General features: G+C 40.2%; 1 protein-coding gene across 2 annotated transcripts; it reads left to right on the forward strand.

The window, feature by feature from the left end:
• Positions 1–18,092: 18,092 nt before the first annotated feature.
• On the forward strand, positions 18,093–80,274 carry LOC126483938 (tRNA selenocysteine 1-associated protein 1). 2 transcript variants are annotated; one of them, XM_050107222.1, is made up of 6 exons: positions 18,093–18,346; positions 36,489–36,686; positions 37,882–38,038; positions 41,814–41,982; positions 66,368–66,636; positions 80,031–80,274. In XM_050107222.1, exons 1-6 carry the CDS (start codon positions 18,299–18,301, stop codon positions 80,150–80,152), a joined length of 963 nt encoding a protein of 320 aa, XP_049963179.1. In that variant the 5' UTR covers positions 18,093–18,298; the 3' UTR covers positions 80,153–80,274. The 2 variants fall into 2 exon arrangements, with proteins under 2 accessions (XP_049963179.1, XP_049963180.1); XM_050107223.1 differs by having other exon boundaries at positions 18,102–18,346; positions 41,814–41,967.
• Positions 80,275–144,179: the final 63,905 nt, after the last annotated feature.

Raw genomic sequence — 144,179 nt, forward strand, 5'->3', positions numbered from 1 at the left:
TACTGAATGAGTCAAATACCATATCTCTCAATATGTTGGTCATTTATATCAATAAACTTTCCAAACACACAGTTAAACCAGAAACTTTATTATATAGGACCTATTCATCATACAAATAAATAAATATGAACATAGACTTTTGCTTCTTCACTGCAAACAGGATTACAAACATTACTTATACAGCAGTCCAGCTTCGACAACAACCATTCTCCATTATGTGGCTATAAAGCTTACATACTTACACTTTCTTGCTATCTGTCTGGGTGCTCATCCTAGTTTTATGGTTTCCATAATTATATCATTATGCTCGGCACATAGCCTTAACAATTATTCACGATTTAAGCGGACACTGTACTACAACTTCAAAGATAATTGTTGGACAAAGACACCTTGCATCCTGCAATATATTTGTTGTACAAATTTGGCAAGAAAATTTGAAAAACATCAAGGAATAACAAACAAAACCCGTCAGTTCATGAAGCTGCGACTAAACACCAGCACTGTGTACTAATTTACTCCACAAGCAATCGACTTTATTACAGCACCATTTACAACATGTTAATCAAATAAAAATTTAAAGAGACTTTACACACACATAAATACATCAAAAAATTCTTCACTGTTTATGGGAGTTCATGTCTTCAGGTCTCAACATAACAATATTTAACTACCTAAAACTAAAATAAAATAACATAAACTATTGAGAAAAAATAAACTTACTAAAATATTATTCCGCTAGTAATTCAATTACGCAGCCTATCAATCCAATATATCGACAGTTGGATTTCTGCTTAAAGATCGGTCTGGCCTTATTAAAGGCGTTTTTCGTTCCAGCAAAATCTTCTCTCCAACTTTCTACCCTAAATGCAAAAATATTTTGTTGAGGCCAACATACGTAACTAGAAACGATCATCATAATAAAATAAGGGAATTAAGAGCTCACACAGAAAGATACAGGTGTTGGATTTTTCCGCACTGTTCGAGATTGAAATAATATTGAATTATTATGAAGGTGAATCGATGAACCCTCTGCCAGATACTTAAGTGTGATATTCAGAGTATCCATGTAGATGACGATGTAGATGTTACTAACAAAAAGATAACATGAAATACACTTTCTGTCATGCTATCACTTACAAGCAACCATACTCTCTCATTTGCAGTTACAATGCTTTAACTGTTTTTCCATAGGTGTTAATTACTGCATGTCCATTGTCCCACCAACACTCACGAAAGCAACTGATATGTCGAAACACCCAAGCTGCACTTTGTCACACCAACTTAATCCTAAGTTACGAACATTAAATGGCATTTAACTTTCTTCCACAATACTGCTTCCCTCACCACTGCCTAAGAGGATTCCCTCATTCTGCTCTAGTCCATTCGAGTGCATAGACATTGATTCACTTCTATGAATGCAGAGTCTCGCAGCGGTAACATTGAATAAAATGTTCTCGGGTTTCCAACCGTGTCAATTGCTTAAAACTACACGAGCTTTCGGCCAAGCACTCCATGGTCATTGTCAAGTGTTATGACTGCCAGTGGGCTGTTGGTGCGCCCTTATATACGCTAGCTGCCGGCTGTGACGTCACTGGTGCCCATGATATTGCCATATATGGGCGGGGCGTGTTTCGAGTCAGTGTTTGATGTGCCCTCTTCAACCGCGCGATCGCTGGATCCCACGCAGCGCTAAGCTGCAAGCCACCGTCTCTATTCAGGGTGTTTGCGGTAATTTTTATTTCAATAGCTTCCTTTATTAAAGTGTCCCAGAAGCCACTAGTGCGAGCCACGACAGAGGTATCGTCAAATTTTATGTGGTGACCATTTTCTAACGGATGTTCAGCTAATGCAGATTTCTCTGGATAGCATAGGCCAGGGCTTCCCAACGTGTGGTCCGCAGACCCCTTAGGGTTCCGCCGGCTCTTTCTAGGGGGTCCGTGGCCACCTTTCACCAAATCGTGTAAAATAATGAATAAAATTATTGAATAAAAATGTGAAAATCGAATTCATCACCATTTTTTTTTTCATGTGAAAAACATGTGTACTTTTACTTCAGGTTGTATTCCCAAGCAGCCTTTGTGGTTCCTAAGCGAGAACGCATACACAGTTTAGTGCTGGGGAATACGGCTTCTCTGATTGACTGTTTCGCAACAATACGCAGGTCGTTTGTGCGCTGGCTCACGGCGCTAGATGCGCTGAAACCTCTTACGCACGTGCGCAGCGAGCTTTGTCGACTAATCACAGCGCTCGCTGTATGCGGCCCCAGGAATCACTAAAAGTTAAACTTGCTTTGTCAGTACACTACCTATTTCATAAGTCGGTTTTTGACCAGTTTATTACTTCTAAGATGGATAGGTGGCTCAAGTCAGGATCATTGAAGAAGTTTCTCCATCACCTTCACAACAAGGGAAGTTTCCAGTTGAAATGAATGAGGAGGGAGGACGACCAAAGGAAGAACAATCACAAGAAGCTCCTCAGCTGGATTTATTATGTGAAAACGCTGCAAGTACTCCATTGGTTACAATATCCTGTGGAAGTTGAATAACCAAGAAGCGTAAGTACAACGAAAGCTATTTAGAAATGGGCTTTATGGAGACAAAGAAGGGTAAAGCTCAGTGTGTAATTTGTGCGTGAGTCCTTCCAAACAGTTAAATGGTTCCAGTTAAATTTGCCGTCATTTTGAAGATATTCATTTGGATTTCCAGGCTAAAGACATCGATTTTTTCAAAAGGAAGAGTGCTGAACTGGCTGCTTCTCAGCACTGCATGAAAACTCGTGCAAAAACAATTAATTAAAATTCATTAAAAGCTTCTTTCTTGGTTAGTTATCGAGTGGCAAAAACAAGCAAAGCTCATACCATTGCAGAAAATTTCATAAAGCCCTGTGTTAATGATATTGTTTCTTGCATGCTAGACGAAAAGCCATTAAAGTTTGTATCTTCAGTGCCATTATCAAACAATACTGTCAGGAGACGCATTGTTGACATATCAAATGAAGTGAAAGACACTCTTGTTTCTAGCATCCAACACAATTCATTTTCTCTGCAGATAGATGAATCCACTGATGTTGCAGTATTAGCGATTTTATTGGCTTTTGTCCATTATGAATATTCTGGATATTTTGAGGAGGACTTCGCATTGTGCAGACCACTACCTGCCAACACAACAGGTGCTGAAATAATCCGTCTATTGGATGATTTTTAAGGACTAGGAAGTTTCATGATCTAATTGCATAGATGTGCGCACAGATGGTGCAAAAACTGTGACGGGTCCTACAGTCGGAGCAATAACTAAAATAAAAGAAAACGCCAAGAATTGCAGTAGTAGTCATTGTGCTCTCCACAGATAAGCTTTAGCTACAAAAGAAATGCCTGTTTCGTTCCAGAAAGTTTTAGGCGAATCCATTCAAATCATTAACTACATAAAATCAAGGCCGTTGAAGTCAAGACTTTTCACAATACTGTGCGAAGATATGGGAAGCCTTCATCGTTCCCTTCTTCTCCACACAGAAATGAGGTGTCTCTCATATGGGAATGCACTCTCTCGGTTGTACGAATTAAGATTGGAAGTCTTAGCTTTCCTTTTGGAGCATGACACCAAATTAGCAGACCTTATTAATGACGAAAATTGGCAGTGTATACTTGTCTATTTGTCAGATACTTTCTCCAAAATGAACGAAATGAATATTTCACTCCAAGGGCAAAGTGAAACAAAGGTCACTACTATCGACAAAGATCGAGTATTCAAGTGGAAAATCAATTTTTGGGCAGAGAGTGTCGAGGAGAGGGAGGTCGAGTGTTTTCCTCTTCTCAAGGAGTTTTTGAAAAACAAAACACTGAAACTTGATGTCATTGTTTAAGCATTATTTCCCAACAGCTGAAGATGAGAAGCTGCAGAAATACGAACGGGTGCTCAACCCATTCACTGTATCCAAAAAGCCGAACATTCATCAAATTAATATGAGTTGTTGATAGAAATTGCCATAGACCCTATCTTGAAATCAAGTTTTGACATTGACGGCTACTCACACTTTTGGATCCGCTTGGATAACAAGAAATACTACCGCCTTGCTGAAAAAGCAAAACATGTACTTCTTCAAAATGGTTCAAATGGCTCTAAGTACTAGGGGACTTAACATCTGAGGTCATCAGTTCCCTAGACTTAGAACTACTTAAACCTAACTAACCTAAGGACATCACACACATCCATGCCCGAGGCAGGATTCGAACCTGCGACCATAGCAGCAGTGCTGTTCCGGACTGAAGCGCCTAGAACCGCTCGAGCACAGTGGTCAGCCGTGTACTTCTTCCGTTTGCCACATGTGTGAATCTAAAACTAAATACCGAAGCTGTCTAGATGCGGAACCAGACATCCGTCCCCAGTTGTCAAGTACTGTACCCAACTTTTCAAAATTGTGTCAGCAGAAGCACCCACAACCGTCACATTAGGACTCCATTATTATTCCTACAGACTCATCTGTAGTAAAGAAGAAAGCATTTTTCTTCATAGATGCTCAGTGAACGTACCTGAACTATAGCTCTGTAGGAATTTTGTTTCTGTCTTCTATCATTTACAAAATAATTATTAATTGAATTATGTTGGCATTGATATTTTTGTTACGAAAATTAAAATGATCTCTAAAGCTAATTTCTTTCCTCTCAGTTAAAAATATGGCCTGCCTATACTTCAGTTACAATTACTTGATATTACTCTGACGCTATATTGTGGCAACTGGCTGCGAGCGTAAACAAATGAGGACTTTTCACGTGCCACCTTGTAAAAGGTAAACCTCCTCTGCCAGAATTGTTTCCTTTGAGAAAAAAAGTCTTACATTCTGTGAAATGCTTTGCCTTCTTATATAGAAATAAGAGAGCCTGTTTGTTTGTTTTCCTAATTTGTTTACAGTTGAGGCTGACTGCCATGATATAGTGTCCAAGTAGTAGTTGAAGTTGTCAGCTGTGGCTAAACTGTTGACACGCTGAATGCCAGTTGCCAGCTATCAACTGAAAGTACACTGTTGCAACGTCACCTGCTAGCTGCCAGCTATGGACTGACAGCTGCCGTTCAGTAGATACGCAAAGATCTAAAAATAACTAGACTTTCCGAGCTGTTTACATGGGCACGAAAATCGATTGTGGAACTGGAAAATTACTTTATAAAAGTTGATTTTCAAAATCGATTTTGAAGTGTTTACCTGACCAACCAAAAGCGGAACTGGGACATCGGCTTACGAAATACTGTTTTGGAGACGCATGTAAACTGGGTGAATGTATTCCCACACATTGCACAACAGATGTGACAATAGTCATATAAAGGCAATTCCTTGGCCTCTTTTCTTTCGTGATGTGTCTGCATCCCGAATCATGGGTCTGCCTCTTTCCTTCACAGCTGCGCGGAATGGCCGCGCATTCACAAGGCGCCGTGTCGTCTTGGATTGTGTGGCCGCTCCCGCCGGAGATTCGAGTCCTCCCTCAGGTGTGTGTGTGTGTGTGTGTGTGTGTGTGTGTGTGTGTGTGTGTGTGTGTTGTCCTTAGTGGAAGTTAAACTTAGGTTAATAGTGTGTAAGACTACGGACTGATGACCTCAGCAGTTAAGTCCCATAGACTTTACATACATTTGCACATTTTTCTTCGGATTACACGAAAAACCACACACACACACACACACACACACACACACACACACACACACACACGAGTGTTACGAAATATGCATGCCCCTTACACAACATTAGTCAAACAGTGGAAGTGAACAGATCACAAGCAGCAGCTTGTCAACAGCGAATAGTTTTGATGTGATGTTGATTGCTCTTGGAGGAAGGCAGCTCCAAAATGTGAAATGCCAATTACCAAGTAATTTCAATCAGACTATAGTGTGTTGAACAAAGGGAGTAAATCCACTAGTAAGTGTCTTGATACAGTGGAAATTCAATTTGGATCGTTAATTTCAAGTTGTTTTCACTCATCTCTAAACCAAAGACTATTGATACTTCGGGGGGGGGGGGGGGGGGGGGAGGGGGGTCATTGGGAACATGGCACTTGGATTAAGAAGCTTTCAATTCCCATGGGTTTAGCTCTGAAATTAAAAGCTACTGTGCTCTTGACTGACTAGGGATCCTCCATGGATTTTTGACTCAAGAAGTGGTCCGCCAGCTGAAAAGTTTGGGAAGCCCTGGCGTAGGCGATAATACCTCTCATGTTCTTTCCTGTGTTGTTCCACAGTGCACACTGTTTGTCCGATGTACTTCTGGCCACACAGAATTTTGAGGATATTACAATAGATACTGCGCCATTGAAGCCGAAGTGCTTCTTTCGATACGTTGACGACACGTTCGTCATTTGGCCACACGGACGCGAGGATATATAAGAGTTTTTGGAACATCAACAGTAATATCCAGTTCACCATGGAGGTGCAAAAAGATAATGCATTGCACTTCCTCGACGTCCTTGTCCACCGTAAACGAAATGAGTGCCTTGGCCACAGCGTCTACAGAAAACCCACCCACACAGACCTGTACCTCCACGCCACCAGCCGTCATTATCCACCACAGAAGCGCACAGTATTACAAACATTGGTGCATCGTGCAAAAGTAATATCAGACGACGACAACCTGCCCCATGAACTGAGCCACCTACGCAAGATTTTCAGGAATAACGGCTACAGCACCCATCAAGTGATAGAAGTGATTTCTGGGAAGTATCAGAATAAGACCACCGACGAAGAGCAGGAAAAGAAACTTGCTTTGCTACCATTCTGTGGCTCTGTGTCGGGCAAGATAAGCCGCCTGTTGAAAAGGCACTGAGACCAGTTAAAGACGCAATAGGTCTCAGAACACCTGGAGTCTACGAAATACCTTGTGAGCGTGGCCAGAAGTACATCGGTCAAACAGTGTGCACTGTGGAACAATGCAGGAAAGAACACGAAAGGTATTATCGCCTACGCTATCCAGAGAAATCTGCATTAGCTGAGCATGCGTTAGAAAATGGTCACGACATACAATTTGACGATACCTCTGTCGTGGTTCGCACTAACGGCTTCTGGGACAGTTTAATAAAGGAAGCTATTGAAATAAAAATTACCACAAACACCCTGAATAGAGACGGTGTCTTGCAGGTCAGCGCTGCGTGTGATCCAGCGATCGCACGGTTGAAGAGAGCACATCGAACGCCGACTCAAAACATGCCCATATATGGCAATGTCATGGGCACCAGTGACGTCACAGCTGGCAGCTAGCGCATATTAGGGCGCACCAACAGCCCACTGGCAATCATAACACTTGACAATGGCCAAGGAGTGCTTGGCTGAAAGCTCGGGTAGTTTTAAGCAATTGACGCGGTTGGAAAACCGATAACATTTTATTCATTGATTCACTTGTTTATATACATGAAAAGTTAGTGTCATGCAACGATAATGGACTTTGTCTCACCTAAGCAAATAAATACTTTGGAATGTGGGAAATGTTCTTAAACTGTGTGGTAGGTATCTCATTCTAACATTCAGCAATTCCTTATTGTCCTTTATTTGTAATAATGTAATCCACCATCGTTTGAGGTGACAAAATCGATTCTAGACTTATTGCAACTGAAATTGTACATTTGTTGGGGTTTTTGCAGTATTACCATACGGCAGAACAGGCAATAGTGAGGAGCTATTTTTTATTTCAGTATAATAGCAATAATTTTCTGCTTTAGTCTCTAATTGTAAATATTACGGTGAAATGGAAAGTTATTTATAGCTTCAAAGATTTATAGCTACTCTTGAGCCCTAATAAAGTCCTCTGTAAAGTCAACAGTGTTTGAAGTGGTCCAATCTCTGATCAATGTCTATTCTGCACAGTAATACAAAGTTTGGTTGTGAAATTCAGTAGCATTATATTTACAGCACCTATAACTTAGAAAAACCTTGCTATAACCAAAAATAAAAACAAAACAGCATTGCTGGGAAAAAAACTTAGTTTCCGATGCCCATTAAGTGTACTGTACATGGTATTACACTGATAAAATTAGAAATAGTATTCTTTGGAATGCGATATGTGTATTGGAGTGCTTCCATTAGCCACATACTGTGAGTTTACTTCTAATTTAATGTGAGCTGTCATAGCATCTCACCTCACATATTTACTTCAGAAATTTGTACACAGACAGAAATGTAGCTCAAAAATATTTTAGAAATTGATTTTGCTAATGTAAAAATGATTTTCGAACGTGAAGTCGTCCTTATTTGTGTATTGAAGGCCCCCAAACAGTTCCTGTGAGATATCAATTTCAGTAGCTAACACTTGTCGATCTGTTTTCTCTTTGTTAACAGCACTGTAAACTAATTTCATACAAGATGCACAACTCTAGTACAAATAATTTCACTTGTCGCCATCTTCAGAGCAGCGGAAATTCATATTTATGGAAATACGTTTGTACAACTTGTGGCCTGTCGAGGTGCGGCGCATCACGAATTTGCGTGCCTGAGCTTCAGTGCACATGGCCGCATTGGCACACAAGGGCTGCTGACTTGACTTAGCCAGGTGGAGTTCGTCGCTGCTGCTGATGGTTGTGGTGGTAGCACTGGGCCCCATGCATGCACAGAGTTGTGCAAGGTGACTCCCAAGTATAGCTGCTGTCTTGGGCGAGCAGACGCATCCTCCATCTCCACAGTTTTGATGTATGGACTTGGCTCAGCTTGCTACTTGGTGAAAGACGACAGCCCTACAATACACTTGCACAGTGTTGATGACCTTGTTCTCGTTTTTGTCGGTAGCTCCTGATGTGTTGAAATCTCAGAGCAAAACTAGTTATGCCTAACTATTCACTCACATACAACATTTTGAAAATTAATATTCATTGACGCTTCTAAAATATTTGTTAAACACAACTGTGTCTTGGTTGTCATTACAGTGTAATGAAGCTTGCAGTCTCTTCCTTCTTCTTTCTGCCATCGTTTTTCACCCCTTAAAAGTATGTTCCCTCTCTTCTTCCATAGCACATGTCCAATGTTTATGTAATAGTTGCAGATTTTCTGGTTTGTTCCTCATGTCTCAACTGCCTCTTCTGTCTTCACTGGGCCTTTCCGTGTCTAATTTCTTTCTCTGTTATTTTGATCCATTCTCTTCAATTTTGCTGTCATTCTCTGCTGTCTTCTTCTCATGAATTTTGTCGCAAAGGTCTGTATCTCATATGATTTTTTTTTTTTTTTTTTGTACTGTAGTGCATTAAATCGTCATAAATGTCTCTGTGTCCTCTGCATTTTTCTTCTCTTTTGGCGTGTCGTTTTCCTTTGTTTTGGCTCTCTGAAATTTCACTGCATTTTCGTCTAAATTAGCGTTCACTCGATGTTCATTCGCCGTCCCTGCTCCTAATATACAATTCAAATATTGCTTCACTATTGCCAAAGCCTCTATGGTATACATTATCTGCTACTTGTACATCGCTCTTTTCTTTCGAACCCAATCCACTTGAACTAAATCTGTACTCTCTCGAACTTTTTTGCTCCAATCTGCAGCCTTTTCAGGTTTGTATTGTTTTTGTGTCGCTGCATTCGCTGGCCTTGGTGGCCAAGAGGTTCTAGACTCTTTAGTCCGGAACCTCGCGACTGTTATGGTCGCAGGTTCGAATCCTGCCTCGGGCATGGATGTGTGTGATGTCTTTAGGTTATTTAGGTTTAAGTAGTTCTAAGCTCTTCGGGACTGATGACCTCAAATGTTGAGTCCCATAGTGCTCAGAGCCATTTGAACCATTTTTTTCGCTGCATTCACTTCATAAGTTCTTTCTTGATTGTCAGTTTCTGAATTCTCATACCCAGCTATGCCCTCTTCTCTCTCACTATATAATGACAACAAAATTTCTTCAAGTAATTTTATTTCGACCTATTCTTGCTACTGTCCTTTTATCAGTTCTCTAAGTGCTTCCTTCCATTTCTTCTCCAATTTTTCTGTTGTGTGTCTCATTTTACCTCTATTTCCTCCTCTCTTCTTTCCATTAATGCCTCTGTTTTTCCATTAATTCTTCTAGCACCTTCATTATTACCAGTTCACTACTCTGAGAGATGCATGCTACGGTATGTAATATTAATCTAGTTTCAGCCATGATGAACAATTTTGTAACAGTTTAATCTCAACAACTGGATAAATACATAACTACAGTTCTAACACATTTCACTCCATATGGTATTGCAATATTCCACTCTACAAAAACATGACTGTTCCAATCAAATATTCTGTTGAAGCATAGCATTACAAAACTCTGATTTATGTTTTTTACAGACTTATGTCTTGCTATTTTGAAACTGTTGCTGTTATGTGGCATAGTGTTCTCTTTGATACTGAAGGCAGCTTCCTGGTGTTCTTGTAATTTCTTCTGTTGTTCATCCATATAAATATATTACGTTTGTCACGTTCACTATTAGTTGCACACCACATCCAGCTGCATGGTCTGCCATGGTGCTTCTCCTTGCCCCTCTAAAACGCGTATCATCCTGACTGTTCGCAGCATATAACAATTCTCTTAAATTTGATTTCGTTCTCTCATTTTATTCTCCCTGCATTCTTCTTTACTGGAAATTATCCAGTTATGGTCTCCCTGTGTAAAGTACTTGTGTCTTGAAGGAAATACGAAATAAATTAACTAATACGTCATTCAACATCTTGGACATTTACATTAATAAGCTGTTCAAACATGCAGCTAAACCGGAGACTGTTTATTATGTAGAATTTATTCTTCATCACACAAATAAAAACAAGCAGAATCTTTTACCTCTACTCTGAACTCATGTTATTTTTATAATTTTCTAACAATAACATAACTTCTTTGGCAATCCAGCCATGATGACAACCATTGTCTGTATTCTGAACATCAAGTTGTCTACACACATTTATGCTTTCTATGCTCTGTTCCCATGTGTTCCACATTCTATTCTTTTCAGGTGCTCAGCCTACTTTTGATGCAAGAAATGAGGTAGTAGATTTTATTTTTTATTTTGTGTATATACTTGACAGCATGTTGAATCCAAATTTTCGACCAACAGAACTGTCAGCACAGCTTTTTGTGGCAAAAAAAACAATAAATTTTGGCTCTTTTTCAGGTTTTCGCCTATTACTTGGAAACTATGCAACCTACTGAAAATGGTATGTGTACCAAAATGAAAGGGCACAAAATTTCCCAACGAATGATCCATTTAAATTACAAAATCAGGGCAGTAGTTTCTCTAAAATTCGTTCATTTTTACCAGCTTAGCTAAAAAGCCACCTCCAATGCTTATAACTCAAAAACATCTACTTCAAATGAAAACATAAAATTACATAAGCTGTCAAGCATGAAATTCTGATGTCACAAAGCATCTAGTTTTTCAGTTTTAGGCACTATTAAGCGTTCATACACTTGAAAGCTAAGTAATTCCATTTTGTTGTTTTTCTTTTCAGTCATAGTTTTTCAATGAAATGAAATTTCCAGTGGGAAGATGGCTCTCTAATGAACACACGTATGTGCTCTATATGTGTCTTTTTAATTTTTTTTGTTTTTTCTATTTTTATTAGTTTTTGTCCATGCCTTAATTGGTAAGAGTGGGTTGCTAAAATGAAAATCAAGTACATAATAATGGCCAATATGTATTTATGTATGACTAATATAAAACTTGCACAAATGAACTAATAAAAGGGAATGACAAAACTGAAAACAATTTAAATATCAGAGATTAACATTTTATCAAATTTCAAATGAATATAAAACTTGCACAAATGAACTAATAAAAGGGAATGACAAAATTAAAAATCAATTTAAGTATCAGAGATTAACATTTTATCAAATTTCAAATCCATGAAGGTAGTTTTTGACATTACGGCATGTCCCAGTCCTGCATCCAATCTTTGAGAAATGAAATTCCCGATGTTCAGGAAATGTTAGACACCTTGTATCCACAATATCAGAGGAAACTGCAGATGATGGTGTCAGGACAGTAAGCAGAAAGCCTTGTTTTACTTGCAGCAGTTTTCAGAACTGGCAAAGGAGGTCAGACCAGGGCCAGCTAGACAAAATTACATTAGGATGACATTCTCATACAACAAGTACTGTCTCCACACTGTCGGGTAGCCACCACATTGCATGGCCCAGCAGGGAGACCAGAGATGTAATATTACCGATCCAGTAGAAAGACAGAGCCGTTGTGGTGTTGATAACCTGATTTCTTCATGTCAAATTTATGGCTCCATTGTGGCCTATGTGGTGGGAGTCGATGCCTTGGCAAAACAGCGATGAGTCAAGACTACATAATTACAACTCATTTATCTACGGAAATATACAGTCGGAACAAAGCAGCTCCAAAGAGGTACCTACCCCACTTTACAAGTCAGGATGAATCAACTAGCATCTGCCTCCGGACTCTCCCACTGCTAGCTGCGGCCCTGCTATTTATCTTGGGTCTGATGCTGCTGTCTTCTAACCAATGGGCTCTCAATGGGACCACTTGATCCATTGCTAACCTCCTAACCTGGTAGTCTACAGTTCTGTCCCAGGACTGTGCAGCTGCTTGGCCTCCATCGCCTGTGTGGGCATTCCCTTTATGATCTGCCACTTGCAAGGGAAGACGCTGTAGCTGTTTGATACTTACATAGGTCTACTTGTTAGGATTTTCACAATTATGGAAACAACATGTAAAACTCTTTGGACTATTGAGTACGTATTATAGCTGATCGTGCATTACTGTACATTCTGCCATAATCATGTTTGTCGATGTCTTGAACGATACCTGTAAGGCAAAAATTCTGGATTTGTTACATACTCCTGTGTACACTGATGGAACACACTGTGATAAACAATCACAGGTTTCGTCTGAGAATTGTTGCATTACACTGTGTTTTGTGTTATAAGTTTTGCTGATTGGATAACACAGACCCTTCCACTATCGTGAACATATTTTCGTGCGAAAAATGGTAGTCAGGGTAACAAGCCAACTAACTCAGAACTGCATTGTTACTGTATAACTGGCCATTGGAGACTACGGGAGTGTTGTTGTTGTTGTGGTCTTCAGTCCTGAGACTGGTTTGATGCAGCTTTCCATGCTAATCTACCCTGTGCAAGCTCCTTCATCTCTCAGTACCTACTGCAACCTACATCCTTCTGAATCTGCTTAGTGTATTGATCTCTTGGTCTCCCGTCTCCGGCCATCCTGATTTAGGTTTTCTATGATTTCGCTAAATCGCTTCAGGCAAATCCCGGGATGGTTCCTTTGAAAGGGCACGGCCGATTTCCTTCCCCATCCTTCCCTAACTCGAGCTTGCACTCCGTCTCTAATAACCTCGTTGTCGACGGGACGTTAAACACTAATCTCCTCCTCCTCCTCCTCCTCTCTTGGTCTCCCTCTACGATTTTTACCCTCCACGCTGGCCTCCAATGCTAAATTTGTGATACGTTGATGCCTCAGGACATGTCCTACCAACCGATCCCTTCTTCTTGTCAAGTTGTGCCACAAACTCCTCTTCTCCCCAATTCTATTCAATACCTCCTCATTAGTTATGTGCTCTACCCATTTAATCTTCAGCATTCTTCTGTAGCACCAAATTTCAAAAGCTTCTATTCTCTTCTTGCCCAAGCTATTTATCGTCCATGTTTCACTTCCATACATGGCTACACTCCATACAAATACTTTCAGAAACGACTTCCTGACACTAAAATCTATACTTCTTCAGAAACGTTTTCCTTGCCATTGCCATTATATCCTCTCTACTTTGACCATCGGCCGTTATTTTGCTCCCCAAATAGCAAAACTCCTTTACTACTTTAAGTGTCTCATTTCCCAATCTATTTCCCTCAGCATCACCCGACTTAATTCGACTACATTCCATTATCCTCTTTTTGCTTTTGTTGATGTTCATCTTATACCATGCAGTCAAGACACTGTCCATTCCGTTCAACTGCTCTTCCAGGTCCTTTGCTGTCTCTGACAGAATTACGATGTCATCAGCGAACCTCATGTTTTTACTTCTCCATGGATCTTAATACCTACTCCGAATTTTTCTTTTTTTATCCTTTACTGCTTGCTCAATATACAGATTGAATAACATCGTCAAGAGGCTACAACCCTGTCTCAATCCCTTCCCAACCACTGCTTCCCTTTTCATGTCCCTCGACTCTTATAACTGCCATCTGGTTTCTGTACAAATTGTAAATAGCCTTTCACTCCCTGTAGTTTACCCCTGCCACTTTCAGAATTTGAAAGAGAGTATTCTAGTCAACTTTATCAAAAGCTTTCTCCAAGTCTGCAAATGCAAGAAACGTAGGTTTGCCTTTTCTTAATCTAGCTCAAATGGCTCTGAGCACTATGGGACTTAACATCTATGGTCATCAGTCTCTTAATCTAGCTTCTAAGATAAGTCATAGGGTCAGTATTGCCTCACGTGTTCCCATATTTCTCTGGAATCCAAACTGATCTTCGCCGAGGTCGGTTTCTACCAGTTTTTCCAACCGTCTGTAAAGAATTCGCGTTAGTATTTTGAGTATTTTGCAGCTGTGACTTATTAAACTGATAGTTCAGTAATTTTCACATCTATCAACGCCTGCTTTCATTGGTATTGGAATTATTATATTCTTCTTGAAGTCTGAGGGTATTTCGTCTGTCTCATACATTTTGCTCACCAGATGGTAGAGTTTTGTCAGGACAGGCTCTCCCAAGGCTGTCAGTAGTTCTAATGGAATGTTATCTATTCCTGGGGCCTTGTTTCGACTTAGGTCTTTCAGTACTCTATCAAATTCTTCACACAGTATCATAACTCCCATTTCATCTTCATCTACATCCTCTTCCCTTTCTATAACATTGCCCTCAAGTACATCGCCCTTGTATAGTCCCTCTATATACTCCTTCCACCTTTCTGCTTTCCCTTCTTTGCTTAGAACTGGGTTTCCATCTGAGCTCTTGGTATTCATACAAGTGGTTCTCTTTTCTCCAAAGGTCTCTTTAATTTTCCTGTAGGCGGTATCTATTTTACCCCTTACATTTGTCCTCTAGCCGTCTCTGCTTAGCCATTTTGCACTTCCTGTCCATCTCATTTTTGAGACGTTTGTATTCCTTTTTGCCTGCTTCATTTACTGTATTTTTATGTTTCCTCCTTTCATCAATTAAATTGAGTATTTCTTCTGTCACCCAAGGATTTCTACTTGCCCTCGTCTTTTTACCTACTCAATCGTCTGCTGCCTTCACTACTTCATCCCTCAAAGCTGCCCATTCTTCTTCTTCTTTTGTATTTCTTTCCCCCAGCTTTACTGTATGTATAAATAATGGTTGCGTCCTCTTGGGTGAAATATTCCTGAGGTAAAATAATCCCCCATTCGGATCTCCGGGTGGGGACTACTCAGGAGGATGTCGTTATTAGGAGAAAGAAAACTGGCGTTGTACGGATCGGAGCGTGGAATGTCAGGTCCCTTAATTTGACAGGTAGGTTAGAAAATTTAAAAAGGGAAATGGATAGGTTAAAGTTAGATATAGTGGGAACTAGCGAAGTTCGGTGGCAGGAGGAGCAAGACTTTTGATCAGGTGAATACAGGGTTATAAAACCAAAATCAAATAGGGGTAATGCAGGAGTAGGTTTAATAATGAATAAAAAAAAAGCTACTACAAACAACATAGTGAACGCATTATTGTTGCCAAGATAGACACGAAGCCCACGCCTACGACAGTAGTACAAGTCTATATGCCAACTAGCTCTGCAGATGACGAAGAAATTGAAGAAAAATATGATGAGATAATAGAAATTATTCAGATAGTGAAAGAAGAAGAAAATTTAATAGTCTTGGGTGACTGGAATTCGATAGTAGGAAATTGAAGAGAAGGAAACGTAGTAGGTGAATATGGATTGGGGGAAGAAATGAAAGAGGAAAGAAGAATTTTGTACAGAGCACAACTTAATCATAGCTAACACGTGGTTCAAGAATCATAAAAGGGTGTTGTATACATGGAAGAAGCATGGAGATACTGACAGGTTTCAGATAGATTATATAATCGTAAGACAGGTATTTAGGAACCAGGTTTGTGGATGGTTCTGTCATTTAGAGAGAATTAATATCGCGTAAGAATCATTATACTGTTGGTGATTAACAGGTGTTTTTGAATCTGCTAACTCTATTTTACATGGAAGAATCATGGAGATACTACAAGGTATCAGACAGATTATATAATGGTAAGACAGAGATTTAGGAACCAGGTTTTAAATTGTAAGACATTTCCAGGGGCAGATGTGGACTCTGACCACAATCTTTTGGTTATGGTCTACAGATTAAAACGGAAGAAACTGCAAAAAGATGGGAATTTAAGGAGATGGGACCTGGATAAACTGACTAAACCAGAGATTGTACAGAATTTCAGGAAGAGCATAAGGGAACAATTGACTATGAGAGTATCAAACTAAATTACGCAGAAAAAAACCCCAAACAACTTCTGTATTTTTGTCAGTGTAGTTCTGGTTCCCAGTGAATTATTACTCGCCTTAGTAGTCGTGTGAGGCTTAAACTGGAGCTGTTCTCCCGGATCTTTTTTGTAAAAAATAGTTTACAAACGGAGTTAAGCATTTCAACTTTTATTTCGCTGCTCTCAGTGTCAGTTCTTGTATCGTATATGAGTGTCTGGACGCTAAGTTTGTTGCCATCGAGAGCCTTTCAATATGAGGAGAACTTCTTTGAGTTTTTGAGAAATCTTTCGATAGCTTTCTACTCAATACTCATTGAAAACTTCATGCACTGCTGTTTTGACAACCATCGCTTTTTATTCAGCATTTGTATTTAACTCTTGTTACAGCTCTAATACCATACCCTGCACTATAACTTTCGTACCCGCCCATATGATTTCAACTATGCAACTCCATAGAATTCGCGGCGTCCTGTGTGAACCGTAGCTTACGATGCCACTACAGAAAGCCACCAAATTAGTTGCATAAGTGAACCAGGATTAATCGTCATTTGAATCTCGGCTGTATTCGCAAGTGATCAACGCAGACAGACCACCAGACGCCGAGGAGGTTAAATTATTGAAACCGCAGTCTAAAAAATACTGCCACGACACTCCCTGCTGCGAAAGTTGTTAAAGTTTGAAAGTGGGAGCGACACTATCGCTCCAAGCGATGAAAATTGAGAAAGCAGACAGTCATATGCATCGTAAGGATAATGTTTTTTCAAATTATTTTCTACTTAATTGATAGAATAGTTGTCATATTCCATGTGTTAGTAGGTTACCGAGAGACATGTATTAACGTGAAAGACACGTAAAAACGTCCGAATCACATTTATTCAGTGATATAAGCTGCAGCTCATTCATGAAGAAATTCTTTAGAATATGTCTTTATTTGCTATTTATTCTGCTGAAAGCAAGAGACTGTAAATACGTTTTGTTTGTGAGAAGCATATATTTCTGTTGTCGTCGGTTACTGTTATCGTAGGCAATTTCTTTGTGATGTAAATTTTTTATGGAGTTCAGTGATTGATCAATTCTTATACTTCACTCGATTTTCTAATATACGAATATTTCCGTAAATGTAATAACTTTTGCTTCATAAGCAAATGTGTTGTATATTCTTGCCATTTGTGGCTCATATTTATCATCAATCTTGCATTTGGTTTGTCCTGTGTTGGGGAACGTTTTTATTGTTTCTGAGGATTGATGATCACGTCTCTGTGGTTTTCCCTGAAGCTACAGCTCTGATGACTTATTTGATACGTTAAATAATGTAGGTATTAATTCCATATAGGTTTCCGTTCCCCATTAACTGATTTGATTCAAAATTTAGTGAGAAAAACACTTCCTTTCGTATAGGCATACGACACCTTTTCTGTAATAGATCAGATCTTCTGCTGTTTGCTAATATGCTTTCATTATTAAAGGAAATTCTCAGTGAATGTCTGTACGTTGCAAGAGAATTGTAAATTATCCTTTAATGCAACGTGCTGTTAATCTCATGGTCTTTAGGAAACTAAACGATCAAAAATGTAGGTCGATTTTTATGGCATTGCGGACACTCGCTACTGTAAAAACTATGTTACAAATCGATATAAACTTCAGTATTTGCACTCATCCGATATCGTATCCAGAATTTTCGCTTGCTGGCCACTTGGGGCGCTTGTATTGCTGGGAGTAACAGAAACGAGGCAGAGTTTCGCGACTGCCAGACTTTTCAGAGACACAAAATTTATTTGATGAGTTTGGAGATCTTTGGAGGGAAATTGTAGTGAGATCTTAGACGACGTGAATGGGGACATCAGTGGTAGGAACTGAACTTTGCTATTGTGTTTTGTCTAAGTGTAAACAGTGAGTTTTGATTGTGTTTTAGAAGCGTCATGACAACAAACTCAGGCTTGGTATTATGTCAGCTATGGATGGGAAGTGTAAGTAGTAATCTTTTTTTCTCCTCTTGCACATACTTTGACGACGCAGGTACGCTATAATATAGTAATGTCGAATTTTATACCTATATAAACATTGAATATACGAGACTTGGAGAACTGAATTTTACTGGCGCATCTGTAGTGGGGAACTTGTGAAGATATATTTCCTTTGACTGTACTTGTACTAACTATCGTATTGTTCACGAATGAATGAGTTTTGTGGTACATTAAAAGCTTTCATTGATAAGTGGCTCGTAGCAGGTGATATTTAATGTTGGTCCTGCCATGACGGACATTGCGTGTGTGTGAGAGAGGGAACTTCTAGCCTCAATTCACAGTTTCTCGAATAAACATACGTCATCCGTAAATACCCCAAACATTGCCTAATTCTCCAGTTCTGTTGGCCATAAAAATTGTCGTCTGGGTCTGTGGCACCATTGGTTAAGTATCCGTTTACGAATCTGCCATGGTTCGATCCCCATTGGGTCCACAGATTTTCTCCTGTTGCTTATTACTCCTTTCACCACACTGGGATAGAGCCCTACAGTGATCTGAGAAATTTGGTGTTGCACCACATTCAACTGATGTCTTTCAACTGGCTGCCTAATTGAGTTCAGAGGTCAGAAGAAAGGCAAAGGGGTACCACATCCAATAGGACTGTGCCTAATAAAGCACTGTGCTGTTTAAACCAATCTTTGGGTAGTGGACATCTTTACTTTTAGTCTCAAGAATGGGTTTTGCTGTATTTCATATCTTAGTTGCTTTTCTACCGGTCATACCTGGTACAGGTACAGTTTTTAAGTGTACTTATTCTATAGATGATGGCTAACAGTTTTTAAGTGTACTTATTCTATAGATGATGGCTATCTCACATTGCCATCATCTGGAGTAAGATTGACCGCTTTTTTGATGTTTGTGTAGTATATCACTTGTATATATCAGTTTTTGTTCATATTGATTTTTATTATTGTACATTATTTCTGTAGAAGTACATATTGCACTGCGCATGTTATATTTTTCATATGTTAGTAGCGGGAAAAAAATGTTACCTCATGACATGGGGTTACACTGACCCCTCAGATTTGTTATAATTTAAACATGTGCAGGTAAATGTCAGTGTAATGCAGTATGAGTATCACCCCTGTAAAGCGATCTCGGTGATCCCCATTGAAAACCGGACTTTTGTAAAATGTGGATAAACTATTTATTGGCGAAACACACAATGCTGTATATATAAAACAGTAATCCTTCATTTAAAACACTACAAAAAACATTAAAATTCTTTTACTTAAATCCTCTCTGCAAATGTATACAGAGTTCTATACCAATAAGCCTGTAGCTCTAATGGAGGCAGCTTGCTGGTCTTTATCACATAGTGGGGCAGTGAATATAACATGTTCTTTTGGAACAAATGTAGTTTTCATTGAGGCAGTGGAGGGAAGCGTCGTTGTTTCAACTACCTTTTCCTTTGTTGCAACTTTTTGAATAACACAAAGGTAACAAGTTTGCTTCCCCCTTTGCCAACTACTTTCAACATAACAAAGCCATTTCATAAAAAAATCGTGACACTCGCACTTAGTGAGCAGCAAATCTTTCAACAGGATTGTCTGAAGAACCAGAGTCACATTCGTCAGTTTCCAGAGTCTCTGGCAGTTTCATTACATCAAGTTCATCTTCTGATGAAGAATTATCACACTTCTGAAAGAGGGATTTTTGTTAGGCTTTGAGAGTTCTTTTTAGCTGTGGGTGACTTGGAACAGCTAGGTTGATGATAGTTTGTGTTATTTGTACCTGTAGACAATTTGAACTTTTTACATGGTGCAGACTAATTTTGATTTGATGACCTTTCGAGTGATTTTGGATCAGTGTGCTGTGCATGAACAAGTAAATCTGCTTTATTAGGGCTCACACCAATATTCAAGAAAGGTAGTAGGAATAATCCACTAAAATACAGGCCCACATCATTAACGTCAACATGAAGCAGGATTTTAGAACATATATTGTGTTAGAACATTATGAATTACCTCGAAGGAAACAGTCTATTGACACACAGTCAATATGGGTTTAGAAAACATCATTCCTGTGAAACACAACCATCTCTTTATTCACATGAAGTGCTGAGTGCTATTGACAAGGGATTTCAGATCGATTTCCTATTCGTGGATTTCCGGAGCGCTTTTGACACTGTACCACACAAGCGGCTCGTAGTGAAATTGCGTGCTTATGGAATATCTTCTCAGTTATGTGACTGGATTTGCGATTTCCTGTCAGAGAGGTCACAGTTCATAGTAATTGATGGAAAGCCATCGAGTAAAACAGAAGTGATTTCAGGCGTTCCCCAAGGTAGCCGGCCAGAGTGGCTGAGCAGTTCTGGGCGCTACTGTCTGGAACCGCGCAACTGCTACGGTCGCAGGTTCGAATCCTACCTCAGGCATGGATGTGTGTGATGTCCTTAGGTTTAAGTAGTTCTAAGTTTTAGGGGACTGATGACCTCAGACGTTAAGTCCCATAGTGCTCAGAGCCATTTGAACCCCAAGGTAGTGTTATAGGCCCTTTGCTGTTCCTTATCTATATAAAAGATTTGGGAGACAATCTGAGCAGTCGTCTTCGGTTGTTTGCAGATGACGCTGTCGTTTATTGACTAATAAAGTCATCAGAAGATCAAAACAAACTGCAAAATAATTTAGAAAAAATTTCTGAATGGTGCAAAAAGTGGCAGTTGTGACCCTAAATAATGAAAAGTGTGAGGTCATCCACATGAGTGCTTAAAGGAACTCGTTGAACTTCGGTTAGGCCTACACGATAAATCAGTCTAATCTAAAACCCATAAATTCAACTAAATACCTAGGTATTACAATTACGAACAACTTAAATTGGAAAAAAACACACAGAAAATGGTGTGGGGGAAGGCTAACCAAAGGCTGCGTTATATTGGCAGGACACTTAGAAAATGTAACAGATCTACTAAGGAGACTGCCTACACTACGCTTGTCCGTCCTGCTTTAGAGTACTGCTGCACGGTTTGGGATCCTTACCAGATAGGACTGATGGAGTACAGTTCAAACAAAGGCAGCACATTTTGTATTATCGCGAAATATGGAAGAGAGTGTCACAGACAAGATACAAGATCTGGGCTGGAAATCATAAAAGAAAGGCATATTTCCTTGCGGCGGAATCTTCTCACGAAATTCCAATCACCAACTTCCTCCTCCGAATGCGAAAATATTTTGTTGACAGCGACCTATATAGGGAGTAATGATCACCACGATAAAATAAGGGAAATCAGAGCTCGTATGGAAAGATACAAGTGTTCATTCTTTCCGTGCGCTATACGAGATTGGAATAATAGAGAATTCTGAAGGTGGTTCGATGAACCCTCTGCCAGGCACTTAAATGTGATTTGCAGAGTATCCATGTAGATGTAGATGTCGATGAAGTTGCAGACAACTGCACCCTGCATCCTCAATAGCTACAGGCAGTACCTCTTGCACATCTTGGATGAGATTCCCCCAGCAGGCAAACTGAGTGCACGGTGGATTTCTTTCTGGCCTGGACGCTGTACCCCTTATGGCCTCCATAATACATCTAACATTGCAGTTCCTGATAACCAGTAACCCCCCCCCCCCCTCCTCCCCTCCCCCCACTCCCATGTGTGTACTGCTACCCTGCCGAAGAAGCAGCCACCTGTCCACTCAAAAAGCAAATAGTCGAGACCAGATGACCAGCTTCCATATCGCACTCCACTTTGAGTGAGGTTACTGCGCTACAACCTGCCACTTGCCCTGCAGTGCAGTGCACCTTGCATTGGGTTCACAGCAAGGTGCCTCAACAACAGGGCCAGTGGGTGTAACAAATGACAAATGAGGTGATCTACTAAATGTGCAACTTTTTCCTCTGCTGCCACATCTCTAGGCAGCAGCCTGCAGATGGCTGATCATGGCCCTAAGCAACTTCAGGTCTTCACGAAATGTGGTCAGCTGCTCCTGTGTCAACACACAGCACGCACACACATTATCAACCCTACTGCTACTACGTGAGAATTAAACTACGAAAACAAACAGAAAGAGCTAAATATGTTACCTGCTAATTTCCTGGTGCATCACCAACAAAGGCCGACAGCTGACTCACTGTGATTGATGCTTACTGGCCGTCCACACACACACACACACACACACGTTAGTTACACTTAGTGCTCTGGAGTTTTCATGTGTTACAGATGATGAGAAATTCATCCTTGAGTATCTCTTTTAAGCACAAGATAAATGATGCCATTCTGTTCTGAAACAAAACCAACCATCCAGCAGCTGATGTGGGTTTAAATAACTGGGAGAGTACATTGTTGTGGATACAGTTAGCTCCTTGATGTTCTCCATCAGATTGTAGGCACTGCTTGTTAGTGTGTGGGATTAATTACGGAATGATAGCTGAGATCCAAGTACCAGGGCACAGTTTATGATAGTTCATAGATAGAGCAGAATTTAAAAAGTGTATGATGCAAATTGAAATATGGGAATAAGCAGAAAAAATTAGGGGACAAGGGTTGCTGGCAGACAGTTAAATGCTCAACAGCCTACAGTGGGAGATATTTCAGACAAGGCATTGTGTATCATAGAGCCTTAGTCATAGAATTCTGAGAGCCCAAAAATGTGTCAAGAAAACTTAATAATTCTACCAACATACTTCTGGCAAAATTAGGTAAAATTTGAGTTCATGCAAAGAGGTGCTGACAGTCTTTTTACCCAATCACTACTCATGAATGAAATTGGACAAAATTATTTTGTATGTTATGGACCCTCATCCACATGTAATTTGGTAACTTGCAGAGTGTAGGCTTACAATGGCTGGGAGGCATGGAATATTTTAATCGATAATAAAAATAGATTGGTAAAGCAAAATGTTAGTAGAAAATGGAAAAAAAAATATTTTGATACAGTGTAAATCAAGTCAAGTGGTTGGGGATATCTAGGTACAACTATATGTTGGAAAGACTGTTCCTATGTTTAGAGCCCTTTTTTTTTTAAAGGGGTTGTTCAGGTGAACCAAATTAGGCAGTGCAGCTGTTAAGACACTGAACTTATAGTTGGGGGATGGAGTTATTCTGTCTGGCCAACCTGATTTGAGTTTTCTGTGGTTTTCCTAAATCACTAAGGCAAATGCTCAAATGGTTCCTTAATAAAGGCCACAGCCAACCACCTGTCCTTTTCTCATAGATCACCTGTCATATCCTCACAAAGCATGTTATGTAGCATTTGTGTTGTATATTTTGAGTTATTAATTTGTATTATGTTATCTTGAAAATTGCTATATCATTGGAAGATGATCCTTAGATGAATTAAGATGATGATAATGACTTAAGTGATGAAGAAAATATGTATGTTCATGCTGTTATTTACTTACTATTGTTTATTGATTGTTATCAATTTAGATAATTTGTTTTTGACCATTCATTCAGACTGATAATTTACTAGTGGTAATGCCAGTGTTAACTGCTGGACAAAACTGTCAAGTTGGTTGGTATAGCACATGTAAGCTTATGGCAGTCAATTATACCCCTGTTTATGAGATGTATGACTGATGGGTTTGTAGAAAATGTTATTGATAAGCTGTATAAGACTGGTTTTACTGCAGGATTGCTCATCTAAGTGTGTGCAATAGACTAATGAACAACAATTAGGAGTACCTTAGATGCTAACTAGCATGTTGTGTGTATTGTGTTGAGTGTCCCATTCCAATGCATCACTTGAGGATGTTAAGTAACTATTTGATAGATTACTTTCAATATAATATTCTACGGGGCTTAATTCTTCCCCAATAAGGTGTGCTGAGTTTCTGCACACACTTCATCATTAGGTTTATTTATGGGTTCAGAAGCAGTCTCAAAATTGTAAACAAGCAGAAGGTAAATCAAGTTAACAGAACTGAGGAAGATGGTGCAAAAGCTTTTTGATACAATTAGATTTTTAGGTAGTTTCCATGATACTTGGTTAGTGGAGAAAAATTGACTGTCATGTTATGTGACCAAAGTGATGCTGAAATGTGTGACAGTGAAATGATGACTGTATGTAATATGCAACTGTGACTACATTTCTAGCTCCTTTAGATTATGTGGATCAACTGAGCCTACTGATTCTGGACATAAGTTTTGTTTCGTAATGTAATGATGGAGCGGTGTGTGAAGTCATACATGTGCAGCCACTAAGAGAACAAACAGTAACAAAATTTCTTTTCAGTATTTTAAACATAGCTGCACAACAGCAACGGTTCCACGTAATAAAATTATAAACAGCCGACCAGTTGCGAAGGATAAATAATTCTTTACCTAGGTTTCAACAAATTTAAATTTGTCTTCTTCAGAAGGTGGCAATTTTACATTAGTATGGACTGATGTATCATCGCCGTTTTTACAAACTTCTGCATAGATCCATTTGTCAAAATTAAAATATAGCCGTAAAAATAGGGTTTGTCACGTAAATATAAATTAGTAAATTGATGTTGCAGAGCTCACAACCGACTTTTTTCAGTAATAGTTTTGTAAAATAGTATGTGGTGATAGACTGACTTGTAACAGCCTGAGTTCTGTGTTAGGTTAAAAGTTGAGGGCTGGCAAACCCCTATCGAATGCTGCAGTTAATCTGATTGCTGTAGCAGCGGTGTTACCAATCTGATACAAACAGATTAGTTTATTGCTATTTTGAAGTCAGTTTGTAATTTCCACAAAGTCCAGCTCTTTGTTTTGAATGCCAGTTTGCCGAGGGATTACTTAACACCCTTTTGTGGCCGGATAAAACAAATTTGCGCAGTCATAACTTCTAGAAAGGTTTGTATGTGTTTGATAGGGTGAATTCTATGGTTCTTGATTCTTGGAATGCTTTTGATGCAGACTGACACATTACTCAGTGAATTATGTGTTTATTGTATATTCAGTCAAGATGTTGTGTGACTGGATTAAAGATATCTAGATAGATAGAAATTAGTATTCTCATTGTAGATGAATGGGAAATCAAGTGTGCTTTGAAGAAAATGGTATAACTGTTTTCGGTATATGCCACAGATTAAATTTTAATATTATCATAATTCTAAAATAGTTTGTGGATGGTTCTGTCATTTAGAGAGAATTAATATCACGTAAGAATCATTATGCTGTTGGTGATTAACAGGTGTCTTTGATTCTGCTAACTCTATTTTACATAGAAGAATCCTGGAGATACTAGAAGGTACCAGATAGATTATATAATGGCAAGACAGAGATTTAGGAACCAGGTTTTAAATTGTAAGACATTTCCAGGGGCAGATGTGGACTCTGACCACAATCTATTGGTTATGATCTGTAGATTAAAACTGAAGAAACTGCAAAAAGGTGGGAATTTAAGGAGATGGGACCTGGATAAACTGACTAAACCAGAGGTTGTACAGAGTTTCAGGGAGAGCATAAGGAAACAATTGACAGGAATGGGGTAAAGAAATACAGTAGAAGAAGAATGGGTAGCTCTGAGGGATGGAGTAGTGAAGGCAGCAGAGGATCAAGTAGGTAAAAAGACGAGGGCTAGTATAAATCCTTGGGTAACAGAAGAAATATTGAATTTAATTGATGAAAGGAGAAAATATAAAAACGCAGTAAATGAAGCAGGCAAAGGGGAATACAAACGTCTCAAAAATGAGATTGACAGGAAGTGCAAAATGGCTAAGCAGGGATGGCTGGAGGACAAATGTAAGGGTGTAGAGGCTTATCTCACTAGGGGTAAGATAGGTAGATACTGCCTACAGGAAAATTAAAGAGACCTTTGGAGAAAAGAGAGCCACTTGTATGAATATCAAGAGCTCAGATGGAAACCCAGTTCTAAGCAAAGAAGGGAAAGCAGAAAGGTGGAAGGAGTATATAGAGGTTCTATACAGGGGCAATGTGCTTGAGGACAATATTTTGGAGATGGAAGAGGATGTAGATGAAGATGAAATGGGAGATATGATACTGCATGAAGAGTTTGAAAGAACACTGAAAGACCTAAGTCGAAACAAGGCCCCGGGAGTAGACAACATTCCATTAGAACTACTGACAGCCTTGGGAGAGCCAGTTCTGACAAAACTCTACCATCTACATCTACATCTACATCTACATTGATACTCCGCAAGCCACCCAACGGTGTGTGGCGGAGGGCACTTTACGTGCCACTGTCATTACCTCCCTTTCCTGTTCCAGTCGCGTATGGTTCGCGGGAAGAACGACTGTCTGAAAGCCTCCGTGCGCGCTCTAATCTCTCTAATTTTACATTCGTGATCTCCTCGGGAAGTATAAGTAGGGGGAAGCAATATATTCGATACCTCATCCAGAAACGCACCCTCTCGAAACCTGACGAGCAAGCTACACCGCGATGCAGAGCGCCTCTCTTGCAGAGTCTGCCACTTGAGTTTATTAAACATCTCCGTAACGCTATCACGGTTACCAAATAACCCAGTGACGAAACGCGCCGCTCTTCTTTGGATCTTCTCTATCTCCTCCGTCAACCCGACCTGGTAGGGATCCCACACTGATGAGCAATACTCAAGTATAGGTCGAACGAGTGTTTTGTAAGCCACCTCCTTTGTTGATGGACTACATTTTCTAAGCACTCTCCCAATGAATCTCAACCTGGTACCCGCCTTACCAACAATTAATTTTATATGATCATTCCACTTCAAATCGTTCCGCACGCATACTCCCAGATATTTTACAGAAGTAACTGCTACCAGTGTTTGTTCCGCTATCATATAATCATACAATAAAGGATCCTTCTTTCTATGTATTCGCAATACATTACATTTGTCTATGTTAAGGGTCAGTTGCCACTCCCTGCACCAAGTGCCTATCCGCTGCAGATCTTCCTGTATTTCGCTAATCTGGTGAACAAGATGTATGAGACAGGTGAAATACCCTCAGACTTCAAGAAGAATATAATAATTCCAATCCCAAAGAAAGCAGGTGTTGACAGATGTGAAAATTGCCGAGCTATTAGTTTAATAAGTCACAGCTGCAAAATACTATTGCGAATTCTTTACAGACGAATGGAAAAACTGGTAGAAGCTGACCTCGGTGAAGATCAGTTTGGATTCTGCAGAAATGTTGGAACACGTGAGGCAATACTGACCCTACGACTTATCTTAGAAAATAGATTAAGGAAAGGCAAACATACATTTCTAGCATTTGTGGACTTAGAGAAAGCTTTTGACAATGTTGACTGGAATACTCTCTTTCAAATTCTAAAGGTGGCAGGGCTAAAATACAGGGAGCGAAAGGCTATTTACAATTTGTACAGAAACCAGATGGCAGTTGTAAGAGTCGAGGGGCATGAAAGGGAAGCAGCGGTTGGGAAGGGAGTGAGACAGGGTTGTAGCCTGTCCCTGATGTTATTCAATCTCTATATTAAGCAAGCAGTAAAGGAAACAAAAGAAAAATTCAGAGTAGGTATTAAAGTCTATGGAGAAGAAATAAAAACGTTGAGGTTCGCCGATGACATTGTAATTCTGTCAGAGACGCCAAAGGACTTGGAAGAGCAGTTGAACGGAATGGACAGTGTCTTGAAGGAAGGATATAAGATGAACATCAACAAAAGCAAAACGAGGATAATGGACTGTAGTCGAATTAAGTCGGGTAATGCTGAGGGAATTAGATTGGGAAATGAGATACTTATAGTAGTAAAGGAGTTTTGTTATTTGGGGAGCAAAATAACTGATGATGGTCGAAGTAGAGAGGATATAAAATGTAGACTGTCAATGGCAAGGAAAGCGTTTCTGAAGAAGAGAAATAGAATTGGGGAGAAGAGGAGTTTGTGGCACAACTTTACAAGAAGAAGGGACGGGTTGGTAGTACATGTTCTGAGGCATCAAGGGATCACAAATTTAGCATTGGAGGGCAGCGTGGAGTGTATAAATCGTAGAGGGAGACCAAGAGATGAATACACTAAGCAGATTCAGAAGGATGTAGGTTGCAGTAAGTACTGGGAGATGAAGAAGCTTGCACAGGATAGAGTAGCATGGAGAGCTGCATCAAACCAGTCTCAGGACTGAAGACAATAACAACAGCAACTCTATTTAGAAAGTAAACCAAGTACACATTAATGTTCATAAGTGGATATAATTCTGTTGTGTTATTTGATTATAGCATCAGACTTGTGATGCAGAACGATATAAAATAGAATGGCAATGTGAGAAAGGCAAATCCCAATTTAATTTCATTGAGAGAGTTCTGGGTACATCATTTTTCTACAAGGGAAGTTCAACATATTGATGCAGTCCAGCCTCAAGTAATTGTAGCCTCCATAAAAAATTACCTTGACATATAATGTTAAATCATTTGAAGAAGAACCTGCTGGTTTTTTTGGTGGATTTACTGGAAACACCAAAGAGTTCTTACCACATGTCAGCTTTGATATGTGACACAATGAAAGTGAGAGTCTCGAGCAACCTGTTTAAACCACAATACGGTTACCATGAAATACCTCCTGCAACCATAGTAAGCACACAACAGCCATTTTGTCATAAAGCATATATTCAGAATATTCTAAGAACTAATATATGACTAAAGGAACTCCCATGAGTGTTTGGGGTTTTTGGTTGGGGGACAAAGTGGATACCCCCCCCCCCCACACACACACACACACACACACTCAAATACCAGGTCGCTGGAATTAAACTGATGGTGTTGTGAGTGGTGCAGTGTGGGCTGTATACATCGCAGGATGCAGAAACATCGTAGATATGTTCATTAATTGGTGCATTCAAAGAGTACGCTGAAAAAAATTAGTAGTTCCACTTTCTGCCGTCAAGCGAAAATATGGTGCTGTAAGCAGTCAGAATGTGAAATGTTCCCAGTTTTGATGTCAGTATGCTGTCTGATGCTTGGAAACGTATGTTTATTTCTTTTGTGAAGTGACTGTTGGTACAAAGGGTTAAGAAAGGTACAAAATGCAGCCTTGAGGAAATATGGCCAACAGAAACATCTTTGAAGAGGCCCCATGTCGATAAATGGGCTAAAGAATATGATCATGAAATTCAAAGAAACAGGTGAATTAGGTGGTGCTGCAGGGAGAGGAAGACTATCCATTTCCATGGTCTGTTGTTGATTAAGTTGATTTAGCTACAGGTGACCGAGTAGCACATGCCTCAAATTCTGCAACGTGCTGGAGATATGTCATAGGAATTCTCTCTCCTCTGAGTAACTGTTCAAAAGACTTTGCAGTGCATTTTACAGTGGTATCCCTACAAGATTCAGAATGTGCACCAAATGAAGCTCCAACGTAGGCTACAAAACCATGACTTTGCCCTTTGTTTTTGGCATGCATGGAAGTGGGTGGCATGTAGGCAGGGAATATTCTTGCACAGACAAGGCACATTTTATTAAGCACAGTGCTGTAAATGTAAAGAATGTCAAATATGGGCCTGTACTCCTTGACATGTTGTGCAGGAACATCCATTACCCCTTGATTCCAGCTTTGCAAGAACACACACACACCACTATTTTCATAAGTTGGGATGACACCAACTGTCACTTTCCAGATAGAAGATATACTTTTGGAAAACTCCAGTAATGAGCTTATTGTCTCTAAGCAATTTCATGTTACTTCAGGTTGTGGGGATTACTGAAGGATTGTGTCCATCAGGGATGTATCAGGACTTCTCCTGATCTTAAGGATAGTATATGATGACATATTGCTCTGATTACACCGTATGTGCTGTAAGCAAGTGTGTACTATATCATGTGAAAGATGCAGCATGTTTGCTGAGCCAGGAGACCATACTGAACACATACTGCAGCTTGTGACCATGTCCTAATAAACATGCTAGAACCATCATTATCATACGTTTGGTTGTTCCATCTCATTTCCTGCACCCACACCACGTTATGATTGCTTACAGGACAATATTCTCATCCAGTGGCAGAAGGTGGAACTTCAGTTTTTTTCCCCCAGCAAATTCCACGAGTACACCAATTAATGAACATACCTACAATGTGTCAGTGCGTACTATGTGTACAGCCCACACTATAGCACTCAGAACACCAGTTTAATAATAACCATCTGGTACAAAACAAAACCAAAACTTATATAAAAAATCCGTGAACCTCACATTACAGTTATTAACAAAAGTATGATTGTATGAGGTATCTCACAGAATCTGTGACTACATTGAGGATTTCTTGGTAGGGAGAATGCGGGATGGTATCTTGGAAAAAGAATAATCAGTAGATGAAGACGTAACTTCAGGTATGCCTAGGAAAGTGTGCTGTGACCTTAGTTGGTTATATTATATGTTAATGATGTGGCGCACAGTATTAACATCAGACATTTTGCAGGTGATGCAGCTATCTATAATGAAGTTCTACCTGGAAAAAAAACTACCTAATTACCCTGATGAGGTATTTGAAGACCTACACAAAAAGAACAAGTCATTAAAGCCTTGAAATAATGTTTTGTATCTACTAAATGATTCATTTATTTGACAGAACTAGCTTGCTTATCATTGGTTAACGCAAGACTAAGAGCACACATAATGATGAAATGCAAAATGTAAATGTGTATGCATCTCTAAAATCTGGAAACTCTATCGTGAAGCAAATTAAAACTAAATTCAAACATGCAAAACTCTTTCAACACATTTTGTCAGATTTTGATAAGATTTCGAAGCTGTGCAAAGATTGCAACTTGTTTTAAATGCTCAGTTGTGTAAAAATATGCACTTCACAAAATGCAGAAAAGTAGTCTCTTATGACATCATCAGTGGGACACATTTGGAATCAGTTGGCGCATTCATATACCTGAGTGTAACCATTTATGTGCCTATGGAATGGTTGTAGATAAGTAGCAGACTTTGGTTTATTGACAGGATACTACTGTCGGTCTACAGAGGAGACTGCTTACAAATCAATTTTGCATCCTCTAGGAGTATTGGTCAAGTTTGTGGGATCCACACCAAATACGACTAATGTATGAAATTGAATGTATGGAAATAAGGGCATTATGCATGGTTATGCGTTTGTTTGGCTCGTGAGAGTGTGTCATGGAAATATTGAATAACTTGGATGGGCACACTCTTGAAGATAGCTGCATATTATCTTTTGAAAGCCTCCAAAAAAAGCTTCAGAGACAAATGTTAAGTGAAGAATGCAGAGATGATCTTCATCTCCCTCTGTTTCATTTCCAAAGGACATGTAAAGACAAGTTTAGACTGCCCCTCCTCCTCCTCCTCCTCCTCCTCCTCCTCCTCCCTCCCTCCCTCCCTCCCTCCCTCCTCTCTCTCTCTCTCTCTCTCTCTCTCTCTCTCTCTCTCTCATACACACACACACACACACACACACACACACACACACACACAAGCTACCATTCTTGTCTCACTCCATATGCAATTGGATTTGGAAGAAATCCCAACATTTGGGTAAAATTCTTAGTCCCTTCGCCATGCACGTCAGTCATTTGTAGAGCCTGTGCCATCTCAGCCTTCAGACTCACTCATAAATTGACCGTATTTACTCGAATCTAAGCCGCACCTGAAAAATGAGACTCGAAATCAAGGAAAAAAAAATTTCCCTAATCTAAGCCGTACTTAAAATTTGAGACTCGAAATTCAGGAGGAGAGAAAAGTTTTAGGCCGCACCTCCAAATCGAAACAAAGTTGGTTCATTTTAATATGAGACACAATTTAGGTCGAATGAATGACGATACAGCTACAGTAGTTTGGTTCGAGTCGTAAGCTTAGCAGTTAAGCTTTACCAGGTAGTCATTGCTATGCGTCATGCGCTCCGTCGGTATTTATATGGGTACCCTTCCTTTTTCACGTGCTTCGTCTGGTTTGAATCGATTGCTTATTTTTCTTTGATCTGATAAGTGCCGTTCTCTTTGTTATAGGTGTTTACGTCACTCTAATGAAAATGCATTACTGTACTGTGTCATGCATTGTTTGTCGCATCCTGATAATGAGCGTTTACGGCCTGTCGCCGCTTGCAGCATGGCTTGCTTATGTGCGCGCTACTGCCGCTTACAATTAAAGAGAGAGAGAGGAATTGTCTCAGTAGCGAAACAATGACAAGAGACTGCCATTTGTTGTTACTTACACTGCTGCTTTCTTTGATAATGATCAACAAGAACCAAATAATAGACTGCGTATGATAGAAGATGTTCTGAACGAGTGTTTAGCGAAAATTTTTCTCCGTTTGAAAATCTTTGCAGCCGCCTCTTTAGTACATTACATTCTCCACAGAAATTAGAGTCATCTTAGGTTTAAAAATCTAGTCAATTGCCGTGCTTCATTTCTGACTGTATCACTATTAGGCATAAGAATAATACGAATATAAACATGACATGATACGTATATTGTCCCGCGTTTGCTGTTGTCTCACTCTAGTTTCGTAGTTTATTAGGCAGACAGGATTTAAATGAGATAGCAGCAACCACAAAGAATACATGGCAAAATGTTTATATTCGTATTATTCTTGTGGTGAAGAGAATACTGCATGTGAATCACAATTCATAAAAGTTCCTGTCAGCAACCATCTCTTCTCACAGGTAGGAAAAAATTCAGAATGTAGAGTTGGCCATATCGACAAAAACCCCAAACAGTCTTGCCAGTCGGATTTTCGTAGTACATTGAAATGCTGCTATATTCGAAGATGAACAATACGGAATTTGTATTTACTTCGCTGGATAATGTACGAAAATGCAGTGGTCGAAACTCGGGGCGGAGGAAAAAGTTCGTCTTCCTTTTTTCTTATTTATTTACTATGCAGAGGTTTTGGCGCCAGTATTTATCTTTGTGCCTGCAAAGCAGGCCTGTGTAGCGCTACATATATTCGATGGCAGAAGTTAGTTGTGGCGGCACCTACGAACAATTTTCAGAACTTCCGCTTACTTTGCACTCGATTCTAAGCCGCAGGCGGTTTTTTGGATTACAAAAACCGGAAAAAAATGCGGCTTAGATTCGAGTAAATACGGTGAATGCTGCTGTGTCACATACAATCACCAAGGCCTGTGTGATGTGCTGTGGGGAAGGAGTTGGTGACAAATCTTGCGCATCAAGGCTGCGAGTTCCTACTGTGATCATTTAGCTTGCAGTACTGATAGACACTCGACTGCCATTTGTCGCAATGTTGTGGTGGTTGAAGAGGAACTGCCATGAGTGTTAGCAGACAGAACATGCAAGGGTTGGAACTTTAATAGAGGCAACTATTTATTTACAGCTCATATAAAATAGAAACATGTTTCAAAGTTTAACTGACCTTCAAAGTAGTCACCAGCTTTGTGTATAGCTCATTGCCAGCGATGTGGAAGTCATAAGTGACTCTTAACAGTGCCAGTTGTGTTGACAGTTCGAGTGGCGCCGTCTATTGCCCGACGAATTTGTATCAGTTCTGAAGTGAATACTGTGAAGTGCAGTAGGTGGCATAGCATGTAGCAGCTCCATCAGTCAAACAAATCAGTAACAGCTTGCACTGTATATTCTTGAGCATTTTCCTGCAAAATGAGGGTCAAGTCCTGCAGAAAGTGTCATCACTTCTGTCTCTATGCTGTTCATTTTTGGAACACAACCTACGACCATCTTAGAGACAGAAGTGATGACGCTTTCTGCAGGATCTGACCCTCATTTTGCAGGACAGTGCTCAAGCACATACAGTACAAGCTGTTCTGATTTGTTTGATTGATGGGGCTGCTAAGTGCTATACCACCTACTGTACTCCCGACTTAGCCCTCGTGAGTTCAACCCAATTTCTAAATTGAAGGAGACACTTCACGGCATTCGCTTCAGAACTGCTACAAATTCGTCGGGCAATAGATCACGCCGCTCGAACTGTCAACACAACTGGCACTGCTAAGAGTATCCTATGACTTCCACATTTCTGGCAATGGGTTATACACAATGCTGGTGACTACTTTGAAGGTCAGTAAAACTTTGAAACACGCATCTATTTTATACAAGCTGTAAATAAATAGTTGCCACTATTAAAGTTCCAACCCTCGTATATTCTACAGAAGAGACTCTAAAACAAGCCGGAATAGTTCCCGCTGGGATAACTTCGAGCCACTACTTTTTTGATTTTATTAGGAATTTGCATCATTGATGCAGATGTTGTCAGATTTTTTCCTGAAGTTTTCTTTGCTCATTCTTATAACCACTGGATATAAGAATGCCTAATTTGATATTCACACCTGTGTAGTTTATGAACAGCATCATCCTGAAATTATAAAAACTAATGATTTGCTGCTCATAGTCTTAAAATTACAAAAAAATTGTCAAATGAAAATTAATTAATTAATTAAACAGGGGCTTTCATTGTGTGCAACTTTCCCTTCCACTATGAGTGCTTGAGCCAAGAGTTATTCATTACCTCAGTCCCAAGCAGCTGCCAAGGTTGCAGATAACAAATGAGCATGATGCGCATGCTGGCTGCCTCTAATGTTGATGTAGATATATAAATCTTCCAAAGGACACTGCAGACTTGGAATTGTTATCTTTAATTAACTTGTAAAAGCTTAACGTATGTAGTTAAAATGAACTGAACAATACTGACTAATCACGAAACAGTGATATCTGGGGGATGGGTGGATCCTGATGCTGGTTTTGATAAACTCATTTAACCTACATAGGAAGAATGAAACTCGCGATACTCACGAAACACATCAGTACATTTATAATAATATTAAGAAACTGAATAAACATATCTTAACAACATACTTAACCGTCAAGAAACACCATATGTAAAAAAAGTAAACTAGGCAGACGTGAAGAGTAAAGCATGAAGAATAACTGGTTCTTCAGTAGCAGCAGCACTACCCTGGCTCATGCTGACTGCTGCTGCCATGCAGCAGCTGTGCTCAGTTTCTGCTGGAGTACTGATTATTCTTCGTGTTGTCTGTACCTGCTAATACATATTGATAAATCGAATATTGCACTAGGATAATTTCGGATCACTCTGTGAAATGGATATGTATATAAAGTTCTGCTTTAAAAATCGTTTTGTTAATAATGGGAAAGAAATTGATGCTTTCCATTGATGCCATGTGTCACATGAAAGACATTATGAGCAGTATTTGTTTGGGCTGACGACGGTTGCTCATTTAAAAAAACGAAACTGCAAAATATCTTCTGAAGCACCAGAGAAATTGCCCTGAGGACACACGATAAGAGAGAGCAAGTATAGATCACAGGATTCTGGGTATAAATAAATATGATGGAAAATCAGACTATCAGTTTCCAGGCTAACACAGACCACAGGCTACTCTACAGAGCAGTCTGTCACCACAACCTAGACTTCATGTTTGCATTTTTTGGCTTACAAACCTACAGCCAAACTGTCACTTTTCTGCATAACCTGGTTTTGGGCTACACTACAGAGCAGCTTGACATCAGAACATAGATTCCACCTTAGGATGAAATCATTAATATTATTTCAACATAGTTTCTGCAGATGTGCTGCATATATCAGTAACAGAAACACCAGTAAATGACAAAAGCAAAAAATGAAGAAAGGGCCATTTGCACAGTATGAGTAAATTTGTGAGGTTTAGCCCAGATTTCTGTTAAATACATCAGATCTTACATTCATGCATTAATTGTATGGTTGTCCCTTAAATTTAGCAGTAATATTTTAATAGGAAGGACACTATTGTCTTCACCTTTCTTTCATGCGTGCCACACAGTGCTGTTTAGGTGTTTACTTTTGTCCTCTATTTGCAAGCTCATCAGTGTGAAATAAGTTGGGTGTTGTAATATATTTGTGCAATGTTTATCTCCTTTAGTGGACTATACAAAATATGGCTTACAAGCAAATATCTCATAATCTCTAAATAATGGCTTCGAATTATTGAGGCAATGATCAATCTATATTGACAGCACCTGTTTGAAGTTACAAGCGAAGCAGGAATCAGTAGAAATAAAAATTAGTACATGTTTGTTATTAGTTGTATTATTTGATTGCAAACCCACATATACACTAGACTGTTATATTTTTGTGTGCATATCAGTAGACATTGTGAGAAACCGTTACCGCCGAGCTATAGAAATTGTTGCAGGTGAGCGAAGACCCTGATTATATCACTGTTCAACTTTCCCTTCAGTTGTCATCTGTAAATATTTAACACTTGTATTTCCCTATCATGAAGTCTGTCTTTTTGTAATGTTACAGTTAGAACCCTATATGACAGAAAGTTTTATTATGTCTGCATTTCAAAGAATGGGAGAGAATCCTCAGAATGTTAAAGTTATGAGAAATAAATACACAGGGGAGCCTGCTGGTTACTGCTTTGTGCACTTTGCAACTGATGAAGCTGCACTGAATGCAATGCACAAATTAAGTGGAAAAGTTATTCCTAACACTAATCCAGTGAGTATTTGATTTCAGCTATTTGTAAGCATGTTAAACATAGTTGGTCATTTAACAGGCCATACACTTTTCGCTTCTTCATTTTTAAATGCTTCCACAAAGTATACAAACCACGGTTTCAAGTTTTAGCTTTATGAGTTCAGAAACTTTCCAAATGGAAACTGGATTATGCTAGTGCACTTTTTCACTCAGATTCCATAAATTTTGTATTGTGGTATTTTACACAGTGACACATGTTTGCCTCACTGATATGAGTGCTGAATCTCTTGAAATTAGCTGGAATGACAAGGGCATCTGTTAGTAATTACTAAGTAAAGGTACCATTGCTTGAAACAAGTGCTCATGCTTGGGGATAATTATTTTTATTCATATATTAACTGTACCAAATGATCTTATTCACTGGTAGAAGTAGTGGATACACAGAACACTATTAGACTATGTAGTAATGTAACACTATTACTAGAATATGATTGTAATTGCATAGAACTGTTATACTAATTCCCTTTGTTCTTGTTTTTTACCCTTCTTCATGTGTGTACACTTGTCACTGTCTTACTTAGTTACCTCTGGCCAGTTTATTTAACAGCTAACATAATGGATGTCAAAGGTAATTCTGATTTAATAACAGTCTTTAATTTTTGACAAGTATGCAGAATTACCTTTTTCCAACATAGTGTTTCTATTCTCTTTGTAGAATAATGAAATTCCTTTTTGTTGTCATACTTCTAATTTTCATTGAAAATTTATGTTGCATTTTAAAATTGCTTGCCTGTTAATGTGTTTGATGAATAGAAAATTGTAGCATAATAGTTCGCAGATTATGTCCCAATTGTGAACTTCTTGAACAATTTGCAGTAAATCCTGAACAGAAGCAGTGAGCAATTAGTGCTAGTCAGTGAAGAGAACTGTTTTAAGTACAATTAGTGCACATTGGTGCTAATTTTTGGGGCCTTGAGATGTTAGCTAAGAATTATTGTTGTAAGAGCTGTAAAACAATAAGCCAAAAGTCACTTTTGCTGTACATAAATTATTAACAAAACATAGAGTATGTTCTCTGAAAAGCTGTATCATGATCTCCCTTCTAGACTTTGTCCATTGGATAAGTAACAATACTGTTCCACCAAGTATTGTAATTTGTTTACTGTATGTATGCACATATTATCATAAACATATTAATTATTCTGTGATTTTTCAGCCTGTACGATTTAAACTAAATCATGCTGGGACGACAGGCCGACCGTCAGGTGACCGGGAGTATTCTCTGTGGGTGGGTGACTTAACTCCTGAGGTTGATGATTACACACTGTACAAAACATTTGCATCTCGATATCCATCAATCAGAACAGCAAAAGGTAAGCTTATTGTCAGTCTATTAAGAATATTTATCTTTGATAGTAGTGGTAGTTAAGTAACAGAATTTTTAGGCAGTAGACTGTTTGTTTACTTCATTGCATGTAATTAATGAAGGATTTTTAACTGCCTTTTCCGAGTTTCTGACATTCACAAGAGTCTCAACTCATGAACATGATGGTTGTTGCCATTCATGTTGATATTACTGTTTGGTTGTATCAGTGTAAATTCATGTTTTTCCCATTTCTGGCTGGTTATTCAGATGACATGACCACAAGTGTATATAAAACACTCATTTAACATAACTCCGTAAATAACATTGTGAAAATGAGTAGCATACCGTAAACCGTTCATACTTCATTGATGTAGTTTTGTAAAATGTGTTCCTAGGGTTCTACTCTTTCCACCTGTAGGAAGGAATATAACCTTTTTAAAGCATTAAGGCAGGAGCTCTGAGGTGTTGGCAAACAATTATTAAGTTGTAAGTTCTATAAAATAATGAGTCAAGAGTCACGTTTGCTGTGTGGAAATTACTACCAAAGCATAGAATATATTCTCTGAAAAGCTGTATCATAATCACTCCCAGTGCATGTGTTTTTGATTTTGACATTTTATATTGAACAGCTGAGGTCCCCTCAACTATCATGTATAAATGTGGAGTTACGGATACTCAACTTACTGTCAGTAGTGGAATGTATGATACCCTTTGGGGTTGTTTTGGTCTTCATTTCAAAGAATGGAGCTCTTCATGATTTTCTGCTCTTTGCAAGCCGCTTCATTTGTGCATAAAATTGCAAACTACATCCACATGAACCTGCTTGCTGTATTCATGGTTCAATCTTAAGATGACTTGCAGCATAGTAGCTGGTGAGAGTAGCTGTTTTGATTGAAATCAAATGCCCTCCATCGATACTGACAGCTTTCTCATCACAGCCAACATAATCGTGTTAGCTAGCATATGACAATATGTCCAGTGATCCTATGTGTTCATGAAATAAACTATGTTATTAATTGCAAACACTGCAGTGGGTGTCTTCAGTATATAATTTTAATCACAGGATGAAATTAACGTAGAAACAATATAACTACAATAAATTCAGCAGACAAGATTGAAAGCTTAAGTTGATATGGAGTGGAAACAAGTGAGTATTGGCTTGAAGTGATACATTGCTCTAAGACATATATTGAAAAAGCTACAGCCATCAGCAGTTGTGCAGAGTCTTCGTAGGGTGAATAATTAATGTTCAAGCCTTGGTCTCCCTCTACAGTATTTACCCCATGTACTCCCCTTCCTTCCCTCCATATCTAAATTGACTGTTGATGCCACAGGATGTGTCCTATCAACCAGAGCTTTTGTTTAGTGTTGTGCCACAACACTTTTTTGTCCCCAGTTCGGTTCAGTATCTCTTCATTGGTTGTTCAATTTAAGCCATCTAATCTGTAGTATTCTTTTGTAGCACCACATTTCAAAAGCTTCTATTATCTTCTTGCCCCTACTGTTTATCGTCCATATTTTACTCCCACTTAATATTACACTCCAGACATATACATTCAGGAAAGACTTAACACTTAAATTTATATTGTGAGGGTAATCCAAAAAGTAAGGTCTCTTATTTTTATAAGTACATAGACTTGTTTATTTCTACCATGGTTTACATCAGTTTACAGCTTGAACATTTAGCTATTTTTTGACAGAATCACCATTTCTGTCGATGCATTTTTGTAGACCCTGTGGCAGTTTTTGTATGCCCATGTCATACCAGCTTGCCATCATGCTGTCCAGAAAGTTATGAACTGGCGTGATTGTTGCTTAGTCTCGGGTGTATAGTGGTATGCCCAGATTTCGTCACCCATGACAATTGAGTCCAGAAAATTGGCCTGTTTGGCTGCAAGGCGGTGAAGAAATGTGCGGGAAGCATCAACTCATTGCTGCGTGTGGTCCTCAGTCAGCATGTGTGGCACCCACCTTGCACACACTTTCCAGTAGTTCAATGTTTCCGTTAAAATTCTGTGAGAGGTGCTTCAGGAAACCTCAGGAACCAATGCGCAGAGATCACCCAGGATGATCCGCCGATCTTCACGCATGCTATGCTCAACCTTCAACACTCTCCTTAGAAATTGATGGTCTCCCACTCCTTTGTTTGTCGTTAATTTCGGTCCAACCAGCTGCATACTCTTACGAACATTTTGACATCCATGCAGGACTCACCATACACTTCCGTCAGTTGGCAGTGGATTTCAGTCGGGGCAGTGCCCTTTGCGTTCAAAAACCGAATAACTGCGCGCAATTCCCACTTGGCAGTAACATCCAACGCGAGCTCCATTCTCTAAGGCTGCCAAGCCGAGATGAGGGCCTCAGCGCGTGTAGCACTCTTCATAACAATGTGACCAACTGCCACACAAACAGAGTTCTGTACTTATAAAAAAATAGGAGACTTTACTTTTGGGATTACCCTCGTAGATGTTAAAATATTTTTCAGTAACACTTTCCTTGCTTTTGCTAATGTGCAGTTTATATCACCTGTACTTCAGTCGTCGTGGGTTATTTTGCTGTCCAAACAGCAAAAATTGTGTAATCAGTGTCTCCTTTCGTAATCAAATTCTCTGAGTTGTCATGTGATTTAATTCAACTGCGTTCTGTTACCTTTGTTTTACTTTGTTTTTTTCAATTGTTCTTCCAAGTACATTTCTGGCTCTGACTGATTTATGACGTCATTGGCAAACTCCCAAGTTTTTATTTATTCTTTGTTGGGGTTCAAAGTTTACATAACGTAAAAAAATTCCTGCTGTAAATATAGGTTTTCCTTTTTTCAGTCTATCTTCGTAGATACATTTTAGAGGCAGTATTGCCACAATTTTCTACATTTCTCTAGAACCCAAAATGATCTCTCATGAGGTAGGCTTTTATTGTTCGTTTCATGTTTCACTATATAATTTTTGTTCTCATTTTGCAACCACATTTCTCTGTGCTGTACTTACTTTTCTTGCTTTCATGGCACATACCTGGACAGTGCACTTGTCCGTGTCATGATCCTGTGCTCTGTTATTCTCAGAAGACAAAAAATATCTAGCATATCTTAGAGGACATCATACATTTTCAGTGTTGGCAAAATGTGAGAGCTTTATACTGCACTGGAATGATTTAACAAGTCTCATGCAAGTATTTGGGAATTTAAGTAAAGCCAAACATGAAAAGTTGTTGAAAATACTGAGAAATCTGTGGTCAACCTTACATGCACTTGTGCCCATGTGTATGCATGTGCTATCACACCTTCACAAAATAGGAAATAAAACATTGAAATAGACATTGTTCCTTCAGATTTCTTCTTAATTATATTATTTCTTGTTATACATGGCTGGAGCAGTTGTTTGTTTCCTTCAGTGTCTTCTACTGTTGAGAGTGTGGGTTGGTGATAGTTTTGGGGAAAAAAACATATAGTATGCCTGTATTACATTGTGTTGTAATGTTTTGTCCAGCAGAAGATTTTTGTCGCAGAATAAAGGAATGTAGAAAATTGTACAGGATTGGATTGGTGCCAAGAGCATTGTGACCGAGAGCATCAACACACCCATGTGCCACATTTATTGTTAATTTTATGATGGAAACTTCCATGGAGTAAAAGCAGTCATAGACTCAGTGCTCAATAAAATTATGGTAGTGAGAGACACCACCCTGTTATATGTGAAGTCAAAATTTTGTATTGTATTACCGAGTTATTTATTTTATTGATTTAAATAAAACATTGAACGTTTGGTGATGCTTGTTCTTTGTTTCAGTGATACTAGACAATGCTGGTTACAGTAAAGGTTATGGCTTCATCAGGTTTGCCAATGAAGAGGAACAGAAGCTGTGCCTTATCCAGATGAATGGATACAAAGGACTTGGCGGGAAACCCATCAAAATAAGCAACGCAGTGCCGAAACCACACAGGTTTACTACCACAGGGTAACTCTTGTTCGTGTGTTTGAGAGACTGTATGGGACTGCCAGCTGTTTCACATTTCATAATTTGTGTAATGATGTGAAACAGTGAGCAGTACAGTATGTTCAGTCCCCTGCATGTTTAAACTCGCATTTGTTGTCTAGATGCACTAGTCCTGGTAGGATGTTATTGATTGATTTCAAATTCTCCCTTGTGTTGTATAGTTTACAAATATCTGACATAAACTGGTGGGTAATTTAGGTCTGCTGTCAGTTATCATTTTGATAGATCTTTTCTTTTTGGATTTACTAGTTCAGAAACACAGAACAACAAAGTAAAAAAATCTATTATATACGTGAAAAGTTTGTATCGTGAATTAATGTGAGTAGGAAGTTAGGTAGGTAGATAGATAAATAGATAGACTTTGGTAGATATTTACTTTCTGAAACTTTACAAATACAAAATAAAACTAAAAGTTTTATTTCAATTAATGCATTTTCAGTTAACAACAAATTAATGTAAAGAAATGTAAATAGCTTCCATGTGTTAAAGACTGGTAGTGATAAGTATTCTGCCTGAACACATGTTAGTTACATTGTTCTCAGGACTTCAAAATCAAAGGTTAGGGTTAGAGGACTAGCAGATGTAGAAGAGACAAGGATGAGCACATTACAATATCAGGTTCACTGTATGTTTTGAGTCTCATTAGTATTCATCTTTCACTTTTGGAAACGCGTGTTTGAAGACAAATGAGGTAGAGAGAGGAAGATGAAAATGTGTGTGATTGGTTAAGTTGTAATTTTGAACCAAGTACTTGTAATTGTTTGTGTTGGTAACTGATGGAATACAAAATAAGAAATAGCCAGGCTTCTTTATTAGAGATTCAGTTTTTAAACCTGTGAAGGCATTGTTGACCAAGTAGAGTGGCGCAGTGTTAAGACTCTGCACTCGTATTGCAGAGGACAGCAGTTCAGTTTGTGTCTGGCAATCGACACCTAGTTTTTCCACAGTTGCTGAAAGTTGCATAAGGCAGGTGCGGAAATGGTTCCTTTTGAAAGGGCATGGCTGGTTTCTTTCCGCATCATTCTGCAATCCAATCCAAGTCATTTAGGTATTTGATCTTTATATTTAATCCACAGAATTCTGAAAATAAAATACTTAATGACATGTTTGGTCATAATATTCTGGTCAGTTGTAACCCTCCCATTGTACTATGTTTTTCTCCAACCAGTCACGGTTCCTTGGTACATTTGTTATCTATCTCATTCTTATTCCTCTCTCTGAAATAAGTGTGCCTGTTTTGTTATTACTTTAAATTATACTTTCGTCATTCCACTTTGCACTTTTTATACAAAGCTAACAATTGGTCTTCAGAAACCAGCTCTAATTTCTCAGTTTTTCTTTTGAATGCAGTTACTATTCAGTAAGTGCTTCAGTAATTCCGCGAAAACCTGATTTCTTGACTGTGCATATATCTCTATCTTTTGCTGTTTTCCATTGATTTCTTCCTCCTCCTCTTTCTTTTTCAATTTTCGTTTTATTCGTCTCTCTCCAAATGTTAACTATTGTTTTTGTTTTGTTTTGGTCGATATCTTTTAGTAGCCTCTTGTGGCTGGCCTTGGACATAAACACTCTGATTTGCATTGTGCACATTATGTAATATCCACACTTAGAACTGAAATAGTTACATACTATTATTGTACCTGTCCCTTGTCATTATCTGGTTTCAATCTGGGAACTGGGGTAATGCACATCCTCCACCAGGGGGCTTGCTGCTTTTTGGTAGGTTCGTCTTTGACTACCATCGGGCCCCAGCCTTTGGAGCATCTTGTTCCTTCCATGCTGCGTGTTTATCCTCTTGCTGTTCTTTTACCCCTCCCTTGGGGAACATGCCTGGGCTGTTTTTGGAAATATATTCTGCATTTTCGGTAGTCAGTATCAGAATACTCTCCATTGTCTTTTGTTCCGTTTTTATTTCTTGTTCACCTTCTCCTATCCTTACTCCCCTTCGGCATTTGAGGTTCTTCTTCCTCCCTGTGCACTCCTGAAGGCCAGCCCACGTGTTTTACATATAACAGGTGACTGGGTAATTCACAATTCCCTGCCCACGGTTGACAGATAGGGTTTGCACATAACCTCCTGATACATGGTGGATTGATTGCATGATTTGTTACCTTCCAAAATTGCCGGTTGGACCCTCTGTCAGGTGTTCGGGAGGTGTGAACAATCACCTAAGGCGGGTGCGCACCCTTCTGAAGGGGAGCACCCACTTGGGAGGAGCATGCCATCGGAGACTCTGGCAACCGTGGGGGATTTACCTGCAATGAGCCAATCATCTCCACAGTCAACGGCTACAAAATGTAAACGGAATGACACTAACAATTCAAAGGCCCTCCCACCTACACCACAGTTCCTCATGGTTTCATGTACCGAAGATGGTCAGTCCTTTGCTACGGTAAATCCGTTTATTATTCAGAAAGGTGTTGATGCAGTTGCTGGCCGTGTGAAATCCTGCTCTTGTTTACACAAAGGCACTTTGCTTTTGGAGACTACTTCTGATTCTCAATCACAACAACTGCTTGCAGCTTCACTCCTCCATGGTTATCCTGTTTGTGTCGAGGCCAATCGAATGCTGAATTCTTCCCGTGGTATTGTTTACACTAGGCTGCTCGATGGTCTGACCGAGGCAGAAATCCAAACGTACCCCTCTTATCAGGGTGTCATTTCAGTTCAGTGGGTGACTTAAAAAGTCGATGCCTTCTTAATGCCCACACACACCCTTTTTCTCACTTTTAATAGAGTGGTTCTTCCATCAAAGATCAAAGCAGGTTATGAAGTTATCACAGTCATACCATATAATCTGAACCTGATGCACTGCTACCAGTGTCATAATTACAACCACACTTGTGAGTCCTGTTGACGCCCAGCCAAATGTGTAACCTGTGGTAGGGATGCTCACGAGTGTGATTGTCCGCCTCCTCCCCACTCCATGAACTGCAGTGGCGACGTCGATCCATCAACTGCAATGGTGACTGTGCTGCCCCCTCCCGCAATTACCCTATGTGTCTTAATGAGCGGGCTGTCTAGGAGATCCGGGTAAAGGAAAAAGTGCCTTTCCCAGTTGTTCACAAGTTGTTGGCTAGTCTGAAACCCTGTGTTCTACAGTCTGGCACCTGTAGTACTGTTCTTGCTATCTCACACCACGGAGGACATGGGCATGCAGACTTGTAATCTCAGGTTTATCACTGCGGTTGTGAAATCACCCAGCATCATGGTAACGTCCCCGCCTACTCCTCCAGCTGTGCAGCACACACCAATTTTTCGCCTCATGGGGCGAAGTCACCTGCTATGCAACTGGCAGGCTGGAAAGGACAGAAGGAATACGCCCGTGAAGACTTCCTATGCCCCCCTAGCCAACTAACATCTGAGTCATGTTTTTCCAGCTGGAAAGACTGCAAGAAGCCAAAAAAAGGCAAACTGTCTTCTCCATCGCTGACTTGAAGATCCTCTTTGATGGTATAGCCATGTCGTACTGTTGTCAGGCCAACCTCCATGTCACCGGTGTGAACCACCAACAGTTTGTCTGTCCTGGACTCTGCAGGCCCACAGAAGGAGAATGCCAACGCTTCTGTAGACCTCATGGAACAGGATTCTCCTACCTCCGTGCCCTTAGTAGCGAGTCTCCGAAGGCTGGCACTTGCAGCCGTTGTGGTGACATCCCTTCATTTTTTCCTCGTCATGACTCTCCTCCAATGGAACATTCGTGGTCTTCAATTCAACTAAGAGGATTTACTGCTGCTCTTAGAATTGCAGCGTCCACTTGTTCTCTGACACAGAATTGTCCCCCCATGACCTCTTTTACCTCTCAGATTTTTTCCTGGTCCATTTTGACCTTGTCCCCAAGGATGGCATTCCATCTCGTGGAGGAGTCATGCTGCTTATATTGGATGATGTTCATAGTCAACACATCTCCCTGACTACCTGCCTTCAAGCTGTTGCAGTTTGCCTTTTCCTTCCTCACTTGACCTTTTTGCGTTTGTATAGTTTACATCCTTCCGTCATTTTATGTCAGCAGGACAGACTTCCTTCAGATTATTGGGCAGCTACCTCACCCTTTTGCTGCTCTGTAACTTTAATGTGCACTATCCTCTTTGGGGATTTCCCAGAACCTGTCCGAGAGGTGCCGTATTCTGCCTTAACACAGGAGCACCCATGTTCCTTTCAGACTCCATGCACATCTATATCCATTTGGACCTATCCTGCACTGCCCACCAGCTCACCCATCCTCTCGAGTGGTCTGTTCTCTCTTGACTCATACTCAAGCAACCATTTCCCCATGTGCTATCTGTTTGCTGACTACTACACCACCTATGTGCACACCCAAATTGCAGCTTACTAAGACCAACTGGAGGTTTTACTCCTCCATGGTGACCTTCGATGAACAGCATTTCCCCATTTGTGATGACCAGGTAGAATATCTTACAAACATTATCCTTACTGCTGCAGAACGTTCCATTCCTTGCACTTCCTCTTTACCAAGCTGTCTCCTGGTCCCTTGGTTGACTGAGGCATGCCATGATGCAATTCGTGCGCGGAGACGTCCTCTCCATGTTTTTAACCATCATCCTATGATGGCAAACTGCCTTCATTATAAACAGTTGCTTGCACAGTGTTGTTGCGTTCTTCAGGATAGTCAAAAAGCTAGCTGGATTTCACTCAGTAGTTATTTTATCATTTCCACTCCCTCTTCCATCATGTGGGCCAATCTCCGATGGCTCTCTGGGGCCGAGATCCGTTCCCCAGTTTTTGGCCTGACAGTAGCAGACGATGTCATCGTGGACCCTATTGCTATTCCAACACCTTGGGCTGCCATTTTGAGGAGATTTTGAGCTCCTCCCACTATCGCCCTGCCTTCCTCTGTCAGAAACAAGTGGAGGAGGCTCGGGCGATATCCTTCTCTTCTTAGAATCGTGAGTGCTACAATGCCGCCTTTACTATGGGGGAGCTAGCTCGTGCTCTCATTTCATCCTGATCCTCCACCCCAGGGCCAGGCGATGTTCACATTCAGATGTTGCAGCATCTTTCTCTTGCGGGCAAGCAGTTTCCGCTTCAAATGTATAACCGCAACTGGGCAGAGGCACATTTCCCAGTCACTGGCAAGGAAGCCATTGTCATACTCATACCTAAGTCCGGTAAATACAAACACCTTCCTTCTAGCTCTTGCCCCATTTCTCTCACCACCTGTGTTTTCAAGGTGATGGAACATATGATTCATGACTGGCTGATATAGTTTCTTGAGTCTCACAATTTAGTAACCACTGCACACACTTTATCCACCCATGTCATGAATAGTTTTCTGTGGAAATCCCAGACTGTGGCCGTGTTTTTCGATTTGGAGAAGGCCCATGAAACCTGCTGGAGGACTGGTGTCCCCCATACACTCTACATGTGGGGCTTCCATCGCTCCTGCCCCATTTCCTTTGGGAATTTTTGAAGGACCAAGATTTCAAGTTAAGTATGGGTTCTGCTTTGTCAGACACCTTTATCCAGGAAAATGGTGTGCCTCAGGGTTCCGTCCTGAGTGTCGTCCTCTTTGCTATCACCATTAACCCTGTAATGGCCTGTCTCCCCTCAGGCATCTCCTGCTTCCTTTTCATTGACAAATTTGCCATCGATTGCAGTTCCCCCTGGACCTGTCTCATTGAGCAGAGTCATCAGTGTTGCCTTGACTCTTGGAGTGTTGACATTGGCTTTTGTTTTTCCACTGGCAAAAACGTTTGTATGAATTTCTGGCGGTGCATTCGGTTTCTTCCACTGTCCTTACATCTTGGGCCTGTTGCTCTTCCGTTCAAAATTCCTGTGCCTCATGCTCCACAGGAAACTTTATTGACCCTCTCATGTATCTTACCTGGAAGGTCGCTGTATACAGTCACTCAGTGTTCTACGTGTCCTCAGTGGTACTTACTGGGGAGCAGATCAAACCTCCCTCCTCCATTTGTACTGGTCCCTTGTCCGCTCGAAACTAGCCTACAGGTGTTTCGTATGTGCATCTGCACGTCTGTCCCTCATATGCCGTCTCAGTACTATCCATCATCATGGCATCTGTTTGTCCACTAGCGCATTTGACACTAACCTGGTTGAGAGTCTGTATGCAGAAGGTGCTGAACTACTACTGTCCTACTGCCATGACTCTCCTCAGCAGGTATGCATGCCTCTTGTCTGCCATGCGTGGCCACCCATCCTGTGCTGCCTCCTTCGATGACTCCTTTGATCGCGTATACCTCCTGGAGTTTGCTTTTGGCTCTTGCTCTGGCAGCTTAACTTCACGCTCCCTGCAACTTTCCCAGTGAATGTATACCCTTCACCACCTTGTCTTTGTGTGGTGGTTTACGTTCACCTTGCCCTTCATTCACTTCCTAAGGACACTACTCCAGCCTCACTCAATTGCCTTCTGTTTTACGGCCTTTGAATGGAACTTCGCTGTAGCACCTTCGTGTGCACTTATGGCTCTCAGACTGAGCATGGTGTCTGGTGTTCCTTCATAATAGGCACCAACATTTTTTGGTATTGGTTTCCAAACTCTGCTCAGTATTTACAGCAGAGCTCTTCGCCCTGTATCAGGCCATGTAGTACATCTGCCTACACAGGCTTTTCAGTTGCATCATGTGCTTCGACTCTTTTAAGTGCCCTTCAGAGCCAGTGTGTGCTGTACTCCATCCATCCCTTAGTGCAACAGGTCCAGGAAAGCTGTCACTTGCTCACTCTTGGTGGAGTCACTGTGATGTTCATGCGGGTTCCTGGTCACGCTGGTCTGATAGGAAATGAGGCTGCTGATGCTGCTGCCAAGGCTGCAGTCCTCATACCTCAGCCTGCTAACTTGTACATTCCCTCCGATGATCTCTGTGTTGCTATCTGTCAACAGGTGGTGTCACTTTGGCATCACCACTGGTCCTCCCTTCATGGGAACAACTTCTGGGTTATTAAGCCTCCCCCAATGGCTTGGACGACCTCCTCTCGGCCCTCTCGCTGTGAGGAGATCATTTTAGCTAGGTTGTGAATTGGGCACTGGCTTTTTAGCCATCGCCATTTGTCCAGTGGTGCTCCCCCACCACGTTGCACTCATGGCACTCGACCTGTCGGAATGCCCTTTTTTTTAACCACTTACGTTCTTGTTTGAGTTTGCTGTCTTAGTTATCGGCAGTTTTAGCATCGACGCATGGATCGTTGACCACGTTTTACTTTTTATCCGTTGTAGCAATACAGCGAAGGCCATTTAAGTTTTCATTCTGGACCTCCATATCTCTAAGACATACTTTGTAGACCTTTCTTTACACCCCTGTTTTTAGCTGTCTTCTCTTCTGTCGATGGTATTTGTTTTTAACTCCTCTCTTTGTCTTTGTGTTCTACAGTTCTGATGTGGGCTTGTATGACCCTAGTTTTTTTGCGCCCTAAAACAAAAAACAATGCACATTTTCTGCAGTTATGGCTGTTACACTTATTTTTCTTTTTATGTATGTCTGGCTGCCTTTAAAGAAAGCTCATGTTCTGAAAGTTAAAGATTCATTGACTTCAGCTGGTTTTTGTTATTCTTAAGTGTTTCCTGAGCTGCTTGTTTTGAGGATTAGTTTGGTGATTTGTGTCTGTAGTTTCATTTTTAGTTTTTATGTTTGCAAAAGTCATCTTATCAAACGAAGCGAGGTAGTGCAGTGATTAGCACACTAGACTCACATTAAGGAGGATGACAGTTCAAACCCATTTTTGCCATCCTGATCGAGATTTCCATGATTTCCGTAAAATCTCTTCAGGCAAATGCTGGGATGGTTCCTTTGAAAGGGCATGGCCGGCTTCTTTCCCCATCCTTCCCAAATGTAATGGGACCATTAACCTTGCTGTTTTGTCCCCTCCCCTGAACCAACCAACCAACCATCTTACCAAGGACAGTAAGATAAATACAGTTAATATACATAATGATCAGCCCTTCACAAAACACTCCAGGCATTTCACCTACACTGATAATATAGCAGTGGCTGCCCAAGGGAAGATGTTTTAAGAGATGGAAGAAAAGTTGATTACATCATTGGATGTGCTTGGCCTTTACTACGAGTTCAATCAGCCAAAGCCAAATCCCAACTAGACACACCTAGTGAGACGGCACAGTGGGTAGCACAGTGTACTCACATTTGGGAGGCTGATGGTTCAAACCCACATCAGGCCATCCATATTTAGGTTTTATGTGATTTCCATGAATCATTCCAGGCAAATGCCAGGATGGTTCCTTTGAAAGGGCACGACCAATTCCCTTCCCCATCCTTGACACAATCTGAGCTTGTGCTTCACCTCTGATGACTTCGATGTTGATGGCACTTAAACCCAGTCTTCCTTTCTTTCCAACAAGATTCAAGTGTGCGTATTTCACTGATGAAATATCGAAGTTCGGCACAGTTGGACGTCACATGACAAGGCAAATGAGTTCAGCATTGTTACATCTGTATATCGAGGTGCTAGTCTTGGACGTACACTGTCTTTCAAGAAACATTTCCATAACAGAAGGCTGCAGGTCAGTGCAAGGAATAAGATTTTGAGGAAACTAGCCCTCGCATCATGAAAACTTCTGCCCTTGCTTGGTATATGTCAGCTGCAGATTACACCTCACCCGTGGGGAGTGCAGCTGTTCACTTCACACAGGTTATCATTGCAGTCAGTCAGTCAGTCAGTCAGTCTGTCCGAATCTTGTCAGGATGTATGAAGTCATCTCAAGTTGACAAACTCTATCAAATTGTTGATATAGCTCCCTCCCCCCCTCCTCCTCCCACTGTCAGAAGGGATGTTGCTGCCAGTATGTAGAGGGTGAAGCAGATTAGTGATCCCCATCATTCACTGTATGCTCACCAAGCTGTAATCTGTTGGCTGATCTAAAAAGAGCTTCATCACTTGGACTCAGTCACTAAAGGGAGCAATGGCGTGTAAGTACATCACCAGTTGGAATAGTAAACTGCTGTTGGGTATCCCACTGAAGGAAGAACTAGCCCCAGGAAACTATATGCCCTACCCTGTTTGGATATCAATCAGTCACATTAGGATGGATGTCCCCTGTTGCATGACCAACATGCATAAATGGTGAGCATCCTTTCCATGTAATGGAGAGGTGTCTTGCGAGTCTGGAACAACACAAGGTCATTTGCTTATATCCCCACTTCTGGAACACCTTGCACCACACAGGCCTTGACAGAGGCAAATAACAGGGCCATTGGAGTTGCTGCATTCTGGAAATGCTGACTAGACACGGGAATGAATGAATGACTATGTTTGCATTAGCACTGTTGTTGAGTAGACACATTCCCAGTAATAATACACAGTTTGTAGCATATAGTTGAAGTTTATGAATTGAATCCTTCCCTTTAAAGCATCCTCCCCCCCTCTCGAAATGATAATTATCTACAAACTTCTGTTAATTCAGTAACACACTTTTGACTCTGCCACACACATCCATTTGTTTTATGTATCAACCTACGTATTTCCTTTTTGTGCCTAGCTGTTATTTTTAATTTAAGTACTCTGTAAATCCCTTGAAATTTTGTGTAAGCATTGAATGCCTATTTCATATGCAAATCCCATGTTCTGAATGTGTGTTGCTTGGTAAAATATAAATTTTTTAGCTTTTATTGAATTACTGTAATCAGAAAATTGTTTGTGAAAGTTCTGCCATTCTGCCTTGTGTAGAATGTTGTGCTGCCTATGCATGCTGTATGTTCATGCTTCTGAATATAGATTCTTTTTTTTTCAGCTTATGATGCAGTGTATTATTCTGAGTAGTTGCTAATTTTATTCAGCAATGAATGAATTTATAATGTGTTATTAGTAATTTGCAATGTGGCATTATGTTTTTTATTTTATTTTCTTCACTTTTTAAAATTTTTTCTGTGATTTCTGCAGAACATCCCTCCAGTACATAAAAAATGGACATAGATGTTTGCTACACAATTGAAAGCACCTAGTTTGATAACACTGAACATACTCACATGCATGGCTGTGGTGAAAGGTAGATGACATGTATTGGAAAATTAAAGAAACCCTTGGAGAAAAGAGAGGCTGCAGTATGAGCATCAAAAACTTGGCTGGCAAGCCAGTACTTACAAGGGAACCTCCCCATCACACACCCCTCAGATTTAGTTATAAGTTGTCACAGTGGATAGGCCTTGAAAAACTGAACACAGATCAATTGAGAAAACAGGAAGAAGTTGTGTGGAACTGTGAAAAAATAAGCAAAATATACAAACTGAGTAGTTCATGGCAAGATATGCAACATTAAGGACACTAACATTGTAGGAGCGCCGTGGTCTCGTGGTAACGTGAGCAACTGCGGAACGAAAGGTCCTTGGTTCAAATCGTCCATCGAGTGAAAAGTTTAATTTTTTATTTTAAGTTTATGTGACAAACTCTTATGTTTTCATCACTTTTTTGGGAGTGATTATCACATACACAAGAAAACCTAAATCGGGCAAGGTAGAAGAATCTTTTTACCCATTCGCCAAGTGTACAAGTTAGGTGGGTCGACAACATATTCCTGTCATGTGACGCACATGCCGTCACCAGTGTCGTATAGAATATATCAGATGTGTTTTCCTGTGGAGGAATCGGTTGACCTATGACCTTGCGATCAAATGTTTTCGGTTCCCATTGGAGAGGCACGTCCTTTCGTCTACTAATCGCACGGTTTTGCGATGCGGTCGCAAAACACAGACACTAAACTTATTATAGTGAACAGAGACATCAATGAACGAACGGACAGATAATAACTATGCAAAAATAAAGAAAGTAAAATTTTTACTCGAGGGAAGACTTGAACCAAGGACCTCTCGTTTTGCAGCTGCTCACGGTACCACGGCGCTCCTGAGCTCCCACTCTCCAAGATATTGTCTATTTGGCCCCTGGACTACTCAGTTTGTATATTTTCCTTATTTTTTCACAGTTCCACACAACTTCTTCCTGTTTTCTCAATTGATCTGTGTTCAGTTTATCAAGGCCCATCCACTGTGCCAACTTATAACTAAATCTGAGGGGAGTGCGATGGGGAGGTTCCCTTGTTAGCAAAGAAAGGAAGTCTGAAAGATGGAAGGGCTGTGCAAGGGAAGTAAATTTAAAGATGATTTTACATAAAAGACCAAGCAGCAAGAAGAGTGGGTTTGGGGATGCGATACTGCGAGAATAATTTGACAGGATTTAAGCTGAAACAAGTCACTTGAAGTAGACTACATTTCTTTGGAATTATTAAGATCTGTGGGAGAATCGACCACAAGAAAACTGTTCCACCCATTATGCAATTCATGTGAGGGAGACGAAATATCCTTAGACTTGAAGAAGAATGTACCAATCCCTACACCAGCGAAGGGAGATTCTGACAGGTGTATTACCAAACTACCAGTTCAGTAAATCATGATTACAAAATATTAACATGAATTATATGCAGAAGAATGGAATGACTGGTAAAGTCAACCTGGGGTGAGGCATGGGAAGGAGAAACCAATTTGGGTTATGGAGAAGTGTATAGTAGTACTTAACCCTGCATCTTACCTTAGAAGATAGATTGAAGAAAGACAAATATGCATCTAAAAATTTGACACACTGTTGATTGGAATATGCTCTTCAAGATTCTGAATTAAGCGGGGGGGGGGAGTGAGAATTATTCTACGAAGTACGATTGTAAGTGTTGAAGGACAAGAAATGGAGGTATTATTTGAGGAGAAAGTGAAGCAGGGTTGTGGCCTGTCTCCAGTGTTATTCAATCCATATATAAAGCAAGCAGAAAATGAAAGTCTCTTCTGATAGTATTTGATTGACGCAGAACTTTATATGGAAGTGAAGCGTGGACGATAAATAATAGAACAAGATGGGAAAAAAAGCTTTTGAACTGTAATGTTGCAGAAGAGTACGGAAGATTGAGTAGTTTGAATAATGAATGAAGAGATACTGAATTGAATCAGGAAGAAAATAAAAGTAAGGCACAAGTAGACTAAAAGAATACTTTGGTTGACAGGATACATAATGAAGCATCAAGGAACAGTTCATTTTGTAGTGGAGAGAAAAGAGGCTAAAATTGCAGACAAAGATCAAAGCTTGGTTACAGCAAACAGCTTCATGTGAATGCAGTCTGCAGTTACAGAGAGGTGAAGAGACTTGCGTAGGGTAAACTAGTGCAGAGAGCTACATTAAATCAATCTTTGCAGTGAAAAAACCCACAACAGCAGCAAAAACGTGATGTTCAGTTCAGCAGCTTTTTTGTATGCAGGGTGATGTGGAGCACATCTTGATACACTTTTGTCTTTCCTTCTACTTTGCTAATTAAATATGAGTGATATAAAACTATCCTATCATTCTTGTGTTTCTCCTGTGGAGTCATAGACTCTCTGTAATATTGCATAGTATTATAGATGAAAGTGAACATTAAGGTCGTTGACATCATTGGCCTTACCGAGGTGGGTAGAAGTTCAACAAATTCAAAATTCTCATCTAGGAAATGAGTATATTTTGCAAATTACGTAGCTGATTTAATATGATTCATTAAAAGAACAACTTCATGTTAGACATGATTAAAACCAGTAAAGGTCACAGCAAAGTTGGGGAACACTTCTGAAACAGGAGTCAGTTCATGTAAGCACTGTAACCAGTCAAGAATTTACATAATAGTGTGCTGCAGATTTCCTCTGACTACTCTGAATAACATTGTGAATACCATTTGGGCAAAGAGAAGCCAGAAATATAAGCCCTTATTCTCAAGAGGCAGTTGTTCAACAAATCAAATGCAGACCTTTAAAAAAATACATTAATCAAAAGAAATGTAAACAGTGGGACTGATCCACACATTTATCCAGTACAAATAAGGTACATTTTATCACTTTCAACAAAAAGTCTCTCAGGAGATGTGTGTCCATCTTTTGCGCTGAATGGTAATACAGTTGCAATATAATTTTTACTTATCATCTTATTGGGTAACTTGGGATAGCCCCATCATCAAATCTCTGGTACGAAATAAACAACATAAGACGAGATATTTAAAGACACACTTTACGACAATGCAGTGAAGCTGACAAATGTACCCGTTAAACTCAGTACAAAACACCCTGTTGCCTCCTACTCCATTCCGAAACACTATCAGTGCCCACACTATTGCAAGCAGTTTGGCTGATACTTGGCATTAGTGACAATATACCTGAGACAACAAGCAAACTTTTGTATGATGACACTTATTAAAATAAGTATTATTTAACTGGTTTAGGAGTAAAGGAGACCACTCACAGTAGAAGCATTGAGACCTCAGCAGGCACACGTGAAAGGTAAAGAAAGAAAACTTTATAGCTTTCAGAGTCAATCCTTTGTCTAGCCAGATTACTCTCTCTCTCTCTCTCTCTCTACCTCTACCTCTACCTCCCCCCCCCCCCCCCCCCCCCAGCCCTCTCTTCCTCTCTCTTTCTGTGCCCCTGCATTGTGGCGGCTGGAAACACGATGCTGTATTGCATTTTGGTATGTGGTATAGGGTGGGGTAGGGGTTGTGTTGGGTGGTTGGAGGGTGCTGGTAGAAGGAGAGGGAGGGAGGAGGTAGAAAGAGCGGTTGACGGGTGGGCAGCTAGCAGCTCAGAGGGAGCAGTAGGTTTGCTAACTAGTTAGGTGCTAGGCATGTGATGCACAGGTGCCAGAGATGGTGTGGTGCAGTTTACAATGAAGATGACATTGATTCAGAGGGGATGACAGGACAGAAGAAGGGGAACTGTTGGGAGGGGGATGTGGGGACTGTGGGGTATTGGTAATTGTGGCCAGGATGGTTATGAGAGTGAAGGATGTGTCGCAAGGATAATTCCCATCTGCGTAGTTCAGAAATACTGGTGGTTGAGGGAAGGATTCAGATGGCCCAGGTTGTGAAGTGGTCGTTGAAATTGAGCATGTTGTGCTCAGCTGCGTGTTGTGCATCTGGGTGGTTAACTTCATTCTTTGTCATGGTTTTGGAAGTGATCATTCCTTCTGGTGGACAGCTAATTATTGTCATACTGATATAAAAAGCTGTCCAGTGAATACAGTTGAGTTGTTATGTGAGGGCTGTTCAAAAAGTACCAATCTATCCTTACTGAGGTACAATTGTTTGACACAAGTCACCTTCCGAGAAGTCATCTTCATCTTCTACACACCCCTCACAACGTTGCTGTCACTGCTGGAAATAGGACTGTTGATACTTTTAAAAATATCAGGAATCCAATACATTGATATTTAAAAAATATCATTATTGGCTCTCAAAAAACCAGAAAAAAATCAATATATTGACTGAAAAAGTATCTGTTTACCTGCCCGTAAAAAATCTGCTGCACATTGTAAATGTAATGCCAATTTTAAATTTGTATATTTAAGTATTGATTTATTATTAGACATTTTGAACATCATCATGCTAGCAGGCTGCCTATCCCCTTTGGAGCAAGAATTGAAGGGAAAATGATGCATGTTCACGCTTGGCAATGACCACTTTTCTAACAGTGATAGCTGCATGTAAGTGGCACAATAAATGGTATCCGATGGGTCCATCATTCAGTTTCGTCACATATCAGATTTGTTGGGAACACTTCATATCGACTTCTCTGTTTTTTCATTTTTGCAAATGCCAATGACTTAGCAGTTGTAATGTCAAAATTGCATTGTGGAGCTAAATGTTGCAGCTTGTGTTGGTAGCACTGATATCCAATTATGTCAGCATTTCTCCTCACACTTCTGTACCCACCCAAATACCAATCTTGTCATTTACATTTTTGTTCATCATTTTCAAGTTGTGCTAAAAATTGTTTTTTAATGCAACTGGTGTGCTGTTTTTCCACATTGGAAATCTTGTTAGGACTTCTTTCATTCCACATATACTTGCTTCACACAGTGAAAGTAAAACTACATTCTACTAACATTCCAAAAGCACAACTTCCAGTATTTACCAAAAATTGGGAAAAAATATAAAATAAAAATACGAGCACTCAATATTGCCATTTTTTATATCAATATATCAGGGAAGGAAATATCTCTGATATATATCGATGTCATTTTGAAGAATACCGGTATTTTTTTTCCAGGGGCAGATGTGGACTCTGACCACAATCTATTGGTTATGACCTGTAGATTAAAACTGAAGAAACTGCAAAAAGGTGGGAATTTAAGGAGATGGGACCTGGATAAACTGAAAGAACCAGAGGTTGTACAGAGATTCAGGGAGAGCATAAGGGAGCAATTGACAGGAATGGGGGAAATAAATACAGTAGAAGAAGAATGGGTAGCTTTGAGGGATGAAGTAGTGAAGGCAGCAGAGGATCAAGTAGGTAAAAAGACGAGGGCTAGTAGAAATCCTTGGGTAACAGAAGAAATATTGAATTTAATTGATGAAAGGAGAAAATATAAAAATGCAGTAAGTGAAACAGGCAAAAAGGAATACAAACGTCTCAAAAATGAGATCGACAGGAAGTGCAAAATGGCTAAACAGGGATGGCTAGAGGACAAATGTAAGGATGTAGAGGCCTATCTCACTAGGGGTAAGATAGATACCGCCTACAGGAAAATTAAAGAGACCTTTGGAGATAAGAGAACGACTTGTATGAATATCAAGAGCTCAGATGGAAACCCAGTTCTAAGCAAAGAAGGGAAAGCAGAAAGGTGGAAGGAGTATATAGAGGGTCTATACAAGGGCGATGTACTTGAGGACAATATTATGGAAATGGAAGAGGATGTAGATGAAGATGAAATGGGAGATACGATACTGCGGGAAGAGTTTGACAGAGCACTGAAGGACCTGAGTCGAAACAAGGCCCCCGGAGTAGACAATATTCCATTGGAACTACTGACGGCCGTGGGAGAGCCAGTCCTGACAAAACTCTACCATCTGGTGAGCAAGATGTATGAAACAGGCGAAATACCCTCAGACTTCAAGAAGAATATAATAATTCCAATCCCAAAGAAAGCAGGTGTTGACAGATGTGAAAATTACCGAACTATCAGCTTAATAAGTCACAGCTGCAAAATACTAACACGAATTCTTTACAGACGAATGGAAAAACTAGTAGAAGCCAACCTCGGGGAAGATCAGTTTGGATTCCGTAGAAATGTTGGAACACGTGAGGCAATACTGACCTTACGACTTATCTTAGAAGAAAGATTAAGGAAAGGCAAACCTACGTTTCTAGCATTTGTAGACTTAGAGAAAGCTTTTGACAGTGTTGACTGGAATACTCTCTTTCAAATTCTAAAGGTGGCAGGGGTAAAATACAGGGAGCGAAAGGCTATTTACAATTTGTACAGAAACCAGATGGCAGTTATAAGAGTCGAGGGACATGAAAGGGAAGCAGTGGTTGGGAAGGGAGTAAGACAGGGTTGTAGCCTCTCCCCGATGTTGTTCAATCTGTATATTGAGCAAGCAGTAAAGGAAACAAAAGAAAAATTCGGGGTAGGTATTAAAATTCATGGAGAAGAAATAAAAACTTTGAGGTTCGCCGATGACATTGTAATTCTGTCAGAGACAGCAAAGGACTTGGAAGAGCAGTTGAATGGAATGGACAGTGTCTTGAAAGGAGGATATAAGATGAACATCAACAAAAGCAAAACGAGAGTAATGGAATGTAGTCTAATTAAGTCGGGTGATGCTGAGGGAATTAGATTAGGAAATGAGGCACTTAAAGTAGTAAAGGAGTTTCGCTATTTGGGGAGCAAAATAACTGATGATGGTCGAAGTAGAGAGGATATAAAATGTAGGCTGGCAATGGCAAGGAAAGCGTTTCTGAAGAAGAGGAATTTGTTAACATCCAGTATTGATTTAAGTGTCAGGAAGTCATTTCTGAAAGTATTCGTATGGAGTGTAGCCATGTATGGAAGTGAAACATGGACGATAAATAGTTTGGACAAGAAGAGAATAGAAGCTTTCGAAATGTGGTGCTACAGAGGAATGCTGAAGATTAGATGGGTAGATCACATAACTAATGAGGAAGTATTGAATAGGATTGGGGAGAAGAGAAGTTTGTGGCACAACTTGACCAGAAGAAGGGATCGGTTGGTAGGACATGTTCTGAGGCATCAAGGGATCACCAATTTAGTATTGGAGGGCAGCGTGGAGGGTAAAAATCGTAGAGGGAGACCAAGAGATGAATACACTAAGCAGATTCAGAAGGATGTAGGTTGCAGTAGGTACTGGGAGATGAAAAAGCTTGCACAGGATAGAGTAGCATGGAGAGCTGCATCAAACCAGTCTCAGGACTGAAGACCACAACAACAACAAACCGGTATTTTATCAACAACCCTATTTCCCACACAAAGTAATCGCATATTGATGATCCAGTGACCTGGGTGGTCAGCTAGGGCCGTGACCGGACTGACCTCTGTTAACAACTCTGTTATGCGTGAAGAGAGTGTAAATGTCACCAGAGTCCTTAAATGGTCAGTAACAACCCATGGTCTAGGGGTAGCGTCTTTGATTCATAATCAAAAACGTCTTCGGTCCCGGGTTTGATCCCCGCCACTGCCTAAATTTTGATAAATAATCAGCATTGGCGGCCGAAGACTACCGGCATAAGAAGTCAGCCTCATTCTGCCAACGGTCTTGTCAAAGAGGGCGGAGGAGCGGATAGAGGTTCAGGGTACTCTCTTGTCCTAGGGGTGGGAAATTGCCCCTAAAGGTGGAAGAATCAGCAATGATCAACGACATGAGGATGCAGAAGGCAATGGAAACCACTGCATTAAAGACACGTAACGTGTATCCACAGGACATGTGGCCTGTATTTGAAGAAGTGTCATGATGATCTCTCCATTGGCAAAAGATTCCGGAATAGTCCCCCATTCGGATCTCCGGGAGGGGACTGCCAAGGGGGAGGTTACCATGAGAAAAAGATTGAATAATCAACGAAAGGATAACGTTCTACGAGTCGGGGTGTGGAATGTCAGAAGCTTGAATGTGGTAGGGAAACTAGAAAATCTGAAAAGGGAAATGCAAAGGCTCAATCTAGATATAGTAGGGGTCAGTGAAGTGAAAAGGATTTCTGGTCAGATGAGTATCGGGTAATATCAGCAGCAGCAGAAAATGGTATAACAGGTGTAGGATTCGTTATGAATAGGAAGGTCGGGCAGAGGGTGTGTTACTGTGAACAGTTCAGTGACCGGGTTGTTGTAATCAGAATCGACAGCAGACCAACACTGACAACAATAGTTCAGGTATACATGCCGACGTCGCAAGCTGAAGATGAACAGATAGAGAAAGTGTATGAGGATATTGAAAGGGTAATGCAGTACGTAAAGGGGGACGAAAATCTAATAGTCATGGGCGACTGGAATGCAGTTGTAGGGGAAGGAGTAGAAGAAAAGGTTACAGGAGAATATGGGCTTGGGACAAGGAATGAAAGAGGAGAAAGACTAATTGAGTTCTGTAACAAGTTTCAGCTAGTAATAGCGAATACCCTGTTCGAGAATCACAGAAGGAGGAGGTATACTTGGAAAAGGCCGGTAGATACAGGAAGATTTCAATTAGATTACATCATGGTCAGACAGAGATTCCGAAATCAGATACTGGATTGTAAGGCGTACCCAGGAGCAGATATAGACTCAGATCACAATATAGTAGTGATGAAGAGTAGGCTGAAGTTCCTGACATTAGTCAGGAAGAATCAATACGCAAAGAAGTGGGATACGGAAGTACTAAGGAATGACGAGATACGTTTGAAGTTCTCTAGCGCTATAGATACAGCAATAAGGAATAGCCCAGTAGGCAGTACAGTTGAAGAGGAATGGACATCTCTAAAAAGGGCCATCACAGAAGTTGGGAAGGAAAACATAGGTACAAAGAAGGTAGCTGCGAAGAAACCGTGGGTAACAGAAGAAATACTTCAGTTGATTGATGAAAGGAGGAAGTACAAACATGTTCCGGGAAAATCAGGAATACAGAAATACAACTCGCTGAGGAATGAAATAAATAGGAAGTGCAGGGAAGCTAAGACGAAATGGCTGCAGGAAAAATGTGAAGACATCGAAAAAGATATGATTGTCGGAAGGACAGACTCAGCATACAGGAAAGTCAAAACAACCTTTGGTGACATTAAAAGCAACGGTGGTAACATTAACAGTGCAACGGGAATTCCACTGTTAAATGCAGAGGAGAGAGCAGATAGGTGGAAAGAATACATTGAAAGCCTCTATGAGGGTGAAGATTTGTCTGATGTGATAGAAGAAGAAACAGGAGTCGATTTAGAAGAGATAGGGGATCCAGTATTAGAATCGGAATTTAAAAGAGCTTTGGAGGACTTACGGTCAAATGAGGCAGAAGGGATAGATAACATTCCATCAGAATTTCTAAAATCATTGGGGGAAGTGGCAACAAAACAACTATTCACGTTGGTGTGTAGAATATATGAGTCTGGCGATATACCATCTGACTTTCGGAAAAGCATCATCCACACAGTTCCGAAGACGGCAAGAGCTGACAAGTGCGAGAATTATCGCACAATCAGCTTAACAGCTCATGCATCGAAGCTGCTTACAAGAATAATATACAGAAGAATGGAAAAAAAAATTGAGAATGCGCTAGGTGACAATCAGTTTGGCTTTAGGAAAAGTAAAGGGACGAGAGAGGCAATTCTGACATTACGGCTAATAATGGAAGCAAGGCTAAAGAAAAATCAAGACACTTTCATAGGATTTGTCGACCTGGAAAAAGCGTTCGACAATATAAAATGGTGCAAGCTGTTCGAGATTCTGAAAAAAGTAGGGGTAAGCTATAGGGAGAGATGGGTCATATAAAATATGTACAACAACCAAGAGGGAATAATAAGAGTGGACGATCAAGAACGAAGTGCTCGTATTAAGAAGGGTGTAAGACAAGGCTGTAGCCTTTTGCCCCTACTCTTCAATCTGTACATCGAGGAAGCAATGATGGAAATAAAAGAAAGGTTCAGGAGTGGAATTAAAATACAAGGTGAAAGGATATCAGTGATACGATTCGCTGATGACATTGCTATCCTGAGTGAAAGTGAAGAAGAATTAACAGTCTAATGAGTACACAGTATGGTTTGAGAGTAAATCAGAGAAAGACGAAGGTAATGAGAAGTAGTAGAAATGAGAACAGCGACAAACTTAACATCAGGATTGATGGTCACGAAGTCAATGAAGTTAAGGAATTCTGCTACCTAGGCAGTAAAATAACCAATGACGGATGGAGCAAGGAGGACATCAAAAGCAGACTCGCTATGGCAAAAAAGGCATTTCTGGCTAAGAGAAGTCTACTAATATCAAATACCAGCATTAATTTGAGGAAGAAATTTCTGAGGATGTACGTCTGGAGTGCAGCATTGTATGGTAGTGAAACATGGACTGTGGGAAAACCGGAACAGAAGAGAATCAAAGCATTTGAGATGTGGTGCTATAGACGAATGTTGAAAATTAGGTGGACTGATAAGGTAAGGAATGAGGAGGTTCTACACAGAATTGGAGAGGAAAGGAATATGTGGAAAACACTGATAAGGAGAAAGGACAGGATGATAGGACATCTGCTAAGACATGAGGGAATGACTTCCATGGTACTAGAGGGAGCTGTAGAGGGCAAAAACTGTAGAGGAAGACAGAGGTTGGAATATGTCAAGCAATTAATTGAGGATGTAGGTTGCAAGTGCTACTCTGAGATGAAGAGGTTAGCACAGGAAAGGAATTCGTGGCGGGCTGCATCAAACCAGTCAGTAGACTGATGACAAAAAAAATAACCTCATTTGTGGATATTGAAGGTCGAGCAGAATGTACTTCCCTCTTTATTAATGAGTGGCCATCTTTGAAGTGGTTTTACAAGTCCTTTATCTGTATGGTACCCATTGCTTCGTCCCCAAACACTTGTCGAATGTTGTGGATTGCTTCAGTCTGAGTATTGCCAAGTTTAAAACAAAATTTGATGCAATAACATTGTTCCTTTTTTTCCCCACAACATAAAATTCAGTGATTACCACTTACACGTGTTCAGTTGTCTATGGCTAGCCAGTGACTGGTTGTTTCCACACTCATGAAAAGAATCGGGTATGTGCACCACATATGCCCCCAAACACAAAGTATGCACGCACACTGATACCATTGTTTATTTCAGCAATAAAAAATAAGTCTGGTACTTTATTAACAGACCTTATCTGACAAGGCTGCTTTCACAAGTGGCCCTGCCTCTGACAAGGTAGGATAAGCGTGTGACAGGACTGGAATAGAAAGTGCTGGGTGGCTGGACTGTCCAGATCTTGCACAAGTCTTTCACAGAGATAAGATCCCTGTGGCAAGGAGTTGGGAGCGGGAGTGGCCAAGGATGGACCAGGATGGTTGTGTAGGTTGGGTGGGTGAAGGGAACCCACTTTAGGATGGGTGGAGAGGATATTCCATTGCCCTCGCAATCTACACAACATCCTGGTCCAAACCTGTGTCACTCCAAACCCACTGTCACATGAATCTATTCTATGGAAGATTCAGATGCAAGATCTGGCCAATCTACCCACCCAGCACTTCCTGCTCCAGTCCTGTCACAGGCTTATCCTACCCTGTAAAAGGTAGGGCCACCTGTGAAAGCAGCCATGCCGTACACCAACTCAGCTGTAATCACTAAACAGATTTTTGTGTTGGTATGACAACCAACCAGCTGTCCACCAGAGTGATTGGCTACCGCCAGACTGTGGCAAAGAACAGAGTTGACCACACAGTGGCACAGCATGTAGCTGAGCATAATGTACTCGATTTCAATGAATGCTGTACAACTGGATCATCTGAATCCTTTCCACCACCACCACCACCACCACCATCACCGCCGCCACCAGCTTTTCTGAACTATACAGATGAGAGTTACCCTTGCAACACATCCTTTCCAGTCGTAACCATCCTGGCGTCAATGTTCATTAACCTATTGTCCCCACACCCTCTGCCCCACAGTCCCTTCTTCCTCTGTCCTGTCATTCCCTCCCAGTCCACATCACCTTCATTGTGCACTGCACCACACCAGCCTTGGAATCGTGCAGTTTGGGCCAAGCGCATGCATCTGCTGTCCTCCTCTCGTGCATTCATAGCAAACAAAGCCGCTGTCTCCTTCTGAGCCACCCTGACACAATTCCCACCCACCCTAGTCCACATGCAGGAATGAAATCTTGGTATTGTGGGTTCAGTTGGCACAATGTAAGGGTACAGATGTTAGTGTGTGTGTGTGTGTGTGTGTGTGTGTGTGTGTGTGTGTGAGTGAGTGAGTGAAAAAGGGGGGGGGGGAGTACCTGTTGACTACTGAAGACTTCTGCTATTCGGTGAGTGGTCTCCGTACTCCTAAATTATTTACATTCCGCCAGAACTTTCTTACTATATTTTCCAGGCTACTATATTATGAATGTGGGAAGTAACACTAATTGAAATAGCTCAGTAAATAAAGTTCAGCCAAAACATTTTAAAACTAATGTTACTTGACACATTGAAATTTCAAATAGCTCAGTAAACGTAAACCTTAACAATATGGAAGGAAGGATCATGGACACTTTCTATATTTACAAGGAACCACTGTTAGTTATGGTCTAGTAATGGGTAATTCTTGTAACATTGAGATCAGCCTTTACAATTGCACAGTAAAAATTGTCAGTAATTACAGTTACAAATTTCTCCCGACAAGACCATAGGTACAATGCTTTAAGCTGCTGGATTTAAACCTAGAGTAGAGTACCCATATGCTATTGTTCAATATGTCTTGATTTCAACCAACTGTTTAAAACTGTAATACATGACAGTCAAAATTTCAACAACCTATTAAAAACAGTAGTTGCTGACATTTAAAACAAGAAAAAGATGAAAACAGAAATTTAAAAAAATAAAATAGGAAGGGAGCTAGGTCAAATTGTTTTTAACATTTTTTTTACTGTCACATACTATTTATTGTACACGTGTGGCATCCTATTGGTTAATGTAAATGCAGTGACTGACTTTTGATGTTTTTGTGGTATAATGCAATGACTGACGACCATGGTGTTAAGAATGTAAATTCTTACTAACCATAAGTTTCTATTGTTTCTTTTATTGTGATAAATGCCCTTTCTCTCTTCCTTTCCACATTTTTAAAAGTTTTATTTTTGATCTCTTGTTATTTTGACTGCTGTATGGAATATTGTTTTCATCAGGTTTGTTGAAATTTTGTCTGTTATGTACTATTGTTGAAAAAACAGTTTAATCGTGTGTACTACATTTTTTAAATAATTGGTTGAAATTGACATTTTGAACAGGCTCATATAGGCACTGTACTTCTAGGTTTAATACCAGCAGCTGAATGAATGGCAGCTGTGGCCTTGATGGTAGGAATTTGTAACGGCAATTAAAGACAATTTTTACAGTTTAGTTGCAATGACTGATCTTGGTATTATAAGCATTACATAGTAGTGTTTTCTTCTAATTGTAATAAGTGTTCCTGCTCCATTCGTTCTGTATTTTTACAGTTCGTATTTATTGAGCTATTTGTAATTGTGATCTACCATGTAACAGTGCTTTCAAAACATGGAGCTGAAATTTATGTACTGAGCTAATCTTCATTTCCTATGCCAACATCAAGCAACATGGAATGTCACAGCTGTGACCTTAGTACAGTGTGATTCTTTTCTTAACAAAAATTATATATGTATGTCATTTAAATAATACTTGTTTCAATAAGTATTGTCATTTAACAATTTGCGTGTTGTTATAGGTATGTGTCACTAGTACCACTTACTGGCTGAATTGTTTACTTCTTTGTGCCATATTGAGCTGTTAGGGTACTGGTGACATTTCGGAGTGGAGTAAAAGGTGACGAGTACTTTGTATTGACTTTTATGGGTATGTTTGTCAACTTCATTGCATTTTTTAATGTGTGTCTTTAAATAGGTTGTCTTATATTGCATATTTTGTGGCACAGACCTGATGATGGGGTTATGAAACTCTGGCAACTTTTGTTGATGTGAAAAATGTCAAGCTGCACCATGGTTTGGACTCTGCTTTAAACTGTAGGCCTTGCTGTAACTGGCTGAGTAAGTCAGTTCAGTTCAAAGATAGGAAGGAAGGCAGTGGCACACCAGCTCCAATAGGATCATGCCTAGTAAAGCACTGTGGTGTTCAAAACAGTTTTCAGATTGATGACTACCTTTTTTTACCCCATTTAGTACTGTCCCATTGATTGATGAATGATAGTTCTCTGGACTCAACACGTGATACCATTGGAATGAGCCTCATATTTCAACCCTAAATTTTTTGTCCTGGTGAATACATTCCTTTTCAGTGTTGGTAACAAACTTTTTTATTTCAGTGCTTTTGTAGTTGATGGCTGCTTGGCGGTTCTTCATCAAGAAATTTAATATGTGTACTCAAGTCAGGTAACTTACTATTTGTTGCTCACATTTCTCCTCAGCACTGACACCAGTACCTTCACGACAACTACTACAGCAGCAACAAGTGGGGGTTACAGCTCCAGTTCAGATTACAGTCAGTACTATGACCCATCATATTGGCAGAATTATTCTGCATGGCAAGGATATTATGACACAAGTACTGATCCAGCAGCTACTGCATCAGCACATGCGCAAGCCTCCCATGATTACTATCAGAGTATGAGTGCGTACTCCAGTGCACCGGTAGTGGAAGATACTACTAACCATGAGGATGACCTTGAGCTTATTGGTAGGTAGACTGGAGATTTAGTAGCACAAAATGAAGTGCTATAACCAGTTTGTTTAGTTGATAACAACTGTTTCAGGTGTGTGGTTATAATATGATAGTTCTTTTAGCTTTTACAGTTTTATAAATTAGACAAAAATCTTTTAATTTTGGCTTATTTTAAAATAATATGCAGTGTTTTCCATTCACATACTGTTGCTATAATCATTTCTAAAGTTAATAGTGTACATATGGCTTCAATGTTAATATTATTATTTCTCTGTGCACTTGCTCCATATTCCAGTCCTTTTATAGATTTGCTGAACATGCTCTACATTTGGATTATGCATTCAGTAGATTAATCGTGACTAGATAATTTCCATATGATAACAGATGTTGACAGATGCGTTTGCTTAACTGGATTTAGCTTTCATTCAAGACACTATGATGTCTTTCTTATTGTGTCAGAGGCACACATTTTTTAAACAAAAAAATGCCAGGCATATTACACCACTTTTTATGCCTATACAGTGAAGTTCTTTAAAGTTGTGATAGAAAAGCGTTTTATGATAGTGACTTGTTATTAGGGAAAATTTGTCTCTGAAAAATGGATATGTATTTGTGGGGAGAAAAAAGAGTCAGTTATTTGCCCCCCTCCGAGCAACACAAGCTAAGAAAGACCAAGCTTCAGTGTTAGTTTTTCATATGAGGTTGAGTCAAATGAAAACCTTAAATACTTTTTAAATATTATTTATTGTGCAGCAGTGGTACAAAGCTGTACCACTTTTCAACATAATCTCCCCCATGCTCAATGCAAGTCCTCCAGTGCTAACAAAGTGCATAAATTCCTTTAGAAAAAAGTTCTTTTGGTAGTCCGCACAACCACTCATGCACTGTGTGGCATACCTCTTCATCAGAACGGAACTTCTTTCCTCCCATTGTGTCTTTGAGTGGTCCAAACATATGGAAATCACTTGGGGTAAGGTCTGGTGAGTATGGTGGATGAGGAAGACACTCAAAATGCAGGTCTGTGATTGTGGCAACTGTTGTATGGGCAGTGTGGGGCCTTGCGTTGTCATGTTGCAAATGGACACCTGCTGACAGCAATCCATGTCGCTTTGATTTGATTGCAGGCCAAAGATGATTTTTTAGGAGATCTGTGTATGATGCACTGGTGACAGTGGTCCCTCTAGGCATGTAATGCTCCAAAATGATGCCTTTTCATCCCAAAAGAGATTCAGCACAACCTTCCCTGCTGATGGTTCTTTTCGAAACTTCTTTGGTTTTGGTGATGAAGAATGGCACCATTCCTTGCTCGCTCTCTTTGTTTCCGATTGGTGGAAGTGAACCCAGGTTTCGTCCCCAGTAACGATTCTTGCAAGGAAGCCATCACCTTTTCATTCAAAGTGCCGAAGAAGTTCTTTACAAGCATCAACACGTCATTCTCTCATTTCAGGAGTCAGCTGCCGTGGCACCCATCTTGCAGACACTTTGTGAAACTGGAGCACATCATGCACAATGTGATGTGCGGACCCATGACTAATCTGTAAATGGGCTGCAGTGTCATTCAGTGTCACTCGGTGGTTTTCCTTCACTATGGCTTCAACTGCTGCAATGTTCTGTGGAATCACAACTTGTGCCTGACCTAGATGAGGAGCATCTTCCACTGAAGTCGCACCATTTGCGAACTTCCTACTCCATTCATATACTTGCTGCTGTGACAAACATGCATCACCGTACTGAACCTTCATTTGTCGATGAATTTCAATAGGTTTCACACCTTCATTATGCAAAAACCGAATAACTGAACGCTATTCTTCCCTGGTGCAAGTCGCAAGTGGGGCGGCCATCTTTATACTGATACTGTGACGGTATGTGTGCATCTGCACTATGCTGCCTCCTACAGGCCATTCTGCACACTGTTTGTAGCACGCTTACCGACTCACAGGATAATGGTGCAAAATTTCAATTTGTTATTACAAATTTAAGGTTTTCATTTGATTCACCCTCATATTTCTTTTAGTTCTTTCATAGATTACAAATTGTGCAGTAAAGATGGCAATAAGTATAATTATACTTCAGAGCACTTTGGTGTGTTTGTGCTTGGGCCCTAGCATTTGCAGCACCTTTTCCCTGCTATGCTGCATGTCTATCCTCGAGCTATCCTTTTTCTCGTCCCATGGGGAACGTGTGGCATATTTTTGAAAATGTGTTCTTAATTTTCTGTAGCCAGAGTCAGAATAATCCCACTACTGTTTTTTCTTTCTTTCTTTCTTTCTTCATTCTCCATCTCCTACCCTTCCTCCACTGCAGCATTTGAGGTTCTTCTTTGTTTCTCCTTCCTCTCTGCATGCTCTTAAAGGCTGGCCCATGCATCTGACATGTAAAAGGTGACTGGGTAACATGTAATTCCCAACCCTTGGTTGACAGGTAGGGTTCAAACGTACACCTGGTACAGGCCAGGCCTAGGGAGGGGTGTTTGCCTGAGCTGTTATTTTCCAAAATTGCCAATTAGTCCCTCTGTCAGGAGTTTGGGAGGTGTGAACAATCACCTAAGGCGGAAGAGATCCCCTCTGAGGGGGGGCCCCCAGTTGGAAGGAGCTCTCCATCACAGATGCTGGCAATCATAGGGATTTTTCTTACAGTGAGCCAGTCACCAACTCAGTCTTACTAAATGTAAATGGAATGAGGCTAAAGATTCCAAGACTCTCCCTGCTACACCTCAGTTCCTCATGGTATCGCGTACTCAAGGTGGTCAGTCCTTTTCAGCTGTTGTTTCTTTTAATATTCAGAAAGGTTTTGATGCAGTTGCTGGCACTGTGAAATGCTGCTCTCATTTATGCAATGACACTTAGCTTCTGGAGACTAATTGTGATTCTCAGGCAAAGCCTGTAGCTTCACTCCTCCATGGCTATCCTGTTTGTGTCAGGTCCATCGAATGCTAAATTCTTCATGTTGTGTTATTTACAGTAGGCTGCTCGATGGCCTGACCTTGGGAGAAATCTAAACTTACCTCTCTGGTCAGAGCGTCATTGCAGTCCATCAGATGATAAAAAAGGTTGATGCATCCTTCGTGCCTACACGCACACTTTCTCATGTCGGATAGCGTAGTGCCTCCATCAAAGATCAAAGCCGGCTATGAAGTCATCATGGTCCGACCATACATTTCGAACGTGACTTGCTGCTACCAATGTCGGTGTTACTCAAATGTCCTATCAAAACCTGGCCATATGTGTTATTTGTGGTAGGGGTGCTCACAAGGGTGATTGCCCGCATCCTTCTCCCAATTGTATCAATTGCAATGGCGGCCATGCAGCCTCATCCCAAGAATGTCCCCTGTATTTTGATTAGCGGACTGTCCAGGAGATCTGGGTGAAAGAAAAAGTACCTTACCCTGTTGTGTGCAAGTTATTGGCTAGTCAGAATCCCTGCATTTTACCACCTGGCACTTACAGTATCGTTCTTGCTATACCTCACTGCACGAAGGATATGGCCACACAGACTTGCGACCTCAAATTTAGCACCACTGTTATAAAATTGCCCAGTGTCATGGTAGCATCCCCATCTCCTCCTCCTCCAGTTATGCAACAAGCCACCAAATTTTCGCCTTCAGCGGCAAAATCACCTGCTACGCAACCAGAGATTGGAAAGAACAGAAGGAATACTCCCACGAAGATTTTTTACATCTTTCTAGCCAACAAACACCTGAGTCTTCATCTGCCAACCACAAAGGCTCCAAGGAAAGGAGTCCTTCACTGACTTGGAGATCGTCTTCATGGTGTTGCCACGTGATACCCTCACTGGCTGATCTCCATTTTGCCGGTGCGTACCACCAACCGTTTCTCCACCCTTGAATCTGCTGGCTGACCCAGTGAGAATGCCGTTGTCTCTGTAAATCTCATGGAGCGGGGATCCTTCAGCCTCTGTGCCCTGTAGCAGTGACTCTTTGAAGGCTGGCATTCGGCTGCCACTGATGTGACAACCCTTCATTTTTTCTCTTCACTCCTTTCCCCATCGGGACTCTTCCTAAATGAAACATTCATGGGATTAGATCCATCAAGGAGGAATTACAGCTGCACTTGGAATCGCAGCTTCTGCTAGTTTTCTGCGTCCAGGAAACAAAATTACATCCTTGTGACTGCTTTGATTTCTTGCATTTCTTTCCCGTCTGCTTTGACCTTTCCCCCCAAGACAGCAATCCATCTCATGTGGGAGTCATGCTGCTTGTCTGGGATGTCATTCATAGTCAGACTATCTCACTGAACATCTAGCTGCAAGCTGTTGCAGTCCACATTTTCCTTCCTCGCTTCAGCTTTTCTCTTTTTACCATCTACATACCTCCGTCATTCGGTGTCACCAGGGTGGACTTCCTTCAGCTTATTGGGAAACTCCCTCCCTCTTTTTACAGCTTGGAGACTTTAATGCGCACCGTCCCCTTTGTGTCAGAGAGGTGCCCTCTCTTGACCATCACAATCAGCTCAACTTCATCTGCTTTAGCACTGGAGGACCAACATTCCTGTCAGACTCCAAACACACCTGTACCCATTTGGACATCTCATTCTGCACTGCCCAACTTGCTCGTCATCTCGAGTGGTCTGTTCTCTCTAACACATACTCAAACAACTATCCATTTGCTGACTCCTACCCCATCTACGTGTAAACCAATTGGCACTGCAGGTTTTACTCCTTCCTGGTGACCTTTGACGAACAACATTTCCCCAGTTGTGATGACCAGATAGAATATCTTACAAACATTAACCGTACTGCCGCAGAACGTTCCTTGCCTCGCAGTTCACCTTTAGTGCACAGTATTGTGGTCACTTGGTGCACTGATGGAATCCGCAGTTCGATTTGTGCATACATATGCTCTCCGCATATTTAACCATCATCCTAAAATGGCGAACAGTATTCGTTATAAATGGTTGTGTGCTCAGTGTTGTTGCGTGCTTGGGGGTAGCAAAAAAAGTTCTCTAGTTCTTTTAGCAGTCCTGCTCCCTATTCTGTTGTGTGGGCCAACCTCCAGTGACACTCTGGCACCAAGGTCCATTCCCCAATTTCCGGCCTGACCATAGCTGCTGATGTCATTGTTCCTATCACCAACGCCTTAGGCTGCTATTTTGCGGAGATTTCGAGGAAACGAATGGAGGAGGCTCGAGTGATACCCTTTCTCTCAGAATCGTGAATTCTACAATGCTGCCTTTCCTATGCTGGAGCTAGGTCATGCTCTCACTTCATCCTGATTTCCACCCCAGGGTTGGACAATATTTACTTTCAGAAGTTGCAGCACCTTTCTCTTGCGGGCAAGCAATTCCTCCGTCATGCGTACAATCACATCTGGGCAGGTGACTCATTTCCCAGATTCTGGCATGAAGCCATTGTCATTCCCATAGCTAAGCCCAGTAAGGACAAACAGCTTCCTTCTAACTACCGCCCCAATTCTCTCACCAGCTGTATTTGCAAGGTGATGGAACGTGTGATTCATGCCTGGCTGGTATGGTGGCTTGAGTCTCTCAGTTTACTAACCACTGCACAGTGTAGATTTTTGGGTGCGCTGCTCTGCAGTTGACTATCTTATCACTTTGTCGAACAATTTTCTACACAAATACTAGACTGTGGATGTGTTTTTTGATCTGGAGAAAACCTACAACACCTGCTTGAGGACTGGTATCCTCCGTACTCTTAACATGTGGAGCTTCCAAGGCCGCCTGCCCCATTTTCTTCAGGAAATTTTAAAAGACCGACACCTTTATCCAGGAAAACAGTGTGCTTCAGGGTGCCGTCCTGAGCGTCATTCTCTTTGCTATCGCTGTTAACCCTGGAATGGCCTGTCTCCTGCGGGGCATCTCTGGTTCCCTTTTTTCATAATTTTGCTATCTATTGTAGTTCTCCACAGACATGTCTCCTTGAGCAGTGTCTTCAGTGATGTCTCGATCACCTTTATTCATGGAGCAATTACAATGGCTTTTGTTTTTCCACTGATAAAACTGTTTGTATGCATTTCTGGTGGTGCAATGGGTTTCTTCCACCATGTTTACATCTTGGGCCTGTTGCTCTTCCTTTCACTGTAACTATGAAATTCCTGGGGCTTATGCTTGAAAGGAAATTTTCTTGGTCCTCCCACGTCTTATGACGCCTGCTGTATTTGGTCCCTTAATGTCCTGTGTGTTCCCATTTGTACTTCCTGGGAGTGGACAGAGCACTTTCCTTCGTTTGTGCTGATCCCTTGTCCGTTCGAAACTAGACTATGAGTGTTTAGTTTATGCATCTGCACGTCCATCCATCTTACACCATTTAAATACAGTCCACCATCGTGCCATCCATTCAGCCAGTGATGCCTTTTACACTTGCCTGGTTGAGAGCCTGTATACACAGAACCTGCTGAAGTACCACTGTCGTATGGTCTCCTCAGCAGATACACATGCCATTTTTCCACCATGCGTTGCCACCTGTCCAATGCCTCCTCCTATGCACACCAGTACGGGGCACGTCTCTCTTCTTTGTTACCCCTGGAGTTCGCTTTTGGCTATTGCTCTTGCAGCTTAACTTCACGCTGCCTGCCACGTTCCCAGGGGGTGTGAACACTTTATCACCTTGGCTTCGTGTGGTGGCTCATGCTCACTTCGGACTTCATTCACTTCCTAAGGACACTACTCCAGATTCTATCTATTGGTGTAAGTTTCTCCACCTTTGCACGGAACTTTGCGGTAGTACCTTTGTGTACACTGATGGCTCTCGCATGAACTAATGCCAAGGCTGCAGTCCTCCTACCTCAGCCTGCTAATTCTTCCATACCTTCCAATGATCTCCTTGTTGGCGTCTGTCAGCAGAAGGTGTCACTTTGGCATCACCACTGGTCTTCCTTTCATGGGAATAAGCTCTTGGGAATTAAATGTCATTGAGCTGCCTGGCCGACCTCCTCTCAGCCCTTTCGCCGCGAGTAGATCATTTTAGTTAGGTTACATATTGGGCACTATCGTTTTAGCCATTGCCGTTTGTTAAGTGGTCTCCCTCACCACTTTGTGCTCATTGTCGTCAATCTTCGACGGTTCAGTGTTTCCTGACCGAATGCCCTTTTTTCAGCCATGTTCTACTGTATATTTGCCATCTGGGTTATTGGCTGTTTTACTGAACGATGCGCAGGCTATTGACTGTGTTTTATCTGTCGTAGCAATGTGGTAAACACTGGACTCGCATTCGGGAGGACGACGGTTCAATCCCGCGTCCGGCCATCCTGATTTAGGTTTTCCGTGATTTCCCTAAATCGCTCCAGGCAAATGCCGGGATGGTTCCTTTGAAAGGGCACGGCCGACTTCCTTCACCGTCCTTCCCTAATCCGATGAGACCGATGACCTCGCTGTCTGGTCTCCTTCCCCCAACCAACCAACCAACCAATGTGGTAAAGGACATTTAATCTTTAGTTTAGGACCTCCATTGTCTTTACAGAATATTTTGTGGACCTTTCTCCAAGAGGAAGTCCTTGTTTTTAGCTGTCTTTCCTTTCATTGATCGCTCTTAATGTGTAGTCGCTTTTGACTCCTTTTTCATGTTATTGTTCTGAGGTTCTGACAAGGGTGCATATGACATTAGTTGTTTTAACATTGTAAAACAAAAAAAAGAAAGAAACAGAGGGGTGAGTTGAGTTTTTGAGCAAAAATCACATGTAATTGGTTTTTTTCTACAGAGAAGTCCAAGTGCTCGACAGAACATAACATATATTCAGCCAGGTAACCCACAAAATGTTCGGTGCACAGCAGCGAATTTATAATTGTGCTTGCCAGTAATTTTCAGCTGCTGCAATTTAAGCTGTGCTCTTAGGATCCTGCGTAACTACACCTTCAGAAAAAAAGAAAAAAACAGGAAAAAAGTTTTGATGACCATTATTATGTGTGAAAGCTTAGCTTTTCTTGTAGCTACAGTATACTGTACGTGTATCAAACTGAACCATTAACTTTTCCTGTTTGTGTGTTTGTACTACTTAACAGTGATTGTGCTTGGCTGACTATATTATGTGCCCTATGCTCTGAATATCTTCTGTTGTTGGCTGGTGAGGTCATGTGACATGGCTATGATTAGCTGACAAAAGTGCATTGCAATCTCCATTTCAGTGCCACTTTATTGTATTTGACAGAATTTGTATTTATACTTTCATAATAGGAAAATATAAAATATGCAGTGTACACATTGCCACACATCAAAGACCTTTCTTAAAAAAGTGCTGGGAAGTTTTATGCTGGTGTATAAAACTTTCACCATTAAAAGAATTGATAAGTTTTACAGCTCTGAGGGGAAGTATATTGTTATTTAACATGGAAAAAATGAACTTTTGCCTGGGAAAAAGTGTATTTTTAACTGGTAAATGTGTTCTAAGTGTGAATCCTTTTTTAAATACCTCTAAGCTGTCCAATTTCCCCTCTGCTCAGCAAATAGTGACCTCTCTGTGCTCAGAATATTGTCGCTTTACTTGGGTTTGAAGCTTTCATAGGAACTCCATTCCTAAAGCATAAGATTGTGTGGTAGTATTGTATTTGACTAGGGCCAATGGACTGCGGAGGAAATAAAATTAAAAATTGACACTTCCTAGCTTTTGAGTAAAGATCTTAGCTTCTTTCACCCAGAGGAGGAGGAGGAGCAGGAGTAGGTTTGTTAGTGGGATCATTCTGGAATTATGTGCAAACGTCATGAATGCCTATCAATGGAGAGTCAGTTGTGCAGGATTAGAGGTAAACAAACAGTGGAATTTAGTGATTTGCAAATAGATGGTGTGTAACGCTGTTTTTGTCACAGTTTGTGCGTTATAAAAATTTAGTGTTGGAATGAAACATACATGTTGCTTCTCAGTAATAGAATAGCTTTCTGACACAGTTTAAGTTATTTTGCCACCATATGTTGACACAATAATTGCTATTCTTGTTGAACTGAATTTGTGATTATTTTGGCAACATGTACCACATGGGGTGATTTTTTATTGTCTAAATTAGAGATGGGCAAACTGAAACACCAAACTGTTTCGAAACAAATGAAACAGTACAATGTAATGTTTCGAAACGCTGTTTCGAAACAGTGAAACAGTTTGTGTCTTATAATAGTATAGGCCTTCACATTATATAATCTTGAGTGTCTACTGTATAAATATTGTCATAAAAACACAAATGAGGTGCGACCGCCAATCATATCGCAGAGAGTGTGAAACTTTCACTTAGACGTCTTTGCAGTTCCATATTTCGTGTAGCAGCAAATGCACTGCTTTCATGTCATGTGACTTTCATACTTTCCAATTGGCCGAGGTCAGACTTAATATGTTTGACATAACAGATTTTGCCAAACTCGTTTCCCTGTATTCTAGTGCATAATTTTGATAGGTTTTATGAGTGATAATCTGTATGTGCTCTTGAAAAGGCATATCATGAGATATAATTTATTGAGATAACATCCTGGAAGTGAGGCACTGAATTAACATTTATGAGTATGCCGCTCACACTTTTACTACCCGCAGTTAAATTTTCCATTGTTTGTCACACAGAGCGGGATGCAAAGTGACTGATGCACACAGATCAAAAATGTACCGTAACAGACTGGAGGATATAGCGCAATGGTCAAGTATGGCAGTTTCTCATCAAACATTCACAAGTTAGCTGGATACATCTCATAGTAAGTACACTTGATAGAACAGGAAAACATTTCAAGATAACTGAAATGCAGAGATTCCTATGTTTCTTTGAAGTATAAAATCCAGACGAAAATTTAAAGCAGTTCCTACAGTGTAATGCCTTTGTGATACCTGTATCATGGCAAATCTGCCTCTACACCACTTATAGTTCTTGCTAAAGAAGTTTGTTTGAGGTACAGGTACATGGAGTTCCCTCAAGTACTCACGGCAAGCAGATGTATTATATACTTGCCCAGGAAATCAGAGATGAAATTACGTTGTTGTAGAAATGCAATTTTTATCACAGTATCTGAATGCCAAAAACAAAAGTATCGAAGTACAATTGTTGATTTGCCTGAGAATTTTTTATCATACACAAGTATCAAGATGCCTATAGTGTAATAACCAAACACAGCACATTTACAAAAATATACACACAAACATATACATACACAAATCAGATAATTATTCTCAAACACATAAATGAATAAATAACATACTAAAAAAAATTAAACTCACAGAATGGTGAGCAAAAAGTGTCTTCTGTGTGCAACAAATTTGAGAAAAATGTTCTTGTAAGGTAGCTACATGCACAGTTTAGTGGACTAAACAAAATACAGTCAAATATAAATTCAGTGCACTCTGTCCAGAGAAGAACAAAATCAATTGAAATTTTCCTGTTTCATTTCTGAGTAGATCTGCTGTACCTATTCTAAGTTGTAGTTTAGAAATATCATTTTTGATACTTTTTCGCCTGAAAGACGGGATCGTCTGTCTGTTATTGTTTGCCCCTGCTTTGAAAATATGCGCTCACATGGAACAGAGGTGGCCATAATACAAAGACGTCGTTTCATTATTTCAAACAGTGTAGGAAACAACACATGATTTTCTTTCCACCACAGCAGTGGATCTTGTGATCTGTGTATCAGTGGCATCTTCATATATTTATCAAGCTCGACTATACTTGCAGCACGTGGATTGTCTACACTTTGGATCAAGCCACCTACAGCTTGGTCAAAATCTTGCCAAATGTTGCCACTGCTAGAAGTGAATGTGCTCACCTCAACTGGTTTGGCTGGTGGCGGATTTTCTGTAGAACACTGAGTGGGTTTCTGTCGTATTGCACAGCACTTGTTAATTATGGCATCTTTTGTTTCTTTTAATCGATGCCCAGTTTTTGGAAAACCATGCTTCCTGAAGCGAGGACCCAGTAATGTTGCCTCACAAGCAATTGCTTTATCTGCAAACTTTTGAACGAGGTGGGTACAGATTCCGTCCTCAAGTTTAGCAATTACTGTATTAGTAGCTTCATTGCTGTGATCTGAGTTTTTCAGTCTCAGACAATGACTTTGTAAACCTTTGCTTAATAAGACAACTTTTGACAAGGTTACATTTCTTTCACTGCTAATTTCTGTTGTGACTTGTTCAAAAGGAGATAGTATTTCACAAGATTTTTCAATAACTAACCAGTCTTCATTGGACAGTTTTGTTTGTGAATCCACACTGAGGATGGCAAGGGTGCTTTGCAAAGGCTCTTTGATTTTCAAAAGCCTGTCAAACATTTCATATGTGGAATTCCATCTTGTAGGGCAATCTTGTTTCGGTGTTAAAATAGGGAAGCCCATTTGCTTCTGAATGTTGTGTAATTTCTCAAGTGCTTGAGGACTTCTTTTGAAAAATTCCACTATTGACTTCACCTTTGCCCTTGTGTCTGTAATTGGTTCAAGGCTTGCTTGCACGATTAAATTCAGTGTATGTGCAAAACAAGGTACATGCCACCATTTGCACATCATCACTGCCTCCACCATGTTAGGTGCATTATCTGTAGTGCAAGCTACAATTTTATTGGTGATACCCAAGTTGAAGTCACATTTTGTAATTCACTGGAAATGTTTTCTGCTGTATGCTTGTCATGGAATTTAAAACTAGATAACAAATATGACTTCAGATTGCAGTTTTCATCAATGAAGTGAGCAGTCACTGCAATATAATTCTCATTTTTCACAGATGTCCATCCATCAGTTGTAATGCAGATGTAGGATGCAGCTTGCACTGCAGATCTTACCTGCACTAGTGTGCTGTCGAACACTTGAGAGAGTAAACTGTGGGAGAGTGTTTTTCTACTTGGTGGTGCATAGTTTTCATTTAATAAATAAGTCATTTTTCTAAACTCTACACTCTCAACTACATTAAATGGAAGGTATTCTGTAACAACAAGTCTTAAAATCTGTTCGTCTATTTTGGCTCGTTTGGATGAAGGCACTGGTCTTGATGCAAATCCAGTAATCTTTGTTTGTTTACCACACCTACCCAGAACTGAACTGGTGGAAGTGCTGGGTATTTATTGCACAGATTGTTCATCTTGACGCACAGGCACTGGAATGGCAGATTCCTGAACAGTTGCTGTGGAAACTGAACTGATTTCATCACTGCCCAGATTCATAAAGACTGATTTCGAACGAGTTTCACTTAAATTAACTGTTGGATGCTTATGTCGCAAGTGTCTGTTTAAGCAAGAAGTTGAACTACTTTTAAACGACAACACTGCCGAGCACAAGTTACATTTAATTTTCTCAGGATTTATCTTCATAAAATAATCCCACACCGGACTTCGTAACGCCATAGCTGAAGACAGAAGAACCAACACGAACTGTACTGGAGGCGGGAAAAAACTGCAGAAACAATGGATACGCTAGTGGGATTCCCACATTTTGTTAGTATGGATAATATATACCCGGCCTGCTAATGTCCATGCACACAAAAGAAATCATTGTGGAGAATAGGCATATTGACTATAGACTCACAAATAAAGCCACATAATTCGAATAAATGACAAAATATAAGAGAAAAAATTTTTTGTCCCTTAAGGTGTTTCGAATCATTACTATAAATCCACCATGCTTCTTAGCCTTTCCCGTTCACCATTACATCATCAATGATCCGTCAATCATATTGCTTTTCAAGTGCATCCAATTTACGTATATGTCTAAAAACTGCCACTCTACACCTTTTCTAATTCAAAATGTAGTAGGTTTACTTGCATTTTTTTAATATGATTACTGTACATCAACAGATAAGCATATGTTATAGGAGATGTGTAATTTAATTGAATGTTTTTCACACTTTTATTATTTTGAATGCGAATAGTGTGCTTTATTTTATTGTTTGTTAGTGTTTATAAAGTATATATTACGCCATTTCGGAATAGAGCAGTCAATTAGAAACAAAGCTTTATTTTCGGAAATCTTAAGCTTCATGCTGTTGTGTATCAAAAGGATTTCGACACTCTTGAAAGAGTTCGATGAAGTAGTACATTAAATGTATTTCCGTATCTGTGCCGTGCCCGAATCTCGTCCGAGACAAAGCGAAATGAAACATCACTGTTTCGATACAGTTAGTCCATTCCAAGCACAAGTGGACTGAAACAGCGTTATTTTGAAACAACAATACAGTTCCTGTGACTGGCTCGAGATCCAATCAGGTAACCGAAATGAAACATCACTGTTTCGATACAGTTAGTCCGTTCCAAGCACAAGTGGACTGAAACAGCATTATTTTGAAACAACGATAGTTTCTGTGGCTGGCTCGAAATCGAATCAGGTCCCGTTATCCGACACAGAGCAGAATGAAACACCACTGTTTCGAAACACTGAAACAGTTCCACGTATCGATACACTGTTCCGAAACATAGAAACAGTAGCCAAGTCTAGTCTAAATGATTAATCTCTTTCTAGTTGTATTTCATAGGATGTTATTTGTTTCTTTTTTATAGAACATAATCAGCAGATAGATGTTGAGAAGCTGAACAGAGAAGTAACTGAACGAGATTACTGTCTCTGGGATGCCCTAGAAAGCTCAAAATGGCTACCTGTGGAAGGATTGGAATGCTGCTGAAAATGAAGAAAGTGTGTACAGTTGTAAAATATTTCATTCCTCATTGTAGCAATTTTTCACATGTTTCTTTTTTTATAAAATCCAATAATAAATAGGGTCAGGTGATACAATTTCACCATCCTGTTAAATATTTTGTAAGATAAATAAAAAAAAAATCAAGTGAAACACAAGAAGTTATTTATGTATATACACACTCTTCTTCCACACACAGACGTGAAATTGGACATAAAAGCACTAGAGTGATAATAATTACATTTTTTTCTCTTATGTTGGTCCGTTGAACATTAAAATGAACAGAGATCTATTAATTGTTGTCGCTCTTAAACTAAACACACATTTGTTTCCATTTTTTTTCATTGTGTACAGAACATTGATTTTTTTCTGGGTGGCCAGTTGTAGTTATTGACAAATGTCTGCCTGTGTCTGTATATGCGCGGATAGATATGTTGTGTTTGCGAGTGTATACCTGTCCTTTTTTCCCTCTTAGGCAAATCTTTCCGCTCCCGGGATTGGAATGACTCCTTACCCTCTCCCTTAAAACCCACATCCTTTCGTCTTTCCCTCTCCTTTCCTGATGAAGCAACCTTGGGTTGCGAAAGCTTGAAGTTTGTGTGTTTGTAACCACGACTTATGGTGCCTTAAAGAAGCTGTATTTTTACCTCTGAGCTATCACACATGTTAATTTACTCCTTTCTTTGTTATATTTAACCATAAGTTGTCATATCTGACATAAATTGGTTATTAATTTTTGGACTTCAATTGACGTCTACATTATCACTCTACGAGAGAGCGACATGCTCAGAATTTGTTGTTCTTTAATTTTTGCAGTTTTAAAGATAACTGCACAATTTTTGGTTACAAACTAACTTTTGCATGATAATTTCAAATATGAGATTCATTTTACTCTACTGATTAAACTCTTGATATGCCAGGCATGGTTACACTTACCCCAACTTTTTCCCATGTGGGGCAAATGTAACCAATCGGCTAGGGCAAGTGTAACCAGGAGGGGTTACACTTGCCCCAAACAAACTTACCGGAACATATTTATTTATTTAAGCCGTAACCTTGTTTTTGTCATCACACTGGATCAACTAAACTGGCCTTCCTGTACATATGGATACCAGAATACCTGATGTGCTGGATTTGTAGGTCTACTGAGTTTGTGTGAGATATATTTTATTTTTTATTTAAGTCTACTATATTTTTAAACCATGGTTCCTTTTATAAAATATGACACAGAACTAAAGAATGCCACCATTTCAATTGCAGTACAGTATGTGAAGCATTGTTTGACTGACAACAATGTTGAGCATGATAATTCATCCTGCAGCCAATGGATGTAGCAGTGTTTAAGAGTGTGAAATCTACTTGGGACCAAAAGTTAACTCTTCACCAGAGACATCATCAAGCGGTAAAATTTAGCAAACGTGACTTTTCCAATCTCCTCACTGCTGTATGGAATGAAACACCACCTGAATTGTTGAAAAGTGGTTTTCAAAAAGCAGGAATATTCCCTTACAGTAGAGAAGTAATTGATAAAACTAAATATGATCTGGAGGCATATAAAAGATATGTAGCTCATACAAAATCTTTGACAGAAACAAATCCATTGCCAGCTCATTATAATGCAGCCATAGACTGTGTGGAAGCTATGTCTTTAACAGAAAGTACTCAGATTTTTGGGAAGCTTCCAGCTGAACAACTTCCAGAATTTTATAGACCTACATCTACTGAGCCCTGCAGTTCTCCCAGTATCAGAGTTCTTTCTCAACCATTCCCGAGTTAACCAATGTTTCATTATGTTCTGGAACTTCTGATTTGTCATTTGAAAGCTTATTATAGGAAACAGTCAGACAGTGTAGTCCCACTGGTAAAACAAAGAAGAAAAAGGTTGCACCAGGAGCTGAAGTTATCATTTTTCAAGATGCCATCTATAAAGAAAAAGATTTTAAAGGAAACAAGAATAATAAGGAGAAAGAAAAACAAAAAGGCATTATTGGCATGAAAAAGGGCTTGGTAATGAAAAGTAAATCTTCCAAACAAAGTGCTGTTACTTTATCCGAAATGGCATCTCAGAATGTTGTGGAAACAAAAATCCCTGATTGCTCATGTGGGTAACAAGAAAAAAAGACGAAGTTGAATCAACAAGTGAAGAAAGTGAAACTGAAGGAGGCCTATCTTTAATAAGTAGTGATGAAGAAAATGGGACTATAATAACACTGGACGATCTCAGGAAAGAAATGATAAACTGTGAAGAAGAGGAAGAAGAAAAAGAGGCAAACTTTTTTGAAGCCAAAGATAAAATTACAGTTGAAACTATGTTCTGGTAGCTTTTTCAACAAAATGTAAGAAAGTTCATATTATTAGCCAAGATACCAAAATTAGTGATTTAGGAGATTCAGAAGTGATTTTCCTCAGATGCAAAAATAAGACAAAGCATGGCACCACATTCTACTGGCCTGATAGAAGAGATGAGACGGAAGTTCCATCCTCCGATTTCATTTCAGTGCTGCCAGAGTCTACTTTGGGTCACAAGGGAGACCTGACATTTGGTGTTACATTTGATTCATACAACATTCAGTGACAAAATAATAGTTAGGGCCTAAGTGTGAATATAATAAGTTGAATTAGGGCATTTTAGGATTAAACACAAATTGCCAACAACTTTAGTTCAATTACCATGAAAAATAATAGAAAGTGAACTCATAGAGTGAATTTTTCTTTTCTCTTGACTAGATATTTTATTATTTTTGTTCAATTGCCTACTAAAGAAAAAAATATTACTTTTGTAGAATTTTAACTAATAAATTACTGGCCTAAAACAAAAATAAATCATCTATGATGCATTCTGTTTCAGTGTTTTATGGTTTAGGCTAACACTTATTTTCTAGTTTAGTTAACATTTTGTGTGTATTTCATAATATTCAAAGAGGCTTGTGCAAAAATGTTCATATCTTGAGTAAAATTTAAGATATTTTAATAATTTAAAAAACCTCAAATTCAGAAAAAATTGGGTAATCAGGTCACTTACCCCAAGTCTCTTTTACAATGCACTGTATGGGTACAATAAAGTGGGGTTACACAGCTCAGTTGGTAAATCATATGGGTGCTGTCACACGTGGCTCTGCCTTTGTTGTGTACACCTTCCGGGTTACAGGACTGGAGTAGGTGGTGGTGGGAGGGTGACCTGCCTACACTGTGAAGCCTTCTATGTAGGAATGACCAGCAACAAACTGTCCATTCGCATGAACGTACACAGGCAGACAGTGTTTGTTGGTAATGAGGATCACTCTGTGGCTAAACATGCCTTGGTGCACGGCCAGCACATCTTGGCACAGTGTTACACCGTCCGGGTTATCTGGATACTTCCCACTGACACCAACCTATCAGAACTCCGGAGATGGGAACTTGCCCTTCAATATATCCTCTCTTCCCGTTACCCACCAGGCCTCAACCTCCGCTAATTTCAAGTTGCCGCCACTCATACCTCACCTGTCATTCAATAACATCTATGCCTCTGTACTTCCACCTCGACTGACATCTCTACCCAAACTCTTTGTCTTTACATATGTCTGCTTGTGTCTGTATATGTGCAGATGGATGTGTGTGTGTGTGTGTGTGTGTGTGTGTGTGTGCGTGTGTGCGCGAGTGTATACCTGTCCCTTCCCCCCCCCCCCCCCCCCTCCCCCGCCCTCCCCCAAGGTAAGTCTTTCCGCTCCCGGGATTGGAATGACTCCTTACCCTCTCCCTTAAAACCCACATCCTTTCATCTTTCCTTCTCCTTCCCTCTTTCCTGATGAAGCGACCTTGGGTTGCGAAAGCTCGAAATTTGTGTATGTGTTTGTGTTTGTTATTGTTTCTATCAACGTACCATTGCTTTCATTTTGTGTGTGTGTGTGGGGGGGGGGGGGGGGGGGGTATGTACCTAGTAGGCAACTGGAGTGCTGGGCATGTAGTTCATTCTGTACTGTTTGCTACATCCCCTCCCATCAAGTTTTATCGAAGGGTTCAAATGAAAAGGAAACAAACGGAAAAAAGTAAGTGAACTGTAAATTGTTTCAAAAGTAATTACCATAGCTGTTTGTTCATTTATTCCACTGTGAGACAAGACGTTCAATGCCTCCCTGGGAAAATGTTTGTGGTTGCCTACGGAACCATGGTTGTAACCAGATGTGCATTTCTTCATCCGAAGCAAATCAAGGTGCACAGATGTCTTCAGGGCTGCAAAAGTATGGAAATAGCATGGGGCGGAATAGGGACTGTATGGAGGATGTGTAATGGTTTCCCAGTGAAACTGCTCCAGTGTAATTGCTAGAACCTTGGCAAATTTGGGCGGGAGGTTTTGCCAGTATTTTTTGCATGTGACCTGATGTGCATGGGATTGCACATCTTCAAAGTAGGACGGCAAATTGTAGTACAACCACAAATTGCATTACCTGCTGGGCACAGAGTTTATCTGTCTTTTGATGCCATGGCTACAAAAATTATGGCATGCCACTGAGTAAGAAGTGTGGCTTGACAATGCAGATTACTTCAACAGTGAACAGAGGATCATGAGTTATCTGCAAATTGTTCTGTTCATTCAAATGTCAGATACAGTTCATGTAACATCGTATTGAATGTACACTGCGGTGTTCCTTCGCATCAACTAACATTAATAAAAGTTGCATAACTTTTTAAGAAGAATTGCTTTCTATTATTTAGTAGAAATTTTCAGCGCAGGACTCATTGGCTATGGTGATGCAGTCAAAAGAAGAGCACCCAGAAATATATTTTATAGGTGCAAACATTCAGGGTTGAAGATAACACCACTCTTACAGGGTGTATACGACCCGGGACATCTGGGAGATCCGGGAAAAATCCGGGAATTTTTTAGAATTCCAGGAACTTTTTCTTGTTTTAGTTACCAGTTACACTTTTGTGATTTTGACCGGTAAGAACCAATACTCTAAACAAGGATATTACTGTATCCCGCTTCTGCAGAATAATGCTGCAGCAAAAAAACATGAACAAGAGAAAAAAATGAAAATAAAACTTTAGCTGCAAAGGAAATGCGCCATATACAACAACAAAACACAGTGCTCATACAAGCGTCTGCCAACCAAAGTGTGTCAAAGGCTTTAGGAAGAATATGCATTGCTTCCTAACAGCAAATTGCCTCCGATGAGTGTGACATCACAGCTGTTTACATTTGAGCATTTGCGGGTGGGCTCTTGTGCATGCGCATTTGAGGCGCCTATGGGTAGTACCTTCTCCCGCTTCTGGCTACAGATGTGTGGCTGGGCGCCACTATCCAAATTGCTCCGGTTCGGAAATATCGTAGATCCAGGGCTGATGCACAGAGCAGTCTGAGTTGTAGTGGGGAGGTGGGTAGTCTCCACGTGACCTGTGTTTACGTATAGTGATTTTGCTGTTTCCTCTTCGTTTATTGTTCTCACATTAAATGAAAACAAAACGGATTTCTGTGGCCGGGAGCTACCAAATGAATTAAAATACGTTCGCATAATTACGGAAGGCTAGAATATGTTGTTAGTTTCAGGTTTTATTTCCACCTTTCTGACAGTCAAGCATTAATCACCTTGCAGAACAATGAAGTTATTTTTGTCGGTTTGGTAAAGAGATTTGGCTTTTATTAATATTTTGCGCTGAGACAGACAATTTATTTGAAACGAAGTGTTTAATTTCACACTGTTGGCAAGTTTCAACTGTTCACTGCATTTCAAGTGCATGTTTTCCATCTTCCAACTCGTATGGCATTATGCCGTAATTAAAAACCAAACATGAGCTAATACAGTACTGGTACTCAAGAAAATTTACATATGAATCTGGACATACGACTGCACTTTAAGCCGAATTATGCATTTTAGTATAGTTCACGAAATTCCGATGCTCCTGAAGTATCCTTTGATGTCTTGTTTCTTTTATGACATAATGCAAGATCTTTTAATATTTTACACGTACGAACATGCGGCCTTCCTGTGTCATCGTAGCTGCGCAGGCGCAGTGACGCCTGTTAAGGCTGGTTCCCACTAGAGCGCGGCAGCGGCAAGCGTTTTCCGCTTTGACGCGGTGGCTCGTGGAATTGGCATTCCCATCTGGAAGCGGCAGACGCTAGCGGTAGCCAATGGCGGTCAGCCACTGAGGTACGGGACGGGACCCACCGAAATGCCCGGTGCGTTTGATTAACTATATCTTACACCTACATGAAGGAAAGATGAAGTTGGGTGAAGACATACCAATTTTTCATTTTCTGTGCAATGTACTCTTTCACATATTTCATTATTCATGTTTTCTCATGTCACCATAAACAGATTTCTTGACGAGAGTTTATGATTGTTCACTATCTCCTAAAACATTGAAACAATGTATGACAAAAGAGATTATTCAGATAGTTAAGCGAGACAAAAATTTAAAATGTGATACGGTAGCAGGTACAGGAAAACACTAAGAACACAAAGGCTTGGGGGAAGGGATTAAAGTGGAAGCCACCTGATAGAATTTCGCACAGAGCATAATGTAATCATCGCCAGCACCTTGCTTAAGAATGATGAAAGAATAATACATATTTGGAACAAAGTTTTCGAAAGCAGATTTTAAATTATAAGACATTTCCCGGTGCAGACGCAAACCTACATTGATTTATTGGTTACGAGCTGCAGTTTACAACTAAAGAGACAGTAAATGGTAGCAAATTAAGGAAATGGAACTTGAATAAGTCAAGACCCACAGTTTTTCGATAATCTTAAAGTTACCGTATTGCAACGACTGAGTGAAATAGAGGAAGGAATCCGCTAGAATACGAATGGATATCTTTGAGAGAAGAAGTGGTGAATGCAACAGAGTATGTGAACGGGAAGAAGGTACAGTAGAAGTCGTTAGATAAAACGTGATATATTAAATTTTACAAGAGGGAAAAATATAAAAATGCAGCAAATAAAGTAGGCCATGGGAAATAGAAATGGTTCAAATGGCTCTGAGCACTATGGGACTTAACTTCTGAGGCCATCAGCCCCCTAGAACTCAGAACTACTTAAACCTAACTAACCTAAGGACATCACACACATCCATGCCCGAGGCAGGATTTGAACCTGCGATTGTAGCGGTCGCGCAGCTCCAGACTGTAGCGCCTAGAATCGCTCGGCCACTCCGGCCGGTGAAATAGAAATGTCTAAACATGATGTTGACAGAAAGTCCAAAATTGCAATGCGATTTTGCACTTGGAAAACATAGGGGAATGAAAACGAGAAAGAACAAAGAAAACTTTGCTCAAAGGAGAAGCAACTGTCAAGAACTCATTTGGCAAGCCAGAACTAAGCAAATAAGAGAAGGCTAGAAAGTGGAAGGAATATGTAGAGAGGAGAGGGGGAGGGGTTGTATAAACTAACATTAGCACAATGTTAGATTACTGAGAGATGTCTGAACACGCAAGGCAATACCGATCCTACCACTTAGCTAAGTAGACACACTGAAGAACTGCGAAAGTGTGTTTATAGCATTTGCATGATTAGAGAAAGGTTTTGACAATCTTAATTAAAACATTCTTTGAAGCTCTGGAGATGTCATCAATAAAACACAGGACCACAAGATTATTTACAACTTGTATAGAAACCAAACTGCATTTCTGAGTCTTCAATGACTTGAAAGGGAAGTATTAATTGAGAAGGCAGAAGTAGAGAGCATATAAAATGAAGACTGTAAATAGCAAGAAAAGCGTTCTGAAAAAGAAAATTTGTTCACATTGAATATAAATTCTAATGATTGGGTACTATTTTACAAAGGTATTTGTGTGGAGTGCAGCCTTGTATGTAAGTGAAACGTGGGCGATGAACAGTTCTGTCAAGAAGACAATGGATGCTTTCAAAATGTGGTGATCAATAAGAATGCTGAAGATTAGATATGAGGATTGTGTAACTAAAGAAGAGGTACAGAATTAAATAGAGGAGGAAGAGGAAATTATGGCACAACTTTGACTACAAGGGGGGTAAGTTGACAGGACATATTATGAGGCGTCAAAGAGTGAGGACAAAGGGGTTGGGTGATAATATTCTGATAATAATCATCTGTTGAAATGCTATTCTACTATTTTATCTATTAATGTAAGCAGTGAATTTACTCTTCCATGCACTCCTCCACAAAACATTTAAACCAATACTGAAATCAGCTGAACACCAAATCTTTCAACCACTGACTGACAACTACTGCATTCACTTTCAACTTTCTATAACTATCACTGGCTAGCCACACGCACATACATATATAAGGAGAACAGAAATAAACAAAGATTAGTTTTCAGCATTATAATTCTTTAGGTTGGCAACATGTACATAAACAAACCAAACAGGAAGGGACATGAGGTGAACACACTGTAGTTACGACTTCAAATAAGTGTTTTCAGTATAATGTCTACAGCTAGTGACAGAAGAAAAAAGAGCGAACATGAAAATGTGCTTATGTTCCATAAGTTTTAGTTCAACCTCCAGCATGTGACCAGGTGAGGGGAAACACGATGTCCGCAAAAAACTCTATCCACTGTAAGTAATCAGTTATTCACGTAAGAAAAGATGTGAACTGTTTTTTAATCTGCAAGTATCACATATCAAAACAAAACTAAATCATTCTAGAGTCCACCGAAGATGCCTTAAAGTAAAAGGCGAAACGCGTCTTGAACCAATAAAGTACACTAGATAAAGAAAAAAACGTTTGTTACTTACAAAAGGAAATAATCAATAGCTGTAGATACTTGGCAAATTACTTCTTATGACATACCAGCAAATTAGTTTCGGTTTAACTTCTCATTCTACATGCTATTAAATGCTGTTTAAAAAAATTCATCTATCCCTTCTGAAAAACTGTAGTTACTTTCATACCTCAGTAGATAAACAGATATTGGATATTTATTATGCGACGAAATACATGACTTTTTACAAGTTATCATTTGCAAAAAAACACGTTTCGATTTCTTGAACCGATTACGAAATTTGCGGTTGATACAATCACATGGTTTACGACAAGCAGTATGAAGCATCGGTCGCGTCGCGAGCGACCCGCGCGCGGTCATCGCACAGCCTTTCCGCCGACGTTTTATTCAATATCTCGAGAACGGTGATAGCTATCGTTCTGCTCTCAGCTTTAAATACAATTTCGATATGTTGACTAAATTTCATACGCAATAATGTACTACCTAAAATGAACTGTACGCAAAGTCCATGCAATGCGTTTTTACCTCTGCGCACTCATTAAAATTTCGTGTAAAGGTTTACGTAGATGCGAGACAGCAAGTAACCACGACGAATAACGAAAAGAAATTCGGTTCTTTATCGAGAGAAGATATCAGACTGTAACATGCCCAAGAATAAAATTTTTCTACCGAATAGTTTCCTTGGAATCGGATTATAAGTATTTCATAGCTGCCGCCGTGCCATAAGTTCGGTGAAAGTTCGTGTGGCCCGGGGTTCTGTCCTGATGTCACGCTCAGCGCGTTCTGTGATTGGCGGCGCGCAGCTGGAGCGCGGCAGCGGAAACGGTTCGACATGGTCAAACCGCGACGCAGAGCCCGCCGCGCCGCTGACGGCGTTTCCAAGGCAACCATGTCACTGCCGCGGGGGTTTTGACGCGCGGCAGCCCTAGTGGGAATCGGCCTTTACCTGGCGCTCTCTGGCAACTGCTGAAACGAACCAGTTTCTAACAAGTCACGGGAAAATATTGCGAATGGTGGTTTGAAAAGTGTTACTTTAAAAGTAAATTTCCTTTTATGAAAGATGAACTATGTGCGAGAATGTACAATGAATTTCTTAAATCACAGAGAATTTGACTCTCATTTAAAAATCAACTCTTTGAGGACGACCATCTAGATGAATTTCGAGCCCAGAAGATCAGACACGTACGTCATTATTAAAAATTTTACTGGCACATTTGTGTGATGTATCTTAAAGTGTAACACGCACAAAATGATCAGCATTATATGTGGAAGCTTAGCTTCTCTTGCAGCTTATTAATCTTTGAGACCAATATTATTTGTGAAAGCTTTGTTTTTCTTGTAGCAAAACTATGTATATTAATTTAAACCATTAACTTTTCTTTTTGTGTGTTTGCACTACTTAAGAGCGATCTTGCTATTGGTAGACTACACTACGTGTCCTGTGCTGTCATCAGCTGCCGAGATCACGTGACATGAGCTATTACTGGCTTACAAAAGCACGTTGCAAACTCGATTTCATTGCTTCAGAAAGTAACATGCAGTGTTTGGTGGAATTCAAATTTATACCTCCGTAAAACAAAGAAATCCAGCATACATGTTGCTGCACATCAAAGATCTTTCCAAAACGTGTTTTTTTCCCCCCTGGGTTTCGTTTTCTAAAGTGCCGGCAAATTCTATGTCTGTGTAGAAAACCATAAACATTCTAAGGATTGATAAGTTTTACAGTGTCGAGGAAAAGTATACCGCTATTTAACACGAAAAAGTGTATTTTCATCCGGGAGAAAGTGTATTTTCAACCCAGAAATCCGGGAATTTTTTTTCCTTGTCCACATATACACCCTGACTCTGAACAAACATATATACTTTTCTAAAGAACAGAACATTGCACCCTGATGCTCTATTGCAGGAGACACAATACATTTGTGCTGAGAATTAATGAAATTCAAACAAAAAAGTTTATATGAGGCATGTTCAGAAAGTAAGTGTACTGTGACCATAGCGGGCTGTGGTTTTTTGTTTTTTTGAGGGTTGGTGGCATTGAGTGGTAAAGTGGGATCGTCTGATCAAGAGTGAACATTGCAGGAACACAGCAGTACATAAACTCACATTGCAGCGTCCAGTTGTATGAAAGGTGGTAAAAAAAACCCCAAGTGTGAGCCGCACGCTATGAGCCACTTGCTACTCGCGGAAGGAATAACACCTACCAAAATTTTTTCGTGAATGAAAACGGTTTATGGCAAAGGTGTTGTGAACGAAAAGAACATGTTTATGTGGTGTAGGGAGTTTAGTGGAAGCATAAAAAAAAGTTCATGAAAAAAAAACTGGATGAGTGGAAGACCTTCCATTCTGACTGATCAGTTGGTGCCAAAAATTGAGGAAACTGTTAGTGAAGACCTCTGATCAATAGTGGATGAAATTTCTGCAATGTTTTCACAACTCTCCAGAGCTCTCTTATATGAGACACTCACAGAAATGCTGACATATTAGAAACTCTGTGCAAGATAGGTCACAAAACAGCTACCAGAGCAGCACAAGAAAAATCAGGTCAGTAGTGTCTGCGAGTTTCTTGAGTGACTTAAATGGGAAGGTGAGGATTTTCTGAGCTCTGTTGTGATTGGAGATGAAACATGGGTGGCAAATTACCAGCCTGAGGCAGAAAGAGTGCCATCACTTTGGCACCACACCAATTCCCCATTTGCTAAAAATTCAAAACCACAATGTTGGGCAAAAAAAGAAAAAAAATCATTGTCTCAGTCTTTTGGGACTGAAAAGATATCATTTAGGTTGAATTTCTGTTGCAGGGGGAGACAGTGCACTACAATATTGTTGGGGCTTAGAGGAGCTCAAAAGGAAGGGAATCCTGATGGGGAGTGTGCTTGTTGCACGACAACACCAGTCCTCCCGCAGCCTTAGCCACCAATGTGCTCTTGGACTCATTTGATTGGGATGTTATGGACATCCCATCACCCTTGTATTCTCATAGCTTACCACATTCACTATATATGACTGTTGTATCTGTTCCAGAAAGAACAGTTACTGGAGATGACCATGCAGCTTTGCTAGAAATGAAATGATAATTAAATGGACACCCTAGCTGCAAACAGGCGTTGATGTACATCATTGGGGACATATTGAAAATGTGTGCCCCGACCGGGACTCAAACCTGGGATCTCCTGCTTACATGGCAGACACTCTAACCATCTGAGCCACCGAGGGCACAGACGATAGTGCGCCTGCAGGGAGTTATCCCGTGCACATTCCCGGTGAAACCTACATTCCCAACATGTCCACACCATTACATTCATAGTGCGGCTTATAGATGTTTGCTCATCATACTGATTACTCGTAGCAGATTAATCTACCAAGTCCATTTAATTATCATTACCACATTCAGATTATCACCTTTCAACTCCCTGAAGGCATGCAAATTGAATTAAATTTTCAGTTGATGAAAAGGTTCAGTAAGAGGTGCTGAAGTGGGGGGAAGCAGCTGGCCAGAGAGTTTTTAGAAGCGGGCTTAGAGAAGCTTGTGCTATGGCTCACCACAAGTGCTGAATGGGATGGCAGTTATGTGGAAAAATAGCCAACAAGTATATCTGTCATGTCAACAGTACGTTGTATTTTTTTCCAAATACATTTTTCTAAAAAAAATATAAAAATCTAGTATACTTATTTTCGGAACATGCCTCTTATTAAAAGAAAATGAATGTGGTCATTTACACTTGAGTCGACAACAAAATATTACAGTGAAGGGCCAAGTAATTATGAACACTACAGATAAGAAGATTTGAGAAGAAAGAGTTTGTTGATAAATACTAATCACATTAACTGACAACAATTACATGACAAGAATTTATAAAGTCAATGACTCAGAAGTTAGGTGGCCAAGACTACACAGACTAAGATTCACATTAAGCAGAAAGGAAGGAGGAAGGGTTATTTATCGACATGGAAAAAGAAAACACTACATGGCAAGCACCTGTATCATCTAACACAGCCACACATCAATCAACACGCGTCCAACACATGGCTAACAAAAGGCAATATATACAGTGAGACAGAAGGATTCATGATTGCAATACAGGATCAAACAATAAACACCAGATATTACAGCAAGCATATTAAGATCGCAATACCACAACAGATAAATGCAGACTTTGCAAACAACAAATAGAAACAGTAGATCACATCACAAGCGAATGTACAATACTAGCAAATACAGAATACCCCAGAAGACATGACAATGTGGCAAAAATAATACAACAACAACTTGCCGTACAACATAAACTAATACAACAACATGTTCCCCCATACAAGTATGCACCACAAAATGTACTGGAGAATGATGAATACAAATTATACTGGAACAGAACCGTTTTGTCACCGGGTTATTTGGTAACCGAGATAGCGTTACGGAGATGTTTAATAAACTCAAGTGGCAGACTCTGCAAGAGAGGCGCTCTGCATCGCGGTGTAGCTTGCTCGCCAGGTTTCGAGAGGGTGCGTTTCTGGATGAGGTATCGAATATATTGCTTCCCCCTACTTATACCTCCCGAGGAGATCACGAATGTAAAATTAGAGAGATTAGAGCGCGCACGGAGGCTTTCAGACAGTCGTTCTTCCCGCGAACCATACGCGACTGGAACAGGAAAGGGAGGTAATGACAGTGGCACGTAAAGTGCCCTCCGCCACACACCGTTGGGTGGCTTGCGGAGTATCAATGTAGATGTAGATGTAGATGTAGATAACTGATAAAACAACACCACATAACAAACCTGACATCATACTCACCAATAACACAACTAATCTAAATATCCATACCCAATACAACAAATATGCAGAAGAAAATAGGAGAAAAAATTGAAAAATACATCCAACTGGCTGAGGAAGTCAAGGACATGTGGCATCAGGATAAAGTTGACATTATACCAATTATACTATCAACTACAGAAGTCATACCACACGATATCCACCAGTACATCAATGCAATACAGCTACATCCAAATGTATATATACAACTACAGAAATCTGTAATTATTGATACATGTTCAATTACCCGAAAGTTCCTAAATGCAATGTAACATGTACCGTACAGTTAAAAGGAAGTCACGCTTGATTAAGGTTTGCGTCACTTTCCATTTTTAACCAGACATAAGGTCTGAGAAAGGAAAGAAACAGTAATAATAATAATCGGATTGGATTCAACATAGCCCACTGAACTCGTAGTGTGGCTTGCAGAGGGAAAGAGGATTGCTGTGTTCACTAAACAGAGATGTTGTAGATAGGTGAGCAGCAGACATTACTGCCAGCTATTAAACCTAGCTCATCAATCAGGAACTTGGAAATGAAGCTTGTCTGACTACCGCTATCCAGAACGCAGCGCGTAAGTTTGCTTACTGTCTATAATTACAAATATCAACCCGCAACAAGGGTCAAGCTCACCGGCTTGGGTTGAAACCTTTCCCTTGGTACCTGCTTTGTACCAGGACAGATGGCACGACCAAGCCTTTGTTTTTTATAGAGACGATTGAAGATAAGTATGGCGAATGGAATCCTTGAATGAAATGCAGTCCGGTTCTTTGCTCATAAAGACACCTTCTGCTGCCCAATCTGATGCCCTGCATGCTTGTAACCATCTCGGTGACATCCCAATCTCCGTCGCACCCCACCAATCTTCAAACTCGGTACAGGGCATCATTTTCCACCGGGATCTTCTTCTCCAAACTGACAAGGAGCTCTGTGCATACCTCAAGTGGCGAGGAGTTCGATTTATCCACAGTGTACAACGAGGCCCTAGAAACAATTGCACCGATACAGGTGCCTCTATCCTGGCCTTTGAGGGGGTACCCTCCCAGAGAAGGTCAAGGTGATGTTGTATCGGTGTGATGTAAAACCTTACATTCCACCACCAATGAGGTGCTTTAAATGCTTACGGTTGGGACACATGTCTTCCTGCTGCACCCATGATCCCTTTTGTGGTGACTGTGGGTGCCCCCTCCATGAGGGGAGTGCCTGTGCTCTCCCGACAGTGTGTGTAAATTGTAATGCGCAGCATCCTCCACGCTCGTCAGCATGCCCAGTGTATGCGAAAGGACGACAGATTCAAGAGTACAAGACCTTAGATTGACTTACCTACACTGAGGCTTGTCGAAAGTATGACCGTCTCCATCCCGTGCCTGTAACTTCTACTTTTGCTTCAGTTACATCCATTCCCCCTCTCCCACTCCCCTTCCCCATCAGTACCCATACCCACCACTTCAGGTGCTGTTCCCCTCCCCCACTGGAGAAGTGCTCCCCTTCTTGCAGCCCCCGGTACTGGAGCTCCCTCCCGGGACTCCTCTTTCCAGCACCCCCCTGAAAGGCGATCTGCAGCTCCACATCAGCTACGTGATCTGCGGCCGGTGGACGCCGAGATTGCCAGGTGTAATTCTGTGCGTGACCTCACTGCAGTGTGCCCTTCTCTTCCTTCACAAGAGAAGCAGAAACACAAGAACAAGGGCAAAGCCCCTCAGGTACCCTCTGAGGTGCCGCCTTCCTCTCCTCCAGCCAATGAACCAACAGAGTCCGACCCCACCTATATGGACACTACCCCATCCTTATCGGTGACGGATGGCGACTCGGTGGCGTGACCAGCTCCGGTGTTCACGTCCCATTTAGACTCCACCTTGAGAAACCTCCAGTGGAATTATAATGGATATTTGTGTCACCTCCCTGAGTTCCAGCCCCTTCTTTCCTCCTACTCTGCTGCTTGCATTGCTCTCCAGGAGACCCATTTTGTCAATTCTTACTCACCCACTCTTTGTGGGTTCCACGCTTTCTGTCATAACCAAATTGGTGCCTTGTGGGCTTCTGGTGGTGTTTGCACCTTGGTCCACAAGGACATTGTTAGTAAATGGGTTCCCCTCCATACCACTCTGGAAGCAATTGCTGTCAGGGTTCATCTGGCCACTCCAATCACAATCTGTGATCTCTACCTCCTGCCTGGGAGGCTGCCCACATCCCTTGCCCCAACTACCCTTCTTCAACAACTCCCTTCTCCCTTCCTGTGACTAGGACTTTAATGCCCACAACCCTCTTTGGGGTAGTCACACGACTACTGCCCTGGGCAGGATAGTTGAAGCTGTTCTGGCAGGGGCTTGACCTCTGTCTACTAAAGACCGGTGCTCCCACACACTTTAGTGTGACACACGGCACTTTCTCTGCCATGGACCTCTCCAGCTGCAGTCCCGGCCTTCTTCCCTCAGTTCAGTGGGGTGTCCACAATGACTTATGTGACAACGGTCATTACCCAATTGTTTTGACTTTCCTTCAGTGTATCTCACTCCATCACCCTCCCAGATGGGCCTTCTCTAAAGCTGATTGGGGTGCCTTCTCCTCTGCTACCATACCCCCTGTACTATCACACAGCAGTATTGATGAGTCTACACAGGCTTTCACTGCTGCCATTCTTTCCGCAGTTGTTTCAGCCATCCCTTCTTCCTCGGGTCCCCCCCAACAGAAGATGGTCCCTTGGTGGACTCTGGGTACCCTTCTACTGCTCTTGTTCTGGTCTTTAAACAATTCCATGCCTGGGCCTGTTACCTAATCAAATTTCAGAAACGGATTTGCTGGGAACGATATGTGGCTGCCATAGGACCGCACACCCCCTCTTCACAAGTCTGGGTGAACACAGGCGAATTTTTGGCCATCGTCATCTCACCAGTGTTACAGGAATTTCTGCGCGTGGTGTTGTCCTTACCCATCCAGACTTTGTCAAAGAGCATTTCGCTCGACACTTTGGCCAAGTCTCTGCATCGACTCACTATCCGCCCATGTTCCTCCTCCTGAAAGAGCACTTGGAACGACTGCCTTTGTCTTTCATTTCTCGCTGCTTGGAGCCTTATAATGCCCCATTTAGCAAGTGGAAATTTGCCAGCACCCTCGCCCTTTGTTCCGACAGGGCTCCTGGACCGGATCAGATACGTAACTAAATGCTCCAACGGTTATTGGTGGCTGTCCACAGTTGTATACTGACTCTTTTCAACCGTCTGTGGGGTGATGGGGTATTTCCTACCAAGTGGCAGGAAAGCATTGTTATTCCGGTGTTGAAGCCTGGGATGCCAGCTCTTCAGTTGGATAGCTACTGTCCAATTGCCTCACCAACACCCTCTGCAAGTTCCTTGAAAGCCAGGTGAGTCAGCAGGGTTCCGTGCTGAGCGTCCCTCTCATTCTTGTAGCCATTAATGGTGGTGGCTGCTGGGCCAAGAGTGTCCCCCACTTTGTATGCTGACAATTTTTGTATCTACATTGCTTCCTCTGTCATGGGCACTGCAGAACGCCATCTACAGGGTGCAATCTACCAGGCACAATCTTGGGCACTCTCCCATGGTTTTCAGTTTTTGGTGGCCAAGTCGCATTTCTGCTTTCACCATATAGTCCAACCCCATCCGGACCTGTTCCTCAATGGCCAATCCCTTGAGGTGGTGGACACCCATCGCTTCTTGGGTCTGGTCTTCGATGCCCAGTTGACATGGCTCCCTCATCTTCACCAGCTGAAGAGGACATGCAGGTTACATCTCAATGTTCTTAGATGTCTGTGCAATACCACCTGGGGTGCCGACTGCTCTATTCTACTGCGACTGTACAAAGCGCTGGTCCGGTCTTGTTTAGACTACGGGAGTCCTGTCTATGCCTCTGCGTCACCTTCGACATTGCAGATGCTAGACCCCATCCACCATTGTGAGGTACGACTTGCAACTGGTGCCTTCCGGACTAGCCCTTTGATTAGCCTTCTCACAGAGGTGGGGATTCCAGTGCTGCAAGTTTTGGGACAACAACAGCTGATATCTTATGAGCTCTGCATTCGCTGCACCCCAATGCTCCCTAATTATGGTCTCCTTTATCCAGACACGGTGATCAACCTCCCATGGCAGTGGCCACGATGTGGGGTTACCATGGCTGCCCGCATTCATTCGCTTTTTTCTGAGCTCCAGCACTTCCCTTACTGCCTCTTTTCTCCACTCACGCATGTACCCCTCCATGGTGTGTCTCTTGGGCCATAGCTCTGTCTTGATCTCTCCATCAATTCAAAGGATTCTGTCCCTCCGGAGGCCCTTTACCACCAATTCTACTGTTTCCTCAGTTCATTCCAGGGTTCAGATGTGATTTATACTGATGGCTCCATGGTTGCTGGTCACACTGGTTATGCTTACACTTATGCGAGACACACAGAACTTCTACAACTACATCTACATTTATACTCCGCAAGCCACCCAACGGTGTGTGGCGGAGGGCACTTTACGTGCCACTGTCATTACCTCCCTTTCCTGTTCCAGTCGCGTATGGTTCGCGGGAAGAACGACTGTCTGAAAGCCTCCGTGCGCGCTCTAATCTCCCTAATTTTACATTCGTCATCTCCTCGGGAGGTATAAATAGGTGGAAGCAATATATTTGATACCTCATCCAGAAATGCACCCTCTCGAAACCTGGCAAGCAAGCTACACCGCGATGCAGAGCGCCTCTCTTGCAGAGTCTGCCACTTGAGTTTGTTAAACATCTCCGTAACGCTATCACGGTTACCAAATAACCCTGTGATGAAACGCGCTGCTCTTCTTTGGATCTTCTCTATCTCCTCCGTCAACCCGATCTGGTACAGATCCCACACTGATGAGCAATACTCACGTATAGGTCGAACGAGTGTTTTGTAAGCCACCTCCTTTGTTGATGGACTACATTTTCTAAGGACTCTCCCAATGAATCTCAACCTGGTACCCGCCTTACCAACAATTAATTTTATATGATCATTCCACTTCAAATCGTTCCTCACGCATACTCCCAGATATTTTACAGAAGCAACTGCTACCAGTGTTTGTTCCGCTATCATATAATCATACAATAAAGGATCCTTCTTTCCATGTATTCGCAATACATTACATTTGTCTATGTTAAGGGTCAGTTGCCACTCCCTGCACCAAGTGCCTATCCGCTGCAGATCTTCCTGCATTTCGCTACAATTTTCTAATGCTGCAACTTCTCTGTATACTACAGCATCATCCGCGAAAAGCCACATGGGGCTTCCGACACTATCTACTACGTCATTTTTATATATTGTGAAAAGCAATGGTCCCATAACACTCCCCTGTGACGCGCCAGAGGTTACTTTAACGTCTGTAGACGTCTCTCCATTGATAACAACATTCTGTGTTCTGTTTGCTAAAAACTCTTCAATCCAGCCACACAGCTGGTCTGATATGCCATAGGCTCTTACTTTGTTTATCAGGCGACAGTGTGGAACTGTATCGAACGCCTTCCGGAAGTCAAGAAAAATAGCATCTACCTGGGAGCCTGTATCTAATATTTTCTGGGTCTCATGAACAAATAAAGCGAGGTGGGTCTCACACGATCGCTGTTTCCGGAATCCATGTTGATTCCTACATAGTAGATTCTGCGTTTCCAAAAACGACATGATACTCGAGCAAAAAACATGTTCTAAAATTCTACAACAGATCGACGTCAGAGATATAGGCCTATAGTTTTGCGCATCTGCTCGATGACCCTTCTTGAAGACTGGGACTACCTGTGCTCTTTTCCAATCATTTGGAACCTTCCGTACCTCTAGAGACTTGCGGTACACGGCTGTTAGAAGGGGGGCAAGTTCTTTCGCGTACTCTGTGTAGAATCGAATTGGTATCCCGTCAGGTCCAGTGGACTTTCCTCTGTTGAGTGATTCCAGTTGCTTTTCTATTCCTTGGACACTTATTTCCTTGTCAGCCATTTTTTCGTTTGTGCGAGGATTTAGAGAAGGAACTGCAGTGCGGTCTTCCTCTGTGAAACAGCTTTGGAAAAAGGTGTTTAGTATTTCAGCTTTACGCGTGTCATCCTCTGTTTCAATGCCATCATCATCCCGTAGTGTCTGGATATGCTGTTTCGAGCCACTTACTGATTTAACGTAAGACCAGAACTTCCTAGGATTTTCTGTCAAGTCGGTACATAGAATTTTACTTTCGAATTCACTGAACACTTCACGCATAGCCCTCAGCAGGCTACTTGAAGTTGATCAAGCCAACTGCACACTCCATTCCTATAATAACTGAAGCCAGCATTACCATGCATAATTAAATCTTAAAACATGCATGCATTAATGCACTATCAAATGACTAAACATGCACAATTAAAGGAAAAATTTGCAGTGTCAGAATTCAGTCTTTTGCTCATATGCATTTTAGTTATTTTGAAACAATATTCGACGACCAGTTTTTAAAAATTCCCCACCACCTTGGGGTAGCTCTGCATGGTGAGACACTGAGCTAGCAATCCCCGGATTCAGAAGATGGCGTGGTTTGAATCCATCTGCCAGCAACCTTGAAAATGGTTTGCTGTGGTTTCCCATTTTCAATTTAGGCAAATGCTGGGTTGGTCCCTTACTATAGGCCACAGTCAACTCCTTTCGATCACCTTTCTTTCCTGACATTCTCCAATTCCCTTAAAGATGCAACTCCTTTGCTTAAATGAAAAGCTCTGAATCCAAAGGCTACCAGAGCATCTCTTCGGACATTGGCACTGAAAGCTATATGATAAATAAATAATAATGCAAATTATCCTCATTTAGGCTCATGCATTTGCTGTGGAGACATTCTTTAATGCAGAAAATGATCTTTCTTACACTGCAAGAAATGACAGATGTTTACTTACATGAGGATAGTCGGGAAAGTATATGGTTGAATAATTCCAGACACTCTGCATTTTTGTCATCAAAATTTACTCTAACTTCTCTACTGAAATGAAATGAAATGTCGTGTGACGAGGGCCTCCCATCGGGTAGACCGTTCGCCTGGTGCAAGTCTTTCAATTTGGCGCCACTTTGGCCACTTGCTCGTCGATGGGGATGAAATGATGATGATTAGAACAACACAACACCCAGTCCTTGAGTGCAGAAAATCTCCGACCCAGCCGGGAATCGAACCCGGGCCCTTTGGATTGACAGTCTGTCGCACTGATCACTCAGCTACCAGTGGTGGACACTTCTCTACTGAACAGAAATCTCTTTATTCCAAACGTTCTGTGAATAATAATCATGGTGTCCCAAAAAATCAGCACTCGTGTATTACTGATCACCTCCTCAGCTCAAATTCAGACAGAGAAGAAGAGTGTAAAATGACCTTGGAGGGTAAAAGGAAATTGGAGCATGATTGCTTCTTAACAGTTTGCCAAAATACTGCAGTCCTAAACAATGATATTATATCTTCGCTTGGTGAAAACTCTGAGATCATATTGAAATAAAATGGTTTATCATTCTTTATGGAAATTTACAGAATAAATGAAAAACATGAGTGTTTGTATGGTCATCTCAATTAAATTAGACCCCTCCTTTGATAAAATTCTGGCTATGTCCTAGTTTCACACAGCAATAGTATTTTTGTGCATATTTTTTGCCCAAACCTGATTCCCTGAAAAATTTACTGTATCTTTTACCATTCCAATGCAGTTGCGGACCTCAGGAACATTATTTAAGTCATTTACTGCATGGTTTAATTTGTGGCAGGTGCAGCAAATATATGAACCCATTTTATATGTTCTTCTCAATGTTTTTTGGACCCACCATCATAGCACATCTGTTATAGCTCTGTCCCATGCATTTATTGACATCAATGTTTAATTCACTTATGAAGCCACTCATTTCAGCAGCTATTGTTTGGGCATCCATTCTTTTTCTAACTCGACAAAACCCATAAATTCTTCCTTAAAAATTTTTTCCTTTTATTGTAATAGCTTAGACCTATTGATAATTGCTTCTTTTCTGATACATCGGCTGATCATCAGGCAAAATGCTGTAGCCACTTGCAGCTTTGACATTATCTACCAATTTTTCACTGATTATGACTCCACATATGTTTAAAATCTCATTTTATATAGTTGGGTCTCCAGTTTTATGCCTTTCTTGTAAATTTGCTCAAAATTTCGTCACCAGAATCAATTTTTAGTCCAAGCAAATCTTGAAATATGCCATCATCCTTTTCTTTTCCTCTCGAGGCAAATCATGAGTTCCGCAGAAATAAGTATACTGACTATAGCTTGTAATGCATTTCTGATGTGTTCAATCCTTTTTTTTTTTTTTTTTTTTTTTTTTTTTTTTTTTTTTTTTTTTTTTTTTTTTGCGCAACCAGAGAAAGTACACTAAAAAAGTTTCAAAACCTGGCTTCAAATGATGACTCCAGGAATATACTAAAGCTCCCTACATATTGCTCACATAGAGATCGTGAAGATAAGATTAGAATAATTACAGCAAGTACAGAGGCATTCAGACCATCATTCTTCCCCCACTCTATATGTGACTGGAACAGGAAGAAACCATAATAACTGGCAAAGTGTGCTGTACAGTCTGCCATGGCAGTTTGCAGAGTGTAGATGTAGGTATAGACTCTTGGTGCCAATGACTATCTACATGTGGTTTACAACAATTGTATATCTTTGTACTTAGTGAACGATCAGACGAATGGGGATCCCTGTTTATCATGTTCATGTTTCGGTGGAAATATAAGGGCCATTTTTTTCCCTCCAATAGGCTATAAATAAAAGACAAGTTCATAGAAAACAATTGTTATTACCTAAAGTTTTATGCACATATGGTTACTTTTCATCATAATCACCGAAAAGATTGAGACATTTATCATACCTGTGGACAAGCTTTGCAATACGGTAAAGGCACCAGTAGTTGACACCTTAAGAAATGAAACTACTATAATTTGATATTTATGAATACAAGTGGATGTTGGGCACAATCACAATTAATCTTCAGGTTCTTTGATCTTTTGTGATTTGATATTTATTATAATCCACTATGTTAAGATACCGTAAATGGTAAATAAAAATTATAACAAATGTATAAGTGCAGTCATCAGAAGTTGACACTAGTGAGACACGAAAGTTTCAGTAGTTGACAGGAAAAATATTCACTAGTTGATACTAAACAAATAACTTTAGTCTACACATCACAGTCAATACTGTTTTGGAATTCATATTTCAAATGTTCATTAGTGATACTTGAGAGTGGTAAAGGAAGCTTGTCAATAACCTGTGATGGACTAATAACACTAACATCATTTTCATCATCATAAAGAAACTTTTTCTGACAGTTGCAAGATTTAAGAGCCATTACTTCTATTTCACCATCCTCAAACACATGCTGAACAATACAAACATATTTGAAATATCTCTTCTTTCCAGGAAAAAAAAAAAAAAAAAAAAAAAAAAAACGAGAAGAAATTCGCCATTTTTATAAAATTTATTCATATTTTCTTCTTTGTTTGCTGTTTATTTTTCTATTATAATTGTTTGATCAGAATTGTCATCTTCCTTGCCATCAGATGTCTGCAAATCACTATCAGGGAGCATACTAATCTCATCCATACTGCTGCCTGACTCACTCCATTCTTCATCTTCAGAATCTGAGGACACTGAAATTGTTCTTTTCTTGTGCACTTTTGGATTTCTACGATTCTCTGCTTTAGTTTGCTTCTTGAGTTTCTTAGCAATCTCAGGCTGTTCTTTCTTCAGTTTTCATGCTTCTGCTCTCTCAGCTTTTAGTCTTTCTCTTTGTAGCTCCAGTTGTTCCTTCTTATGATGATATTCCTCCCAGTGGTTGGATGTCACAACACTTGGAAGTTTTTCTCTTAATCTTCTTTTCCCTTGTTTTCCTGTGTTCTGTGGCCAAAATAATGCACGTTTGAATGGGGAGGGGATTAGTTGGTCTCCTGATTTCCTATTAATGTTTCCACTAGAAGCACACTGAGGAAAATCTGAATTTTTCACTGAATTCTTCGGTGTGACACACTGGTCTGTTACATTAATCTCCTCTCTTTCTTTATTTTGGTTGTTGCCTGCCAAGATTTTCATTTCTTCCTGTTTTTTATTTTTGATTACTTCATTATTTTGTTTTTCATCTGGATGGACATTTCCTTCCTCCAATTTTTCATTTTGATTTGCCACACAGTTGTTTGTGTCCTCAACAGACTGAGAAAGGATAGAATTATGACAATCATTTTTAATTTCCTTCCAAAGCAAAAACAAAGACTGGTCATTTATATTTCCTTCCCAAACATCACTTAAAAACTCAAAACATGAAAGTTTATCTTTCCCAATGTATGTTTCTAGAACCTCAAATCCAACTCTTAAGTTTAATGTTTCAGAAGTGGCAGTTCTGTTAGTAGTAAGTATAACTTCATCACTCACTGATGGAATTTTTGAGTAGTCTACAGCCTCTGGATTCCATGGAACAAGTTCTCCTGAATCCATTCTCAAACGGTTTAATGAACTCATCCAAAGTTTGTTCCAGTAAGGGTGCAAAATGGATCTTCTTAAGCACTGGTTGATCCAAATGTTCCATTCCCCACTGATGTATCTTGTTTTTTCCAACTTTCCTTTAACAAATGAAGGACGCAACATCCATAGGTTGAAGAAGATGTGTAGAATTTGGAAGCAAAGCTACGAGCATTATCCCATGCTCATTACAAAACTTACTTGTGTGTAAGGTGAGATGTGATGCATGGCCATCAATAAACACAATGACTGTCAGTGTGGTATTTTCTTTTCTAGAAGGTAAGGATGGAAAACATTCGTTATAAATTCAAAGAATAATGGTCCTGTCATCCAACCTGTTTCAGATTTACCTATTCCCCAATGTTTTGGTACACTCTCTGCTAGTTCCTGTGGTATTCTAATGTATTTAAACAATGTCATTGGAGGTGCTAAATCGCCATTTGAATTTGCAGCCAACAAAACTGTTAGATATTCTTTCTCGTCACTATTCACTTGCTGGTACACGTGTTTTTCTCCTTTCAGGGCCAGCACTTTGTGTCCTTTGGGGTTCAGAAAGAAAGCAGTTTCATCTAAATTAAAAACTCTTCCGGGACTTTGAAGAATTGGCCTAAAATTGTTCTCTGTTAAATATTTATCTATCTCATCAAACCAGTTTCTTATAGCTTCTGGCTTTACTCCTGCCCTGCTTGATGTCAGATTTTGTGACATTCTAATCCCAAATTGGGAAAAGCATTGTACCAAGTTTTCCCTGGGCGGTTACAAACAAAGGGATTTTTACGTTTCAGTTGTTCAATCAGGTGCTGCACACTGTCCAGAAGTTCGAGTTTTGCTATAGGGAATCCGGCCTTAGCCATAGTACAAATCCAGTGTACTAATAAATCCTCCTCTTCTTTGGTAAGAACTGTATCAGGATCCATGTGACGATTTCTAGGCGTCTTCCCTCTGGCTTTGTACATTAAAGTAATTAGAAACCGAGAAACTTTTTACTGCTGTAAAAACAGGCATTCCATTAAGTACTGCATCAATGGCAAGCTGCATTTGTTCCTCTGGATAACTGAGCATCTTTCCTTTTACTCGTGGGATTATAATGACCTAAATAATACAAAACGTAATGTCAGAAATTCACATTGCTTGAATGCCAGTAGTTGACATGGTATGAGCTAGTGGTTGACAGTCTAATCTAATCTAATCAAATCATAGGGTGTCAACTACTGGATCTATACATGCAACGATAAATTTAACACAAAAAGAGATCAGAATTAAGTGCAAATAATGGATATAATACCTTTTCTTCTATATTCATGTCACAATTTGAAATGTGTTTCCCTAAGAAGTTAGTGAGGTCCAAGTCTTCAGAACACAAATCACATAAACCTTGGATAACTACAGGCATTAGGATTTCCAGTGTAACCATGAAAAGACTGAACCAAGAAATTAAAACTTGCTCAGATCCACAGTTTGTAGAATATGTAAAAACATACAGGAAAATATACCAAAAGACAATAGCAAAGGCAAAGTTGCTATATAATGACAATTTAATCAGTAACTCAGACAACAAACTACAAACTATATGGGACATTGTGAGGAATGAAACTACTACCTTGGGAGAAGAGGAAGAAATAATACTCAAAAGCAGTGAAATTTGCAATATAAAAAGAAGGAAATCGCAAACTATATTAATAACTATTTTTTAAATGTACCACATTCACTAAACTTAAACTTCACAAAACAAAACATAATACAATCTCCAAGGGTTGCCTGCAGTATGAATATTCCTTCAAAAAATGAGCAGGAAGTAGTTAGAGTGATTAGAAGCTTCAAACCAGAAATGGCAGCAAGTGTTAATGAAGTATCAGTTTCAATCAGATAGGGACTGCAGTGCAGATTGCAAAACCTTTAGCACATATTACAAATTTATCCTTTAGTGAAGGTGTGTTTCCTCAGCAACTGAAGATCTCAAAAGTGAGGCCACTATTTAAAAATGGAGACAGACATAAAATAGAAAACTACCGTCCCGTATCACCTCTTCCTGCTTTCTCCAAAATATTAGAGAAACTGATGAAATTGAGAGTCACCGGTTACCTAGACAATAATAAACTTTGGAATAGAAATCAACATGGTTTTCGTGTAAAACGAAGCACAGAAACTGCAGTCATAGACTACACCCAAGAAATAATTAAACATTTGGAAAAATCTAAAGTGTAGTAGGAATCAATTTAGATCTATCTAAAGCTTTCGATACGATCTGCCATGAAATCCTCCTTGATAAGCTGCAAGCAGTAAGTATTAGAGGAAGAGTTAAAATGTGGTTTGAGTCATATCTCAAAAACAGATCTCAGATTGTAGAGCTCACCACTTTAAATTCAAATAAAAAAAAATAAGGTTAGTTTCAGTAGCAAAAGAAGTTGCTTTAGAAGTACCCCAGGGCAGCATCTTAGGGCCACTACTGTTCCTGATATATGTCAATGATTTACAGTTACAATATAATACAGCCAAAATTGTACTATATGCAGATGATACAAGTCTGATAGTGAGCGACTTTAAAACCTCGTTACAGTCAACTATTGACAAAATCCTAAAAAGTATTGAGACTTGGTTCAGCACAAATAAACTTACACTCGATGCAAAGAAAACAAATTACATACAGTTTGGTAAAATGATTCAGGATGAAGACATTAATCTAGAACTGGATGACAGACGAATAGAGAGAGTGCATTTTGGAAAAGTGTTAGGAATGCATATAGATGAAGCTATGAATTGGAAACACCACGTAAAATTTCTTACACACAGACTTAACTCAGCCTGCTTTGCACTGAGAGTTATTGCAAATGTTTGCACTCTAGAAGGCATCAGAATGGCATACTTTGGATACTTTCATTCTGTTGCCTCATTTGGAATAGTGTTCTGGGCCAGCTCAAAATCTAATTTGAAAGACATTTTTATTTTACAAAAACGGGCTGTTTGAATAATTACCCACAGTCCAACACAAGCTCACTGCAGACCTATTTTCAAAAAGTTAGGAATACTTACTCTGCCATCACTCTATATACTTAAATGTGTACTCTTAACCAAAGCTAATCTAAGCAATCTCCACACAAATGCAGACTGTAACACAAGGAACAAGAATGGTCTCCACATAGAACAAGTAAGAAGAACACGATCTCAGAAGCATGTAAGCCACATGGGCATTAAGGTCTATAATTCACTGCCTCAGTACATTAAAGATTTAAAGGACAATACAAGTTTTAAACTGGAACTTAGAAAATTTTTAATTGATAAATGTTGCTACTCAATAAATGAATATCTTGAAGACCAAGAAAATGACTTTACAAACTAACCTTCAAAATTTTCTATCTTCGTTTGTTTCAGCTTTTATTATACTTTACTAGCTATACTACTAGTTATATATTGTTACTGAGAAGCAAATTACTATAAACCATTTATGTGGAAAAAATGTATGTTTGCTGTCATTTGTTATAATATTTTAATTTTTGTGTATAAAATCCAATTGTAGACAATTTCATTTGTATATTTTATATTGTTAATTTCTATGTATGACAAGTCCAATATCGTTTGTACGATGACACGGATGCTAAATGAATACGCAGCAGGGGTACCCGCTGGCGAGCCGGCCATAGTGGGTTGCATCATGCAGCCACACAGGTGCTCAACAGCCAACGCGCCACTATGTTATGTTTTCGATTATTTTCAAATTGTTGCATCATCGAGCCCCCGTTCACCAGATGTACATCTAGTGATTGGCGGCTGACGCTACAGATCAGACTTTATTAATAATTGTAGTACAGGGTTACATCACCAGTTACAGTAACATTCTCAGCAATCTTCAATCATACATGTATTTATTCATCATTACTAACTTTACGACAGAACCGGGTATACAATGTAAACGGCGTATTACTATATACGTAACTAGGTCTAGATTCGGACTTAGCATATATTCCACAACGCCAAGTCTTGTAGGAGCTAAGCTTACGAGAATACAGGGAATGAAAAAGGTATTAAAAACGTTGTTGGACTCAACAGTTGACAGATGTGTCAACTACTAAAAATGAGAAACATATTAGCACCAGTGCTTGACACCTGGTCCCTGACCATACCATAACCTAAATTCACAACTATTTCACAAATTCGCTTACTTTGTTTACTGCTAGAACCATCTAAAAAACTATACACAAAAAATAATGATATCTTATGTTTGCTTTGCCACATCAAAAATGTACCTACTTATCGATTTAGAGAAGAAAATCAACGAAAGCACAGCAACACAAACACACTGTTACAAACAGAAGCACCCACTTCAATAATGGCTGCTAGAAAAATATTATAGTTAGTTATCAAATTACACTGTAGATGGCACCACCATACAACAGCAGTCAAAACTCGTATCTCTGAATTAAGCGATTTTCTTATTTTAAGAACTTTTATTTGACAGTGTCAACTACTGGTGTTATGTCAACTACCGGTGTAGTGGTGGGCAGGAAATCGCATATCTGTTAGAAATCACAGTGATTGAAAAGTCACAGATATCACAATAACAACTTTACAAAATATAACTGCGATTTCAGTCACAGTTAGCAGTCGCATGTAGCATTTCACATTCAACGCCGTGAGCCATCTGTTCGCCGAATTCCATACTCCTTTCTGCGATTTCAGTGACAAGTCGCGGCTAGAAGTCGCAAGTAGCAACTAAAAAGCGCAGTTAACATTGCCATCTGTAGGCCAAAGTTCGTACTACGCTCGTCTCTGCGAGACGCTATCGAGTCCAACTGCGATTTCCGTGACAAGTCACAACTAAGAGTCGCAAGTTGCAACTAAAAAGCGCAGTTAGCACTGCCATCTGTAGGTCAAAGTTCGTACTACGCTCATCTCTGCGACACGCTATCGAGTGAAACTGCGATTTCCGTGACAAGCCGCAACTAAGGGTCGCAAGTAGCAACTAAAAAGCGCAGTTAACATACTTTTCCTAGTGCCATCTGTTGACCGACGTACGTACTTCCTTATGAGAGCCTTGTGCCTCACGAGATCGATGTGCAGTGTGTGCATATGAAGGGCTTATTTTAATAGTGGAACAACTCCATTTTTGTTCATTTTGAGATACAGAGTCGTAAAGTTAAATGAGCGCTGAAAAATCTGCAGTTGAGATACCAGAAATATTCAAGCATATGGCTTCTTGCTAGAGATGAACCTTTGTTTATGTTTGTTTGGATCATTAATTTCAGAAGCATTATAGACAGAAATGTGGAGGTAATGGACTTGTACCACTATTGAAATAAGACGTTCATATTATATGACGACATGCACATTCAGCATCAGTTATGGTTGGTCAAACACTGCTGTGACTCTGAATGTATTATATTAATAAGAAGCAACATTGCCTTTTTCTCCTGAAAATATCAAGTAACGTAACAAATGTGTTTGATTCTGCTTCCAATATGACAGTTTTGGTTAATACTCCACATGCCTACAGGACTTTGCAATGCTTACACAGCTGAACTCAGACATCTGTATAAGTGTAGTGAAATGAAAACAGTATTATTGAGTCATATGAATGCCTCACTTTTGTTCCGACACCGTTCAAGACTAGGGAGAAAAGTTTACACCTGGTGTTCTACATGGCAACTTCACACACAAGACCTTTTTGCCGACACTACTACCACCTACATAAGTAAGCTTTCCCTGTGTTACTTTCAAGTAATGCACTTAAGCTATTCCTGATTTAACCGGAATATCTGTACTTCCCACTTTCATATCAGCAGCCTCAAAATGCATATTGTAGACTTCGGGATATGTTACAGGTTAGTGTCACACCAAGATTGTGAAGAAAGGGGGAGGCGGCATGACACGCTCCAACAAGTGTTTACGAATAAATAAGTGGCGAAAATTACGGGTATATGACGGCTTAACATGTGGAAAATGAGATTTTCATTATTCACTCACTGTATTTAACATTTATTATTCCTTTAAAACCGCACAACAACTTCACTAAAACACAGTTTAATCACTCATCTGCACACTTATTTCACAATTATTTTACTTTTAAACTGCAAATCCTCTAAGGGCTGTCTTGAATCTTCACGAGTCTCTCTCAACAGCCTTGATGTGGATAGATACATTCACCAACCAGTAATCAGAGTCAGAACTGTGTCTGCGAAAACACAAGGATTATTAAACAATTTTTGCTGTCACTAATTACAAGCAATATAATTGACAGAGTAGATAGCTAATATTTGCTGTAATGAAAGCCACTCAATGGGGTATATTTCACATTTGCAAGAACGATCTCACTGAAGTAATTAAGTCTATCGAAACACTTAGAAACTAACCTCTCGTCTGACGAAAACGGTCTAAAGACGCAGTGGCAATTTCTCCAGATCTGTTGACAATGATATTTTTAGATATCACTTTACTGAGTGACTGAAATGTAGTTCAGGTACCTGTGAACATAACAATATGTTAGAATTAATTTTCTAATCATGAACTATTACGGTACTGTATGGCTACTTACATATTAATTACACTATTAATATTTTCACAGTTGTTTCTTTAATACAAAATTAAAGCCAACGGAAGAAAAAACGTAAAACATACTTACAAATGACAGGCTTGTTGAGATGCAATTTTCTGTGTGCACAGATGTAACTTTTTCATACGGTGGTGAGTCACAGAAATCGCAGAAGTAGCAGAAGTCGCAGAAATCGCGGAAGTAGCAGAAATGGCAGTGGCGGAGGGATACACGACCTAGGTTCCTTAACTGCGAAGAACTGAAAAGTAGCATTCACAGAAATCACTAATATCGGAAAATCGCAGTTTAACCCATCACTAAACCGGTGCCTTTGCCTTACCCTTATCAAAAAATGTTACTGCCAATGATATCAAATGAGCATTGACATTGTTTTGAAGATCTTTGTTGGTTTGAAAGTGCTGACCTCCTATCAGGGAAAAGGTGAAACTCGCTGGGTGCCAGGTCAGGACTGTATGGCGGATGATCAAAAATGTCCCATTGAAAATGTTCAAGGAGCCGTTGGGTGGTGGACGAGCATTGTCAAGGATCAACAAAATTCCTGAAATCACCATTCCTCTTCATTTGTTTTGAATTACTCTCATCGTAAAGTTTCACAATAAGCAGCTGCATTGATAGTGGTTCTGGGCTGCATAAGCTCTACAAGCAACAAACGTATTTGGTCCCAAAACATGGTAACCGTAACCTTTCTGTTGTTGAATTTTTTTGGTTTGTTTGGTGAATTTGAATGCATCCATAGTTGTGATTGTCGTTTTGTTTCCAGTGTGTCATACTGGATCCAAGTTTCATCTCCAGTAACAATCAATTTCAAAAAGTTCTCTCCTTCATGGTGATAAGGGTCAAGAAAATTCAAAGCTGACGCCATGTACGACAGATCTTGAAACTTCTGGAATTTTCTTAGCCAAAGCAGTTATGGTGAACCCATGATTTACTCTAACCATTCTGTGACTCATTCAACAAGGTTGGCTGTAATGACAGACTTGCGTCTGCAGGTGATTTCGGCCATCTTTAAACTTTCGGCACCATTCACGCACACCACCATCAATCATGAAGTTATCACTGTACACTCGGCTCTTCTCTGATGAATTTCTGCTGCACTATTCCCTTCTGCTTGCTGAAACTGAATTACACTTCGTAGTTCACACTTGGCAGGAGCAACAATGACGGTAGCCATGTTTACGTGGCGGAATGTGTAGTGCGAGAGTTGCGCAGTAGCCTACAGTGCATGTCCATTTTCTACCACTCAATTAGCTTCTATACTAAGTGATCAGAGGTTGAAAAACACAAACACAAAACACACTTTTCAATCTCTTTGACTAAGCAAGCGAAGGCCTGTACATTTCTAACCAAGTGTGACTGAATTTGCATTTTAAATGTGTTGTGTCTAGACAAGACAGCCTAGACACAATGAGAGGGAGCCGAAAGGCACGCGCTAAGCTAAAGTAGGATGGCGTGAGGTCTGAAACAGGATACGTAATGAATGCTATATAGAAAAGTACGTAGCTTCTGGAATACTTAACTTTAATCCATCCTTTTGGTACATCTGGAGATTGTGGCGATACAAGTGAGACTCTTTAGATACATGCAATGTTACTAATGGCGCCTTGCTAGGTCGTAGCCATTAACTTAGCTGAAGGCTATTCTAACTATTTGCTCTGCAAATGAGTGAGGCTTCGTCAGTGTGCATCGCTAGCTACGTCGTCCGTACAACTGGGGCGAGTGCTAGTCCGTATCTCGAGACCTGCCTTGTGGTGGCGCTCGGTCTGCGATCACACAGTGGCGACACACAGGTCCGACATGTACTAATGGACCGCGGCCGATTTAAAACTACCACCTAGCAAGTTTGGTGTCTGGCGGTGACACCACAAAATGTGTAGTGTCAACAGCAACATCATAATTTTCTGGAGGTACCTGGCCTTCAACAATTCCATTTGCGTTCCAGTAGCCACTACAAAAGATCGTCCAACCCACTGCATACTTACCTCCATCTTCCAGAATGGGTGTAGATATAGATACACGAGATTCAGAAGCTACCTCATCATTAATATCACCAGAATTTATGGGTTCCAATTCTGATCCTTCTAAAGGGTTAAGTAGAGAGTTACACAAGCTTTTATTGCTATTGTCTTTGGGATGACAAGAATAAAATTGTGTAAATGGCACTTGATCCTCCTGTCATCCTCTTCTGTCGTTATTTTCCTCTTTCTTGGTTTTGTGGCTGCAAAAATAAACAAACAATCCTAAAAATCATGTTTCATTTATAGTCTGGCCAACGAAAGCTGGCTTAATTAATAAAGTGATTTGTTTTCACGTTCTCATTGGATACTGTTTTCAACCAAATTCAAAAAAGGTTTTATTTATGTGACCCGTATATGTATATGTAATTAGTAGAGACAGGATTATATGCATTTGCATGTTGCATATGAACTTGCATCTTTGGCTCCTTTTCATCGGTTACTGTATATTTTAACTACAGGGTGTTTCAAAAATGACCGGTATATTTGAAACGGCAATAAAAACTAAACGAGCAGCGATAGAAATACACCGTTTGTTGCAATATGCTTGGGACAACAGTACATTTTCAGGCAGACAAACTTTCGAAATTACAGTAGCTACAATTTTCAACAACAGATGGCGCTGCAAGTGATGTGAAAGATATAGAAGACAACGCAGTCTGTGGGTGCGCCATTCTGTACGTCGTCTTTCTGCTGTAAGCGTGTGCTGTTCACAACGTGCAAGTGTGCTGTAGACAACATGGTTTATTCCTTAGAACAGAGGATTTTTATGGTGTTGGAATTCCACCGCCTAGAACACAGTGTTGTTGCAACAAGACGAAGTTTTCAACGGAGGTTTAATGTAACCAAATGACCGAAAAGCGATACAATAAAGGATCTGTTTGAAAAATTTCAACGGACTCGGAACGTGACGGATGAACATGCTGGAAAGGTAGGGCGACCGCGTACGGCAACCACAGAGAGCAATGTGCAGCTAGTGCAGCACAAATCGGCGAACGGTCGTGTTATAAGGCTTCCGCCTGCCGTGGGGAGGACCCCATGTTGACCTATGCGAAGAGATGGGGAGCCTAACAACAGGCGAGGCTATGCCACCCGCACCCGGCCATTCGGTCCGAGGGGATCTAGGAAACGCCTGAAAACCTAGTCCAGGGTGCACGTCAACGTGCGGTGTATGCGCCCGTAAAGAGACAGGAGGGGCTGAAGGGTCGACTTCCATTGCGTCGGGGTATCCGACGCGCGATGACGTCATGTGGTCCGGAGCGGGCAAGAGTTCCATGGCGGAGGACAGCTGGTCAAGGGAAGCGATCGGCGGCGCGTGACCCAGGGAGGCGCTTGGCGGCTGCAGCGAAGCGTCCACTGCGGGCGGCGCCGGCTGGAGGACAGGCGGCGGTGGCGGAGGCGGCAGCGGCGCGTCGCCATGGGGCAAAATGGAAGGCATCGTCGGTAACACCTGGGGATGAGGCGAGCCAGTAGATGGATCCCCAGGGCGCTGACCGGACGGCACCATCGCTGAAAGCAGACGGGGAGCGGCAGAACCCGTGCGACGACAGAGGCGCAGCTGATTGAGATGCCGACGCACCTCGCCAGAGGCCCCCAAAACCAAATACATCGCGCGGCCGAGGCAGCGAAGAATGCGCCCTGCGAGCCAACGCCGTGAACCTCGATAGTTGCGATAGAATACAACGTCGCCTGGAGCAAAAGCAAAGGTCTGCCGCTGCACAGGAACCTGATGCGGCGGGTGCAGCAAAGACATCAAGGTTCGATGAGGACGACCGTGGAGCAACTCAGCCGGCGAGCGACCATCTCGGGGCAGAGAGCGATACAATGACAAAAAGAGCAACAACACGTCCTCCCGAGAATGCGACTCTTTCAACTTCAACATCTGTGACTTGAAAGTCTGGACCAATCGTTCAGCGGCACCGTTTGACTGAGGCGAAAACGGCGCGGATGTCAGATGTTGAATACCATTGGCCTGGCAGAATGACTGAAATTCTGCGGACAAGAATTGTGGGCCATTGTCGGAAACAATAGTCTGCGGAAGACCTTCAATGCAAAAGATAGCAGACAACGCTTGGATGGTGGCAGTTGACGTCGTGGAAGACATCCGGACAACAAAAGGAAAATTACTGAAGGCATCTACCAGAACCAACCATCGAGCATTCCAGAATGGACCAGCAAAATCGATGTGTAAGCGTTGCCAAGGGGAAGTGGCTTTTGGCCATTCAAAGAATTTCCGCGGTGGTGCGGATTGTTGTGCGGCACACGCCATGCAAGAAGAGCACTTATGCGTAATCGCAGCATCGATTCCGAACCAAGTACAGTGCTGATGAGCAAGTTGTTTCGTTCGCACGATACCCCAATGTCCTTGGTGAAGAAGCCGTAAGACAGAGGACTGTAACGAACGTGGGACCACGACTCTGGACTGATCATTATCAGAACGCAACAACAAAACACCGTGTCGAACAAAAAGTCTCTCCTTATGAGCAAAAAATCGGCGAACCAACGGATCCTCGATCCGAGACTTTGACAAAGGCCATTGCGTAGCAACAAAACGCAAAACGGTAGCAAGGACCGGGTCAGCGGCTGTGGCTGTAGCTACACGACGAAAATCAATCGGAAACGATTCGACCACTTCATCAGTTTCCGCATCAATGAACAGGCAAGCAAGTTCGGAAGAATCGAATGCTCTATCCTCAGCAACAGGCAAACGGGACAATGCATCAGCGTTTCGGTGCTTAGCAGTGGACCGATACAAGATATCGTAGCGGTACTGCGAGAGGAAAAGAGACCAACGAATGAATTTCTGCGCTGTACGCGGAGGTACAGGCTTGTTCAGATGAAAAAGCGACGTCAAAGGTTTGTGGTCTGTGATGATGGTAAAGTGACGACCATACAAGAAATCATGGAACTTAGTAACACCAAACACGAGAGCCAAAGCTTCTTTCTCTATCTGTGAATAAGTTCTTTGCGCAGATGAGAGCAATTTGGACGCAAAGGCAATAGGGCGATCGTGCGACCCATCTTTGTGCGCAAGCACAGCACCGATCCCGAAATCCGATGCATCTACCATCAACAAAAGGGGTTTCTGGGGATCGAATGGCGTAAGGCAAGTATTAGAAAGCAACGCCGATTTCAACTGGCGAAAGGCGCGTTCGCATTCCGTCGTCCAGACGAACGGAACACCCTTACGGCGTAAGCTATGAAGCGGAGCTGAAATGGAAGAGGCATTGCGCAGAAAGCGATGATAATAGTTAATTTTACCCAACACACTCTGCAGCTGCTTCAAATTCTGCGGCGAAGGCAAGTCTTGTATGGCACGGAGGTGCTCTGGACTGGGATGTATGCCTTGTGCATTTATGACATGTCCCAGATATGGTAAGTCACGAGCAAAAAACACACATTTGTCCTTCCGCAAGCGAAGACCATTTTGTCGCAACACTTGAAATAATGTTCGTAGGTGTGCTAAATGCTCATCTGCTGTTTTTCCGGAGATCACAATATCGTCCAGATAGTTCACTGCAGTAGGGACCGACGCACAAACAGTTTGTAAATATTGCTGAAACAATGCAGGGGCGGACGCACACCCGAATGGCAGTCTTTTGAAACGGTACAAGCCAAGATGCGTGTTAACCACCAAGACGCACTGGGAATCCTCGTCCACTGGTATTTGCAAGTACGCATCTGCTAGGTCCAACTTTGAAAAATATTGACCCGGGCACAGTTTATCAAAAAGATCTTCCGGGTGGGGTAAAGGATAAGTTGCAATCACTAATTGTGGATTCACTGTTGCCTTGAAGTCCACACAAAGTCTCAGTTTTCCAGAAGGTTTTGCCAAAATTACTAAGGGTGAGGCCCAGAGAGAAGCCTGCACACGTTCAATTACTCCTTGTGATTCTAAATCGTTTAATGTTCTCGCGACCTCATCACGCAATGCGTGGGGAACATTGCGCGATCTGAAAAATTTCGGTTGCGAGTTGACTTTCAGTTCCAAATGTGCTTCATAGTTCTGAGCGCAACCTAAGCCCGATGCAAAAATGTCTGCAAATTCTTCACACAGACGAGAAACACTGTCGGAAGGCACAGTCTGATTCACTGATAGGACCTGATTTACTATAGACATGTTAAACGACTGAAATAAATCTAAACCAAACAAGTTCACTGCAGTAGAAGAACGAAGAACGTAAAATGACACAAGTTTTGTTTGTCCCTTGTATATTGCAAGAAGAGTGCACTGTCCTAACACAGGGATATTCTGACCTGAATAACTATTTAACTGAACATTTACGGCATGCAACGGAGGTTTGCCCAGTTGTTTGTACAAGTCATGATTGAGCAATGAAACTGCAGCTCCGGTATCGAGCTGGAATGGTATGACCTTGCCATTAAAGTCCAAATCTACAAAAAGTTTATTGTCCTGCTGACGACAAGAGCGACTGTCTCGTGCAATTTGAACTGATACAGGTACAGCATCACTTGCTAATTGACGTGATTTCCGGCGACGTCGACGCACAGTATTTGTGGGACGAACACAGTCACTGTTAGAGACAGTGGCACTGGACGAAGTGGAATTAACTACATGAATGTCCATGGACGAAGGTTCACGAGCATGAGTATTCTTGGTTCGATTCCGGCGCGAAGCAAAGGGCCTGGAATGGTTGTGATTGTCTGATCTGAGCTTTTTCTGGCAAACACTTTGAACATGTCCTTTCTTATTACAGAAAAAGCAAATAGCTTGGCATGACGGGCAATTTTCACGCGAATGTCTAGTAGCACACCGCGGGCATGATTTCACTGCATTTGTATGCTGGCGCGGCACACCTGGTTTAGAGCGTGGCGGCAGCTGCGTGGACGTGCACGAGGGCAGTTTATTGGTCCGAGCAGCGCGCCCGGAAGGCCGGTTAATGTGACACACGGCTGGCGAAGTTGCAAATGATTCCTGAGCAAAGCCAAGCGTGTCTTGTCTATCCAATATGTCTATCACTTGTTGAAGGGAGGGATTGACTAGTTTCAAAATCTGTTCCCGTATGCGAACATCAGAAACGTTCTGTGCTATTGCATCACGTACCATAGTATCTGAATAAGGGAGTCCACATTCACACTCAAAAGCACAATCCCTTGTAAGGCCTTGCAATGTTGCAACCCACTCCCTATTAGTTTGACCAACCGTACGTTTTGTACGAACGAAAGTATACCTTTTTGCAACTACATTAACAGTTTCCTTGAAATAGGCATCTAAAGCAGACAAAATTTCTTCGTAGGACAGAGTTGCTACGTCGCGTCGGGGAAATAATTTCACTATCACACGGTACGTTTGCACCCCTACACACGACAATAAATGAGGCTGCCGCTCGTTACCTTGAATTCTGTAGGCGACGAGATCTGCAAATGAGCGAGGCTTCGTCAGTGTGCATCGCTAGCTACGTCGTCCGTACAACTGGGGCGAGTGCTAGTCCGTATCTCGAGACCTGCCTTGTGGTGGCGCTCGGTCTGCGATCACACAGTGGCGACACACAGGTCCGACATGTACTAATGGACCGCGGCCGATTTAAAACTACCACCTAGCAAGTGTGGTGTCTGGCGGTGACACCACAAAATGTGTAGTGTCAACAGCAACATCATAATTTTCTGGAGGTACCTGGCCTTCAACAATTCCATTTGCGTTCCAGTAGCCACTACAAAAGATCGTCCAACCCACTGCATACTTACCTCCATCTTCCAGAATGGGTGTGGATATAGATACACGAGATTCAGAAGCTACCTCATCATTAATATCACCAGAATTTATGGGATCCAATTCTGATCCTTCTAAAGGGTTAAGTAGAGAGTTACACAAGCTTTTATTGCTATTGTCTTTGGGATGACAAGAATAAAATTGTGTAAATGGCACTTGATCCTCCTGTCATCCTCTTCTGTCGTTATTTTCCTCTTTCTTGGTTTTGTGGCTGCAAAAATAAACAAACAATCCTAAAAATCATGTTTCATTTATAGTCTGGCCAACGAAAGCTGGCTTAATTAATAAAGTGATTTGTTTTCACGTTCTCATTGGATACTGTTTTCAACCAAATTCAAAAAAGGTTTTACTTATGTGACCCGTATATGTATATGTAATTAGTAGAGACAGGATTATATGCATTTGCATGTTGCATATGAACTTGCATCTTTGGCTCCTTTTCATCGGTTACTGTATATTTTAACTACAGGGTGTTTCAAAAATGACCGGTATATTTGAAACGGCAATAAAAACTAAACGAGCAGCGATAGAAATACACCGTTTGTTGCAATATGCTTGGGACAACAGTACATTTTCAGGCAAACAAACTTTCGAAATTACAGTAGCTACAATTTTCAACAACAGATGGCGCTGCAAGTGATGTGAAAGATATAGAAGACAACGCAGTCTGTGGGTGCGCCATTCTGTACGTCGTCTTTCTGCTGTAAGCGTGTGCTGTTCACAACGTGCAAGTGTGCTGTAGACAACATGGTTTATTCCTTAGAACAGAGGATTTTTATGGTGTTGGAATTCCACCACCTAGAACACAGTGTTGTTGCAACAAGACGAAGTTTTCAATGGAGGTTTAATGTAACCAAAGGACCGAAAAGCGATACAATAAAGGATCTGTTTGAAAAATTTCAACGGACTGGGAACGTGACGGATGAAGGTGCTGGAAAGGTAGGGCGACCGCGTACGGCAACCACAGAGAGCAATGCACAGCTAGTGCAGCAGGTGACCCAACAGTGGCCTCGGGTTTCCGTTCGCCGTGTTGCAGCTGCGGGCCAAATGACGCCAACGTCCACGTATCGTCTCATGCGCCAGAGTTTACACCTCTATCCATACAAAATTCAAATGCGGCAACCCCTCAGCGCCGCTACCATTGCTGCTCGAGAGACATTCGCTAACGATATAGTGCACAAGATTGATGACGGCGATATGCGTGTGGGCAGCATTTGGTTTACTGACGAAGCTTATTTTTACCTGGACGGCTTCGTCAATAAACAGAACTGGCGCATATGGGGAACCGAAAAGCCCCATGTTGCAGTCCCATCGTCCCTGCATCCTCAAAAAGTACTGGTCTGGGCCGCCATTTCTTCCAAAGGAATCATTGGCCCATTTTTCAGATCCGAAACGATTACTGCATCACGCTATCTGGACATTCTTCGTGAATTTGTGGCGGTACAAACTGCCTTAGACGACACTGCGAACACCTCGTGGTTTATGCAAGATGGTGTCTGGCCACATCGCACAGCCGACGTCTTTAATTTCCTGAATGAATATTTCGATGATCGTGTGATTGCTTTGGGCTATCCGAAACATGCAGGAGGCGGCGTGGATTGGCCTCCCTATTCGCCAGACATGAACCCCTGTGACACTTGAAAGAGCAGGTGTACCGCCAGAATCCAGAAACAATTGAACAGCTGAAGCAGTACATCTCATCTGCATGTGAAGCCATTCTGCCAGACATGTTGTCAAAGGTTTCGGGTAATTTCATTCAGAGACTACGCCATATTATTGCTACGCATCGTGGATATGTGGAAAATATCGTACTATAGTGTGTCCCAGACCGCAGCGCCATCTGTTGTTGAAAATTGTAACTACTGTAATTTCGAAAGTTTGTCTGCCTGAAAATGTACTGTTATCCCAAGCATATTGCAACAAACGATGTATTTCTATCGCTGCTCGTTTAGTTTTTATTGCCGTTTCAAATATACCGGTCATTTTTGAAACAGCCTGTAGAAACTAGTGATGATGCACATTTTCGCTCTATGTTTAAATATTTAGACGGGTGGTCTCTAGCTCGATCTGGTTTTGATGTGTCACAAATTGACCGCGACCTAGAACTGCGTGCAGTCGTTAACCGAGAGGGCACTGCCTAGAGAAATCATTACAGAGGAGGAACAGCCCCATATTAATGCCCTTTGCTGTCGTACCGTACACGTCGGCAACAATTAAACTACGCAGACTTTTAGTCTCACGTCCATTGTTTCTGTTTAGCTTTCTATTTACTTGTACGCAGTTCAACGTCTTTACGACGTGCAGTGTGTAACGTGTCCTGCGCCACGCCGCTTGAAAAAAGAAACTTCGTTTCGTGGATAGCTGACCATCCTGGAACATTTACGTATGACGGAATTGTTTTATATTGCCGAGTTTGCGAGAAAAACGTTTCGTGCAAAAAGTTTCAAATAGGTTAGCATGTCAAGATTAGTCTTCATATCGCAGGAATGCAGAAGCAAGAACCACGACGACTTCTGACAAGAGCAAGTTGCAGTAGCAGGGTTTGTTCAAAGGTAACCGAAAAAGTCGGTTTAACATGGATCTATGAGAAGCATTCATTACAAGCAATATTCTCGTCTTCACAAAACTTACAAACCCTATCCTAAAAGGCTTCCTGCGCAAATATTGCTTAAACCAAAATATACCAGATGAATCAATATTGCGTAAAAATTAGATACCTGTATCGAAAATTTATATGAACTTTCTGGAAGAAATACACAATGAACCCAAGGACAGCACTATTTAGATTTCAGTTGGCGAAACTACAGACACTTGTACCCTTTACATTGCAAATTTAATTGTTGGTGCTTCAAAAGAAGAGCCTTCGTCTTCCTATTTAGCGGCCTGCAAAGAACCTGAAAAATTAAATCATTCTGCGATCGCCAGATTTGTGAATGGGGATTAGAAAAATATTCTCAGAATCATCCTGCAGATGAAACTGTGTTTGTGTTTATTTCAAGGCTGCTTCCTACAAGTTCAAAGCAGGAAAAACCCTCCTATTCATATTATGTGCTTTGCTCATGGAATACATCGCCTTGATGAAGAAGTACGTTCCACGTTTGTGAATGTAAATAAACTGATTTCATCCACAAAGACAGTGTTTCTAAAGGCTCATGCTCGCATCAAGATCTACAAAGAAAAACTACCAAATGTGCCTTATCTCCCGAACCAGTGATAATTCGTTGCGGTAAGTGGGTAGGTAGAAGCTGTGCTATTTTACAATGAACATCTCGAGGTCAGTAGAGGGGTAGTAAACGACTTCGATAGTGCAGAGGCTTTGGCGATTTGCCAGTGCAAATAAGTTTTTAATGATTCCAGTATTAAAAAACTACATTGCTGTGACTAGCACTCATTTTTCCCATATACCTGCAAGTATTAAAAAGCTTAAAATTCAAGGTTTGGCGCTGAATGAATCTAATAAGTTAATGAATAATGAACTCCTCATTGCCACAAGCATTCCCAAGAAAACATTTTAAACAATAATCCAAGCTTTGAATCCTTGTGCCAAACTGATAAGTTTTATTAATGGGACCAGAAACAATAAGTACCAGCATAGCACCCAAATCCAAATACTGCCCTGTTACCTCTGTTGATGTAGAACGGTCCTTTTTTGCTTATAAAAATGTTGTGAGTGGCCAAAGATTCAATCTTACACTGAACTTATGCAACAGTATTTGTTCATTTATGTTTGCAACAGTAGAAAAATGTAAAATAAATGGTAAATGATGATTTGGTCCAATAGTATTAATTAAAAGTTAATGCTGTTCAAAAAATTCATGATTTTTTTTAAAATAAAATATTACTGAGATTTTAAGCATGCCCCTCTCCGTGAGATATATCTCGTACGTATCGATTGTGTCGCTGCGACTCACTAACATCGCATCCGCTTGTTTCTGACAAAATAGCAAAGAAAGAACACTTCTTCAAACGCGGTATGCGTCTCCATCAGCGTTGCCAAGTTGACGGATTTCCCGTCAAATCTGACGTTATTTCATGTTGTGTGACGGGCCTTTTTTTGACGTATTATTTTGGTTTCGTTTAATTTCAAAAAAAAATTTTCGATAAAACTATTACTAATCCAAATCTTTGTGCACCTGCAAGACAGTGCCATGGATGTATTGCACTAAACGTCAATTTCACTCAGTGTGTTGCAAAAACAGGCCGTATTTCTGATTTGTTCATTCAAATGAAATACATGTAGGACAAAACGGAAACCTGAACTGAAATTAAGTCCTTAGGTTTCCTTCCTATTCAGAAATGTACATCACTGTAGTTTAGCTAACAGTGTTAAACATCTCTGATGACTGGCAAACTTAGCAAAGCAAACATAATGTGGTGGCAAATGACTCTACTTTCTGTCATAAGCAAAGATAGATTTGTTAGTAAAAGTTCCATACCAACGAACAGAGTGTAGGGAGCAGAAGCAGGAATCCTGAAATGCCATCCTGGGAAGGGTCCGAATGAAGGTGGTTTGCCAATGCCCCCCTCTGACCTGTTACAAAGTTTCGAGCATGTTTTTGTACATGACTGTGATGAGTGTTGGAACTATGTGGTGTCGTGTCTGTGTTTTTATGGATAAGGACGGAGAGGTGGAAACTCAGTTCTGGCACATAGTGTAATTCTCTCGAAAAGCATTTAATGGGCCATCGAGCTTAACATCCCCATCTGACAGACGAATCACCATCAACAGTGTCACATGTCCTCTCTTCATGAGAGACTGTGGAGAGGTTTGAATTAAATCCAGCACATTGGTGCGAAAACTGGCGATCAGGAAGTTAAAACTACCATCTCTACTCCCCTGGCTGGCAAAACACTGGCGGTGAGAGTATCATTCACCACCAGAATTCGAACTGGCTTTATATGTCCGATATGTGCCTCTAGGCACAGCATCACACTAACAAAAATATGCTTTGCTCCACGAGTTAATGCCGTGATACATTGGTGTGTGGTACTTCTCGCGAATTGTAACTTCTGTTGAGCAGGGTATGCAGGCAGAGGGGACAATGGACAAGCTATACTGCATGGAGTGATGTCTGGTGAGTGAAGGAAGGGGGGGGGGGAGGGGGGGACAAACTCCACCTCCATGCATTTTAAGCACCCAGTGCAAGCAACAGAAACCCGTGTTTTGAGCATCCATGAGCTCCTGATAACTCGCTATCTTTTCCGAAATGGAGTAGAAGATAGCCCTCATGATGAGACGGCAAGCGCATTGTTACCCATTTCCCTAAAAATCACAATGAATATAGCGCAACAAAAAACAGACAGCTCAACAACAAAGAAGACGAAATTGGAGTCAACATCAGCTAATGATGAGAGGCTGCGCTGTTGCCAAGAAACATCTCAAATCACTATGGCACGAATTCTCCAGGCTGCTGCCGACTGCTACCGATCAAACTGGGGAGCTGCATTCCAGGTTACCGACTAAAGTGTTGTAGCGATTTATTGTGTGTTTGCCTGTCCGGTTGGCCGTGCGGTCTAACGCACGGCTTTTATGGGCGGGAAGGAGCGCCGGTTCCCGGCACGAATCCGCCGGCGGATTTGTGTCGAGGTCTGGTGAGCCGGCCAGTCTGTGGATGGTTTTCTAGGCGGTTTTCCATCTGCCTTGGCGAATGTGGGCTGGTTCCCCTTATTCCGCCTCAGTGACACTATGTCGGCGATTGCTGCACAAACAAGTTCTCCACGTACGCAAACAGAGGAGTTACACTCATCTGGTGTGGTAGACGTTCCCTGGGGGGGGGGGGGGTCCACTTGGGGCCGAACTGCACAATAACCCTGGGTTCAGTGTGGGGCAGCAGAGGGGTGAAGTGGACTGCGGTAGCTGTCGTGGGGTTGTGGACCAATGCGGTTGCTTCGGGGATGGAGCCTCTCCGTCGTTTCTAAGTCCCCGGTTAACATACGATACAATATTGTGTGTTCAACAACTTGTGTCCAGTGCTTTTTTTGTTTGTTTTTACGACTGACTGAGCATCTCTGAAAAGAATGTCAAGCAAATGTACTTCATTTTAGAAAAGAGTAGTTAAGTGATAAACAATTAAAGGATTAGGTATTAGAGATGCCCGGGGAACCTGGTAGTGCATGGTGTAAATATTGCCAATGCAACTTGAATGTGCATTTGTCAGATTTACTTCTGCATGGAAAAAGCAAGAAATATTCAAAAGCAGCTGAACCTTTCTCAACTTCACGACAGTCAACATTGCTGTGAACGTGCAGCTACTGAAGCTGCTCTTACATGGTTTGTAGTCAATCACTATGCAGTTAAATTCGTTGTTCATCTTTCAGGTCTAATGAAGAAACTTTTTCAAAGTGCTGACCATGTATCTCTTTTACGGCTACCCTGTATGAAGAGCAGTGCTTTGATCAGGAACATTCTCTTCCGGCACTTTAAATCAGAACTACAGAACGATGTTGGTAATGGACATTTCAGTCTTATTATAGATGAATCTACAGAAATATCTGTCACCAAACTGTTGGTTGTGTGCATTGTATGTTTTTCAAAGCAACAAAGCAGAGATATTCCCACCTTTTTAGGAGTTGTTGAATTAGAACAGCGTAATGCTGAATTTATTGTTACTGCAGTTAAGTTATTACTTCCAGATTATGGTCTAGACCTGAAACAAATGAGAGGAGTTGGTAAAAAATAGGTTCAAATGGCTCTAAGCACTATGGGACTTAATATCTGAGGTCATCTGTCCCCTTGACTTAGAACTACTTAAACCTAACTAAACGAAGGACATCACACACAGCCATGCCCGAGGCAGGTTTCGAACCTACGACCGTAGCAGCAGCGCCTAGAATCACTCGGCCACAGCAGCTGGCGGAATTGGTACAGATAATACCTCAGTAATGGTGGGTATTAACAACAGGGTTTATCAGAAATTGAAATGTGAGGTCCCTAATCTTGTATTGATCCCATGTGTTTGCCATTCAGTTCAGTTAGCAGTGTTCTCTGCCGCCCAAATGCTACCAAAGAATCTTGAGTTCTTAATTTGTGAAATTTATTCTTGGTTTTCTAAATCTTCTTCTCGACAAGTCATGTGTAGGGAGTTGCTTAAAGCAATAAATGATGGAGCCCAACCCCTTAAAATTGTACACCAATCAGACACAAGGTGGCTGTCGATCGAAGTTGCTGTTAATCTCATTTTAAGTCAGTGGCTTGAACTACAGACACATTTTGAAATACCCATACGTCAGACTAAGTATTACACAGCTGAACTAATATAGTACCATATGCACTCTGGTGCCATCAATAAGCTTTATCCTCCGCTTCTGTGACCAACTCTAGAAGAATATCAAAGGGTTAATAAATCTTCCCAGTCAAGTACAGCAGACCATTGAAAACTATTGGAAGACTTACAAGTTAGCTCTTGCTGTAGGTACTAATGAAGTGGATAGTTGTCCTCGGTTATAAGGGAGATTTGCGAGTGGTAGACAGTAGAAAATACAAATCCCCTAATATTTATCTTGGTCATGAAATAGAGGTCTCATTGGTAAATATGGTGAAACAACAAAAAAATTAATGCAGAAAGCGAAAATTATGTGCTTTGTTTAGTAGAGGAGCTCCAGAGGCGACTGCTGAATAATGTCAAGGTTTTGCAAAAGGTGTGCCTAATTGCTTCAGAAAAGTGTTTAAGCGTGGTGAAAGAAAGTAGAATCCTTCTAGCTCAGGAATTTTAATTACCTGACATAGAAATAACAAAAATTAACTTTCAGTGGTTTCCATTGATGGAAAAATGTCAACAACAGATTACAACTTTGGCAAGAGATCGCATCATATAAAGGCGCTAGTTCCCAAAATCAATTTCAGGAGCTCTCAGATTTTGCAGTGACGCTGTTGGTGTTACCTTGGTCAAATGCTAAGATCGAAAGAGCATTTAGCATGCTCAACAATTAGTCCAGTGAAACTGTCAGAAAAAAAGCCTGTACCTTGCAAAAGGTGGGGGAGAAGATTTTATTTTTTAACTCGTTCATATTGTTGGAAAAGTTAGAAAAGCAAGTTTTGCCAACAAAATTTCTCTTGGGAAAACTTTCTCCAGTCAAAAAACTTCGAAAATTTCGGCATTTTTTCAGTTTTTTTCAAAATATCTCAGTTTCATTTGTCCTATCGCTCTGACGTCTATTTTCTTTTTTAAAGAGCACAAAATTCTCTACAAATTTTATTCTTAACATTTTTTCTACTCCTAATATCTAAGGCGCTACAGCGCGTCAAAAAATACCAATTTTTCAAATTTCGAGCAAAGAATAGTTGGTGACAATTTCCACGTTGTAAAGTTCCGCAGGAAAGATAAAGTTATGACTCTCCTTTCTGCGTTCAATTCTGTAAAAGCTGGGAGTACTAAAATTACTCCTGTTGATCCTTTAACTCACTTCCAAAGGATTTGTTTAATGAAACAAAGTGAAGAAGTGTTAAAACCTCTCTGAAATATGAACTTGCTCCTTACCCAATGTCCCTATTCTCAGAAAAAGGCATGCGAAAAGGAACAAAATCTTCATTCTACAATGCCTTCGTTCCAGTGGAAGATGTGAAGTCAGGTGGACCGAGTAAATTTTTTGTCATTAATGGAGGGTACCTTATCCACAAAGTGACTTGGACTCGAAATGTCTGCTTCAAGTCAATAGCCCAAAGCTATGTTTCTTACCTGCAACGTCATTTTGGATCTCAATTTGGTATTGTATTTGATGGGTATCCATGTGAGGAAGACAAATGTAGCACAAAGAGTGCTGAGAGGATTCGTAGGGCCAAACAACATTCTTCGGTTGACGTTGTGGTTGAATCAGAGCTGGCGAACCAAGTCCCTCAGGACAAGTTCTTTTACAACGAACGAAACAGGATGCGTTTGACCACACTTCTTAAAATGGAATTTCTGGAGTGTAGCATTGAAGTGCACCAGGCACAAGAAGATGCTGACGTTATAATTGTAACATCTGCCATTACAAGAACCAAAGATTTTGGAAGTGTTGTCATTGTAGGAGAAGATGTTGACCTGCTTGTGCTCATGACTGGTTTGTGGCAAGGCATTGAAAACTTATTTTTGTTAAAGCCAGGAAGAGGAAATGCAGAAGACAAGTGGTTTTCCACTGCATCTTACAAGTTTGACAGTGAATATATTCTGTTCACTCATGCCTTTAGCGGATGTGATACAACATCTGCTTTTTTTTGGTCAAGGAAAAATTAAGTGCTGCAATATTGTTGCGAAAAATGAACACCTAACCTCAGCGCTTTGCACGTTCAATAAACCACATGCTATCCGTGAAGAAATAATAACTGCAGGAGAACAAGTTACTATCACATTGTATAGTGGAGGTGTCAGCAGTTCCCACACACTAGACCATTTGCGGTATCAGCTATTCGCCAAGTCTGCCACAAAAAGCAAACTGAATCTTGCACGGTTGCCACCTACACAAGATGCTGCACAACATCATTCGTTGCGGACTTACCAACAAGTCCAAAGTTGAATGGGAAACTGGGAACCTCCTGAGAAATAGGGCTGGAATCACAGTGACCACGGTCCAGTACCCGTTATAATGAGCCAAGATCCAGCACCTGAAGCACTTCTTCACATTGTTTCATGCTCATGCAAGCTGAACTGTGACGGAGCGTGCTCCTACAGAAAAGTGGGTTTGAAATGTTCTTCAATTTGCAAGTAATGTATTGGGGTCAACTGTGAAAACGTGCCAAAATTTTTATATGAAGACAGTGAAGAAGATGTTATGGAGGATGTTGAGGAAACCGCTGACGAAACCAACGAACTTGCTGAGGCTGACTTGCTGTTTAAAGAAGAGGTCAATCTGGGATCAACTCTATGTACAGACCCTGAATCCGTAACTCAAGGTATTTCTGGTGACACTGAGGAACCTGGCCCATCAAAACGTTGGAAGTGATGCTCATATCTGTCTCAAGTGCGCTTAAGTGCAATATTACAAGTATTACACACCCAGAACCATCAACATTTTTTAGTAACTGACAATGCATTTTAATTGTAATAAAGGTACTTATTTTTAATGTCAACTGTTTGGCTTTTATACACAAGAATAATAACCTACCTAATTAGGTTGCATATTGCAGCTAATAATAGTTCAGTTTCCTGAGACAATTTATTTTGTGTGCGTGTGAATGTGTGTGTGTGTGTGTGTGTGTGTGTGTGTGTGTGTGTGTGTGTGTGTGTGTGTGTGTTTATGTCTCTTAGTGATGTATTTTTATATTTATAGTTTTACAAATACCAGGGCTGAGGTGGCCCATAGTGAACTTCAGGTAGTATTGTAAGAATCACAATAGTTGGGTGCCCAGCAATCCTCATGTTGCTACAGAGAAATTGAATACCTGAAAGTGAGGTGGTAAATTCCAACTTATAACATGATGTATAATGTATTTATACTACAAGAACAGAAACTGAAAAAATAGTGTTCAAAAATTAGGTATCTTGCCACTATGCTCAAAATTTGAAAAATTGGTGTTTTTTGAGGCGCTGTACAGCCTTAGATATTGCGAGTAGAAAAAATGGCAAGAATCAAATTTGTAGAGACTTTTGTGCTCTTTAAAAAAGAAAATAGACGTTAAAGCGGTAGGAGCAAATGAAACTGAGATATTTTGAAAAAAACTGTAAAAAGTACGAAATTTTCGAAGTTTTTTTTACTGGAGATAGTTTTTCCAAGCGAAATTTTGTTGGCAAAACTCGGTTTTCTAATCTTTCCAACCATATGAACGAGTTTAAAAAATAAACTCTTCTACCCCACCTTTTGCAAGGTGTATCTACTATTTGACTATGTGGAAACCTCCCTCAGGAATAGACTTAAAACCAATATGGTAAACACAATTCTCACTGTGCGGGCCGGACTTGGGCGTGGGTATAAACTACAAAGACAACACAAATGCTGCTAACGTCACTGCTGATGATTTCAATCACTTTTTGTCAACTCTGCCAATCTTAGCCTTCCAACCCATAGCAACCAGAAATCCAATTCAACACATACACCTATTTCTCACCCCATATCTGGCAGAAATTTTCAACAAAACATTACAAACATAGTGTCAGCTTGTAAATGGAGAGAAGTACAAGTAACTGATATAATTAAAGCAACCTCTAAATTAGGATACTCTAGATCTGAAGATGTGTATGGCCTCTCAAACTATGTAATTAAAAAAGTTGTAGATCTCATAACATACCCTCTTTGCATACTGATAAACTGGATGCTCTCGAGTGGACACTTTCCAGAATGTCTCAAAAAAACAGTTGTCATACCATTATACAAAAAGGGTGACAAGTCCTGTATCAATAATTATAGACCAATTTCACTTGTGCCTATTCTTTCAAAAATAATAGAACATTGCATAATGCAGCAAATATGCATACACCTATCAGAAATGATTCTCAGTATGGATTCAGGTCAAACTTATCAACAGTCAAAGCAGTTGAATACCTTATCTCTTTTGTACTAAGCGCATTTGAGTCAGAATTATCTGCTGCAGCCATTCTAATTTACTTGAGTAAGGCTTTCGACTCAGTTAACCACAAATTATTATTAGATAAACTGTGTTGCTATGGAATCAAACACTTGGAACTCTCACTAATTGAATCATACCTCAGCAATAGAAAACAAATAGCAAAGCATAATGACCAACAGTCATAGACTTTAAGTATAAAACGAGGTGTTCCTCAGGGCTCAGTGCTTGGCCCTCTACTATTTATATTGTTTGTAAATGACTTTCCGAACAACTTACCCTGTAAATCTATCCTCTATGCTGATGACACAACATTAGCTAATTCTGGAAAGGATATAAACATATTGAAGGCGGAAAGTGAAGAGTGTCTCAAAATATCTAATATCTGGTTTAAAGCTAATGACTTATCTATGAACTGATGACTGTCAAGATAATCTTCAGTTTATCAAACAGTAACATGGAGTTATCATCTGTTAAACTACTAGGAATACACATTGACTCAAAATTAACTTGGGACACACATACAGATTATGTATGTCGAAAGCTATCACGAGTTATCTACCTACTAACCAAACTATACACATGTGTTACACAAGATTTATTGCTTCAGTCATACTATGCCTTCTTTCATTGCCATCTACAATATGGCATTCTTTTATGGGGTAACTCTCCAGGAGCCAAAAAAATTTTCACTTGGCAGAAGAAAGCAATTAGACGTTTGTACGGAATCACTGACAACAAGACCTCATGTAGACCTTATTTTAGAGACTTAAAAATTCTCACAGTCCCATCTCTTTACATATATTGTTGCGTATTAAACATAAAAGAAAACTTAAACCACTACACTATAAGGAAATCAGTTCATCAACACAATACTCGACAAACAAATATGATTGATATACCCACAACCAGGCTTAAGAAAACCCAATCTAGCTATGAATACATAGGCATAAAATTATTCAACACTTTACCCGTACAGGCTCAATTGGTTTCAATGGATATTTTCAAAACTAAAACCAAAGTGTGGATGAAGAAAAATACTTTCTACAGTGTAGAAGAATTTCAGAATAGTTGTAAAGATGATCTAATTTATTGATAAACTAAGGCTTACTATTATGTATAGTTATGGATGTAGAGGCAGCTAGCTATAAGCTAATAGGGTACAACACTATCTTTTTTTTTCCATGTAATATTTTTGCTATATGAAACATAATGTACAAATAGCTATAATACTTCTGACAACATTGATTGCATGTTAATGCTGATAAATTATGGCTTACTGTTATGTATGGATCTAGGTGTAGAGGCTGTTGTAAGCTAATAGTTTACAACATTGCTATATTTTTACTATGTAATATTTTGGTATGTAAAACATAATGTACAAGTAGCTGTAACTCTTCTGACGACATCGGTTGCATGTAGGTGCTGAAAGATGTTTAAAAATAAATAAATAAACAAATAAAATAAACAAGTGCTGTCATGATTACGTCTTACCAGAGAACGCTTTGAAGCAAATTGGCACAATGCCTGCACACCGATGAGACCAACAGTCTAGCACGTCAAGTGAAGAACAGGCAGAGGACAATGTGGATGAACTGTTATTATTTTAATCAACATATGTGAGTAAATATCTTTAAATCTGTGCATCTTCTCATTTTCATGGCGCAATGATTGCTCCATTAAGTTTTGGGCGTGCTGCGCATAATTTCGGTTTCTTCTTCTAATATTTCGGCTGTTTACTGTCCAGCCACCTGTCTTTCGGCTTATTCTGAAGATGACTGGACGTTATACACCGAAATACTAGAAGTAGAAGCTGAATGTGAGCGACTGCATCTCCGAAATTTAATAGAGCGTATTTAAATTTGCTTGTTACTGTTCCATTAAAATGTGATGTAGTTATACAGTAGTATATATTTTGTATTTTGGCCGAGTTCGGATGATTTTTCAATGTTTGCCCATCTCGTAAAGTAGTTATGTGTATAATGTTTAAAGTAAATTTTAATTTCGTCTTTTTATTTGCTAGGAAATATGTAGATACGGTATCTGATTTTGACGGATTTTTAAAACAAAGTAATTAGTGTAATGTTTTAAAATAAGTTTTAGTTTTTCTTTATTTGTGCAAGAAAATATGGAGATATTTCATTTTGGCGAATTTTTGGGTGTTGGTTTGATGGAAAAAATAATCATATGTTGGCATCACTGGTCCCCATTTTGTAAATTTGTAAAGTATAACCCCAGAAAGGCCCTATTCCAAACCGATACCAAAAAGTTTTCGGAAAATGATAGCGTTCTAAATATACCGATTTTTCGCGTGACTGGCGCTCTTGCTCGTAAATTGATATGCACAGGTTCGACATTGAGATACAATGCACACAGGAATTATTTTGTTTTTATTATTTGAACTTGCATATTTCGACACTTTTCACGCATTTTTTATGCATATTTTAAGGTTTTTATGATGCTCATAATTCGGTCTCTAGTAATAAGTATTCCACGATTTTCTTAAAAAGCAATAAATTGATTATATTTATGCATTATGAGTATTCGTCAGCACCTTTTAATGGATCAACTAACAACTTAATTCATGAAATACGTTTGAAGATGTATCAAAATCAAAATAATGTTTATTCAGGTACCTATTCATAGATAGAAAAGGATTATTGTGAAAAAAGGCAGGTGGACAAAAATGAAATTCACACAGTTTGATATCAGGATTTGACACTGAAAATGTGTGATGATGACATCCGTAAAAACATTAGGTTCAGTCTATGTTATCCAGACTATGAGAAACTGGAAAGTTTTTACATAGGTACCGTATAATCAGTTCTAGCTGCATAAATTGATATGATGACCTACACCTAGGTACGAACAACATTGTTTCCTTAAATAAAATATTAAAATTAATACAGAAAAAAACTAACAAAAAAATTCCAAATGTGCATTGTTATTTAAGGAGACACACTATGGTTTTTCACCAGAATGCACATATCAAAGTACTAGATTTTTTTAAATTTAGTTTGATATGGACATTAAAAGAATGTTCTTCATTGCCTATGTTTGCCCACTCCCACAACTTTGAATCTTGAAGTCGCACTCGCAGCCGAGTATACGAGCGCTCGGCCAGATTTGTAATCTTTGTTGTCGACGTGGTGGTGGCTGGTTAGCTTGTTTGATGTGCTACCATATTGCATTGCTTGATGTGCTAGCGTATTGCATTAATGCAACTTGACCGAACATGCAGTATGATCTTTTCAAAAGTTAACCAATAATATATTGTAAAGTAAGTCATAACATGACTCTAATGTAACTTTTATCACAACAGTAGGTACATAGAAATAGGGGAAGCTACCCCCCCCCCCCCCAAAAAAAGGAAGCACATGTCACGCACTAATAAGTGCTATCTCTGGTTAGAATCGGCCCGAGACAGTGGTCGTGGGTGCATGAGGTGTGCTTGTGTCAATGGGTTATGTTTGCCTTTCTGAAGAAGGCTTTGGCTGAATGCTCAATGTGCAACAGTCTTTTCATTTGCCTGTCTGCATCTCAAAGTGTCATCTTTGCGTCAAGTAGCAATGTATCATTTGCATAATATTCTTGATGTTCCAACCTGGACTTTATTGCTACTATTTTGTTTCAGATTCCTTCAGACTTAGCCAATCAATAATTATTTTCTTGCTAATGATGAAACCTACTTCCCAGAACCCACCTTTGGCTCTCTCTAAAATTCTAGTCTGACTGCAGTTTTCTTTGATTCTCCTTTTTTTTCGTATCTCTGATGCCCCAATGATATCCCACTCCATGTTACTTAGTTTTGCTGCCAATTTCTGTAGATTATCTCCAGTCCTAAGCCTCTTACAGTTTATGGCCCCTATATGGAGAGTGTTACAAGCAGCGAGGAGTTTATGAGTCATGGTACTTTTTAAAACCAAACTACACGTAACAAAATGCAGCCGCAGAAGTAGTTGGGCGTGCTCCAGATTTTGAAGACATTGTCAAGGTCAACAACCCCCCCCCCCCCCCCCCCCCCCCCCGTCCACTACTTCCAACACAGGTCAAAATAGTTACACCACATGAACTCACAATTTGCAAAAGCTTCTAACTATGTTGTCCATGGTAAAGTAGCCTGCCAGGCCCAAAGACTTTGATGAGACACATGGCCAATGCTCAGCAGTCCATCTCTCCAACTGCTTTTAAATGTCAATGATGGATGTACACATGATGAGTTCACATGCTGGACATGTGTTGGCAAGGGTTCATCCGGTCATGACTGCTCAATGTTAGCTTGGTTTTGTACTGCACAAAGTATTATGGACTATCTGGAAATTTCTGGTTGTCTGTTCTTCATACTGTCTGTGACTTTTGGCCTATTTTTTTTTGATTAAGTTGGTGAGTTGTCCCTTTTTGTCAATTCACCAAACCGAAGTCTGCTTGCGTTGCTGTCACATAGGGTTATAGTGAGATGGGTTAAGGTGTACAAGATGGGACACAAAGAGGTGAGACATGTGGCACACATTTTGTCTGATGGAATAGCTCTCAGTTTTATGCGACACACAAAGCTCTCTGCCTGCATGGTCAGTGCTATTTTAAGCAGAAGATGGAGCATCAACCATGGTTCCTAATTTGTGCGTTATCCACGTTACAGTTTTTCTTTTTTTTACGTTTCTTCTATCGCAATGCATTTTTGTGCCCAATTTCATTTATGAGGTACATTTATTTATAGCTGTTTGAACTTTTAGTTATTCTGTCTTTCAGTCTGTTTTCTCCACATCTAATTCTTAGTTGCCAGCTACACTAATATCTAACAGTTGAGCTTATTTTGGAAAAATAAATGAAAATGGAAAGAGCAAACGTGAACAGTTACTGCAAATCATCATCAGGGTTCTCCATCGAACAAGAACTGTGCCATCTGTGTATGATAGGAGTACAATTTGCTGTGACAAACATTACACTTGTCTTTGAATGTATAGTTCAGTAACCTATATCTCACCGGGTTTGCACTTTTGTTGTGTTCAGAGTGTATGTACTCTCTTTGTGGGCTCACCATAATAATTTTCTAGATGCCTTAAAGTAGATTGGACACAAATCACACCATCTCAGCAGTGTCAAATGGGCTAAAAATGTCATTTCAGGACTTTGTCAACAGTTCTGAGGTATGGAAAACCAGGGAAATTTGAAAAGAGAGAGAGAGAGACTGAAAAAAAAAATCTCGATTTTTTCCTCAGTAGATGAAATGGTTTGTTTACGAGATGTCATGCATCATCGCTGGCTGGGCATCGCTTCCCGACTCCCTCATTCTTACTGTTTCTCCCCTTCCTACCACTCCTCACAGCTTGCAGCCAGTGCTGCCATCACTGCTTGCCGCTAGCCTAGCAGCTGCCAATGAAAGGCAGGGAGGCATGAGGAGTGGTTTGTTTGATTCCGATTCTCAGAGATTGTTGACACACCAACTGGAGACGGCGGTCAAGTGTGCGTGAGTTGTGTGTGAGAGACTGTGTATGTGCTCTCATTTTCTGATAAAGGCTATGGCCAAAAATTTGGTTGTGAGAGTGTGGTTGTCTTTTCTATGTGCCTGTCTGCGGCTCAGCGATCATCTTTACGGTGAGTTGCTACTTATCCTCATTAGTACTGCTTCTCAGAGTATTTGCGCAAGTTACCTGTTGCATGGATTGATCGCTGTGGTCTTATTTCAGCAACATGGTGCCTGTGAAACGTGAATAGCTGGTCACACACGTGGACTTCCACGACGGGCCAAAACTGCAGACCATTTCTGCCAATCTGAAGCCCATCGTTTCCCATTAATATGGCAGCCCTGCCCATCAGATCTAGTCTCACTGATTTACCCGCAGGCTGGATAAGTTTATGTGTGGCGTAATGCTTCGGATTTTCATGGTTTATCCATACATCCAGGACTGGGGTGCTCCTCGGCAGGCCAGAGGCCACATGCAATGGATTTCAGGAGATGTGACTGTCTCACCACAAGTACATTGTACAGTGCAGCGTTTTATGGACATTTTATTTATTCTAGTACATTTTGGCACCTTGAAAGTAGTTTATATATTAGAAAGATGGACGATAAGAAGAAGTAAATTGTGGCAGTGTGGTTTGTATGCTATGTAGTCATATATTTCTTGAAAGAAAAATCACTCAATACCTGTAAGATACTTAACGTAAGACAGTGGGTTATAACTGACAATATTGAACATAGTAGAATCAACACTTTATTGCCGGTCACCTATAGTGTTGGTTTACACAACTCTTCCCCACCTTTTATACTTCTTTCAGGACACCTACATTTTTCTGATGCTATTTCTGAAATCAGTGGAGGTATTTTAAATCGGTCTTGCAACTCCAAGGAAATGCATATTGTTGTCACCAAATATTTTTCATTTTATTGAAATAAAATAACAACAGTGTTCTTAATGAAACACTATATACCATTTGGCTTGCTTTCTCCTACAAAAGTTCTTACATTTTTTGTCAACTTATATCTTTACTTATCCTAGAGATCTCAAAATTTATCAGGGAAAAATGCTAAAACTTGTCTGGAAATCAGGAAAATATAAAGGTAATTTCACTTGGGGAAACTTGTGGTAGCCCTGAAAACATATGTCTTCATCCAGCACAGCACTAATCAAGATTAACCCCTCTCAGCTGGACCAGAATCTGGCCATTTTAACTACATGGTAAAAGCCAGCTTAGTTATATCAGGAGTAGTACCTTGCTGTACCACTTTAGTTTGCATAATTATTTGTGTTGCATGTCTGTCTGGGTTGAAAGGGATAGTCAGTAAAATCACAGGAACGACATGAAATAAGAATGGTTTGGCAGTTGTCCAGTGAGATGCAAATATGAAGTTCTGCAGCCGCTTATGTCACAGTGTAGTGATCCAGCTTCCTCCTGATAGGCAATACTGCTGTCTGCATTGAGTTACACTTGTGGATGGATTTCTTGCAGAAGAGTGTTTCTAGGAAATGAAGTCTTTGGATCTGGATACCATTGTGCATGTTTGAGATGCATTTGGGAGGATGAGCTGAGAAGTATTTGTTAGCCAATACAATGAACATCATGACTTCCAGAAAGTGGTGCAATGTATCTAATGGAGGAGTTAGAAATTTATTTACATCACAAAATATTTGGAGGAAAAAATATTAAAATTGCAACCTTTCACTACAGTGGACGTGTATAAATGTCCTTCTACATCTTTCCCCAGGTGCTGTGGGCACGTTTACAAAAGCTGCATGGGTCTTCCTACAGTGCCATGGATATCTGTATGTGTCCTGAGACGATAACCTTTCACTGCTGCACATGAGTTACTTCCGTATCTCGGTGAATAAGAGTTTCAAGTAGTTATTATACAACATATGCACCTAATTGTGTGCTACCATTTGGAAAAAGTTTTGTTCCAATATCTTGAATCGTTTATGGGGTACGATGTTTGTTACGACCACAATTATTGACGCACAAGCAACATAATGGTTGCATCGTTCATGACTGTCCGTGGGATATAAAATCCAATAATTTGAGAACAACATGAAATATTGTTCACCTATAAAATTTTGATATCTTATCTACATTTCATTCATTGCAATGTATGAGCTAAAACTCAACCGTATGCAAAGTTTATGCGTGTGTTTTTTCCTCTGCAAAATTTTAAAATTTCTTGCCATGTGTTACTCAATTTGACGCAGGACACTAACTATGGTATATAATGGATAGAAATTCAGTCCTTTATCAAGTGATGATATCAGATTGTATGCTGTGCAAAATCCAATTTTTTCATCTAACGGTTTTTGAAAAATGAGTTCAAAAGTTATTTCATATTGGCCAAATGCTGTCTCTCAGCAAAGGCACCAGCATTTGACAAGCAGTATAGTCATAACGAAAGCTGTCCTCAGCACAGAATGCAGACAGCACATCTGTAGCAGTGAAAGGGTTAATTTTTTCAAATGTTTTTCTTACAGTTAATACCTGCATTCATTCCATAAATATTATTTTTTTGCAAATATTTCTCATATTTAATAACTGTGGATATACAATAAAGATGAGATGCAATAGAATATTGGAAAAAGTTGAATTAAAGGATAAATTATATTTAAAAATAGTGAAGTTGAATTAAAGGATAAATTATATTTAAAAATAGTGTTTCCTGTTACTAACAGCAGCAGTTAGTGGAAGCTTAATGTAAGTGAAAATGCAGTCTACTTAAACAGGCCATTTCCGACTGTATTCTAATTCTTTGGTAAGCAATACTGTCACAATATCTTTGAACTATATCACAATTTAATGTGAAGACACACTGTGGATGGTGTGTGTGTGTGTGTGTGTGTGTGTGTGTGTGTGTGTGTGTGTGTGGTGTATTTGTACATGGTAGAGGCAGCACAATATCTGAAAGGAGAACAATATACATGCAGACATTATATTCATAAATCTCCACAATATTCCAAGATGGGAATAAATTCTTTGACTGCACTGTGATACACACGAAAAAATGTAATTGGCGAAATAATAATATTTCTGCATGGCCATTATTCACGAATGAAATTGGGCCCATAGAAACCTTGAATTACCTCACAGATAACATGTCACAACAGTAATAAGCATGTGCAATGTTAAGCAATAACAGTATTCTGCATTAGTTGACTTGCTGGTGAAGTAATGATTTCATAGTTCTTCTCAGTACGTCTTTGGTTTTAGAACCTTTATAACCAGTCAAAAAACTATCCAAGTAAAGTTAAATAACGATAAAATTGAAAATGTAAATGCAACAAAATTTTTGGGTCTATGGGTCCAACAAAATTTAAAATGGGACACACATATAAACAACTTATCAAAGAAACTCTCATCATTGTGCTATGGACTAAGAATACTAAAATCTACTACAAGTAAATCCACACTAATGCAAGCATACCATGCGCAGTTCCACTCATTGCTCCGCTATGGAATCATCTTTTGGGGAAATTCAACTCACAGCACAAATATATTTAAACTACAAAAAAGAGCACTGAGGATAATCTGTGGCCTCAAAAAGCTGGAATCCTGTAAATGTCAATTTATAAAACTTAATGTTCTAAGCATCCCATCCCTATTCATTCAAGAAACAATCCTATTCACTAGGGAATACCTCTCAAGAACAGGCAAATTAATCCGAAACAATGATATACATGCTCATTATACCAGAGGGCAATCTAATATCCATCAAATTTTTTCAAGGACATCATCATACCAAAAATATATAACTCATCTGGGTGTCGTATTACACAATAAAATTCCAGAACAAATAAAAACTGCTCCAGATCCAATATTTAAAAATAAACTAAAGGCATTTCTAACAAAGCACTGTTTGTATTCAGTACAAGAATTCCTGGAAATGAAAAATTATAAAGTTCCTTTGTAAAATACTGTGATTAGAGTAAAACATTCTGTAGGCAAAATAATAACCTAATTTCTACTATACACAACTATGTTTCAGTTTCACTTCCCAAAATTTTTCAACTCGCTTTTGAATGTACAAGTACACATTCTATTAGTATTAAAACTCAATTGTCTGTGAAATCTCAATGTTAATTTCATGTTTAATGTAGTTTTTAAATGACATTGTCCTTCTGTTGTGTTTCCAGTTGACATTTTCACTATTCTGTAATCTCAGTGATTATTTGTGTACATTTAAAGTAGCACTACATTGCCTACATGTTTCTTAGTTCCCCATGTAAATTGTTTGTATTCTCTGTATGTGAAGTTACTATATTCATCAACGAACAATTTTGTGTACATTTTTTTAAATGGCAGTCCATTACCTATTTTTTTCTCCAAACTACATATTTGTTGTCCTATATCATGTGTACTTTGTACAATATGTGATCCACAGGATAAATAAATAAATAAATAAATTACTTTATATAGACACTGCTCTATGCTAAATGTCTTGTGATTAAGTTTTACCTTGTTCTGTAACAACTTCTGCTCTCCTTTTAATAAAATAACTCTTATGTATCGATTATGATTAACGTTCACACGGTAGTGCTATTTCGCTCTTACACTGCATTAAAATTTTTGCCATTTTCTTATTATAAGCGAAGTGATGTAAAAGGATAAAATACTCATCAATTGACACTCCAGCCACTCTGGTTTAGATTCTCCAGTCAGAAGGTTTACAGCTTTCTAATATGTGACCCATCTCCTCTATTGCCCTCTTTCACATCTACCACGGCACCATGGAGATTCTCAGTTTTATTATTGTTGTCAACATTGTAATTTGTAATAGTTAATGTACCATCATTCACAATTCACACAGCCTTGACAATTTATAGTAACATAAATATATTATTATGCTCAAAGGTGAATTGTAGATTATAATTTATTTTTATTTACAATAAATACTCATATTTACAATTTCTCACATAGATATATTTTGACAGTCATGAATATACACATCTTAAAGGTATTACATTATCACTGAGTATTACAAAAATAAAATACAACAGTTGCTGAGGGATAGTATGCAATAAATACAACATACAGCTAAATGGATGATGGAATGTGCTGCTCAATTTGGACTTAACAACTCCTGGACCAAATACCACAATGCTATATTATAAAACTAATGTATCAGTTACGATTTCTATTCAGTCAAAAAATATAAGAAGTATGTGTAAACTGCAGTCATACGTAAATAAATTAAACAAATAATTTTATGAACAAATACACAATGTAAAACAAAAACATTCAAATTTTAATCATGCACTAAATGTGCTGTCTGATACCTAAACATAATAGGCTCTTAGAACCATAAAAGCCTTTCATCAGGGTTGTGAGGGACATTTTTTTTACACAAGAAGCAAAATGTTTTGCTGCATTTAAAATTATGAACATTGATACATCACTTTTTTCAAAAGTCTACATATCATAGTGTAGTGATGTAACTCTGAATTTACTTAGAAACAAAATTGCTTTTCTTTTCCGTTAAAAATTTTGTTCTTGACAAATGTACACACACACACACACACACACACACACACACACACACACACACACACAAGGCATGGGCGGTGCTCTGATACCAATTAGTGGAAAGAGATAGCTTCATTATGTGCAAAACGGAAGTCAGCATTAGTATAAATACACACTTTACGTGACATATCTTTGGATGTATTATTGCATGCGTTACATTAAATCGGGGGGCAAAGACAGAACAGCCGCCAATGCTGAATATACATAAAACTAGGATTCCCACTAAGAAGAGTATATACTACATCATACAAAGGGCAAGAAATGGGACACTTGGGTTTCCCATATGAAAACTGCACAATAAGTTACATGAAATAAATAAAAGTTCACAACAGGAATCACACATGCATACTCCTCTTTTACAGACATAATGTTCCTTTTCTCTTTCTAGCAAGAAAATCTAATTTGACTTAAACTTCTGTTACGAGTTTGGAAGTTGATACTCTATAGCCCTGATCACAAATATTTTCACATCTGTCCACACATTAACACATCCTTTATAATAAAATAAAATTACAATTATTTGTAAAAGTTCACAAATATAAAAGACAAAGAGATCCCAAATGTTGTAAATATACAACTTATTGCATGTAGAGTTTATAACCAGTCGAAGAACAATTAGATATCTTACAAAAATATTTTGCACCTACAGAATGGAAAGACGTTCACAGTAGGCCTTCATTAAATTAAGTCTCCATAAAAATTTCATTCTTACACCTCACGAATAACAGCAGTTATACCAGCCTTATTAGTTCTATGAAGTACGTAACAATTTCAATAACAAGAAAAAAACCATTTCTAATCTTAATGGCAAATAGAGCTCACACAAAAATACTGGAAGTACGAGGAAAATCGACTGACATTTTCAGTGATGTTAGTATTGTCACAATGATTGAGAAAAATGTATTTCATTTTGAACTGTACACGGAAGGTTCCTTCGAGGAAGACAGTTTGTAGTCAGTTAAGATTAAAGTTTATATATTTACACAGTAGACAATAAAGGCAAATAAATAGTTAGCACATATTAAATGTACTAAATTTGGAACCTCACCACAACAGTAAGCAAGTATATTTATAACATACAATACCGATGTAGCATAAGACAAATAACTGGAATGTATATCTCCACAAAGACCTGTAATTGCACCTTTATGTACAAAGAACTGCTCAGCTGCTTCAGTCACAAAGAGGATATACCAGAGAACACACTTATTGCAGAGGTACACTTACAACTAGTGACTGGAACATATGCTGTGATGAGTAACCTAACTGCAAGTTCACATTCACACATTATTAATCTTATGATATACAAAGGGAAAAAAACAAGTAGGCTCAAGGTACTATCAGTCAGATAAAATATTTAAATTTATCAACAATAATTTAAACAGCATTTTTGTACACACTCTCAAGAAAACATGCAATATCTCTAAGGCAGTAGTTTTTATTATTTTCTTTTATTATATGCCTGCTAAGCCCTATGTTATTGCCAAAGTTTAAACAAAAAGGAGCCACAGGCCATTTCTCTTATGCGCTAAGTAGATCAATTGAGATTTGTGGGAAGAAAAGGGCATTGAGATTTCTCCTGCAGCTGTGTTAACAAATCGTAACACACTAATACTATTATTTTGAAATGCAAGCATACAAAGCAGTCTCAACAAACCTAATAAGATGAATGCATCTTGTCATGCTAATGACACATTGGGCCACTTTTTCAGGAAAAATGTTTGTTCATCAAGCAATGGCTACAAAGAACACAAACTTGCAGAAAAAGGGGCCTTCAATTCTTTATTTACTGTTGATGGCCACTGATAACTATTTCACTAATACTGTTTACCTGTCTCGTTTTAAGGCTTATGTAACTTGATACAGTGCAGAGCCAGAAGACATCAGTGTGCGGCAAACATTGTGCGAGTTGTTTTGCACTGTGTGGTATTGAAAATATATAGTTTGATGACAGAGACAAAATTTAAATTAGGAAACAGTATTTATATAGTTTCTATTTGTTTTTGGGAATCTTGAATAAAAATGTATATTCACAGTATAACCCATATAAAAAACTACATATTTCAGCTAGGAAGAGAATTGAGCAATACTTCATAAATCAATAAAATAAAAATTTGAAAATATGCATAAATGCCAGCATAGGATTCTTGAGATATTCTGCTAACTGGCACACACATGGCACAATTTAACAGTTTCACAATTGGCACTAGAACCAACACAATGCCCTTTTATCATTCTACAGCAAAGAATAATAAAGAAATGACAATAAGATGTTAGGGATTTAACTTTTATGATACACCAGTGTTAATTGTCTGTTAACAAATTCACTGTGAAAACATTTTGAGACACACCACATTAATTGCTCATGCTGTTCTCTGAGGAGACTGGACTGGGGGACAGAAATATTGTTACTCTTTCAGATGAAGGTGCAAGAATTGAATGAAATACTGTATTTTCACTACTCTTACATATTCTTGTTTTTTCTTTGCAGATTCCTTACCAAATCATGCACTGAAATTTTTCTTTGACACCTACTCTAGTACATATTTTTATTTAATTCTTGACTACTTGTTACAATTGTCTGTCTCTTTGGCATAATTTTTTATGAAACAACAGGTTTGCCCATTATATAACAGGTTTCAAACTTCTAAGCAATTAATGAAAGTGTAAAGTAATAAGAAATCTACTCCACAATTAAATAGACCATAAAAACAGGAAATCACAAATGTGTGACATGTTAGATGTATGTAAATACAGATATGCTGACATCTGTCTAACTCTAATGAATGTACAAAAAAATGCAAAATTTATGGAATGTAGCTTCTGAAATTTATATTAGAATAAGATCATGAAAGAAGTACCTCAGAATTATGACAAATACTGTTTGCCACAGAGGAAAATGGACAAAATATGCACAAACCAGTGAACAAATGCAGTTGACTATCATCCCTATAGCTGGGAAGTCAGCATGCTGGACTGCCACCAAAGACTCTGGGTTTAATTCTCCGTAATGGCAATGATTTTTATTTGGAAGAGAGACACGAACAGAGCACAATGAGCTTTGTGAGGACAACTGAGGAAACACCTGAGGGATTGGCAAAGGTCGAGTTTGAGAAAGTCAATGTTAATGGGCAAAAGCAATGAACTAATCAGGTGCCCCTCTATAAACAATGGATGACACATTCAATCAAAGTAGATTGATCTATGAGTCACTGTGGTCAGTATCAGTTACATTATATAACATACACTATACAGTACATGCATG

The sequence above is a fragment of the Schistocerca serialis genome, chromosome 6 (assembly GCF_023864345.2).
Source record: "Schistocerca serialis cubense isolate TAMUIC-IGC-003099 chromosome 6, iqSchSeri2.2, whole genome shotgun sequence".
NCBI classification, from domain to species: Eukaryota; Metazoa; Arthropoda; class Insecta; order Orthoptera; family Acrididae; genus Schistocerca; species Schistocerca serialis.

Coding starts and splice junctions, on each gene's coding strand:
- LOC126483938 (XM_050107222.1), top strand. CDS start 18,299: ATGACAACAAACTCAGGCTTGGTATTATGTCAGCTATGGATGGGAAGT. Junction 38,039..41,813: donor ATCAATCAGAACAGCAAAAG/GTAAGCTTATTG, acceptor TCTTTGTTTCAG/TGATACTAGACAATGCTGGT. Junction 66,637..80,030: donor GGATGACCTTGAGCTTATTG/GTAGGTAGACTG, acceptor TCTTTTTTATAG/AACATAATCAGCAGATAGAT.